This window comes from Corticium candelabrum, chromosome 5 (assembly GCF_963422355.1).
Source record: "Corticium candelabrum chromosome 5, ooCorCand1.1, whole genome shotgun sequence".
NCBI classification, from domain to species: Eukaryota; Metazoa; Porifera; class Homoscleromorpha; order Homosclerophorida; family Plakinidae; genus Corticium; species Corticium candelabrum.
The window spans coordinates 4,506,293-4,646,442 of NC_085089.1; the positions used below are offsets into that span (position 1 = coordinate 4,506,293).

At 41.0% G+C, this 140,150-nt stretch overlaps 6 protein-coding genes and 1 pseudogene across 9 annotated transcripts in view; 1 reads left to right on the top strand and 6 right to left on the bottom strand.

The window, feature by feature from the left end:
* LOC134179578 (WD repeat-containing protein 43-like) overlaps window positions 1-8,711 on the bottom strand; it is a 25,641-nt gene extending 16,930 nt beyond the window's left edge. Inside the window, exons 1-11 of the mRNA XM_062646515.1 lie at window positions 8,579-8,711; window positions 8,395-8,505; window positions 8,220-8,330; window positions 7,944-8,144; window positions 7,020-7,188; window positions 6,854-6,946; window positions 6,571-6,802; window positions 5,993-6,099; window positions 2,026-2,131; window positions 1,905-1,969; window positions 1,551-1,614 (exon numbers count right to left, since the gene is read on the bottom strand). Coding sequence (XP_062502499.1) covers window positions 1,551-1,614; window positions 1,905-1,969; window positions 2,026-2,131; window positions 5,993-6,099; window positions 6,571-6,802; window positions 6,854-6,946; window positions 7,020-7,188; window positions 7,944-8,144; window positions 8,220-8,330; window positions 8,395-8,505; window positions 8,579-8,711 — 1,392 coding nt within the window. The remainder of the gene's footprint in view (window positions 1-1,550; window positions 1,615-1,904; window positions 1,970-2,025; window positions 2,132-5,992; window positions 6,100-6,570; window positions 6,803-6,853; window positions 6,947-7,019; window positions 7,189-7,943; window positions 8,145-8,219; window positions 8,331-8,394; window positions 8,506-8,578) is intronic.
* A 4,947-nt stretch (window positions 8,712-13,658) lies between these two features.
* LOC134179579 (uncharacterized) lies at window positions 13,659-14,172 on the bottom strand (annotated as a pseudogene).
* Window positions 14,173-52,792: 38,620 nt separating this feature from the next.
* Window positions 52,793-53,867, bottom strand: LOC134179580 (uncharacterized). Its single transcript, XM_062646516.1, has 2 exons — window positions 53,657-53,867; window positions 52,793-52,936 (listed from the first exon to the last, which is right to left on the bottom strand). The coding sequence occupies exons 1-2, from the start codon at window positions 53,861-53,863 to the stop codon at window positions 52,793-52,795; spliced, it is 351 nt and encodes a 116-aa protein (XP_062502500.1). The 5' UTR covers window positions 53,864-53,867.
* Window positions 53,868-54,067: 200 nt separating this feature from the next.
* Window positions 54,068-93,079, top strand: LOC134180137 (SUMO-activating enzyme subunit 1-like). Of its 4 annotated transcripts, XM_062647224.1 has the most exons (9): window positions 54,068-54,183; window positions 64,126-64,297; window positions 72,830-72,976; window positions 73,973-74,128; window positions 74,352-74,448; window positions 83,115-83,256; window positions 83,467-83,536; window positions 91,054-91,145; window positions 92,946-93,074. In XM_062647224.1, the coding sequence occupies exons 1-8, from the start codon at window positions 54,101-54,103 to the stop codon at window positions 91,138-91,140; spliced, it is 954 nt and encodes a 317-aa protein (XP_062503208.1). In that variant the 5' UTR covers window positions 54,068-54,100; the 3' UTR covers window positions 91,141-91,145; window positions 92,946-93,074. The 4 variants fall into 4 exon arrangements, with proteins under 4 accessions (XP_062503208.1, XP_062503210.1, XP_062503207.1 ...); XM_062647226.1 differs by lacking the exon at window positions 83,467-83,536 and having other exon boundaries at window positions 92,946-93,079; XM_062647223.1 differs by lacking the exon at window positions 92,946-93,074 and having other exon boundaries at window positions 91,054-92,539.
* On the bottom strand, window positions 92,620-116,046 carry LOC134180136 (uncharacterized). The gene is made up of 10 exons (XM_062647222.1): window positions 115,993-116,046; window positions 106,535-106,630; window positions 106,280-106,476; window positions 106,138-106,198; window positions 103,862-103,930; window positions 103,473-103,802; window positions 103,351-103,419; window positions 93,603-93,716; window positions 93,163-93,269; window positions 92,620-93,103 (listed from the first exon to the last, which is right to left on the bottom strand). The coding sequence occupies exons 2-10, from the start codon at window positions 106,544-106,546 to the stop codon at window positions 92,827-92,829; spliced, it is 1,236 nt and encodes a 411-aa protein (XP_062503206.1). The 5' UTR covers window positions 106,547-106,630; window positions 115,993-116,046; the 3' UTR covers window positions 92,620-92,826.
* A 6-nt stretch (window positions 116,047-116,052) lies between these two features.
* On the bottom strand, window positions 116,053-121,570 carry LOC134180138 (transient receptor potential cation channel subfamily A member 1-like). Its single transcript, XM_062647228.1, has 10 exons — window positions 121,560-121,570; window positions 121,387-121,501; window positions 121,132-121,298; window positions 120,954-121,047; window positions 118,990-119,037; window positions 118,838-118,921; window positions 118,712-118,782; window positions 118,395-118,651; window positions 116,265-116,301; window positions 116,053-116,138 (listed from the first exon to the last, which is right to left on the bottom strand). Exons 1-8 carry the CDS (start codon window positions 121,562-121,564, stop codon window positions 118,429-118,431), a joined length of 807 nt encoding a protein of 268 aa, XP_062503212.1. The 5' UTR covers window positions 121,565-121,570; the 3' UTR covers window positions 116,053-116,138; window positions 116,265-116,301; window positions 118,395-118,428.
* Window positions 121,571-125,333: 3,763 nt separating this feature from the next.
* Window positions 125,334-126,401, bottom strand: LOC134179582 (ankyrin repeat and death domain-containing protein 1A-like). The gene is made up of 5 exons (XM_062646517.1): window positions 126,382-126,401; window positions 126,172-126,311; window positions 125,915-126,096; window positions 125,717-125,821; window positions 125,334-125,462 (listed from the first exon to the last, which is right to left on the bottom strand). Exons 1-5 carry the CDS (start codon window positions 126,399-126,401, stop codon window positions 125,334-125,336), a joined length of 576 nt encoding a protein of 191 aa, XP_062502501.1.
* Window positions 126,402-140,150: the final 13,749 nt, after the last annotated feature.

A 140,150-nucleotide genomic window follows, 5' to 3' on the forward strand; every position in this document is an offset into this window, starting at 1 on the left:
AATCTGTTCATTTACAGCCCATGGGCTGCTAATGAGAATCACGATTGTGGTGCGAAATTAACATCGTGGCCCAAAGTAGGTCGATATTCTGAGGCTGTATTAGTAATGTGTGTTAATATACTACAGTGTACGTACAGGTTTGGCAACCAGACAGCAGCCTCACACTGTGGGTTAAAGAAGAAAGCACTAAAGAATGCCTGACAAAAAGAGTAAGAAGGCAGTCAGATTTGGTTGCACTCCTAAGACTACCGGGACGTTACAAGATGAGCCTCGCACTTGCCTTCTCTGTGGTACTCAAGTCAATCCACCAATTTCCAGAGTTTCCTACAAACTGCTCGGGTGCTTAATGAAAACGGATTTTCTTCCACGAAAATTCCATTTCCTGTATTGCTGACCTGGGAGCTGTTTCACAAATTCCCAGTAGAGCACATTCTGCTTTCCAGCAACATCTACTGTAAGTCCAAGCATATTCTTAGATACCATCTGTAGTGATCATATTCGTTCCATATAACAAGCATATCAGCTAAACAATACGCACAATGCCAATGCTTTCAGCTACACTATAACTAGCAACAACTAATGCTAAATATTCAAAGAGTAATTTACACTAAGGTCTAACATAAGCTACTTCTAACCGACAGTGCTTAATATTAGAAATACAATCCACTTTAGAACAAGTTTTTCATATCTGGGCCTACTCCCAGTTAACTTCTGTATAAAGACTGCATGAGCATTAACCTACCTTATTACCTTAGCTACGTATGAAATTGAATTACTTACCAGCCTTGTCTCACAAACTGGGCATAACATGTTCGGAAAAATAGAACTATTCAGAATCAAAAAGCATGAAAACTTTGTAATTAATCCGAGGAGTGCATGCACACGGATTACGCCACTGTGTACCATGGTACAACTCTGACAACTCAATGACTCAATGACCGAATGTGGGCAAGTTGATAAACGAATGTGGGCGGTACTGTCTACTCCGTGTATGTTCACTGTTACTCTATCGGTTATGATATGTGCACCTGCACTTGTCAGTGTACTCTCTGTTCTTTCTGGTACCAGTATGCACACTCTACTGTGACACATTTCTCATAGATTTGGATGCAAATGAAGCCAGTTAGCACAATGACTGCCTGTCTTTTCTCAGCCAGCTGGTTAGCTAATTAGACATGTCTTCACATGTGGTGTCTAGTGACTTCCACATGACCCTATACCTCATGACTTACCATATATGCATCCATGTAACATAGCTCAGCTAGCAACCGAGGGTTTAGCACACTGATGCTTTATTGTCAACATTATAACCTTCACTAATAGTGGCTGCGTGTTTCTACTGGGCTAAGATATAGGTAGACTAAGTGTAACTTTTCCATATCTGAAAGACAAACAAATGGACAAACAAATGGACAAACAAATGGACAATCATGCACAGCAATTCAGACTACGGTAAATGCACAAACATGAACAAACATCAACAAAGAAAACAGGAAATCAATTTACAAGATCTTCATTTCAATATCTTATATAGCTACTATAGCACTTACAGCTCTTTCACTTGATGATGCTATTTGAATGGTGCAATTAGATGCAATTGGTTTTTCAAGACAACTACACATAAAATACAACAATAAAGCAACAATAAAGCAACAATAGCAGCTATGGCAATGTTGACAGTTGATCAACAACAGCCAAACCAAAAAACAGCCAAACCAAAAACAGCCAAACCAAAAAACAGCCAAACCAAAAAACAGCCAAACCAAAAAACAGCCACACCAACAACAGCTACTGGCAATCTTATAAACAAAGATCATGTTCAAGCTAGTTTGTATAAGACTATAGCTGATCAACTCTAACATAGAAATTCTTAAGTAGCAACAAACTCTCTGTCACTCACTCACCCATCCAGACGTTCTGAAAATATATGAAGACAGTCCTCTCTTGACAAGGCAACCAAACAAACCATCTGCAATACCAATAATTGTTTCAATAACTTTGTAACTATTAAGCAAATCGTAATACATCTTGTTTCTTCGGGTGCTTGTTTACATGCATGTGATTAAGTTCTGCTGTGGCAGAAAAAGTAGCAACTGCTTTCCTGTCCATTTTACTTGATGAAGCAATAGACCTGATAAAATATGCAAACAATGTATAGCAACAGTAGCATACAAATTAACTTGTAGCGGATTGTCTCAGCATTGAATTATACAGTCCGTGTCATAATTATAAGGACACTGCATCATAACCCAGTACAAACGCGTATCTTCCAGCTAGTGATAAAAGTACAGAATCTTTACAAGCTTTAAGCAGAGCCTACTAGCAAAAATTCAAAACACGTAAACACATCTGAAACCGTATTCGCTGCTAGATGAAATTATCACGTAACTTCTTGCTACATTTTCGTTATTGTAACACGTGCGTCTAGACGTGACATAAATTTTAACTGTTCATTAGTATTTGGTTTGTCCACCTCAAGCTGATATTATGCGACAAGCAGCACTGTCGACTAATGTCTGCACATGTGCTGCTGGAATTGTCTGCAAGGCCTCCTGGACGGAATGCCAGAGTTATTCTTCATTCTCAGGATGCCTTCTGTTTGTTGAAACTCTCAATGTATGCAACAAGTTTTCAATTGGGTTGGCATCTGGAGTTCGCGGAGGCCAGTCAAGTACGGTGACGTCGTTGTCACGCAACCATTGCCCGGTGGATCAAGCGGTATGGATGGACGCATTGTCGTGCTGGAAAACAAAATCCTCTTCTATTAGCCATTGAGCGTCAGGAAGCATGTGGTCCTCGAGAACTCTTTGGTAGGCAAGAGCGTCTATGCGGCCTTCTAGTCTTACTAGAGATCTGACGCCATAATATGACATGCTACCCCACACCATAACACTTGGTGAGTGTTTACTGTCAAATCACAGCATTGCAGCAAATACTCTTCTCCCTTACAGCGTCAGACGAGCAATGCTCCGTCGATTCCAATGCTAATTTTGGCTTCATTGCTAAAAAGGACAGATCGCCATGCCTCCACATCCCAGTCACAATACATTGCCGCCCATTCTTGTCTGAGCTGGTGGTGTTTGTCTGTCAGTAGCGGTTACTTGCGTGGCCTGAGAATGCAGCTCACTTTCATGCAGTCATCTTCTAACTGTACTGCAGAAAATAGCAACGTCAGCCTCCTAAGGTTAGGGTTAGTTGTCTCAACTTCCTTCGCCTGTTCTCAATGGCAGGGCTCTTCAACATCCTGTCCTGACATGCGATTGTTTTTCTTTTCTACCAGGATGTGTTGCATAGTCGCTGCTACCGTTTGACAGCCTCTGCAGGCATTGATGAACTGCTTTCTTCAACCTTCCCACTTGCACTGCAATCTGGCGAGTGGTATGGCCTACAGAATGCAGTGCTTCGATCTTCCTCTGGTAATGGGACTGAGCTGTTTTCCTCTTGGCATAACAGCAACTCACAGCAAACCAAAACAAACTTGTGAAATGAATTCAGCTGAAAAGGGACTAGCAGATGACATGCAACTTTGCAGGCTTTTACTCTAGAGTTTTTGACAGCTGAAACATGTCGCAAGTAAGTTGACTGTTTTGGGGACACCGGAAATGGTTAATTAGTAACATTTTCTAACTTTTAGAGGCTACTTGCAATGTTCCGATGCTCATTCTTTTACTGAAAAGATAAGCAACAACCTTTCTAATAGTACAATGCCTAAACTAAGTATCTATAAACTACGCAATAAAATTACATCTGCATTGACGTAAATTTGTGAAATTCAACTCTCCATGAGAACCCACAACAGGACAAACAAAACAGCCTGTTCCTGTGTTACGTCATATATGTCCTGCGCAGTACGTTCAGAATTCGTAATTTTCAATTAAAACAAAGTATAGAATAGTGCGATTACGTTTACATCTAGTACTGTCACAATATTGAAAGACTTCACTTATTGTCTAAGAAATAATTACAATCTAAAAGTACCCGTATGTTTTGACAGCAGTGTCCTTATAATTATGACGCTGTAGCAGACACTACAAGTTACCTACATGTTACCAATTAGATTAGAACCTCGTGATTTGTGTGAGGCGCGTTTTCCGTGCTGTATTTGAATATATCAATATAGTAAGAGTTTTAGCTCACCACTACATGCGAACTGTATATATGTACAAGCATTGTACCCTAAACCACAAATAAATAGGCACACAGAATTGCTCAGCAGCTAATGTTCATATTGACTCCTTTCAATTTGTCCAGTCATTCACTTAGAACACACCTCATTTGACACTAACAACAGTCATGCTGCCTAGCTACAATTCAATAATGTACAGTAACAAACACTGCGTTTCAACCATGGATGTACATTACATGTAAACTTTGCTTACATGTGTGCGATACAGCATTTAAACTCCATGGTAACGCATGGTTATCTTGTCACCATACCGTACAATGCGTGTACGCCAATGTTTACACGCATGCGATACCATATTTATGCCACTTACATTCGTTTTCATGCGCTTACACGCGGTTGGACTAAATGTAAACTCGTGTAAATACAGCTTACATTCACATATCATGTGTAAGCCACATGTAAGCTAGGGCGTGTAAGCGATACATACGACCTCGTTATGAAGTGAAAGTAATACCTGTGCATTGACAATCCACATACTCCAACACATATTTGATATTATGATGCAATGTTCTCCCCAGGATCTTTTGGCTCGCTCTGCCTTATTTTAAGCAATTAAGCTTTTAGATCATTTAGATCATGCAGATGCCAAGACCTGAGAATCTCGAAGTCAGCTTATTAATTGACTAAGACAATGGGTTGCATCTAATTATGTGGAACACTAACACTTTACATCCATGCATGCAGTCATTTACCAAGCTTTTGTAGCTGGTGTTCACGTGAAAGTATGTACATGTCACCAAAGTGCACATGAATCATGTTGGCATTCAGTCTTTCTTTACGAGCAACAACTAATGAAGCTCCTAGCAGATCTTCCAAGCACAGGATGACTGGAGCTAGATCGCCAGTGGCTGAATAATTTCCGAAATGATTTCTCGTGCCTTCTAGTTAATGAGGTGGAAAACAAGACATAATCACTGCTATGTTATCTTCGTTAAAAACACAATCTAGGACTAAGAGATGTGCACTAGGGAAAGCTATTTGGATTGATATCCCATGCAAAACGCTCACTCACCAAAGTCTGCTAGAGCATGAAAGAATCTTGCCATGAATCAGATGTTTTTATAGAGAAGCAACCAGTGTATTGTCAGACAAAACGGCGGAATTTCTAGAGCTTTTGACGAAGTCATATCTGTACACAGGAAAGCCTAATTGATCTGTCATATATACATTACAGATCAATGAGACTTCCCTATATAGTTTTAACCAGCATTGGGCGTGGCATTGGGAAACGCCCACTTCACAGATCCCATTCTGTCTTTGAAGGTTTCTGGGGAGAACACTGTCAGATGATCAAAAGCAACACAGCAATCTTGAGATGAGGTAACGGTAATTCAACAATTAACAAATTCTACCCAGGTCAGTGCAACAATAGCAGTAAAGAGACAGCTGGGTAATAATTATGTGTCAGATAAGACCTCTAGTCACAACAGACAAAAAGTGAATAAACTTTATGATAAATACAGAAAGCTCCAATAGTATAAATGTTGTGACTCTTAGCAACCAGTCAATCTACAGTGGTCAACATCACTTACAATGCAACTAAATGAAGATCAATCACGGAAATGTCATTGGCCTTCATTAATTAAAACATGTCAATATGTCATTGCCAAAATTCTACATTTTCAAAGACTTGATTCCCAAAAAAGACTTAACCAAAGAAAAGTCAATACTTGTATTCATATCAGCTCTGTAATTGAAAGTATCTGCAGTTTCACATGATTAGTGAGCAATATTATTATCATTTTACGTCATTAAAAAATCACTGACAATTAAGAACTGGGCATTTGTAAAATCCTGTTTACTTACCAAGCATTGATTGCTCTTTCATTCTCAGCTCGAGACACAAAATGAGACAGCGACTCAGCAGGAACAAATTGCAGCTGCCGTACTAAGTTTGAATGACCAGAAAATGTCTACAAAAATACAAGTAGTCAGATTAGGTGGCCTCATACAAACATTGTACACATGCTCTACACAACTATCTTAACATTCACTGTACAACAACCAATAAACTAAATAGAGGACACATGACCTAAATTTTCTGACAAACAATGGCAGCTAATTTCAAGGCAAATGTTCAGTATGATAACAATAAATCACAAAAGTACACTCAAGATTACTACATAGCTATACAATAAGCATATATCCGCACTAAGATACTGTGTGCATTATAAAACCGACATTGTTTTGAAGAATAGCAAAATGGCTACCGTCAAGACAAACAATGATAAAAATGATAACTACGTAGAATCTGACAAGTCATTATTAACGTATCACAGTCGAGAATCCAACTGAACAATTGAACCCATTCCAGATGGCATGGTAGTAACGTATCATTCCCATCAATGGACCCAACCCACCCATCTTCATACGACGCTTCTTACCACTATGCCTGACTTCTTTCCACTACCAGCGATGGCTTTCTGTATCCCACCAGATGCTGCTGCAAGACCTAAGGCGCCGACTACCTTTGGAACGTGTTTGATGATATGAGGCATTATATTACCAATGATGGCACCGATTACTCCACCATTTTTTGCTATCTGCGACTTGGATAATTTCAACTCGATATTCCGACAATCAGTTTTTGCCTTGGTGATCTTGTTGCATTGCATCCTGGTGATATTTAGGAAATCATCTCCCAAAAGCTGAGAGTGCGACTATCACAGGGTGTAGCCCATATGTTTATGATGAGCATTTCGTAGCACTTCCTTTTGACTATCCATCAGAGTGAATCCGTACTTGATGCAACTCATGTCTCTATGTATAAGGTTACATTAAACGATCATAATCATCTTTCCACTCGTCGCTTCCAATGTCATGTATCGATCACTCAAGACCACACAATAGACGTGATAACCCCATCCTGGGGCCGCACTCAGCTGATCGCACTTTGATGTCAAACGTACCCATCCTCATCTTGTCTCGGTGTTTGGATATGTCGACGAGTATGATCAAGTAGAGGTTCGCAAAGTCTCTGACAGCCAACTGACTTCCCGAATCTGTGTCAGAATATTTACTGACCACTTCTTGGAATAGCATGTACACTCTTGAGAGATTTCTAGAGACATCGGCAAAGTTCGTCTCAATCTCCCTATCCTTGTAGTGTCTGGTATTGACTCATACACTCAACCGTGTCAGATTAGCATGGTCGAAGATTTGATTGTTTGTTCCTGATACCCATCTCGAGCAACGTTGGCAGAGGCAACAAAGACGTGTCAAGGAAGATGTTCACTGGCAACGCTGGTGACTCTCCAGGTGGGACTCGTATCAGCGGCCATGAACTACTTTCTATAGACTCTCATCTGCTCAGGGAAGAGACTACGTCATGCACTCGATACGAGCAAAGCTTCAATTCCATTTGCATGGACAGTGACGGCCAAACCTTTGGCATCCAAACTGCTAGATGTGCGCCATTGAATTTACCTGCAGCGCAGAGCCATCTCTATGAATATAGTTATTGGGTGAATTTCTTTCAAGAAACGTAGGTGTGTTTCACTCCCAACATCACCGTGTCAATACCCCGATGAGAACCCAACACGAAACTCAAAGATAGTATGCAGAATTCCGAGTTGTCAGCGTCCTTTCTGAGTTTATTGGCAAAGTCTAGAGCTCAAATGTGAGCTCTGGTTGGATTGACACCATCAGCCACGGTGCCTGCTGGTAGCACAGCTACTCCAGGTACACCAAACTCGTAGGTCAGCAGTTCCTGTGCTGGTATCGTGATACCACAACATGTTGGTAGCCGTGCTTCTACCGTAATCATCCGAGAATTGTACCAAGTTCATGATCGTGCTGGCTTGTGGTAAGTATTGATTGATGTGCTTGACAATGTGACCGTCGATTTGGTATTGGATAGATCGAAGGAGTGACCACCCGTCGTTGACGAGCGTGACGACGTCGGTGGCGACGTACTTTGTATTGTCCTCTTTGACCAACTTGCCTCTTACTTCAAGCACTGCTTTATGAGGAAGCAAGTACTCATCCAGATCTCAAGTCTCTATTTTGTGCTTTCCACCCTTGTTCATATTACTGGTGTCGTTGAGAAGATACTTGATGTATTCAAACTCGGTGATCGAATCGTCCTCGATGGAATTCTCAAACACTCGAAAGTAAGGTGATACGATCTTGGTCGTTTCTATCACTATATTATGGGTTACATAAAAATTCACCTCAATTGTTTAACACCCCACCGACTTTTCCACTACCTGCAATGATGTTGCTCAAGATGGTAACAGATTGCTCGTCGACAAGTTTCTTGGCACGCTCTTGCAATACTTTTTTAACCTGTGGATTGGAGGTCAACGGGCTGATCCTTTCTTTTATAGGAGATAATTGGAAACCTTGCGATCAATCTGTTCCACTTTGGTGTCTGCAGATCTTGAGCCTTACCGATCGCTTTCTGAGTGGCTTCCAGCCCGTTGTTGATCACTTTTTGTGTCAACTCTTTTCCCTTGCTAATAGCCAAGTCTCTACCCTTAGTCACTAAATCTTTTCCTACATCTTTGCCTTTGTCTAGAACCATCTGAGATCCCGTTTTCACAATATTTTTGGCACCATCCACAGATTACCGAAGAGGGATCCACCAATGATTCTCTTACAATACAATTGATTGCATCTGTTCAACATCGTATATTATACTGTATTACCTCACATTATCTGACATGCCGTTATAGCCGAGGGTGCCTCGATATCCAGACCTTCTTGCGCATCCTCGGTTAAAAGTGCGGATGCAGTAATATGGCGTCACCTCGTGTAGCACGTGGTGATGTGGAGGAGGATTTCGAGGAAGAGGAAATAGAGGAGAGAGAGGACGAATGCCCATCACGAAAGAATAGCAGCAAGAATAGGGGTAGGAAGTCATACACCATCGAAAATGTGCGGTTAAGTTCCGTACAACTTTACCGGTAGCATTTACTGTTCACTTTACACAATACTATATGTATCATGCAAACGTGGAAGCAGGCATGTTGTTGACACGATGTGATTCTCTATAAAGCCGTATGTCCCTCACGTATAACCTCGAAGTATAATGGCACCCTGCTAAACCTCGATGACGTAACGGCATGCCGGATAATGTGAGGTATTACGGGAAGGTACATAATTTTGATGTGTAGTAGGAAAGTTGTTCTCTCCATTGAAATCGATGAGCCTTCCATCCTGACCAGTAACACGCACAATGATACTGGGGATTGACTCTGTTTTTCTCATGCGAATGTAGGTCAACTGATTCGGTTTGATAGAGAGTAGTCATCCCAGTGGTTTGTTGGGAGAGAAGCTGTAGATGACATCGCAGATGCCACCGTTCAAGTAGCTAGAAAATATAAGAGAGCATCGTATTAACACCGAGTGGATATTGGTGATGTTGACTTGTCTTTGGCGATCGTGTGCTCTATCCTCTTCCAAGATCCCTCCATCAAATCCTAATATGTCTGTCAACCCTTTTAATGTGAAATAGACTTTCTAGCCATTAGTGAAAAGTACTCGTGATTTTAAGGTTTTGTAATTGGGTTTTATAGTTATACCATCTTTGTTGTCACCGTTCTTTCGTACTAAACGTTTGATTACTAAGTTGAAGTCTGTGATGTCATAAACACCCACTGGTATCCAAATTCTAATCATCTTGTACCGTTCCAGTACCTGAACAGATTGTTTTCTGTCGTGATATTGTACCACAAATACCACATATCACTAGAGATCAACGCCAATTTATAATCAATATCCTTGTCAAGGATAAGTGGTGGGTTTAGTTCTACAGTAAACTCAGAACTCAAACCTCTTGCGATGACCGCCTCGCTGTCTAATGCTAGAACCGTTTCACTCATGGCATTATATATAGAATTAGATAAGATTCTTTCACCAATATGTTTGCACATATCCAAGTATTTGGCTCATGTAAACTTTCTCCCGATACAATTGTGTCGCATAATCCAAGATGATATTGATCAACACGCTATTGTTATTTTCTCATATAGCCATCACCAGTTCTAAAATAACAAATTTGAATTCCATACGCATCGCTTTCATATGTATTTGAAGATGATCATGAAGCTGATGAGTAGTCATACCCTGGCTCGATTGTGCTTGACCCATGTCTATACTACTAGTCTACATAATTGTGAATATTTTTGTAGGCTTTTTAGAAGATAATACCATCCACCAATAACCCATGATCTCGACGATCTCATTGTCCAGAGCAGTGCTATTGTTACCAGCAGTTTTGCTGGTGACGAGAACTACCAAGCGACGACAGAGCTCATCTGGAGACTTGCATGTAACATACGTTCATATGCCTGGCAAGAAAATCAAATTCGATTGCCAGTAAGCCCTTCTTAGCAATGTTCATAGGTTGCACATGCGCAATACAAAACTACAGAAAGTGTGCCTCGTCAGGCATTGATTCATGTGGGTCACTGTTGTTGCTTCGCATGAAGCCATACAAGAGTCTGAACAGGTGTGCTTTCTGGGTCACAGGAAGGGCATCCGGGACTAGAATCAGAGACAACACATCCAGGATGGCAATCAACACTTGTGCGTTTAGAATGAGGCTGTCACCCCTCGTTATTTTGTAAGAGCCTAGATTTGTGGCTAGACACCTTGAGTATCGTGTTTCAGTGGTACGGAATTCTTAAACATTCCTTAGCTGGAAGACTTTGGATGCCTACCTACTATTTCTGAACGTGGCGCATTCCTACTGGAGCGTGGCGCTGCGCCACACTGCCATGCTGTAGTGAGAACCCTAAATACATATAATTCCGCAAGGCATGGATGTCTGCATTGGCGACGTCTTTTGTAGCTTGATGGGCACGTCTCGTTTTACCAACTAGCCTTTGTAAAATCGTTTGAGAATGTTTTAAATTAAATTAATCTCAAGCGTGGTCGTTTATTGCTGGCGGCATTGGGAAAAGGAAGATATTTTGCTCATATCTGGATCTTGAAGAAAACCGGCCACAGTTGTTTGACCGTCTACGCCCGTTGAAGAGCTGCCACGTTCGACACACTTGTTCCCCGCAACACCAGCAATGTCTTCGAAGTGACAAAGTTCAGCGGAGCTGTCAAAATGTCAAGAGTCGGTACGAGTCATGACTTCGTGATATACGAGGACATGATTATCCGGGTGAGTACGCAACTGCACGTGACTTCCAGTCATGCTGCTTGGATATATTTCCAAACGGGATTTGTGTCAAATAGATGCCAAGTTCGATACACCTGTTCCTCGCAACGGTAGCAAAGTCTTCGAAGTAACACGGCGTACAACGAGACTGTCGAAATGGCTTCAACCAATCAATAATCCAATCAATGAGATTTTAGAAAACAGGACACTGTTGTATTTTCTTTGTCTGTAACGAGATACTAGCTATTTAACAATCAATAGTCTCAGAATGGGATACCATTGACCGAGATATAACTTTAAACGAAATTCTTCATGAGAATTTTGTCCAGCTAATAATTTTTCAGAGATACACTTCAAACTAAATTAGAATGAGATACTTATGCAACAACATATAAATTTGCATACATGGGGATACTCGATTCTTGCAAATTTCTGAGAACGAGATGTAACTCTGAATGAGAATTCCGTCTGGCTGCTAATTTTCATACTAATAGCTGATCTGCCCTTGTGGAGAACGGAATGGTGAGCTAGTTTACAATATCGGCCTGAGTGTTTGTCAGAGCATCTTGCCCTTGCCCCTCTTGTAATTTCTTTATCAATTTATCTTGCTGGTTGTCCAACTCTGTTTTGACGGGTTGTTGCAAGGGTTGAGCTACCTCTCCTGTAAACGCTGCTTGCCAATTTTTACTACGATGATGCGCTTCTTGAGAATTTCTCTATTCTTGAAAAATTTCTCCAACGCTTTACACTCTTGCATGCCATTCACTTGAGCAAATGCCATACTATACTATAGGGTTAGACATAGACACAACTTATCCAAGCCACAACGATATATCTGGTATATGTTTGCTCGTCTTGTTGAGAATCATGAATGAGAAGAGCTTGCACGATGCCTTCCTATAGATATCAGCAAACTCTTCATTGCTGATGGCGTTGCTGTGATCGTCTGCTATTTGTCAAATATCTTTGTTGTCCAGTCCGTGGAAGAGACAAAAGACTTTGGTATTTTTGACATATATATTTTGGGACATCGTAGTAGCTCTTAGTGAGGTAGATGCAATTGCAGTTGCAGTTTCTGGACAGTGAAAAGTACTCCTTGATGGATTCCACGTGATTGCTGTCGTCACCATCCAGTTCCTTGATGGGTATCACCTCTTCCAGTTTGAGTGTTTGGAATTTTCAATTCACTCCCTCGGTCTCCAGAAAGTCGTAAAATTTTTGTAGCTGTCAATATATTTTTCTTGGTCGAGATTGATGGTGTTGTAGACGATTGACTCATCTGGATTCATCCACCTCATCAACATGTTACACAACAGTGTTGTCTTTCCACGACCCGTCAGGCGTATCATGAGATAATGAAAATCGAGGAGTAGAAAATGCCAACTATCTTTCGGCTTGCCTCGTCACCTGGTGTCATTGAAATTGATGAGATCCATTTATGTAGACTACATACAGGCTACACAGAATGTCGATTAACAAGTTTGGAACAAGTAGAGAGTCAACAATTTGCTGCAACTCACCCAGGACGGCCAATTGTTGAGAGATAGCACGAATTTGGTGTCGAGAACTTCAGGTCAAAATACTGTTTGGATACAGAAAAACCGAACAGGTATAAAGACCTTGAAGAAGACTGCAAGTAAGCTTAATGTCGACATAAACAAAATGGTTGGTCAGCAAACAGCACTCGATACTAAAGTGGATGGTATTCAGACCAAAGTTGATGAGGTTGATGGATGGAGTTGAAACCAAAGTGGATGGAGTTGAAATGATGTAACAGTTCTTGCTACACTAATAAAGATATTTGAAGGGACTTGGATGGGTTGAAACAGACGTAAATTTCTAGGTTATATATAGCCAGATGATTCCAGCAGTTAATTTCAATCACATTGACGACAATCTGTCAGACAGTGACATCCGTATGCTCACCCAGCTGCACCTCACCTACTACCACCGATGTTGGTGTTATAGAAAACTGCTTAGGTCTTTTAAACGCAAAAAGACTTGGCACTCCACGTGACCTTGGCCAGGTTGGGGGCCATGGGTGCGGTTCTACACGCACTTACAATAAAGAAGAATTATCCCATGAAGGTGGAGGCCTGTCAACTTGCCTACACCGGCTACAAGAAAGAGTTGAACACATTAAAAGGATATCTTCGAGGAAGAGGGTATTCTCCTCTTCGAACTTAAACGATTGGACGACTTGTCGCCAATGTGTGTCCTCCCATTCCGGACAAGCTAAGTAGAAAGCACTATAAAAAGTCCAAAGTCGACTTTCCAAGCACTTGTTCAGATGTGGCACCACCACCCGTTGTGTGTGAGACTTTTTAAAAATAACGTTTCTATATAAACCCATATCGGTTAGACTATATCTGAATGCCCATAGGCTATAGTGCAAGTCCCATCATTACAAATATACTGTTTGGTATCCAGTGGAGATAGAGACATCTTGTTCTGATGAACTCCGTAGATATGATGACCCCCGCTTCGCAGCATGTTCACACCGTGGTCAAATGTCTTACCAGACAGTGCTTCCTAGTACTGTTGTAGCTTCTTCTTCACTACTTTGGCTTTCTTGATCGAGGTGGTCTTGGCTTCGATCGAATACATCCTAGGTCAAAGTCCTACATATTCCATTATGGGAACGCCCGCACTTTCATCTTTCATTTTCCTCAACACCTTGGTATTTTTACGTCGCAGAGTGGTGATCTTTGAGGTAATTGCTTGTATCGTAGAGGTTGGCGTGGTTGGCCATGTCTGCGTACACGTCTTCAGTCTGGATCTCAAGTAGCAGACTGTCTGTGTCTGTGTACAACAACTCGCATCAATCTCCGTACTCCTTCTTCAGCTGGTTGTAATAAAAGTCGTCCATCATTGTTTTGAGAGTTCAAAAACACTCATACCCACATACACGAGTCGGTTCAATACGATCTGTTTCTTGTTCATGTGGAGTACGGTGAGCCCATCATCAAAGATAACGCTGCATTCGGTCAGTGATCAGCTTGCACAATCTGTTCTCCTCACACGATCGTACGAGTTTGACGTCTTGACGTTTTCTCAGATCTTTCTCAAAGTCGCAAATGGCCCGCTTGCGAAGCTTGGTGTTCTTGTGCATGTAGGAGGTCATCCAAGGAGATTGATAGAATTGAAGCACATGGTGGATTTCGGTCAGCTCCATACATAGAGACAAGTACAATCGTAGGTTCCTATAGTAGAGAACGTACTTGGTCTTGTTTCAGAGATTGGGTATCAACTTCTCTACTTCATTCGATTTAACCCCATAAATACCCTTGGTAGTCTGACATCCATTCGTTTGGAACCTCCAGACGTTTGGGTGCTAGCAGATAGGCACTGTGTTCGTGGTGTGAATTTAATGGATACTCTAGACGTTTGGGTGCTAGCAGATAGGCACTGTGTTCGTGGTGTGAATTTAATGGATACTCTAGATCGACTTCTAGTATGTATCCCTTGTCAGTTTTGTCTGGATGATCTAGTATTGTTTACATGCTTGATGGATCCACCCACTCGAATCCTCCAGTAGGTAGAGGTTGTGACATCGCCCATCTGTATAGGTTGTTGGCATCTAGATACTGGATGTAAATGGTGGGCTTGTCGGGATTGTGGCCGTTGACGTGATGATTGTTGACTTTGGCATATCGTTAAGAGACCATCTATATACCACCTCGCATACCTTTCTCAACAAATAGATGCATGTCATAGTTGGTCAAGAGTTCCAGCTCTACTCCCAACTGCTTCAACAAGTATCCCACAAAGCCCTGGACTTGTGTAGTAGTAAGCTGGATCGAATCGGTAGGTCTCCATACAGGTCTTTAAAAAGTTCTCCAAGACATCGGCTAGCAGTAGTACATCCCAACACAAATACAAATCGTGATATTCGCCCATGGCCTTACATCCAAAGGTCGAACATACCTTCTGCGTGTGGTCGTAATCTCCATCGGTGATCCCTTCATCGTTCAATGTGCTGTAGAAGGCATCTTGAGGTGGTAGTTTGGGTTCGTGGAATAGTGCCCAATCGTCCATGTGCTCGTACAGATAGACACCTTTTCCTAAGAGTAGGTTGCGCTTTTCGTCGTCAGGCTCGTATTCACTAGTTGTATGCATAATGGTTGGATCTTGTGCATTGACCAATTTGTCCAGTGAGGCCAACAGAAACTGAACATTGTTGATGAAGTGTAGCTGTCTGAGAGAGAATGAAATATACTTCTCCATGTTGTTGGAAATGCAGCTGACGTTGCCTTGCACCTTAGAGATGGCTTGCATCAATAGACCACGGGAATGGTTGTAGACAATCTACATTTGAGATTGCATTGGTTGTGAGCTGCATCTCAATATTGTCCCGTAATGTGACAATGGTCGCAAACGCAATTCCAATAGTTCTTCATAATGAGACTTGTAGCAGATGTAGCAGATGTCTGTGTCATCACCTTTGGGTTTGTGTTTAGCCTTGCGTCCAATAATGGTGGGAGACTAGAAGTAGCATTTCTTGTGTGCAGCTCCTTTGTGTTTGCCTGTGTTTGGATCAAAACCATCAATGGTGTCTCTATGGGTGTCTACGACTAGAGGTTTATCACAGATGTGGCAGTCTTTTGCATTGTGATCTATCCAATCTTGTGTCGTCATCTTGATGGGTTTTTGTTTGACATTTTGATCTTGGCTTCTTCTCTTTGCAAACACTGTAGAAAGTGTTGAGTAGCATTGGGTCCTTGGTAGATGACGGGCTGTTGAGTTTGTCCGTCGCACTATACGATGATGTAAGAGAAACCACAAGCTTCGCGATGAGCTGTCTTCTGGGTGTTGCTTTTGTTGGGATAACATGTGGGTCATTCGATCTTGTTGATGAGAGACTCAAAATCTGCATAGAGATGATGAAGGGACTTGAGTTGGCTTTGTAATTCTGGAAATTGAGTTTGTTCTTGCCGTTTTCAAGCATCTCTACTCGGATGGCGCAATGTCCGATATCTCAACAGTTGGGTTTGTGTTGTTCAAGAAAGTCTTGTCACATGTATCCGTGTAGACAGCATTCGCAGAAGAACATACGATGAGTATTCTTGCTTTGATTGTTGAGTAGGCAGTTGAGACTTTTGATCCAAGTGTAGTGTTGTTAAGTCCTTTGCCGATGAAAAGGTTGATCCTGATGGGTGACTCAGACTTTGATAACCTGAGTGAATACACACCTTTGTCACATCCGAAGACGTTCACAGCGAGTTTGGGGCTTTGCTTCTCCACAAGATCGATCTGTTTGATGGGAGTCGGTTCTTGAATACCATTCCAACACAGTCCATCGTCTGTCGGGTATTGCTGGATCGATCAATGTGGTAACGTGTGGAGAAGAGTGCCAAATGCAGAGCCCATTGTACGCAGCTGTCATCTTTGTTTTTAACGTTGACAACGGCCTTTGTTTGCACTTCTTTTGGAAGTGGGAGATAGGAGCCGACGTGGATCGGTTGGTATCATGCCATGTGGAGTTGAATCGTGTGATGCCATCCACTGTCCATCCGTTTCCTTCGTTGGTGAACTGTTTCAGATCTTCTATCTAACAATTTTGAGATCTTGTTGGCTGTAAAGAGGTTCCATTTTACTTATATGTGCAAGTTCATTCCATTTGTCGAGTCCTTCGGTTGTCTGTTTGTAAAGATGAACTTCCAGAAGCAGTTGGAATTTCACACCTTTCAGTGATAGGATCTCTTCGACGAGCTTGTGATGAATCTGTAAATGTGCATTTGCCAGAAAGGCTTGCGAATCGTGTGGATCCTCTGGCACATTCATCTGCCAACCTCGGAGGAAATTACCTACAGCGTGAGGCACGCGTTTCCACACGGTTGGTGTTTGTTTCACATGCAGAGTAAGTCTCACACGTGGAGCAGGGTTGGGTTTCACACGTGGAGCTGGACTGGGCTTCACACGTGGAGCGGGTGTGGGTTTTACACGGCGAGCTGGAGATGGCTTCACACGTAAATCAGGGGTGGGTTTCACATGGAGCTGGAGTTGGCTTCACACGTGGAGATGGTAAACCAACTTGACCCTCAGATTGCTATGTCATAGATAACTCAATGACATCAATACTCTCACCATACAATTCAGGTGTAATTAACACCTTAGCTAGAAGAGAGTTCAATCGTTTCATCAATGCTTTCATCTTTGTATATACTGTAGAACTCATTTGTCTAACAGAGCACAATTTCTTGACACTTCAAGAGACTGCCACACAACGTGCTTGTATATAAGTTATATCAGTTGTCTACTATAGTCAATTTGTTAGCGATCCTGACAGAGAATACCACAAAAACGTGTTTAGAGCGCACACTTCTATCACCAAGGACAGAATGATGCTATCTATGCAGTGCACTGCTTTTATAGCTGACCCGTGCACATGATGAGCACGTGGGATTTCCTAAATCCCCCCCCCCCCCCCCCGAGAATTCCCCATGACGGGTTTTGACCAGATCTAACCGCTTTTGACTGGATCTAACCAGTGCGCCCTATTAGACAAATGACTTCCATAGATATAGACTGTAAACCAATGTGTATATACCATCGAGTACATATGTCTAATATGTGTTTGCACCTTAGGCGCTAAGTGGAGGTGTGCACCCTCGACAAGCGAAGATACTACATAGACAAGATATACACATACCTTAGACTCACACAGATGGGGGAAAAAGCTGGACCACTCATGCAAGCAGTATTAGCTTCTTAGCCTTACAGAGGTGGGACATGTAAGAAGTATTGGCTTCCTAGAAGCCTTACAGAGGTGGTCCAGAACTGGTAATCTATATAATACTATTCACAACTGTCACTAGCATTAACCCACATTTTTAAAGGGTAACTGCAACGCAAAAAAGTTAAAAATTCTTTTATGTTGGAAATCGATAGTTCTCATTGCATACATGACAAGAAAAATAGTTTTAGATTTTAAGTTAAGTCTTCGCTGAAAAATAGCAGTTCAAAGCTGCTTCCGGTTCTTCAAGTTCTAGTAACAGGCGTAGTGTAGTGTAAACATCACAGAGAGGAGACTCCACGCTAGTGTGTATTGTAAACAAAAGAATCTGTGGCGAAAGCATGGTTCAGTGTGTGTGACTGCAGAATGCACCAATTCGCGCAAGTCATACGCAAACGTGTTTTGATTTCCAAAGATCCCCAAGCTAAGACAAGAGTGGGAATCGCAAAAGAAGGACAATTGCAGAGACGTGTGTCGTCGCGACTACTACTGAGTACAACGTGTCCTACTGAGTGGACAGGAGACTGTAGTAGCAACTTTTAAGCCTGATTACTTCAAGATACAGCCAGGTCTATTCAAGAACTTGGTCTGGGTTGTAGAAGAGCAACCACCATTTTCCATCTACCTGCCACCACACTTCAAGATATCGTAGCACTCTGGAATCTTTGCAAAAGAAAAGGAGAGCTGCATTTGAAAACGGGGAAAAATGAGAGTAAGGAAGAATCTTGTGCAGGACTTACTGGAAATGGCTAAGACAGGTCAAACTCTTGATGATTATAGACTTGCGTATAGATCTACAGGTGCTCGATCATCATGAGTAGCGTATGCAGTGGTAAGCATTACAGTATAGTGTACATGCAGTGAAGTCAAACCTTGTGTCAATGTGAATTCAATGCACAAATGTCAACTCCTTTTTGTTATTTTTCTCACAGCATTAGCTGTAAATAGAGTTTTGCATGAACTGCTGGTACACTGTGCCTTTATTGTCGCTATATTTGACATTATTGTCACATTATTATTTGAGACAACCTCAAATACGTTTTGACAGCACAAGCACTCCACACGGGTACGTATTCATCATCTCACAACAACCGCAGCTACACCTGTGATTGTTGTTTACTTACTCTAATGCGCATCGATTACGTTTGCTACTTCTACTTCTACTTAAGATGGTGACAGGCTATCAGGTGGCCTGTCCTCTACCTCGTCCGCTTCCAAGGCAGCAAGTGGTCTCAAAGTTTCAGAGACACTGTTGCTAAGCTTGAACCTGTATGGTCTAATGGCTGCCAGCATTCTTCATCCTGCGACTTATGCGATGACAGCGGTATCATCACCTAAAAATCTCCGGAAGAGTCTTCAGAAGAATAACTGTCGCTGTCGTCACCTCTACCATAGTAGTGTTGCCTTGGATACAAAGATGTAGTCATTTTTACAGCCCTGTGACTATACAGATGCACCAGCGTCCCCTCTGTGACGTGTACACTACACCATGCCTGTTACTGAAACTTAAAGAACGGGAAGCAACTTTGACTTGCTTTTAAAAGCAAAGACTTAACTTAAAAATCTAAAACTATTTTTCCTGTCATGTATGCAACTAGAACTATCAATTTCCAACATAAAAGAATTCTTGATTTTTGCACTGCAGTTACCCTTTGAACCAATACTGCAAACAACACTGATCATGTTATCTCAAACTAAGCTGCAAAAGATATTATCATGCTTCAAAATTACCTTAACTGCTTCACGAGTTGCAGTATTCCACAACTTGATCGTTCTTCCAGCAGAAAGCAAAAGCAAAGAGTTATCAGGTGCACAGCAAAGAGCAGTTACACAGTGCTTATCTCCTTTCCAACGTCTAAATAGACCAAATTTCAAATAGAGCACAGCACTGTACAATAGTCACAGTTGGACAACATCCCAAAAAGTAATAAAAGATTCTGGTAAAGAATACAGTGCATACCGGCAGCATCATGCCCTTAATTAAGATTATGTGTACGTGCATAGACATACATCACACACATTTGTATAGCACTAAAAATACAGTTAACAATGCTTCAATTGAAAAACGCTTGCAAAGTTTAATGAAAGTGTGCCGACTGCATACATTTTGCTCAGCTCTAACAAAAATGACATAAGTGAACTCAATAGTGCAGCTAAATTTTTGCAACATCTTCCGAGATGTAAGTTTGAATTATCTAATTGATTCCCTGATTAGATGTTACTTTATAAAGATTTAATTTGAATGTCACCCACCTCATCATCACTAATCTCTCCAAACTGACTTTCTAACAACAACTAACGTTTGGAGAATTTATTGCAGAAAACACCATTTAGTTCATTAACATCAATGTCTACTAGAAGCACACAGCACCTTATAGCATAGTGCCATACACATACACGAGCATTATCCAATTGCAGCTAAAGATTCACACACAGTCATGAAAGTCTTGAAGATACACACCAAAGCACAGGCATGAAAGAATGGCGAGATCCAGGTGTACAAAGTAATTAAAGCACGCCCAGAGAATTAGACTGATCTCAAACACTAGGTACAAACTCTCCTATTCCAGCACCTCAAATACGTTAACACCACAGTAGTTAGAAAGCAAAGACATGTCTAATATTGCCCCTTAGCATAACTGACTGTAATTAGTCAAAGCCAATCAGAAGAGCGTAAGAAAGAGACTGACATTCAATCATGTTTTGCCTCAATCAGTGATCACACGTTACATAGTTGCCTATTAGGTGGGTCGCGAGCGTGACAAAGAGACAATGTCACGTGTCAACAAGCGACAATGTTTGGGTTACTCAAATTATCATAATGTTTAGGAAAAGGGGAGGTGCTTACATTGACTGAAGCAAAATGACTGAATGCCGGTGCCGCTCACGTATATATACTGACTAGTATATTAGAAGTAGTTGTTGTACAGTGCTGTTAAAGTTAGTGGTGCGAGTTATACGCCTATATCTTTTGTCTATTGCGTGTCTTCTGCTGTGCGTGTGTACTAACTCTAGCCTTCCTTCAAATGACCCGTAACATTGGGGGCTCAGGCGGGAAAAGAAGAGAAGCATCGAAATAACGAGAAATGCTGGTATTCAGTGGAAGAAGAGACGTGATAGAAAGATAATCGATGGAGCGTTTGGTGGAACTCGGTGAAAGAATGGGACTGCAAGGTAAGGAGTTACAAACCTTTGTGGTTGAGCAGCAGTCGAATGAACAAGAATACAGATATAAAAAAAGGGAATTGAGAGTGTTGGAGTTGGAAACGAAGAAGCAACACAAAGGCGTGAGTTAGAAATGAAAAAGATAGAGTTGGATGCCGCTGCCGTACGCAACGAGCAGTTGAGCCAGAGCCTGAAAGCAAAGGGCGTACAGGCAAGTTTCCTTAATTACCTACGTTTCAAGATGGTATCGACAAAATTGACAGTTATTTACAGCGCTTCGAGAGGTTTGTGACAAGTAATTCCTGGCCGAAGTCTGAATGGGCAATAGCACTTAGCGCATTGCTAATGGGGAAGGCCCTTGACGTTTATTCTAGGATGCCAGATGAAACTGCCGTAAATTATGATTTACTAAAAAAAAGCCTTACTTAAACGGTATGATTTGACGACTGACGGATACCGAGACAACTTTCGCAAGAGTTGTCCACAGCTATATATGAAAATCCTGAACAGTTCGTTACACAACTTAAATCATATTTAGATAAATGGATCTTACTGTCCCATACAGATGAGTGGGCGATTGGAATCAAGGAGTTATTTATAAGAGAACAATTCATTAATGCCTGTCCCAAGAACTTGGCGATCCACCTTCGAGAGAGTTGACAAATTTGGAAGAGTGAACGCAGGCTGCAGGAAGATATCTGGTAGCACACAATCGAAAATTCCACTCTGCATCAACGTCATGCCTAATCTCTGCACCGTCAGGAGCTGTTAATCATGACGACATCCAATCTCATGAAGAGGTTCAGAAAGCTGCTATTCAATGCTTCCTGTGCAAGAGGTTTGGACATCGAGCGTCAGAATGTAAGTCCACAATTAAGACACAATGTTACTACATATGTGGTAAATTGGGTCACGAGGCTAAGAGGTGCTGGCTTGTGAGACGTGGGACGAACGGAAATACCAAGACCACATATAAAGCTGCAGCAGGCGAGGATAAGTCTAAAGATGAACACAGTTTGCAACGTGGTGGGAGAACAAGAGATTCTAGAGACGTCAGTGCCGGATGTTTGTGGTCTCCAACAGTTTGTCAATCACAGCGTAACACGTCTTATCACAAGACCGTAAGACTGCCGGCGCTAGAGCCAAGAGGAAAGCAGCGCGTAAGTATTAACACACCAATTGTGAGAACAGCCGTGTCTGAGAGTATGCCAATTGCCAAAGGTTGGGTCGGAGATGCTAGAATCGCTTCACTCAGGGACACCGGATGTAGTGGAGTTATTGTCAAGCAACAATTTGTGAAGCATGATCAGTACACCGGACATGATGGCTTTATCCAATTGGTCGATAACTCTATCAAGAAGGTACCAATTGCCCGTGTCAATGTTGACACCCTTATTTGTCAGGCACAGTGGAAGCGCTATGTCTTCACATGCCATTTATGACGTTATCATTGGCAATGTGCCGAGGGCAAAGAGCCCTCATCAAGCTGATTCTGACATCCACACTGCCGCAGTAGTGACAAGGGCCCAAGCAAAGTTAAAAGAAACAACCACCCAGTTCACGGTACCGGAGGCGAGCCCGTTGCTCACGGTGGATAAAGAACGATTAGAAGAACTACAGAATCAGGACCGTATACTTGAGAAATACAGACATTTGGCAGAGGCCATATGTAAGTCGGACGACCAAAATAGTCCAAAATATGAAATCAAAGATGGTATTCTCTATAGATTGTACATCCATCCAAAGATGAACGGAGGACAGCCAGTGAAACAAGTCATGGTTCCAGACCCGTTACGTCGTCAAGTGATAGAACTTGCTCATCAGTCAATTTTGGGTGGTCACCTGGAATCGAGGAGGACTATTGACTGGGTCTGTAGCAATTTCTACTGGCCCTCAATTCGAAGAGAGGTGACCCAGTTCTGTAAATCTTGCGATATTTGCCGGTGCAAAGACAAGAGAGGAGTTTGTGGTAGGGCACTGCTACAAAATATGCCTATACTAAACGTACCGTTCAAAAGAGTTGCAGTCGACCTGGTGGGACCGATGTCCCCGCCGAGTGAAAGTGGGTATTGTTACATCTTGACGCTGGTCGACTACACGACCAAATATCCAGAAGCCGTTCCTCTCATCGACATTTATAACCGAGTTGGAGTACCAGAGAAAGTTCTCCGTAACTTGGGAAGACAATTCGTTTCGGATTGCATGAAGGAGGTGTCTAGACTACTTAGTATCAGTCAACTTAGTATCAGTCAACTTAGTATCAGTCAACTTACACTACGCCTTATCATCCCATTTGCAACGGTCTCGTAGAAAGATTCAATGGTACTTTGGAGACGATGCTGAGACGGCTGTGCGCAGAAAAGCCCAAGCAGTGAGACAGATATGTCAACGCTCTGCTTTTTGCTTACAGGGAGGCACCACAAGAGTCTACGGGGTTTTCTCCATTTGAAATAGTCTTTGGGAGATCGGTGCGGGGACCGATGCAAATACTTCGTCACATCTGGATGCAAGAAGATGATGACACGAACGTGCACACTACCTATCAATATGTCTTAGAATTAAAGGAGAGGCTTAGCATACTACACAAATAGCACAAGAAGAATTACGAAAGGCACAACAATATCAGAAACGTCATTATGATTTAAGGGCAAGACAGTAACAGTTTGAAAAAGGTGACATGGTCCTTGTTCTATTACCAATGGAGACAAACAAATTATTGATGCAAAGGAAGGGACCGTACTCCGTAGAACGAATTGGGTCGAACAATTATAGAATCAACGTGAAGGGCAGAGTCAAAACCTACCACTTTAATCTTCTAAAGAGATATCATGTGCGAAGTGAGGAGTTGATGCCAAAAGCAAAAGACAATAATGTAAGAGGACCGCTGCTGAAAACAGTATGTTCTGCTATCGTCGAAGCCACGAACGGCACTCAAGAAGCAGCGAGCGATGACAAACTATTGGAGCTCAGGAATTACCTCAGCACAGAATCCTTTGAAGACGTGAAGTATGGAGACGGACTAATCAAAGAGCAAATGGTCAAAGTTGTCAGATTAGTTCAAGAGTTTGCTGGAGTGTTTACGGATCTTCCTGGGACAACAACCTCGGTAAGCCATCACATTCATTTGATGACAGATGTGTGGTTAGCAGCAAACCTTACGTAGTTCCATACAATGTGCGCAAGTCTTTGCAGACAGACATTCATAAAATGATAGAAATAAAGGTGATACGTCGTTCAGAGTCACCCTATGCATCACCAGTGGTCGTGGTACGCAAGCAAGATGGGACTAAACGCATCTGTGTAGATTATCGCCGACCTAATCGCATCACCATCCCAGACCCTGAACCCATAACTCCGATGGTAGAGCTTGTGCAAAAGCTTGGAAAAGGTAGATTCTTTACCAAGCTAGATTTAAGTAAAGGATACTGGCAGATCCCCGTCGCTGAGGAGGATATAAGGAAAACAGCTTTTGGTACCCCTGATGAATGTTATGAGTTTCTAAAGATGCCGTTTGGGATGATGAATTCAAGTGCGATGCACATCCGAGCAATGAGGAAATTGTTTCAAGGGATGGAAAAGGTAGACTCATATGTGGACGACACCATAGTTCACACACTGATGTGGCAGAACCACGTAATTGTCCTTCGTGAGGTATTGGAGTGGATTCTAAGAGCAGGCTTGACAGTGAGACAGTCAAAATGCTTGATCGGAGCTGAGGCTTTAGACTTTATTGGCCATCACATTGGAAAATGTATGATCGAACCAAACGTAGAGAACATCTCTAAAGTACGCAGTGCACCACAACCCACAACTAAGAAAGAGCTTCAAGCCTTTATAGGTCTCGCAGGGTTTTATAGATTTCATTCCCAGCTTCAGCGCTGTGGCCGTACCTCTGACTGATCTTACCAAAAAGGGACAACCCAACAAGATTGAGTGGGGGAACCACAAGAGAGAACATATACATCGCTAAAACATGCAATGACGAGCAGACCTGTGTTACATCTTCCCGATCATGACAAGCCATACACGTTGCGTGTTGATGCATCAGAGGTAGGTGTCGGAGCCATCTTACTCCAGGTTCATGATGGTAAATTGTTCCCAGTCGGATATGGAAGCAAGAAGCTCACCAGAGCTGAGTGAAAATACTCAGCTATTGAAAGAGAATGTATGGCTGTTGTTTGGGCAGTGAAAAATACCTATGCTACTTGTATGGTCGCGAGTTCACTATCCAGACAGACAATCAACTTTTACAGTATCTAAGCAAGGCTAAGTTTATCAACGATCGCATAATACACGCGTGGGCTTTATACCTGCAAGGATTTAGAAGGCGGATCAAGACCATCAAGGGACGAGATAACAATGCCGCCGGATCGAGACAACAATGCCGCCGGATCGAGACCATCAAGGGACAAGATAACAATGCTGACGACTTTCTCAGTCGTTCGCTTGACAACGGTGACTAGGAGTGAAAGTTGAAGTCCCGAAGTTTCAACTTGGAGGGAAGTGGTGTCACGTGTCTACAACCGAATATTATTGGGTTACTCAAATTATCATAATGTTTGGGAAAAGGGGAGGTACTTACATTGACTGAATGCCGGTGCCGCTCACGTATATATACTCTACTGACTAGTATATTAGAAGTAGTTGTTGTACAGTGGTGTTAAAGTTAGTGGTGCGAGTTATACGCCTATATCTTTTGTCTATTGCGTGTCTTCCGCTGTGTGTGTGTACCGACTCTAGCCTTCCTTCAAACGACCCGGAACAGACAACATCAGGTCACTTGCCTCAATCAGCTATCATGTGTTACGCCGTTGCCTAGCAGGTCAATCGGTCAGTCATACGTCAAGTGACTGACCTGTTTTAAGCATCGAGTAATAAGCATTCTTATGATGACAAGTGTCCTAGGACAACCTTACGTACAAAGGAGCTTAAATACAAACTTTACATTCGGTGACAACTGCACAATTAAAGTCTGAAATACTAGTTTGTATAAGGCCAGCATCACATGTATAATCTGTTAATCCAGAACATTTCATGTCCTGGTATAATAGTCATGATGATGCGTAACATCACATGCCACTATACTTGTCAATCCGTATTTAGTGTATCCAATTCTTTATGATATACTGGTTGAAAATTAATTAAACCAGATTGGAAACACACAGTAACACCCACAGGGAATAACTAATGGGTACTAGGTTGGTGTAATATATTTGGGGGGAAACCCTACAACAGTAGAGTTTCCCCTGATTCTAGGCAATTATCCAGACGTTCTGTCTGAATAAATTTCTAGCCATAAGCCATTTAAGATGAATGACAGCATGACTGCAGCATTTGCTTAGACTCAGTGCCAAGACACAACACTTACACAGTCCATTCATTCACTTCAGCATGAATAGAAACTCATGGACAAGAGGTATAACAATCATTTCATGAACATAGCCTAAAAGCCATTCTTGAAAGACCATCAATATGCAGATCCCTTAAAAAGTTGAACCATTGAAATATACAATTTATTACAGTTTGACTCTCATAGCAAACATCTGTTCCTAAGTTTGACAATTTTATGCTTCTCTGACAGATGACATCATTTCACACCATTTGCAACTACAAATATAAACTTCAAGGTCTTTGCCTAACATGGCTATGGCTATTACTGTTGGTTGTTAGTTTAGACATGAAATATATTGCTCATAGCTCCTAGTAGTTAAAAACTCTGCACGAACGATAAAGAGTGCACAGATCTGATAAGTCACTTTGCCATAAATGTCACCTGAATTCATGCTTGATCTATGACCAATTGCATTACAACAACCATGTCATTTGCTATTAAACATTTCTCAGTCTGTCTGTCTTATAAAGAGTTCGTCAAGCACATGTGGTCCACACTACAGTGCACCCATGCATCCCTGCTCATTTTTTAGCGTGCAATATATCCGGGTATGTAGGTCGCATGTGGTAGTTAAAAGTATGCGCGTGAAGCCCATGACGTAAGCTTTCCTCTCGTGCTATTTGCATTATTCTACGTCATAGCATAACAAAGTTAGTATTCTAAGGCGCTGATTGGCTAAAATTTAGGCGTGGATTCTTGTGATTGGCTGCTATTGCAGTCACCTGACACTGTTGCCACGTAGCCTAAACAATACAGCCTACGCAATGTCTTCGAAGCCGTGGAAAAGACGACAAGATCTCCAAGAAAAGGCAAAGCTAGCACGGTCAAAGCTTGCAAAAAGGCATTCCAATGTGGAAGAGAGACCCCAGTCAGGGGACGTCACTCAATCGGCTAGCAGCATCGCTACTGAGACAACTGCTGACACTTCCAATCCTCTGCAGGCATCCACGAAATCAGCGGCGTCAATAGATCTATCCCAACAACTAGCAGACGATCAGATACTGGCAAGCATTGACGAATGGGTGCTTGCTTTACCTCGGGAAGACAGTCAGATGCTGACAATGTTGCTCTTAGAGACGTTCCGTAAGGAGTTTGGTTTGGGCACAATGCCAGCTGCTGCTAAAGTTTCTAACATAATTCATCACACTGAACAAACTGTTCGTCAATGGACAGATGAATTTAGGGAACATGGCGAGTTTGAGCAATCGAGAGTGGGCCAATACGAGCGGCTGTCCATCACAGATGATGAAGAGCTGTGTGGCAAAGCAACAGCATGGGTGAGAGAGCATGCCAACATCAAAGGCCAACCCAACATGACGATGCCTGATTTTTGCCAGCACATTAACAATGAAATATTGCCTTCTAGTTTTCTTTCCCCAGGATTTCCTAGAAAAATTTGTCTGGAGTCTGCTAGAAAACTTTTGTATCATCTTGGCTTCGAAAGGGTTGACACTGGGAAGAAAGGGGTTTACATTGATGGTCATGAGAGACCAGATGTGGTTCAAGAACAAGAGCTGTTTTTGCAGAAAATCCAAGATTATGATACTTCCCATCTTCCCCCACCTTGTCCTTCTGATTGCTTGCATGTTGACTGTTCACCTACTACAGATCACACTTTGGAACAGTTAATCATCATATGCCACGACGAATCAGCATTTCAATCTAATGAAGATCAGACGTTTTCCTGGTTACAACATGATCAAATTGTAATTAAGCCTAAATCAAGGGGGTCAGGTCGAATGGTCAGTGATTTTGTAGATGAACATTCTGGGTTTTTACGTCTTACTGAAGAAGAACTTGAGATTGTATGAGCATTTTGAGGGCATTACAAAGAAGCTAGGGAGATTATTGAATATGGTGAAAATAGAGATGGTTTTTGGACTGATCAGAAGTTTCTTAGCCAGGTCAAGAAAGCCCTTCTTATTGCTGAGTCTAAGTATCCTCGAGAGAAGTATACTTTGCTGTGGTCGTTTGATCAATCGTCAAACCACAGAGCAAAAGCGCAAGATGCTCTTGTAGCTCATAAAATGAATGTGAGACCGGGGGGGGGGGGGGGGGTGTGATCAACCTAGAATTAGAGACACTATTTATCAGGGGAAGTTGCAGAAGATGGTTTTGATGATGGCACACCTAAAGGCTTACAAATAGTTTTAGAAGAAAGAGGAATCAATACTAGTGGAATGCTAAAGCAAGATATGATAGCAGAATTAGGATCACATCAAGACTTTTCATCAGAGTTGTCAACAGTAGAGCACATTATTCACGCAAGGGGTCACCACTGTCTGCTTTCCAAAGTTTCATTGTGAACTCAATCCTATTGAGAGGGTATGGGGGCAGGCAAAGCGGTACACCAGAGCCTACTGCAATTATTCGATTGTCGGCTTAAGAAAAGCAATGGTCCCTGCTCTAGATTCAGTGAATGTTGATCTAATTAGAAAATATTTTAGAAAGGCAAGAAGATACATGCGTGCTTATAGAGAAGGAAAAACAGCAGGACAAGAAATTGAGGAGGCTGTTAAGAAGTACAAATCTCATAGAAGAGTGCAGAGGAATAAATAGATGATGTTTGTTATGTGTGATAGACATTGAGTTGCGGGTTAGGTTCTTATAATAACTGTGTGTGTGTGTGTGTGTGTGTGTGTGTGTGTGTGTGTGTGTGTGTGTGTGTGTGTGTGTGTGTGTGTGTGTGTGTGTGTGTGTGTGTGTGTGTGTGTTATGTATGGCATGCATTCCATAGTATTAGAGTTGTATATGTAGCATAGTTTGTTGAAGAGTTGAAATTCAAATATCTGGGCTAACAGAATTGTGTGAAATGTTTTAGTGTGAAATGTTTTAGTGCTTTGCTTGATGAGATAGAAGTAATTAGTTGCTGTTTCATATATATTATTTCTCTTGTAATGTGACCCAAAATGGGGCCTCTAGGGCAATGACACAAGAAAAGAAAAGCGTAAATCGAAAATCGCTTTTTACAGATGTCTTTAGTGCATTGTCACATACATGGTTGTGCAGAATGGACTCTCGTGATCGCAGAAATAGCAAAGAAATTTTCAAAACTATGAAATCCAGTTATTTATGTATACGGAAGAGCTGGAATCTGTTTGTTAACCTTAGATTGTTTCACTTGATCTTCTCTAAGGATCACACATTAGTATTCTTCGTTGGCGCTAAGTTTCAGTGCTGACGGTCAACACACATTTGAATTACGTGCGTTTGACTACAGTGAGAGCAAATTGGGCACGCATGCGTGGTTCACTGTACCAAAAGTATTTACCTCCAAATCTTTCATCGTCCATTACCTCGATACACAAGCATGCATCTTAAATTCTGGTATACCCTTTTCAATGAAAAATGCCATTGCAAGTATTTATAAAAATTTGTAGCATCTAGAAATTTGTATTTTAGGCTATGTGCAATGTTATACTGTTTACACTTATGTAAAATGTAACCTGCTAAAATGGTGACTATTTCTATATCATGTACATTGCATTGCAGGTACTGTACAATCAAACCTCGCTAATCCGAACAGCCTTGTGCCAAGCCTTTTTCAGATTAGTGAAGTTGTTCGGATTACCAAAAACTGCCAAAATGTGTAGCCTTGGAGGTCCAGACCTCTCCTTAGACACCCACACCACTAGCACATTTACTAGTCTGTGATCAAAGTCTCAGAAAAGCTTAAATAGACGAGTTTCGTTTGCCACCCCTAACCGACTTTGGTTTGTTGATTTCATATGTTAGAACATGTCTTCAAAAGCACATATTCACTATTCGTTAGTAATGAAACGTGTAGTATCGTGGCAAACGGTGACATAAATGGAGATGCTATGGTCGCATGAGTATCCATGATAACCAGTGCGTGCCATTTCGAGGCTTCATAAGAAAGGAAGGGTTTCTCCAGTACAACAACTGCTGAAGAACGTCTCACTGTGTTGTTGAGAAAGTCTGCTTAGTCCAAATTTTGTGACTAGCACTATCGCAGTAGGTTTACTCTAATGCATTATTTCCTATTGTAGATCGTTAGTTACACCAGGACGCGTTACTACTAGATTAGTTCAAGGACAGTGTGTCAATCTGACCTCCACCGGACAAACCATCCTCTTGGTACATAAAACGCCACCCAAACAAAGCACTATGTGACTGAGCTCATCACCATGACGCCATATTCTCTCTTGCTGTAATTTGCTTGATCTAGTACAACCAGAACTTGCTCTTGACTCAAGGAACAAGCACTTGCAATTGACTTGCACAGTAAAGTGTACACTGCAGCTAGCTTTGTTGGAGAGAATGAAATTACTGGCATCTCACGATCAGAAAGAAGAAAGAGGCATTGAAAGCTGACCATGATGGCACTTTCCGATCTGCTAGCTAGCCAAGGATGTTGCTGTGTGACAAAGAAATTCTTGCTAGAATCCATAAAAAGTCTTGCTTCGACACATACCGACTGCAGGTATCAAATGCCATCTCTATGAATCATGCCACCTATCAGCCAAGTCAAGAAGTTGATGAGTGACACAGGAAGTTTGATGGCATCTTCAGAGAAATCAGCTGGTTTTGGTGATATAGACAATTTGATCTGACACTCAAGAACATCTTGTCGTACCTGCAAAGCTACACTGCATAAATCCACAGCTGGAATTCTATCTGTGGAATCTAGCTTCTTCAAAGTTGTGTTGTGTGTGTACATTATCACCCTCATCAGAGGCAGTACTCTCAAGATCATGATCCAGAGCATCTTCTGTACACTTTAGCGTCTTTTCAAGCTTTTAAATGCCAAGTCAATAACTGGACCAGGCTCGATCAGTAGTACTAACAAAGATTTAGTCACATTGCGATGCTTTAGTCGATATAATAGGCGGTTGCCAAAGTGCAGCTTTAGCCTTGACCTAGTTGCTTAGGCCTGCATTCATTTATAACTACTCCTTCACTGGAAAGCAGATTGATACAATTTTTGGGTAAAGCTGACATATGATAGGCTCTGGCTCATTAGCCAAACATTTCTTCAGAATCACTTGAAGTGCATGAACTTGGACTAGTGTACTTTTTTTTGTAGCAAGATTTGTGATAAAGAATCTCTCCTGCAATAAGATTCTCATGTTCAATTCCTAATATGTGAAGCATTCACCAATTTGGCCGCAGCGTGAAATGTTGAATATCCGTAATAAACCACTTTCAGTAACCATTTTTGTGAGTTGTTTTATCTATTATAAATATGTTTGGTAGTTATTGCGTTAAACTGCATAGCTTGAGGCTGCAAATCAGTCCTCCAGACAGTGTAAACCATTCCAACACTCTTGTAGCATTTTGTGTCAGCAAGAATAGACCCCTTGCGCATTGACGTCATTAACACGTGCCCTTGGTCGCAACGGGTGCTCTGTGCGTGATCGGTATGTACCCTCTCTCTGAATGCAACGGTCCAGGAGCTAGTTTTCGCAAGAAAATCCCTTGATGATCTAAATGTATTTTTGTCAATACGCTGTTTTTCGCTCTTATATGAAGGGTTAAAAAATACGTTCTGATGGGTTTAGACAAAAATTTATAGACCCAGACAGAGGACAAACATTACACGGACACTGGAGCGATTGCGGGAGTCACACGTGGATGTATTGGCTCATGCAAACTTACATCCCTCCCCTGCACTTCCGGACGAAAGCTGGACATCAGATTTGTCAGTACTATCATTTGTTTCTTTTGCTACTCTGTACAGACATTTTGTTGAGCGGCAAACCAATGTAATGTTGTTTACAGATGGTGCAGACCAATCTGTTGAAGAATCTGCTGCAGGAGAGTCTGGAGAAGTGTTTACCATCATTCCATGGTCTTGGAAAAGGCTACAGATTTTTCAAGAATGGTCATGTACAATCTATTCAATACAATTCTTTGCCAAAAATAGTGCTGGTATGTGTTATGTTTGTGCTCAAGTTTTGCCTTCTTCAGAGACGACCAAGAAGTATTCAGTCAGGGTATACTAAAGTGGTGATGTGCACACTTCCTACTGTGTTTGCCCTGCTGGCCTGGCTGGTTGTTGCAATCACATCAAAGCGCTCTTGCATGCAATGGAAGAGTTTGTATGCCTTGGTTGGTGAGAGGAAAGTAAACTTCCGCACACAAGTCGTCTTCAACAGTGGAACCGTTCTCAGCACAGATGTGCTCCTCCGAGGAGAGTAGTGGATGTTGTCACAATAAAAGAAGAGTACCTAAACAAAATGCCCTAAAATACAGCCTATATATGATCCACGTCCATTGAATCAGCGTATTCCAAAGCCAGATGAGGATTCTGAGCTATTGATGGCTTTACAAAAAGAGCATGAAAATCATCTGACATCAGACAATGCTAGCAATGTCGAAAACTATGGCTCGTCTTGTCTTCTGAGGTTGATCGTTTCTTTCAGACAATGATGTTGAGCCAGTAAATGCTGCACTGAGCATTGCTTCAGCTGCAACACCAGGTGAATTTTATGAGAAGAATGTTGTACTCAGTTGATGCAGCTGCAGCACTGGAAAGCAGGACACATTCTTGGTAGTTGGCTAGACAGCTTCAAGTGACAGCTTCCCTGGCTAAGGAAATTGCTGCTAAACAGAAAAAAAGACTGCACCTGTAGTTCGACGTCACCTGACTGGCTAGTTCATGGGTAAAAAAAAGCAACACATTTCAGCCAAGAGCAAGAGAACGTTGCTTTGGATTGTTTTATAACATGTTTTGCAGCTGCTGATGTGGATTGGTAGTTGATAGCAGTGAGCCGTGGCTTGCTGCTTCACCAGATGGTATCATCTCTATTAATGGCAAGAAGCATTTTGTGGAGGTGAAATGTCCATATTTAGCTCCAGAACATGACCATGAGGCAGTGAGCAATCTCAAAGGTTTCTACCTTCCAGGGAAGGTGATACATTCATTTTAAGACGATCACGCAAGTATTTTACCAACTTCAAGTTCAACTGCACGTGTGCAAACTGTCAAACTGATACTTTGTTGTGTGGACCCCCAGAGCCCTTTTTTCAACAACAATTTTGCATTGACCACAAATTCCTGCACTCTGTTATTATAAAAGAGCTAAAATTGTATTATTTTCAAGAGTTACTGCCAGCTCTAACTGCAGAATATCTATAGTTTTGTTACCTTTGAGGTCATTATTTCTTGGGGCGTGTACATGTGTATGTGTATGTGTTATGACAAATGTTTAATACAACTCAAAATTTTGGTGACAAGTTACAACTCTCATTTAATAACATAAAATTGAATAGAAATTTTGTGTTTACTATATTTGTATGTATATGTTTATTATAGCTTACTATAATAATGATGTCAATTACAAATGACTCTTCAGAAGCAAAAATAACAATCCAAATTATATTTACCTACGCAACCAGTCCAGGCTCAAAATTTGTCAAGTAGACAGCAACAAACTCAAGCTGATCAGTAACATCCCACAAACTGTTGAGAATAACTCTGCTCACCAGGGCATACTGCCTTATGCGGTTAATCACTCTTTCAATATGCATGCACACGGAAGCTATCTTCTTTGTCTTCATAATATCGTCAGGAGTGAACTGCTTCTCTCCTTGATGAAATGGTGAAATGTTCAAACGAACACCGAGTCCACTTAAAAGATGCTAAATATCAAAACCTTTATCAGCCATTATGTTGTCGCCACTCTCAAGTAAACTAAAACGACCACACTGCTGCACAAGCTCAATGTCTGACATCGAGCCTTCATACAAGTGACTAATGTACACCATTGTACCTTTAGGTGATATGCCTACAAGAACTCTAAAGGTGTTATGGTTCATATGTGTAGACCATGTAGCACTCTGTCTTGCAAGAAGAGATGGTTTCTCAATGTAAACCTCTGTGATGAACCTAGTTGTAAGATACCACTTCTTGAAACAAGGCGACATCCACTTGGTCACTTTCGAATGAGACACTGGCAACTCCTTGAATTTGACATACATCAGATTAATCCACATTATAAATATTCTGCTGACAGTTAAGGATCTATGTAAAAACGATCTGCAAGGTCTTCCACATTCAATCCCAGTTGCAGTCGACCATTACCATGAAAAATTGTTCTTGAACAGGTAGCTTGGGCTTGGGACCTCACTTAGCTGCATTCCTCTCACCAGTGCAAATTCGTTTCCTTGCCATGTTCTAATTTCTTTGACTGATTCCAAAAGAAAATCAAAGCATGCCTTAAACATTCCATAAGTACTAAAACCAGTATAGAAACACATCGTTTTGTCAGCACTCTTAAAGCGGTTTACGCTAAAATCACGCTACGATTTCTTCTCCCCTAACTGGTGCAGTACCTTTCATCTTTGCTTGTTCAGCAATTTTTTCACTCTGCAAGTGGTCTAAATCATACTGCAGTGACTCCACATAGTCACAATTATCATGCGAAACAACTTCACATGAGTTATCAGTGTCCTCACCTCATTACCTCTAGTTTGACTATTGAGATGGGATCACCTCTGCCATCAGTCACGGCCTCGCTCTTTCTTTATGTTTGGTGCTTTGCGAATCGTGGGCGGTTTTCATTTTCTAGTGTTAGGTTCCAGTCGCTGAGGAAAGAAATTGAAAAGGTTGACAGCAACGGCTTCAGCATCTGATTACTGCATATTGTCTTACGTTCCCTCTTCCTACCTGACGTGTAGTAAGAATCATTTGTAAAGTGCAAACTGCAAACGCGAGTAGAACTGTTGATGGTCCAAACTTCGTTTCCTTCATCCCTTCGTATGTTTCTCATGCAAATACGACAAAGAGCGGCATCAGCTGAAAACCTAGGAAAAGAGAGGCTGAAAGTTCTTCTGCTGTTTGAATTGCACCTCGGAACAGTGCAGTGATGCAACATCGACATCGGTTCACATTCTTGTCAGAAATCTTCTGTGAAATGCATAGCAACCACCCTTCACGACCAAGATCACGTGTTAGATCACGTGTCAATACGCAATCGGTAATATGCTACATGCATGCCAGGGGCAGATCCAGAACCGATTGAAGGGAGGCACAAAAACCAATCAGAGATAGATTGTATGAGACGTCACATTAATTAAAGTGACCTGAAAATTTGATTTAGTCGTCCATTAGATTAGATAATTAAGATGACATGTACAATGTACGTGTTAAATTCTGTTCTGGGAAACATGTGTAGGCATCTTTGGAGCTACGGAAGACAAGGTGCATCAAAGTGGTTCTGGTAAGGAAGTTTAGTGCTACTCTATTTGTTCGTCTCTTCTTTGGGTTTAGGTAATGTATGCGTATACGCTACGTACTCGACTTCTGCCATTGTTAAAGTTCTTTAATCCACAGTTGTAGCAGTCTGGTTGGCGCTAATGTTGACTCAATAAAGATGTCCTTCGGCACAAGCACTCTTTTTAAATGATCTAACTCTCTTTCAACTATTTCGTATGTCACGGTACAAGGTCACAGCACTTGGTTACCCAAATATTACCCGGATAAATGTTTCGGTAGTTGTGTTTTTAGTCTTTTGTTTGCCTTAAAGATGAAAAGGTTGATGAAAGTAGAGATAAAATTAGGAACTACTTTCTTCAAGGCACATTTGAGCACGTTTGAGGACGATATTAGAGTTGGTGTATCTTGGTTGCCATGGATACCCAGTGCACTTTCCTATGCTCATTTGGATGCCAAACTACACGTTCCCTAACTAAATAAACATGGGTCTGTTATCCTCAGTACATTTTCTAGCAATTCCAATCATGAAACAAAAATCGTGAGAGTGGTAGCCAATAGGAGAAGCGAATTCGAGGGCCTGCATTACAGACGATACGTACTTCTCTACACATGTCATGTTTTGGTAAAGGACACCGCTGCAACGCCTACATGTACTTCTAAATAATGTGACAGTCAAGATGTAAATAGGTCAAATACGGGAATTTGCTGAAAACTAGATAACCACAACAGAATCAGGCTACCCAATAGAATCTGGGTATGCAACGATGGGCGCCAAAGATAATTCAGATTAGTAAGGTTTTTACTGTAAATCCTCTAATCTATCAGTCATTGTTGATTAAGTACAAGAAACAATACAAAATACATGCAGAATCTCATGCACAGCAGCAATCAAACATAATCAGAGCATCAAATGATCAAGTTGCAATAAAATATCTTACTGTTGCTCTTGCCACGTGTCAGTATTCCATTCTATAATGTATCTGTCATCAGACCCCGAATAAAGTAGTAGCCTCTGAGAGCACATGGCAAGGCAATTCACAGCAGATTTGTGAGCATTCTAGACAAAAGCAACCAGACATCAAATTATAAAACAATAAAACAATATACAAGGAAAAAACCTAAATTAGAGCTTGAACAGTACCATTGGCTGACTACATACACATGATTGCATAATTAATCTATACTTTAAACTACAAAATTCAAGTACCTCTTGTTATTGTGTGCAAATGATGCTACTTACGTTTTATCATTCTATACAGTCGAACCTCACTAATCCGAAGTACCTGGCCTTGCGTACCCAGATCCTATTGGGCAGCCCGATCCGGGTTGCGGTGTTACGGAGATTTATGCACCCTCGTGCTTTGCCTGCAATTCAAGACCGTCGACTCAATGCTCCAGACTTCATGTCGGGTACACATATCACCAGCCATAATGCAAAGCTGCTGGTGATTTGTGTACCCCTGTACTTTAATTGCCTTTCTAGACCGTGACTAAAGCGTTTCAAACAATTGATACGGAATACCTACTCGCCCTAGGCGTCATTTCATGAGGCCCGTGAAGTCTAGTAATCAATCTGTTGCTGCATGACCAACCTGACGTTGTTGATGTCCGAAGAAGATTCACTTCAACATTCAGCATTAGTTGGAGAGGATTGCAGACTCAGTTGAAGGCATAGATGGGTCTACAAGCCTGCAGTTCTTAACTGGCAACTGGAGACATCGCTGTAAATGCATTAATGTGCAAGAATCAATTCTACATGCTACAATACACAACTGCTCGTGACTGTAGACACTTTCAACTACACAACTGCCACAACCTGCATCTACTGAAGTCAGTGCTAGAACTGTGTCTCTAGATATCTTTAGTGTACGCTCAGCATGCGCCGCAATCATATCTGAGCATATGTGACTGTGTGATCACAGTCATCCGGCTTCTTCATAGTCATCTCTGGTCACGGGTGCATGAGTTAACTGTCACAAGATATTTGTTCTTTAATTAACTAATTAATTAATATCTAGCATGTACCTACTAGATGATCCAAAAAAGAGTTTGCAGCATGATCGCGAGTAGCTTGAAAGTAGTCTGGGACGGCAAGCAAAGTACAAGGGTACACAAATCACGGGGATCAAAAATCACCAGCAGCTTTGCATCATGGCCGGTGATATGTTTACCCGACATGAGGTCTGGAGCATCGAGTCGACGGTCTGAAATCGCAAGCAAAGCGTGAAGGTACACAAATACCCATACCAGCGGTAATCTAGTTTTCAGCAAATGCACGTATCTGACTATTTTAAATCTTGACTGTCACATTATTTAGAAGAGCATGTCGTCGTTGCAGCTGTGTCCTTTACCACAAACATGATATATGTGTAGTACAAGTAGATTTAATATGCCAGAGGTCTGGGTGTCCGAGGCAAGGTCTAGGCCTCCAAGGCTACACGTTTTGGCATTATTGGTAATCCGAACAACTTCACTAATCCGGACGGGGCTAGTTCAAATTAGCGAGGTTTGACTGTACCTAATGCTGTACTTTTCTATTCATCAATATCAATTTGAAAACATAGAAATTTGCATGAGAAAACATTGCACAATTTAATACTTCAAATACACTTCTAGTCACTACCATGGACACATTTTGCGCATATGCAATTGCAAGTGAAAAGACTTTGATAGTAATCATGACATGAACATAACTGTTTTCCCCAGGGCTAAAAAAATTGGTTTAACTAGTTGTCAGCATTTGATAAGTTTCCAAAAGTTTTAGGTCGTCAAAATTTTTTAGTCTAGGATGTCATGTTGATATCAATCATGGTGTTTAGTGGTATACCGCCATTTTGTACAGCCTTCTAAAATTCAGTGCAGTGCAAGCATACAGCACAGTATTTCCACAATGGCATGCAACCGAAAGTATCAAACGCATTACCGCAGAGCCGATGGATACGACGTGTTACAATAGACAGAGCTAGACATCTTCACAGAGGCAAGGAAGACCATAGTGATAGCTAATTGAATTAGTGATTAAAAGCATACCACCTTTTTGTCAAAACAAGGTAGGGTTTCAACCAGACTTCCACATATCACATTGTAGGAGTTTTCCGTTTCTTGCTACTAAAATCATATCTACCTATTTCAACTCACACGATTTACTATCGCCTCCACTTCCCCACGTGCTCCCTGGTCACAAACTTCATGCCTTTACTCTGTTGGCATCCTGAGATAGCTTTTGCACTCCCAGTTTCATTATCCGGGATATGAGCAGTTTGTCAACGTACGCTGCTGGTGTATTACTACACGTACATGTCATTGTATGACAAATGACCCAATGTGAGCGTCAAAGTGGCACATGTTTCAGTACAGTACATTTATCTGCCTGCATATCGAGAAAGCCATTACAAACTAGCCTCAGTCTGCTCTAGTCATCATTTGACAACTTAGAGCGTGTTCACACCGACATCTGGACTAACTATGATCAGGCTAACTATGATTAGGCCAACATTAACGCAAGTGCGGTTACACTGCTAAATATGATTAGTAAGTCACATGGGAACGTGAGTGTAACTAGCTTCAACGGTTTCCATCTGCCATATCCGGCAAGAATTTGCGTGCATTGTCTTGACAAATCCATTGCTTTAGATTTTGAAGAGTTTGCTTTTTCTGGCTGCTCCTTCAGGGACGGCAGGAAGTTGTCACATGTACAGACACACACGTAGTAGACATCTGCCCGTGCCTCCTTATACGTCGCCATGTTGTTGCTGCGTTCGTATGTTTAAACATGCAACACCACATCAGTGGCATACTCTTCTTGTATACTATCACACGTGCCAAAGTCATGTGCAACCACCAACGCCACTAATGTGGTTGTAATACTACTCTTTACGGCTTTAGACTGGTGTTACAATGGCGTTACAATAATCATGATTAGGACTGGTGTGAACGAGTGGCGTTAGTGCACTAATGCCAAACTAATCATGATTAAGATGGGTGTGAACACGCCCTTAGACTACAACGATAGCCGTCAGTTGTAAAATTTAACTTGTCAAATGACGACTTGACAACCTATTTTTAGAGCAATATTCCCTGATTTTTTATGAAATCCAGGAGCTAACAAGTTTATTCTGCAATATTAGGACTCTATTTTGCTACCTGAAATCAACTTTCATTTGCTATCTATCTTCAGCAATTAAGCAAGGTATTCGTGTAATAATCTGTTTCAACAATTGTCACACAAATGATGACTACTGGGTACACTAGGTTTCCCCCACACATCACCTCAAGAGGGATGCATGATTAACATCAATTTCCCATCAATTATTGATTATCCTATTGAATTCAAGAAAGTACCACTAGCAGCAACCCTATTCTACAGACAATCGTTTTCCTATAGCTTATTCGTTTCTATTTCTGATTGATGACCAACAAGATACAGCTCTTACAACAGCAGCCAGGATTAACATTTTACAAAAACGAAAGTTTTGTTTTTTTTACCCGCTACCCACCCTGAAAACAAAACGGTCAATGCCCGCACTTTTTAATCTGTGTGATATCACCTATATAAAATCTTAAGACGATATGTATCTACATACAATGCCTATATATACGATATGTATCTATATACAATTTAGCACAACGAGTCTGTCGTCTGGAGGTCAGTCATCTGCCACAACGCTTCTACCATCTTCTCATAGTCATTTGTAGGTCTTGCGTGTATGGAGCCCGAGCGAGAGTCCCTGAGAAGAGACCACTTTACTGCCGTCTTGCAAATAAGACCCATACATGTCAAATTCCAGTCTGTAGTCAATTATCGAGCATTTCTCCAACCGGTCTTCGTACACTAGTCACCGACGCGTGAAACGCTAGGTACAGTAGTGAAGACGATCACGTGACGTACGACAACCTGCTAGACAACCGTGTCACACGTGACCAATAAATGTCTCGTCTGTTTAATAATATGGTAGATGTGAATCAAGCTGCATCGCATGGCACACAAAAAGTTTGCCATGTAATGCTTCTTCATTCCTTCAGGAGTACTTGCAAAGCACAGTGAACTTGTCCATAACACCATTATTACTTCCGGTTTAAAGAATGAAACAACCATTTTACTCCCAAAGTTTTGGTTTTTTGTAAAATGTCTTTAAATACGAACAGCCTCTTATTTTTTAACCAAAGCATGTTGATATAAATTTTGTGAATAATATAAATTTAATTATTAATATCTACAATTTGTCCTAGTGCAAACAATGACATTGAAGATAAATTACAGCTTACACTATCAACTCATGAAATATACACAGGTAGTGAGTGCATCAGCAGTCTGTCCGCTCTGCCAAGTCAGCTGTCTACACATTTCAAATAATTTTACCCAGAAAGAAGCAGCCGCTAATTGCAGTCTGCCTTCTTTTCTTTGCAGAGGCTCAGTCATGCTGTAGGCATGCAACAGAAACGGGACCAGGATGTTTACACATGACAGGACCATGCCAATTCTTGTTAGCAAAGCAACTGCCTCATTTCGTCATACCTAGCTACGCCTCTCCTTACAAATTCAAAGGCATGTGAGGAAAGTCCTGCAACTAAAATCCTAAGACACATTTTGCATAAGCAAAACCCAAATAACCAAAAGAAATGATGTTTTCATGCAATGACATTCAGTCACACGTTAGAATATGGCGTGCAAGAATTTAGCTACGTACACATATACCATTTTGACAAAGAAATCACACAAACGACAAAACTGTAAGATGAAATGTAGTCAGCAAGAATGGCATGTTCACCTGGTCTGACTATCTCCTCATAAGACACTGTTGCCAAAGCTAAGCTATTAGCAAATAGCCAGTGACATCAGCAAGACTAAAATTCAGTTTGAAAGGCAAAATAACAAGAGTAGAAATTCGCTAATCCAAACTTCACTAATCTGAATTACGTTTGGCACCCTGCCTTGTGTACCCAGATCCTATTAAGCATTCTGATCTGGGTTGCTGTCGCAAATGTGCACATGAGTATTTAAATCCTGACTGTCACATTATTTAGAAGTATGTAGTTGTTGCAGCTGTGTCCTTTACCACAAACATGACATGTAGAGACATACATAAATGTACCAGCGATATGGGTTTTAGAGGTACGGTCAAAACCTCCAATGCTATGCGTTTTGCTAATCCAAACAACTTCACTAATGTGAACAGGGCTTGGCATAGAGCTGTTAAATTAGCAAGGTTCTACTGTACCTAAAAGTGTATGAAGCAAATCAATAATTACAAAAAGCTTTACATGACTGTTCAACTCGAATAGCAAATAGCTAGCCATGGTATCTTAGAACGTAACATAAGCAGAGTGTAGTTACTACGTACTACCGTACTGACGCGATTAATACCCCACCCCATGGTTGGCTACCATTAAAGGTAAACTAGGGAATGGGACATTATTCAAAACCTGACACCTAGAGGTGTTAACTGGCGGAAGTAATTAACTTAATCAATTGACAAGTAATTAACCACCTGTCATGTGTCTCACACAAACGGATAATTTGTCAGCAAAATCCAAGAAAGTCATCTTGATAATGCTCCGGAAGGGCTTGAGACTCATTCGTTTCGTGCCGTAGTCCTACGTTAAAGTGTTGCTTCCACCCGACAAGCCATCCATTGTTTGCTTTAAATCCTATAATGTTTAGTTCTGCAGCAACTCACTTTGCTTTGTCTATCAGTGCGATGTTAGAAACTGCCAGGCCAAAGTTTCGCCTCTCTTGCAAAAAGTCATACACCTGGTCATCAAGCTGTACACTTAATTGTTCACATCCGTCGTGCATCTTTCTTGCTTTCTTTCCTTTCAGAGTTGCTTTGTGTCGCTTTAGCTCCTCGTACTTTGCATTCCAGTCCCGAACACACCTCCTGTCAATGCTAAATTGGTTGGCAGTTTTGACAACACCGAGCCATTGCCTTGATGTCATTCAACAACGCTGATCTTGTATTCAACAGTGAAGCTATGATATCTCTTGGGCATAGCTGCCTAGAACATGTTGCCAAATGTGTAGGCAATTAAAGAAGTTACTCTCTATAGAAAGTGCCAATTAGCACCAATTAAAGAACAAAAAGGTGTGAAAATCTTAGGACCTGGACCAAAGGTGGGGATGGGATTATACTGGAGGCCTGGGGTATTAATCACGTCAGAACGGTATATTTCCACTACGCAAGAGTAAAATATTCCACTATACTATATCTTTTCCCCCTAACAAGAAAATTGGTTTTATAAAATTTTAACCCTAACCCAAACAACTTAACACTACTAGTCAGAAACATACCATTGTCTTACTACAACTACCACAATTTACAAGTCTAGTCTTTCTAGTGGTTTGATGATTAGCCCTGATCGTCATGGTTCTTGACATCATTATTGGAAATCGCCGGAGGGTCAATGCTACTACCTTCATCAGACGACATGTTGCTTCTGGTGGTTGGGCTTTTTCATCTGCCTGAATTTGAGGTGACACTGATTTGATGAGATTCCTGATTTCTTAGTATATACTTGAATAGATGTAGGTGCTAGATCCAGTGACTCGTCTGGTTCAACAGGGTACCTATTAGTAGAAGGTGTCAATGCCTTGCTTGTGAGCCCCGGCCTTGCTTCCATGACAGCATGTCTTGGCCGAATTTGATCTGAGTGTCATTTCCAAATCATATCACCTTGAGGTATGCATACATGATATGTCAAGGGTCCTAACATCTGCCTAATTTCTCCCTTTGCCCACTTCTGGCCATGGATTCGGTAGTCCTTAGCATAACACAAGATCACCAATCATGAATTGTTGTATCTTCAGGGTTCTCGCTAAAGATTCTTGGGAGCGAGGCAGGATGGGTGGGTCCACAACGCATGCAGTCTGCTCTTCACAGTCGGACAAGAGCACTGGATCTGATCTCAAGTGAGGTAGACTTTACGTTGTAGCTATTGCATATAACATACGTTCAAGTGCCCTGGCAAAGAAATCAACTTCAATGAAAAGCACTAGAAGTGCAAACCCTCAGCCAGTATGCACCTTGAAGGTAATTAGTCGCGCTATGACGCTGTTTTCCAGAAGGTAGGGCCACCATTTTCATGAAAGCTACTCGTAGAGAGACCAGTCTAATTTCTAGTTTATTCAAGCATGACAACTCAAAGGGTACTGAAGGTAACTTCAAATTGTTGGCCACACTTTGCAAAGGCATATGACCTCTAAACAAAGCCTTGTCACACGTCTTATAATTACAGATGTAATATGCACCATTGAAACTAGCATACAGAATATCATCACCCAGTACGGTATCTAAAAGACTCTTGGTATGTACTTTATACTTGTCCCTATAGAATAATGTTACAACCTTCGCTCTCTAGACGTCTGGTTCTTTGTGCAACTGCTCTAAGCGTATCATTGTTTGTGCAGCTTTTGAGGTCATTGTGGGCGGTTTTAGGCATGGCATAGGTAACACCAGAGCAAAACAATATTAGACAAGTCGAAGAGCCTCGACGCTAGGCCGGCTGGCAATCTTTGCCTTACGTGATGAAGTAACGAGTGTGATCATTGTTCTGTTTGCTGTATTGGTGGGAAACCTAGGTTACAAATGTAGACCAAACAAGCAGCTCACCACCAATTTTCCAGCTCACAAGAATGTAAAAGTCTTGTTCTTTGTGCAGCTTCTCTAGGCGTCTTGTTGTTTGTGCCGCTTCTCTAGCTAGACGTCACCTACTGTGCACTGTACCGTATTTATACAGCTATCAGTCTAACCGCAATTCTGGTAGTTGTAATGAGGTGACCCAGAGCCAAAACAAAACCTCAGTGTGAAAAAACATGCACGTGCACATGTAGATTAGCTAGGTCTGTTTGCTCTGACTTTGGATACCGTAAAACAAAAGTGAATAGAGACACACTAGCATACTTACAGGTCAGCCGAGCCGCTTTGTCCGACAAACAGACGCTATCATGGACAATGCACATTCTCCTTCGCAAATTCCCGTCAAACACCAAATTTCTGTTGAAGGCGACACTAGTGATCTTTGCAACAACACCACGGCCGCTCAGCCATGCACACCGACAAATTCAAGCTGTCAAACTGCAGAACCACTATGCAGAAACACTGTGGAACAAGCACAATGTTATAAGTCAGATATAGCTACACACCCTCGCTCCTGGTTGTTGTTGGGGAAACATACATGTACAAATGTATGTGCTAACCCTTAAAGCAAAGGACTAAACGCCATGTACAGGACGGATGCCCGATGGCCGAATTCTCGTTAGCAACTACCAAAAAAAGAGAGGTGGAGCCTCATGATGACATCACGTTCGTCTATTAGTCAGAATAGCTTCATTTGCATGTGCTATCCAACTATATATACGGTCGCCGGGTCGTTGGGTCATCAAACGACTACTATACTTGAGGCCCGGAAATCCGGGCCTCAGGTAATCACCAGTAAGCTCTTCTTATTGATGTTTGTAGGTTGCACATGTGCAAGTGCCATAGACAAAACTACAGAAAGTCCGTCTAGTCATGCGTTGATTAACGTGGACCACTGCTGTTGCTTCGCGTACAGCCATGACTAGTCTAGAGTACTGTAGATTCTAGGTGCTACTTCCTGAACAAGAGTTTCCGAGTCACTGGAAGGGCATCAGGGACTAGAATCAGAGGCAACCCATCCGAGACTGTAATCAACTCTAGTGCGTATGTTTGGAACAAGGCTATCATTCCGCGTTATGTTGTAAGAGCCTAGATTTGTGGCTATTGTCACCTTTACTAAGTAATATAGTATTGTACGTGTCTTAGTATGGAATCCTCAAACATTCCTTAGTTGTAAGACTTGACTCCTATCTACCATTTCTGAGCGTGGCGCACTCCTACTGGAGCATGGCGAAGCAAATAACCCTGCATCCTTGTATGCGTTTCATGAGATATCTTCTGCTGTAACTGCCGCTGACTCACCACTGACGTTAACTGTGGATGAAGCAGACCTAACCTTGTGCTCATTGTTCTGTACATTAGTAGCTCACAGGGAGCCTGTCCCGTGCTCATGTGTGAAGTCGTTCTGTGATGGAGTAGTAATCATTTTGCTAGATTGTGTTGTAAAGAGGTAATAGCTGATTTGCTGATGCCCTTTTTGAATGATTGTACTGCCAATTCAGCTGCTCCGTTTGTAATAGAGTGGAATGGTGAGCTTCGAATGTGTCGTATATCATTTTGTTGCATGAAAGTTGCAAATTCCTCTGATGCTAACGAAGGGCCGAGCCATTGTCAGAATTTCTTTCCACTGGAAAGCCAAGTGTAGCAAAAAGTTCCGTAAGGCACTCATTGGTGGTGTTGGACATATAACAGACCCCTATACATTTTGAGTGGGCATCCACCAACAATAGAAGTACTTACTATCCCATGTTGCAAAATCAATATGTAGTCGGTACACCAAGGAATTTCTGACCATCTCCATGAATGGAGTGGTGCTGCGGCTGGGTGCACATTACAATACTTAGCCATGTCCTCAATGTCAGCATTAGCTTGGGCCAATATTCTTCATTCTGATTGATCCTGCATGGTGAGAATGTAATTCTTGCAGCATTTGAGAATGAGCAGTTGTAGGAACAGCAATCTTGTGAAACAGGTAGCTCTCATATACTGTTAAAAGGCGGAAATTGGCGTCTGGGCATTCTCGCGGCCATCCTGTTTGTGCCCAACGTACGACTTGTTGTATTGCACTAGTATTGGGTCTTTCCTGGTAGTCATTGCTGTCTGCTTGGCTGTCACTGGCAATCCTTGAAAATCATTAACAACACGGGCTGATTCTAAACATATAACGAAATCCTCCTCAAGCACGAGAAACGTGAGAGGGCATCTACAGTTGCATTCCGTTTAGAATACTCAACTTCATGAATATGATGACAAGTTAGGGCCCAAAGCTGCAACCGTGCTGCAGCCATTACCATTATTTGGCCCCAAAAAGACTCATTAGAGGCTTGTGATAAGTTATTAGTGTAAATTGTTGTCCGAACAAGAATTCATGAAACTTATTTATGCAAAAAATGGTTTTGAGGGCATCCCGTTCCAACTGTGCATATTCTTGCTCACTGTTGGTCAAGATTCTTGATGCAAATGCAATAGGCCTTTCCGTGCCATCTGGCATAGAGTGAGTACTCACTGTCTCCACTCCATAAGTGATGCAATCATTGCTAGGTTTAGCTCCAAGTCTGGTTTGTAACATGTTACTACTGTTGCACTTCTCAGTTGCTCCTTGACTTCATTGAAAGCTTCTTCACATGCTGGTGTCTACATCCACTGCTTTTCCTTTCTGCTGAAGACTATTCACCAAATGAAGTAGTGAAAACAGATTGAGAATAAAACGACTGTGATTCTGTACCATCCCCAAGAAGAACTGAAGTTGAGCCACATTGGCTGGTGACAATCTGTTATTCTTTTCACCTTGGATGCCACACTCCACTAGCATCTATATATAGTGCCCCAGGTACTCCACTGATGGCTGTAGAAACTGACACTTGTCACGTCTTAACTTAAACATATGCCATGCTTTTGCAATTAAGCAAGGACTTTGTCCAGATTCTGCAGATGTTGTTCAATGGTGTCACCCATCACCAGCAAGTCATCTATGTAGACACCTACTCCGTCTATTCTTGTCTCTCGTAGCCAGCCTCTCCCCTTTCTATTTTTGGTAGATAGAGAGAGTCTGGCTCAGTTGCTTTAAGTGGTCATATTGCCGCTTGTATGATAAATGGACAACTAAAGACCGGATGAGCCTAGCACTGACTGGGTACTTATCTCTTATCTACCCTGACTGGAATTTCCTTCTCTTCATGTTTATGCAAATTATATTGTCATGTCAGAGACACAGTCATGTCAGAGACACAGTCATGTCAGAGACACAGTCATGTCTCCCCAAATGTGTAACTTCTATGTGTACCTTAACAGCACTCAGGACGTCGATGACAGCCTAGATGTAACTTAACTGTGTCGATCAGTCACCCTGTTTGCCCTGTCTGCCCAAGCTGTTGTGTGTGTCCTTATTGACCCAAAGACGTGCAGTGCTTGCTCATTGCGTAGTCAGTGGCCATGAAAACAATAGACGTTCCAGTGTGAAGATGTTCTATGCTGCTGTCACTGTTACCGGATGTACCTACCTGAATACTGACGTAATCTATAGTGATGAACACAGGCAAGTCTTCACGTACGTAACGTTGGAATTACTTTCACCGCCTACCCAGTGACCACTCTGTACCTGTCACCAACCTTTGTAAGGACGTACCTGAATGCTGACATAACAGTGACAGCAAGAATCAAACAGTGACAGCAAGAATCAAACATCTTCACACTGGAACGTCCATTGTTTCCATGGCCACCGAATACGCAGTGAGAACGCTCTGCATGTCTCTGGGTCGACCTCTAGCTAACACGAGACGACAAAACATGAGCATAAGAACACATACAACAGCTCGGGCAGACAGGATAAACAGAGCAACTGAACGGAGACAAGGCGACTGATCGACACTATAGTATTTTGCATTCAATTATCCGACTCCGACGTTCAATTATCTAATTCAGGCATTCAATTATCCAAATGCAGCATTCAATTATCCGATTCGAGCATTCAATTATGGCATTCAATTATCCGACTCAGAAATTCAATTAACAAGGTTCTGTCATAGAAGTACCAAATTTATAGCAATTATTCTTCAGTCTGATAATGCTCATTCATATTTCAGCTCAACAATAAATGATTGATTCAACCATGGTGAAAAGACAATAATCAGTAAAATATGAGCTCTTTGGTTAGCTAAACACCCGCCAATGACGTATTTATCCATAGATGGAATGTTGTATGGCATCATGCAGAACACACAGCTTACAAAGTATGCGGATTACACCACGCGCAAAACCGATGAATGAAGCAAAGAGTCAAAAGCTTCATAGATATGTACATTTAGTTCGCTCACAACAGCTTCATTAACCCTCCGTAGAAATGTGGAACACTAAGAGCATGTTCACACCGACATCTGGACAAACTATAATTAGACTAACTATGATTAGGCCAACATTAATGCAAGGGCGTTCATACCACTAACTATGAGTAGTAAATCACGTGGGCACGTGAGTCTAATTAGCCTCAACTGTTTTCATCTGCCATATCCAGCAAGAATTCACATGAATTGTCTTGACGAATCCATTGCTTCAGTTGTTGAAGAGGGAAACATTTAGTTTGCTTTTTCTGGTAGCTCCTCAGGGACGGCAAGAAGTTGTCACATGTACAGGCACGTACTTGGTGGACATCTGCCTGCAAATCGTACTCGTCGCCACGTTGTTGATGTGTTTGTGGATACAACACCACATTAGAAACATTGGCAGCATGCTCTTCTTGTATACTACCTCACATGCCAAAGTCAAGTGCAACTACCAACGCCACTAACGTGATTGTAATACTGCTCTCTACTGCGTTACACTAATCATGATTAGAACCAGTGTGAACGAGTAGCGTTAGTGCACTAACGCCAAACTAATCATGATTAGGCCCGGTGTAAACACGCTCTAAGATTAGTGCACAGCAACATACAATTAAACACATGCTAACTAATTCATGCTAACTTCAAGATTAATTACAAATTATTGTGTCTAGACAGCTGATGTATGATATTTGAGCAACTGCCCAACTGCAAACTGTGTAAGTTATTTAGTTTTTCATGTTATTGCACAACCGTACGCAATGGATAATTGAATGCCTAATTTGGATAATTGATTGCCTGAATCAGATCATTGTAAGTATACATAGGAGTTAGACATTTGCAAGACATAACTGCAACTACATGACAACACAATTTGCAAGAAAGATGAAGAGAAGGAAATTCCAGTCAGTGTAGATAAGAGATAAGTACCCAGTCAGTGCCAGGCTTATCTGGTCTTTAGTTGTCTCTTTATCGTACAAGTGGCAACAAGACGACCAAAGCAACCATGCCACACCCTCCCCACCTACCAAAATAGTAAAGGGAGGGGCTGGCTACGCGAGACTACATCTATTCCTTGTAGTACCTGTTCCATGGCTTTCTGAAACTTGGCAGGGGCACAGGCTATGCCAATGGTACTCTTGTAAACCGAAAAACCCCTGTGCGTAGACAGTGGTGTGGTCCTTACACTTTTCGTCAAGGCGCATCTATTGATAAACTCGTGAAATATCCAGGGTAGTAAATCTCATTCCTCTTGCAAGTTTTTGTATTAGTTATTCTGGGCGAGGAAGTGGATATGTGTTAACTTCCATACATTGGTTTATGGTGATCTTGTAGTATACACACAATCAAACAGTGTTGTCTTTTTTCCGAATATACACTAGAAGTTGCTGTTTTACTTGTACTAACCTTTTCCAAGATGCCTTCACGTTCCATGTTCGACAGCTCTTCTTCCACTGCTTCTTGCATAGCATATGAAACTGTTCTATATTACTTGGGAGATGCATCCTGTCTAAGATTTATTGATGCTATGTCTGTCATCATACCCAATCCTGGCTCAAAACCTTTGCATGCCTTGTCAGTATACTTTGTAGTGCGGTCTGCTGTTCCGCCTTAAAAAAATGTATGTCATGCCAATCCAGTTGTATTTCATGCAGCTAATTCCACCCCAGTAAGGCTGGCCCCCTACTTTCAACAATAAGAAGTGGAAAACCTTCTGTTGATTCCTGTGTGCCACCTCTACCTAGACTTCTCCACATGTTGGAATTAGCTGTCCCATATAGATGCGTAATACACAATGAGCTCGTTCCATTTCATAGGTAGCTGTAACCTTTTCCACTGCTGTAATAGCATGAAGGAGACACTACCCCCTGTATCCACTTCCATTGTAACATCCTGTCCAGCCAACTTCAGTTGTGCTTTAATGTGCAGTGTACGGCTACTATCAATTGTTACAACTTCTTCCGCTGTTACTGCTTGTGACATATCGACATACCTGGTTGTATCAAAGTGGCAAGATCTCCTCTGTTTGGAGCGACACATGCCTGCCAAATGCTCCTTCTTACCACAAGAGTTACACCCTGTCTCTCTATGTTTGCATTTGAACGCCACATGTGTTGGACCGCCACAACGATAACAAACTTGTCCCGTTGGTTTGCTCCGTACTAGACCCCGTTGCTCTGTTTTGTGTACTTCTTCCGGCGTCATCAAGGTTGACAGTTAAGGCATTGTAATGTGTCTTTTGTAACAGTTTCCACAAACAGAGCAATTTCCAAGGCTATTTTTGTACGGAATCTTATCCTCAGTAAGTAAACGCTTCTGTATGTCACTCAACTGCAACCCACAAACTAACTTGTCTCGCAGTGCTTCATCCAGAAACCTGATGAACTCGTAACATTGCGTTAGCTTTCGTAAAGCTGCTACATACGGGCCCTGATTTCTTTCGTTGAACTAGAAACGTTCCGCAACAAGTGGTTTTATTGTTTGCCATTTGCCATTATTTACATTGTTTATTTCCGGGACGTCAAAACAAGACATTGTTGCATATATCTGTGTCTTTGAATTTTAATTGTCTGTAACAGAATATTAACTAATAATCAATCATGCAATCAGCCTGGGCAAAGTATGAGATCTGTAACGACATATATTCTACTTTGAGATAATTGATCTCAGAATGGGATATCACTGAATGGGATATAACTCTGAACAAAATTCTTTATGAAAATTCTGTCCAACTGCTAATTCTTCAGTAAAAATGCATGTGAACAAGATATACCTAATGATAAATTGTCAGATCGGGATACTCATACAACATAAATTTGCATACAACGTTAATTAACTTTATAAGAACTGTCCACAACTGCTAATTCTGTGAATGAGATATACTTCATAAATGCAGACAACAATAAATGAATAGAGAAGCACTACATTGCTAAACCCTCAACCCGTGTACATATCTTGTCATGTGATAATGTTTTGCATACTGACATTTTTGCCCAAATCACTCATCTCAGCTAAAGTTTCCAATACATTCGTTTAGCTAAACAAAGGTGCAAAGGTGTAAACTCGTCTCCAGATTTACGTACTTACAGGTCAGTCGCTTCGTGTAACACAGACGGGCTGTCATGGACAATGCACATTTCCCTTTGCAATTTCCCATGAAGTGCCAAATTTCTGTTAAAGGCAACTAGTGATCTTTGCAAAACACCGCGGCCGCTCAGCCAAACACACCAAAATTTAAGCTGTCAGACAGCAGATTTACTATACAGAAACACTGTGGAACAAGTAAAATGTTACAAGTCAGGTACAGCTACCCGTACTGCATGGTGCCTAAATCCAGCACCTTTGCTCTCTAGACGCCTGGTTGTTCATTGGAAACATGCACGTGCAAAGGTACACTAAGCGTTGATTCTATGTGCTAAACCCTTATGTAAAGCAAAGGACTAAACACCATATACAGGATGGACGCCTGATGGCCGAATTCTCGTAGCATAGCTGTAGCAAAGAAAGAGAGGTGGAGCCTTATGACGACACCGCGTTCGTCTATTGGTCGGTAATGACACCACTTCTCGTCTATTGGTCGAAATAGCTTCATTTGCATCTGTGCTAATCAAGTATAAATACGATCATACGGTTGTTGGTCAGATGACTACTAATACCCTCAGCCTGGATATCTGAGCTTCAGGTAATTAAGTCATTTTCTTTGTCTTGAACGAGACATTAACTAACAATCAATAATCCAATCAACAGGAATTTGTGAAACAGGACACTCGGTTACATTTTTTGTCTTCAACAGAATATTAACTAATAATCGATAATCTTAGAACGGGATATCATTGAACGGGATATACTCCTGAACAAAATTTTCATGAGAATTTCTTCAGAGATACACTTAGACACACTTCATAATAAATATTAGTTGTAGTTAATTAATTTATCATTGTATGCATTCATGAAGTATATCTCATTCACCCTGTTCTAATTTATAGAAATTTACTAACCATTAGTAATATTCATATCTAATCTGACTGTGTGGAGAACGAGATGGTGAGCTAGTTTAAATATAAAGCACTCAAAGAAACATATATATTCTTACTAATGTGCAATCACTGGTGCCTTGATCGACATTGAGAACAACAATGTTACCAGACAACGTTCCTCCAGCAATAACTCTATCATACTTGGTGTGAGCTCTTGAGCGTTTTCTCCTAGACATCTGGAAAATTTGAAATCAATTTTCAACCTCTAATAATTAACTCACAGTTTAGTTTAAATGCATTTATTTGATAGTCTAAGTACTTCTGAAGCAGAGGTTGCTTCCGGTACTTGTAATAGACTTTACAAACCAGACTGATCTGGTTGAGCACGACAATATTATGCGACAACCCAATGCAATAAGCAAAAAGAAAAAGACTATTAAAATACCACTCATTACAAACAACATTCACAGACAGACCTAATGCTTCAATAAAGCATTACAATAGATGCAATGCACTTCAGTTAGTACAAAAAAATTGTTAGAACATTTGCATCATGCTTCAATAAAGCATTGAGTGCAATGCACTCAGTTAATACAAAAATTGTTGGAACGTTTGTGTCACGTCTATCATTTACCTCACTACACAATCAACACAAAAAATCTGGGTTAGACACAAATTTGGGTTGTATATTACCAAACATGAATTGCTACATTCCAAAAACAAACAAATATTGTTTACTCCTGTCTCTACTCTCTTGCCTTCATGCCTGCCTAATCAACTGACTGAATGACTGATTTTGTCTGTCTGATCATCAGCCTGTCTGTCAAAATCTAGTCTGTCTGTTTGTCTGTTTGTAAGTATGTCCACTCCTTGGTCAGCATGTGAATTTCTCTACAATTCAGTACTGCAGTTTGCTGCACTGTTCAACTCCCTCAATGTGCTAGTGAGCACCTTACCAGCATCCCATCACTTCCCAGCTCCCCAGCCGCAGCTTCTGCTCTCCACTCCAAACATGTGACTGCTGCCCCAGCGAGGTCTTCAGGTAAAAAATCGTGGCGAACGTCTCCTGATTTTGCATCCCATACACGTACGCGACCATCTGCCGAGGCAACTGCCAGCATGTCGCCATTTGTGGCGAAACTGGCACACACGCCGGACGACATGTGTTCCTACACGTGCGGATCAATGCGCAGGCGTGTTGAAGGCAATGGAAACCTGCTGTCACGTGAGAGCTATCTCAGTAGAAAACTGTAAACCTAAGCTCGAAGAATAAAATTTGTGCGCTCTTTTAGTAGCAGTATCAATTTATTGTCACAGAATTGAGATAGGCTTAGACAACGTTTGAATTACGCATGCGTAGACCTGGCCAGTACCTCGCAAGCCGATTATCTTCCTTTGACATGGCAGCCCGCGTAATATCTGAAGCTGAGGCCGCAAAGTATGACAGACAAATAAGACTTTGGGGACTGGACGCTCAGAAAAGGTAACACTTTGTGCATGTCTGGAACGAAGGTTGAGAGCTAGAGATGCGTTTTAGTTCATTATCAGATTCCAGTGCTAAGTAAACTGATTTTGTTAATCACAAACAGACATGTAGTGTGCTATCAGCTATTTCATCGTATTTCGAATTATATGTGTTAGACAGACAGACAGATTGTTATATTTGAACTCTTACTCTACCAATAACAATCGCTAGCTTTACGTATGATCAGGGTTGCCAACTCACACGCAAGGAACCCAGATCTCACGCAACTTTTACATTGCTGGAACTAGACCCAGTCACACGTGTACAGTGAAACTGTAGGTACACCATAGATTCACGTAAAAATCTGTAGTGTCTGATAGAAATATAAAATCTAACGAGACTGCCGTAAAGTTATCGATCATTACGAATAACCAACCCTAAGCAAGTCTAGTTCTGAAGCTGTCAAACATATTCAGCCAATTCTACTACTGTACTAGTCCACGCATCCCAAATTTCCCTCCTCCTTTTCAACTTTCGGACATCCTCAGGAAGTCCAAAAGAGGGAGGAGCTGATTACGCGAGACTGATTTACTGCATGCGTAAACTATATTGGTTTATCCTTACTAGCAGAAATTCTAATTCTGCGAGTACTTGCTAGTTAATTATTGTCTAATGCGTATTGACACACTGTGTTGTTTTTTAGTTATTTAGGTATTAGTTTTGTGGCCACGCCTATATGCAGATATAAAGTACTGATGAAAATCTGAGATCTCACGCATTTTCAGTATTCCAGGTTGGCAACTCTGCGTATGCATAACAATAACAGTCAATGAACAAAATGTTGAACGTCTTTATCATACAGAAAATCATCAAAATTGCACTTAGACAACTTCGACAACTTTTTAAAATCACACAAGAGTTGTAAGACTGTACAACTACAGACAGTTGCTTTCTCCATCTATCTCTACAGTCTGTTTCACTGCTTTTTCCATTTGCATCTTTTGAAATTTTGGAGATCTTATCGAGATAGTCTTCAGCCATAGGGCCCAAAAACCAAAGTGTTCAAAAACCAGTAGAATACATGTTGTATCAGATCTTGCTATAGACTGCTGTTGACCATATTTTGTCAGCTGCATAACATGATATTTTGGCAGCTGATTGTACGGCGTCACAAGAATGTGGACGAGCAAGTGAAATGTCCAGGTCATTTGTCAAGTGTCCAGTGGGATCATATGTTGTTATATCCGGCCTGTTCTCAGAGTCAATATACCTATTTCTTGGCTCAACTTGATGAGGAATACTTAAATCGTCTAAAGATTTAGCCTAAGTTGACACGATTGTGTTGTGTTGCCATACTGGGCCCCCGCCAAACTTCCAGGTCAATAGATGATAACCATGTTCATCAAGACTTGTACCACAATCACACTTGGTAACAATCTGGGAATATGGAAAAGGAATACCAAGTCTCAAAAATGCTGCCACACGAAATTCTGAGGACTTCAGAACAAATTTTGGTGCTGAAGGAATAGCTTGAAGCCGTGATCCTGCTCCACGGCCTTGACAAGACCTTATCCTTGCAGCATGTTTGACAGAGGAGGCTTGCATAGTACATGTTGCTGCATTCCTTTTAGCAATATCCGAGCTCAGGCGATTTTGGAGTTTGACTGGATTTGCCATGCCCAGACAAAGATTGAGGTATGAGTGTCTCCCCATCTGATCCTAAGGTGGAAGGAAGGCTTGCTATTGTCTTGCAAAGATGCTGATAGAAAGGAGGTGAACTTGCACAGTTGAAGCTGTCACGCAGATCTACTGTAGATGGAAATCTTTGAGGAATTGTGCTCATTGAATAGCACCATGAACCCACAAAAGCAGCAGCAGAGATTTGTGTCAAGTTTGTAATGCCCAAACCTCCCAACTCGATCTTAAGAAATGCTTGCTTCCATGTCAGCTCGTCAAGTGCACTCAACCCCAATATTGCTGCAAAAGTATCTCTTGAAAGCTGATTATGAATGTGAGAAGCTTGGTGTAAAACTGGAGGAGGCACACACCTTGCTAAATGATTCAGTGTAGGTGCATGACAGTGCCGCAGTAAGAGAAGTGCACTGTGAGGATCATTCTAGTTGAGCAGTTGAGAACAGAGGCCTTCACCTGCAGCCGCTGATTTGCTACATCTAGACTGGACATAAGAATCATTACCAATGGGCACCCCAAAGATATCAACACCAGACGGTACTATGGGAACTGAGAATCTGTTTACATTATTCTCTTTGGCTGATGGCAAATATATTTCACACTTTCTATCACAAATTTTCAGGTTAATTGTTTGGAACTCTTTCCGTAGATCAGTTAGCACTGACTCATACTGTTGACTATAGCCATCCACAAAGATGTCATCCAATTAATTCAAAATAGTTAAATTGCTGTGCTTCTTTTGAAGCCTATTGATAACTGGGTGTATAGACAAAGCAAATGGGAATGGACCTATGAAACCCTTCTGATGGAATAGCTGACAGACAGACACAGATAGACAGATCCCGGGTATGTATTAGAGAGAGAGAGAGAGAGAGAGAGAGAGAGAGAGAGAGGGAGGGAGGGAGGGAGAGAGGGACGGACGGACGGACGGATAGAGGGAGACGTACTGAGGGGCAGGCAAGTAGAAATCAATTACTTTTGCAACTGCAATTTTGAAGTTTAATTTTTTGTACTGAGGAAGACATTGCATTCTTTGAATATTCTTTCAACAGTCAAAAGGTGGGTTTTCATTGTTTTCTTGCATCTCCATTGTGCTCTGTAGTAGTGATGCTGTTTTGGGTGGCTTACATTCTTGAGACTTTTGTTAAAGGGACAAATATTGTCGTGTGGCATTGCAGGCAGGTGACTGAGGCAAATCAATTTGTGTAATCTATACAATTAGAGTCTTACATCAATTATCAGACACTCTCCAATATTGGACACTGGCATACGGAAACCAGACAAAGATTTCTTGTATCTAAGGCATGAATGTAGAGAGTAGTCACATGGTAACACAACGTGCTAGATTCAGCTTGATCACTTGGCGTATTGTTATTCAAGGTGACAAAATAGAACTTCCACTACTTTTCTCGTATATCGAACACGTCCATCAAGTATCAGACAGCCGTCGGTTTTTCTTTTGACGGTACTACAGTTCACTGTTGGTACCTTGAAATAATAGGTACATGTCTCTTCTACTCGTAGCGATAACAGCAGACAGCTTTGCACATTGCTCTTCAGGAAGCTGAAGAAGAGGGGTGGGTCTTGTTCTCTAATATTGGACACTCGAGTTTGCTTGATGTGAGTGTAAATAGGCAAGAACCGCGATGAATTGTACTGACTGCAGACGTTTTGTACATGTCCGACGAGCATGAAGAGCCTTTGTCTTGTCTCTGTATCAAAAGAATTAGCTAAATGGCTGTCAGAATTAGCTAAATGGTCATTTGCAAACAAATGAATGAATCTACGAGTGCTAAACTGAGAACATTTATAGCCCTCCCTCATCTAGCACATCCTGAACATTGCCATCGTTTGCAAACAAGTGAATCTAGAGACGGCTGTAGACGGTAGCTGATGGGCTTGATCAGAGCAGTATATAGCCTCACGTAGCCAGACCCTACCGCCACATCATACACACGTCACCTTGACATGTAGAACACGGCTTTTTGCGATCATAGTTGTCTATTCCGTGTCTATATTGCGCATACGTGCATCATAGGAGTCATTTCATGATCTACTTCTTTTGTTTGATACAGAGACGAGTCAAAGACTTTCCGTGCTCTGTGGGCATGTAGTAGACATTTGCAGTCACCATTAACAGAATTCATTGCGGTCCTCGTCTATATTGCTCTTGCATCAAGCAAATTGGGTGTTTGATATTACAGAACATGACCTACTCTTCTTCAGTTTCCTGAAGAGCAACGCGCAGAGCTGTCAATCTGTTGTTATCACTGCGAGTAGAAGAGACATGTACCTATTATGTCAAGGTGCAGACAGTGAACTGTGGTACCGTCGAAAGCAGAAACCAGCAGCTGTCTGATATTTGATGGGTGTGTCCGATATATGGGGGGGGGAGGGAGGGAAAGCAGCGGAAGTTCTATTTTGGCCCCGTGAATAGTAATATGTCAAGTGATCAAGCTGAATCTAGTATGTCAGGTTACCATGTGACTACTCTTTACATTCGTGCCTTAGATACAAGAAATATTCGTCTTGTTTTCATATGCCAATGTCCGATATGCCAGCGTCCGATAATCTGTAAGACTCTATCTTCTAAAGTTCTTGTATGTCACTCTGATGTGGAAAGAGACTGTACCAGACTGCCTTTTCCAGTCTGTACATTTACCGTATTTCTTTGATTAAACACTGTGGCATTTAATTTTACCAAGGGTTCTAACTGCAGCATTTAAACGAGTGTAGCATTTATTCGAGGGTGGCGTTTATTTGTTAAAGGCTCTCTGTCCTGCTGTAGGTTTGACACTTTTTCAAGGGAACAACATTTACAATACTGGTACACATTTCACACCTTGAGACGTCGTGTCGTGAAACAGTATTGGAGTAGTCTAAAGAAATGTTTGCCTCACGTATGCCTCCAAAGAAGCCGTAGGATTTTTCCTTTAAAATTTAAGCAATAGATGAAATGTGGTGTTTATTCGATTGTGGTATTTGTATTTCCGTTACCGATCACGATGTTATTTCTTCAATTAAATGCCAAACTCGAATATACGTCGCCTTCATTTAAACGCCACATCTGGGAGTACAGAGAAATACGGTACGTTATTTATCAACAGGTGGTCTGGTTGCTAGTGGAGGCCATGTGAGTATTGCATTCACATCTTGTGTTGGGTTCATTCTCTTGGCTGAGAAGCTCTTTCGCAGCAGCAGAAGATGCCATGTACTCCTTGTTTACATGCTATTTTGTGAAGGTCGAAGTATTTTCTATAAGGTATGCTATAGAAGAATTCACTTGTCAAGAGGAAAGCAATTACTAACAAATGCAGGATATTATGGTACAAGTGGCGACCACTAAACTGCTTTCGGAAGTCGTTTATGTAACACTGCCTGTTTGAAGCATGAAAAGATCGTGCATTAGGCAACTCGTCAAAGTAAATTGCGACAGAAGATTGTGGTCTGGTACCAGTCTCTGCTGCTTCAGAGTGACATACTGGGAACGGAAGGGGCAGGGAGAGACTGGCTCAAGTTTAGGTGTCAAGAACAGGCTACTTATTTTGCATTTATGATGCACACGCTTAAATCTTTGCACTTCCTAGTGAATGGATCTTAATTGCAGTAACTTTGTGTAGTGGCTTATATAGTTAAAGTGCCCACTCACGATTCACCTCGCACGCACAGACACACCCACGCAATCTTGAAACGTACCACGATTCAAGTTGTGTCATAGCAAAGCAGAACAAGGGAACTTCTTAGGGTGCTCCACGTTCTATGACATACACTCTTTATTGCTAGCACAAAGAGATGCGAATTGCATTCTTGTTCATCACAGCAGTTTTGCTCTTCGTGCTTGACATTTCGAGAAGACTAATGACAAGTGTGTTAAGTTTTTTATCCACACATTTACCATTTACCATCTTGAAATAGCTTCCTGTTGAACGACAAAGTGCTTTCTCGATCATTTTCTTGTTGCACATGACCCAGAAATGGATGGAAACCAGAGCATTATCATACATCATGATGGCATCCGAAACTTGGAGCATGAAAGTAGCTATGGAGAAATGCCGGACACTGCCTACAATGCGGATTGCGCATCTATCGTGCACAAGGAAAAGATTGAGAAATCTCTTTGTCGTTCAACAGCAAGCTATCTCAAACTGGTAAATGGTAAATGTGTGAATAAAGGCACAATTTCAAGTTTGCGTGGGTGTGTCTGCACGTGTGCGTGAATTCCTGAGCGGGCAGCTTTAATTAATTAACTTACACTAGCAGTGAAACTGAGATAACCATCTTAATATTTGCCAAACCGATTTCCTGATGGCAAACAGTGTGTGGAAGGACTTGTGTCTGCTGCTGTTACAATAATTGGGGCAAGCCTTGGTGAGACCCTTTCTGTGTGTAGTGCAGTGTTCTCGCCAGTACCGTCAGTACCGTCAAAATGACGGTTGGGAGAGGGAAGGGACCTTTGGAGTAGGGAAAACACCATTTATTGACAGTTGGGACAGAATTGGAAAGCCTTAGCATGCATAGTGTGGGATCACGGATCTAAAGGCATTAGTGGTCTTGAATGTTTCAATGTTGCTACAGAACAATACATATTCTCATGTCAAACATCTGGTAATCTTAGGGAGTGCATGGTCTCCTTGTTGGTGTTTGAAGTGAATTCCTGTTGACCTTTCACACAAGAAGTGCTAATGAGTGACTGTTGTTGCAGCAGGTGTTCTACTAATTACTATTTATCTTTAATCTTAAGGTTTGTACTGTACACCCTTACTCTTTTAGGTCAGCTTATGATTCCAGTTTTAAGTCAACTTGTCATTGTAATAACCTACTGTATTATCTCTCTCTCTCTCTGTCTTTGTTATGTTGCATCTGATTCTAATACAACTAGAAAACAGATAAAGTAGTTTATGATTTCATTACCAAATATGTCAACATCAAACATTTGATGATGTCATTAATGACGTCATTATATTTAATGACGTCATTTGATGGTTGGCAAATAATCCTGGCTAGAACACTGTAGTGTGTACTGTGTTGAGATGTGTGTTAGGCCGATCTACCGGAAATGATGTTGATTTTGAGACATGGTTTGTTATGTCACAATGCAGGTATAAGTGTAATAGCTGTACGGCTCTCCAGGTTGCTGTGCGCAATTCCCATGGGACTAATAAGAGAATGTGAAAACAGGTTCAAGCTCGTAGAGATCGGTGGCTGGACAACCTCAGCCAAAAATGCAACTAAATGTGAGAACACGTTGCTTTTACAAAGACATTTACATTAGCGTTATACCTACACTTGCCTGTTCTCTGCGATGTCCAAGTGTTTGTCAACGTCTGGCTGTGAATGAAATGCTTGTAGCTTGATTTGAAGTACCCAAATTTACACAGGCAAATTTCTTTGCTGAAGTATGTATAGTGACAACGTGTGAGCAATCACGTCAATGTATACCACAAAGTGGATTACGTTCTGCATTATGGAGGTGTACCAATCAATTTGTGTTTAACTATCTATATACACGAGTTTTTTCTATCCAAGACATTTTGGCAAATCATTGTGTTTCATGTTTGTTCTGACTGAAGCTCGCCCCAACAAGTATTTCCATTTTGACTACACCATTTCCAGATCAAATTTGTTCATAGCCACTTCAAATTCGCATTATGCAATTTGTACTTTGTCGGTTCAAGTTCATACGTTGTCAGTTCAAATTGGTATTATATGTCATTTCAAATTCATTCACAATCATTTCAAATTGGTCAACTGTCAATTCAAATTTGTTCACTGTTATTTCAAATCTGTTCATGAGTTATTTTAGATTCACTGTGCCATGCTAATTATGGTGTAGATTCATGTTGATTACTTTGCTTAGTATTTTGGATGTGCACTAACCAGTTAAGCAAACTTCTACCGTACTTTACTAATTAGACTATTCGTGAAAGCAGTATCAAGAAGACAGACTATCTGTGCAAAACTGGCTTCACAGGGCACATATAAAGCATGCAGGTAGCACATAAATGCCAAATTATGAAAGAAATTGCTAAAGGAGTTGAATCAACTTTAGATCTGCTGCTGGTTTTCCATTATTTTAGTCATTGTCAGCACTGGCCAACGGTTATGTAGTATGGAAAGAGGTGATTTCTGAGGCCCCTCTTGGAAATTGACATGAGATGACATAATTAACTTGGTGTTGTAATTCATTGTGTACTGTATTGCTAGAATATTGTTTGTGTATATAATGCAGCGTATTTGCTCAGTTTACTGAATAGAATGTATATGTATGTGCGGTTTCAATTTATTGTGATCAATAAATAAAATCGCAGTTGTGTGCAATTGGCATGATGTGCGTCAGTAGCGAATTTGAAATCACTCATGACAGATTTGAAATGACTGAATGAATTTGAATTGACAGTTGACCAATTTGAAATGACTGAATGAATTTGAAATGACAAGTGACCAAATTGAAATGATACTGGATGAATCTGATTTGACATACTGCCAATTTGTATTAATGCCAACAATGACATAATGCAACTGACGGAAGTATGAATTTAAATTGACATAATGCGACTTTGAAGTGATCTGAAAATGGTGTAGTACTGCCAAGAATCACATCTGAATTTTTTTGCGTTTTTCCAAGAAACTTGTTGTTTTAATGGCAGTGGCAGCAGGCAGTGTACCAACCTTTTGGCTCGGAGGCAGTCGTGTATCACAAAGTATGCTGTAGTTATGTTCTTGAGGAGACAAGATGTTGGAAATGGCGCATCATTTCTCTTTTGTGGCAGATGAGAGAACAGTGTAGGCAAGGTTTTTAGTAATCGTCAATCTCAATTATAGAAGTGGATGGTAAGCACTTCAAGGCATGTTATGGTAATCCACCATTCATATCTTACCACTCTAGTCAAAAATCTCTTGATTCTTTTGGGTTGTTGGAGAAGATAGCTGTTTCTAGCCAACTAGTTTGTGCAAGACACATGCAATGATGAAAAAGATACCTTCAAGTCTCAGGGTTCTAGCCAGGTTTATGACAATTAAGGCCTAGCAGGGAGGCAAAGTTTTGGGTTCAAATTACCTTCCCTCCCTTGCATTCCAGTTCTGGTTGGCAAAACTTGCAATCTTACATTTTGTTCATTTAACGCTCTGATCAAGGGGAATTTCCGAAAGTATATAACTACTAACACCTGGTAGCAATCATGTAGACTTCTATAGCAAGCTCCTCCTCCTCTGTGTACTTTTGGCGGAAATGGTCTAAAAGCAAGTTTTTTGATGTTTGTTGCTCTCATTATCTCACCGCATTCTGGTGGGGTAAGACTACGGTGTTGAGTTGTTCATCAAAATGCACACAACAGTGCGTGCCATGCATGCCATAATGCTAAACTGGTAGGGTTCTTGTCGTTTGTCATACCTGACGAAGCAATCCACATTTACATGCATGCAACTCACTCCTAAAAAGAAATGGTACACAATGCTGCTAAGTGGTAACATGTTGGATTAGTCTTGCATATCAGCTCTTTTACCTTTTCGCCGTCTACTAATAGAAAAGGGGAGGCACTAGCTACGAGTGTTGTCGGATTCCTTCGGTTGCAAGTTTTTCTCGATTTTTGCAATTGTGAATGTGAAGTACTAAAGGCTGCAACTGCATGCTTGCACCAATTGCATTACAAGACCTTCTAAGTGATAGAAGCGATGCTCCCATCTCGCATATTTGTACTTTGCTAATCAATTGATTAAATTTACTTACATTTTTGCTGGGCAGTCCTAGTTGCCAACTATACATAGCCATAATTCTCATTGAACACAATTTATGTGAACAAGACTTTACATCGAAGAGTGGCCTCCCAATATATGACAGCTTTGGAGAGGACTCACTAGAGTAGCAATTATATAAACATAGTGGCATAGCTACAAAGATGGATGGCATAGTAGTCGTTGTCAAGGCGTTAGGATCTTTGCTTAGAGTCCTAAGTTTACATAGGAGCAAGGAAAAAGCCACACTTGCTACCCACAACTCTGATAAGCTATATAAACCTTAAATGGCATGGCAAGTTGCAATGTGTATTTTTATTTATGAAATGAGGAACATGACTGTTCAACTGCAACACAGGAATTTATCCAAGTTTTTAGTAATCTGATAAGCTATATAGACTTTTGAAATGGCATGGCATGTGCACAGTGTATTTAATTTTATGAAATATGGCACAGGGCTGTTCAACTGGGCACAAGAATTTATCTAAGATATTAGTAACTTACTGGTTTAGACATTCTTATTGTATTTTTTTCTAGGCTTCAAGCATCAACTGTTCTTGTTGTGGGCATGTGTGGTTTAGGAGCTGAAGTGTGTAAGAACATTGCTTTAGCAGGAATCAAGCAGCTTACAGTGATGGATAACAGATGTGTAACTGGAGAAGAGTATGGAGCAAAATTCTTATTACTACCTTCTGATATTGGAAAGAATGTGAGATGTTTCACTGATTAATTGAAATTAACATAAAAGAATTTTTAATACATGTTAAATACTCTATGATATGCAATTGCATATCACTGAGATGACTCACTTGATTACTTTGTTCTGAAATTTTGGCGTATAGCTCTATATTGTTTGATGAGATTGACTCACCACATATGCATAGCTGTATGCCAAGGATTACGAGGATACAAGGGTTGGAAATTTATTGATTTAGACATATATCTATAACTAGCTCATTAGCCCGTTCTTCGCCCGGGAAAGGTTAATAACATAATTTCCCATTATACAATTCAGTCAGTAGACATGTGTATGTCCTGTGTAGAATACTCGTGCCTTCTTGGTAGATAATACGATTGTGGTAAGAAGATAGCCAGATGGTTTTGATTGCCACCACAGATGTCCCATTCATGACTCACTTCTGTCCGCTAGTAGAGAATACACTCGATCCCAGTAGAGCGAAGCCCAGTCATGAACGGCAGGAAAGCGGCCGTCTCTCGTGGCATGTGCATGTTACAGACAGACAGACAGACAGACAGACAGACAGATTAGACTTTTATAGATATAGAGACATATATTGTACTTATGCGTATGGGTTTCAAAGACTACAAAGCGATTGTGTAAACTCTAAGAAAGTCTGTACTGCACTTTCTGTATTCCACAATCAGTCCCCCATGCTCAAATAAGCCCCATGCTGACCCTAAAACAAAATCATAATGCACCATACTCGATTAATTAATGCCTCACTGGGGTAGATTAAATTATGGTTTTAGTAGTTAGGATTGTAATATTAGATTACTTTAGTTTTGGCGAGACTGTAAGATTGGATTAGGGTTGTTTGTTCCTGTTGTTTGTGTAGTTTTTGTGAGATAATAATGCCCCATGTTTCAGAACTAGGAAAACTATTGCCGCAGGGGGCACTATTCACAGAAATATGGTACAGTAGAACCTCACTAATCTGGACAGCCTTGTTCCGCGCTCAATGTCTAGCTGTCTGGATTAGTGAAGTCGTCTGGATTAAAGAAACGCGTGTCTTTTCAGTCAGCTTTCTTTTAAATTGTTGCAGATCCACTTCTTTCTTGATGTCACCAATTGTGCTTCGGCCTACTCTGTACCACTCTGCAATTGCAGCGTAAGATGTTGCCAGTTCATCAAGAATAGCGATCTTCTCGTCTATTGTCAATGTCTTGTGACGATGTGTAGCCTTCTTGCTCTTATTTTTGCCAGACAGCTTGCCGTTACGTACATCAGACGCAGATATTTTTGAATCACAGCAATGATTCCCGGATTTAACCTGCCTCAGAATTCCCAACATATTCTGGAGATGCGAGGCCGGGTGATGTAAGTCGTCCAGATTAGCGAGGGTTCGGATTAACGAGGTCCGGATTAGCGAGGTTTTACTGTATTTAGTTATGAACCATAAGAGTATTTTAGATGTCACAAGACTTGGCAAGTAGCTACTTGAAATGTATACTGTGACGTTTGGTGTGTGGGCTATGTTTGTGGTTATGTGGCTATGTGTGTGACTATGTCTTGGCACTCTTCGGGTGTGTGCCACACCTGTGTGGGGCCCAATCATGGAGCAGTATTTCTATTTTGTTATACATGGCAATCAGAGACAATGGGCGAACTGCCAGTCAGATCTGTGAAATGTTTATGAAAGAGTTTCATACCAGAACAGTGCTTTTCATGTTGTGATTGCCAGATTTTGTCAGGTATAAACAAACAGAACTTATCTGTAACCAGCTGCTATTGCGAAATCAATTGTTTTCTTGTTTTATGACATTTATATAGTAATCTAACATTGCATAACCATGAGCGATTTTTATGTCCTTATGTACTCTTGTTACTGTACTTCAACAACTACAGACTATTTGTAGACTTTGCCGTCATGGGAAACGACAGTCGCTATGTATGATTTTAGATATAGATTTTACAAGTAGTGCGCTTAGAAAGAACTACCGTCGAAATTTATGATTCTTCACAACAGTCCTATTGTGTTTTCAGAAGGCTCGTATTATATAGCTGTGGAAGCAATGAAATGCAGCTTCAATTACTAGTTGAGTATGCATGCAAAGTCATGGACATATATGGAACAAGAATAACAACGCCCTGTACTTTGTACATAACTTGATAAGGTTCTCTTGCACAAAGCAATAATGACTCTAATGTGCTCTTTTATGTTAGTGACACACTCAGATGACTGGTATTTGGCAACTTTCTGTGTATCTAGACTGATATGAAGAAATTAGTAAACAGACAAACACACACTTGTTTTTTGTGTGTAGAGATACCAGGGTTTTCCTGTTTGAGTAGGTCTGCTTTGCTCGAGTTTTGCATATTCAGCCTAGAATGAGTGAATGCCATGTCTCTGTCATGCATAATAAAGTGTCTTCTTTCGATGAGCAGCAGTGCTCATGCAAGTGATAAGGAAAAATTTAACAGTGAATCAATGTCTAGAAGTACAGGTACAAAGGAAACCAATCATCGTGAATCATGTTTTTGTGATACCAAGTGTCACTGTGTGAGTGTTTGCTAGTGCACACAACATGTCTTTTCTCTAAGGTTTTTAGACTTTAAGAAGCAGCCCTGCACGACACTGACTGATAGCAATCATTACTTGGTATCAATCAGTAAAATTAATTTATTAACTAGTTAATATCAAAAATTTACTGCACTCAGTATTCGTAGGGAAACCCTGACATACATATTTAGCAACACCTTTGGCACTTTTGGAGTATTTTCCCAAACCATGTGACTTGTGAGAAGTCTCCTGTGATAAGGAGTGTAACTTTCAGTACTGACATCATTTTTTATCTGTTGTAGCTGATAGGACGCGTATGCTGAGAATAGTGTAAGGCAATTAGGCATTTTTGGACACAGCTTTTGTAGACATCCAGGGTTAGTAGGTTTTGTGTTTACATTATTTGACCAGGTTTTATGTTCAGCTATATTTCTGAAATCTATATATGGATGCAATAGTGCTGCTGAAAGAGTTGTGTCGTGCAAGACACAAAATCAACCTACATAACACCCGACAAGACTATGTACAAAGTTGGCAACAGCGCAAATGACAGTTGTTCTTTGTGAAAGAAGTACTCATAACTGAATTATGTGTTGTTACCTTTACTTCATCAGTTGTATGCCTTCTAATGAAATGATTGACTTGTCATGGGGCACTAAGAATTTGGACATAGTTTTGTTTCAAGCACACTACTTAAAATAAATCTATCTAAAACTCGTAATTCTATAAGATCGCTAAAACTGTCATCATCAAGTAGTGAAATTCAAAACACACAGTAGCACTACCCCTATAACGATATTTTGGTGTGGCAGCAATATCCTAAAGGTAATATCCTTGCAAGTGTGAAAACATTTTGAAAAATGAGAAAGGTGTAGGGTTGCCGTACAAAAAGAATAGAAACAAGACCATGTGAGGGTGTGCTGTGACATCATTTGTATACAAACTGACTGAACAATACATCATCCCTACATTGCACCATTTTCTAGTTAGTAAGGTATAAACACATATTGTAGTGTCTCTATAATTAGAAAATGGTGCGATGTAGGGATGTACAGTATGCATTTGGCGAGGTGGACAGTGATGGTAGAATTCGACACACTCCCTGTGTAGCTCTCGGTACAAGAAATGTGTAGGTTGGATTTGGTGAAAATGCAATCTGAATTTGGAGAGAAACGCTAGCGGTAGAAGAGCGGCTTCAATCAGCATAGAGTGTTCAATTGCTGGAAGTGTTGCAGAAGGCAGCAACACATACAGTCTACAAAGGACTGGTGTGGGCGTGTGTTCGAATGAACTGGAAGGTGTAGCGTTCGCGTCATCAAGAAATTTTACCCAGGGGTTGGTCCCTCGAGAGGGAACCATGCACTGTAATGACAAATTTGAGTAGTCATGGACCTGCTCCGGTGCACGTGCAGAGGTTTGGTGTAGAAATCAGCTTTGTACATACACGGTTGATACTGATACTTGCTTTTACAGAAGAACTGAACACAAACTCAACCTACATACCAACGCTACCGCATTGGTGATAGAGGTAAAACCCTCTTTTTAATAGTTACTTGATTACATGTACTATCATTTTTTGTCAACTTTTATTCTCAATTAAATTGCAGCACATCTACTCAAGCATGTTTGAGCTAGTAAAAACTGATACAAACTGCTTTGCTGATGAACTGTTGTTGTCATATGCTACAAAGAAGATTGAATAGTTACTGCAGCTAACACCAGTTGCTCGCTTTTGGCATTATAGACACATTCTCAGACAGGAAGAAGGAAATGGCTGCAATATAGCGACGATCCTCCTAAAGAGTGACAGACATGTGGAGGTTTAATACTATCTACAGAATCTTCAACAGATTCCTCGCTTCCATCAACAACAGATTGTGTTGGAGCTGTATCGTTCAGTGGATCATCCTCTATCTCACGCTCAGCATCCAAATTGACAAGCTTGTCAGGGTTCAAAAAGATATCTACTCTATCCTATGCCTCCATCTTGATTGATGGTAAAATGGCAATCTTTCTCCAGCAGTTGACAACAGTTGCTGTCTTGACCTCTTGCAGAGCACGATTGACCCACTCATTGCTTGCTTTATGTTAGGCTTCAACTTGCTGACATCTTGAACTTCTAATTTAAGCTGCTCCACAAGAAATGTGTCTTCAGCTTTAAATGATTTGATGATGCCAGCATGAAGAGGCTGCACAATTGCAGTGGTATTTGGTGGCAGGAAGATGACAAGATTATTGAGTGAAAAATCTTTTAGCCATTCACTATCATAAAGCTGCATCATGGGGTAAGGTGTGGGAAGGAGCATTGTCCATCACAAGATGCATGACAAATGATCAAAGAACGGCAACACACCTTACCATTCATCCATGCAGTCTTGTTGTAATAATACTGCACACCAATATCAGCAGGCTTCCACCTTCCAAAGCAAGGAGGACTCTTAGCAGTCCCAATAACAATGGGTACGAATTTGTCGCAGTTCCTGTTGCATTCACAAAAAGACCAACTGTGACACGATCTTTGGCCAACTTTTTTCCCTTTCTTCCCTTGGCATTTACAGACGCTATTGTCCTTCTTGGTAACTGTCGGAAGAGGAGATCTGTATTGTCAAAGTTATACTAGCTAAGATTGGGATTGACACCAGCCAAGGTTGTAGGAATGTCAGTTCTTGCAATTTTACAACCAGCAGAATTAGCATCATCACCTTCACCATGTCGAAGTTGTTCATTCACCCCATAGCGTCTTTTCCATTTCTAGAGCAACCTGTTACTGTAGTTGAAATTTGTTGCACCAACTTTTGAGCTGCTTCTATAGTTAGCAAGATCAGTCAGAGTCCATGTGCAGAAGCCAAGTATATAGTAATGTTTCTAGCTCTTCCACACACATTGGATGCTCTCTGCTTCTTCTTCTATTTCTCTCAATTAGACAGGGACGACTTTCTTTCATCAGCCGTTCGTCAGTATTCTTCAAAATTCCAGAGAGTGTTCCTTGGCAGTATTTTTGCCGAAGTCTTCCTTGAACCATGACTGCAGTTGTGAATGGCTTGGTTTGGAAACCAAACAACTTTGCTTCACGATCATTACTTTCTCCTCTAGGCAGTAAGAAACTTGTTTCCTCTTGCTTGGGGCAAGTGGCTTGTGACCTGTGAGTTCAGACACCTCCACACACACCTTTGCTGTTGGTTATGTCATTTCTGTGCGTCTATTCCTGATAATGACAACTGTTCCCAAAACCGTGGTAAACTCTAAAGATGGCACAAAGTTGCAGCATTATGGTTTCGTGTATGATTTCGACAAGTTCTCGTTTGACTGCAGTATGAAAGTCTGGAGATGCTAATGCAGTACAACTAGCAAAACAGGTGCAGGGGTCGTCTTCACACGATACTCACTACAAACCAGATTGTGGTAGAGGTCGGACAACATATTCACGTTTTTCAATTACCTGGTGACTAATGTAGGGCGACTAAGTGTATTGGCGACTAAATGTACTGGCGACTAAAGTTCTGCGACCACATGTCCCCTGACTAAATTTTGGCAACTAACTGTCCTGCACTCATACCATCCACTTGACCCACGTCTTCCATAATTTGCGTTAGGTTTAGGTGACATGCACGTGCATCAAAATCTTAGATATCCTTTTATTTTCGTGCATTTTTATCATTGATATGTACTGACGTATTGTTATAGAGTGAAAGAAATAACTTCGGAGCAACAAAAGAAATCCTAATAACAGTAATACCGTTATAGAATTATCATTATAAAGGTAGGGCATTGTACTATGGAGCATTGACGTAAGTTGGTTTCTCCGCAAATTGTCCTAATAGGGGTAATATTGTTATAGGGGCAGTGCTACTGTGCAGGGCATGGATGTGGCTTTAGGTTTTTATTTTAAATTTTCCTAATGATATAATGTTAGGGAATGATTTGCTTTGCATGGGCCATTGCAGACGGATTATCTGTGTCAATTGTGCTTTTCCAACAAGACCTTGTAATTTGCAAACCTGAATTAGGTTGTTTTGATGAAAAGTTTTCTTATACATCTTGGCAGTTTGTGATTTGCTGTCTTTCCATCGTCATTTATTGCCACATACAATCTAATGCAATACTACATTTGTGATTGAACCACTTTTATCAGAAGCATGATACTTTTCAAACAGGCACAAACAGGTAGATAATCAACCATGTACATAGCTACATACACAAACCGGGAGTGCTTCAGCTCTCTTTGAGTAGGCTCTGCATCAGCATGAGTTTTACAAATTCCTGTAACTCAAGGTCATAACTGAAATAAGCATGGGCTCGGGAAAGAGATTGTAAGTTTTAGCTATGGCTCTCAGTGTTTGAAATTTAGGGGTTTGCAACTAAGGCCTATGGTCTGGCGACCATACTTTTTGTGATTAGTCGCCAAACCTTAGACTCATCCACTTCTCAGTATTAGTGTAATGCAATTCTATACTCTTTAATTGATGTTCCTCTTAGGGTACTGTGTGTTATAGTAAGCATGACATGAGGCTTAATCTACTACCTAATGTGTAAGTCAGCTAGAGTGCAATTTGTGTGTATGACGTGCAATTAGTATTGAAAGTAATGGTGATTTTATAGACCACAAGTGCACTTATAGTTTCTAGAATAAACAAAAACTAGTTAAAATATTGAACTGATAAGCTAATTAGGCTGATTTGCTAATAGACTTTTGAGAATGAAGTTGTTCTGGGTTATAAACATTTTAAATTATATTGGCAAGAAACCAAACTAAGAATTATAGCTTACAATTCATTAGTGGCATCTTGCCACAGTTCTCACAGCTTGTTATGACTACACTAGAACCTCCCTAATTCAGACCTCTAAGATCCGGGCACTTTTTCCCAGCGTATATCAGGTCTTGGGGCTCCAAGGTAAACACTGCAAGAAACTCCTCGTATAAACACTCAATTCTCAAGCTGTCTTGATTATCATGTTCCAGTGTGTAGGAAATTGCTTATGTAACGAATGTGGTTGTAGTACAATGTACACATGTACATTATAGTGTAGTACAACTGTGTACACTGTACACACAACTGTATGTAGAACTGGTATGACATTCACGAAACCTTACATTAACATGGTCTGGGATTCCTAGGATGTGACAGGTGTCAGAGCTGTATATATATAATATAGAGAGAGTTGCGACAACCAGCATTTTGGGCACCATTTTGACTCCAACTGCGTAACTACAATAATCTTGAAAAAATTGTAGGAAACAAATGACGTTTCCATAATAAACTGAGCTGTTACCTTACTCAAGCAGAAACCTGTAGCGTAAAATTGAGGTCGACTGAACGTCAGTACGTACTGACGTTCTGACATATGTGTTATTCAAATTGAGAGTTATCAAAATGAGCATTGAAGAAATCAAACAGAAATTTACAAGGCTCTTCTTACGGTAATTTTACTAGTTATCAAACTGTGTAGTGTTCTAATGTGTACTGCAGATATAGGAGCCTGTCAGTACCATTCAAAATGCCACATGACACTAAAAATTAATTATATTCTTGTAACCTTGTGGGCAGTCTAGCCACAGCACTCTAGCAGGCCTAAGACATTTGCTAAGACGTTCTTTTTTGACACTTGTTTATACATGTTTGTACAAAATGTTTTCCTCTTGCGTCACACAAGTAAGAATAAAGTATAGGAGTCCAATTGTTTTGGCTGACTCGATTTGTCCACACTTTTCTTCTTCTGGCAGCATTTTGGGAATTTTGAGCACTGTCTCTTCTTTTGCAAATTAATTATTTTCTGGTTGCAGTACTGCAGGTGTAGAATGTAATATAGCGGTAGTAGATGTGAGTGACATATGGAGTGTTTATGCAAAACATCGGTCAGGTTATTTTGTTTCACAGAACCTAACCAAATGATTTTTTGACTGGTTGTGTTACTGGTTGTAGTTTGCTTTTTGCATTTTTTGTGATGAGTTTTTACTTTGTGAATACATCGCTGATTATCTGTATGTTGCAATTGCACAGAGAGCTGAAGCTTGTGTATCTCGGTTGAAAGAGTTGAATCCTATGGTAGAAATATTGTCGGATGTTGACAGTGTGGATGAAAAGCAAGACTCTTATTTCGCACAATATGATGTAGTATGTCTGACTGGATGTATTCCACACATTATGGTGAGAAATGTGCATTTGTATGACACATTGCTAATGGTGCAGCAACAAAATTTAATGAAGAATTTTATTGTACGAAATTGGTTTGTTATGTGTTTGACTTTGAGTTGCATGGTACATTTGTAGGCACACAAGGTCACACAGCTGTTTTTTACAGCTTGGTGATGTACTGTAGATACAAACGTAGATGTACTGTTAGCAAACGTCAATGGCAAACTGAACTTGCATGAATATTTTGACCCCTGATTAGTTTGGTTTGTCTACCAGTTCTAAAACAGACTTGCAGTTGAAGTACTGTGGAAACAAGCTATTGATGTATGAGTCACCATAAGTTGTGATGAAAATCTATCAGCAGAGCAGGTTTACATACACAAGTTGAGCCAATCTTCTTGACCAAAGGATAACAGCAACGTAGGGAAAGAAGTAACAAATACAGTCCAAATCAGAACTGACAATCTTCTAGTTAGAAAAAAATGAAACCATGCAGTTGATATATATGTACAATCACGACAAATGAAATTTCTTTTTAGGTAATTAAAGTGAATTGCTGAAATGATTATATTTAGTATCAATTCACTTCAAAATGTGCAAGGAAAAGTTATTTGATTATGTAGCTTTTTTACCAGAATGTGGGAGGCATAACTACAAGAAAGCATAGTGGCACGACATTATCAACTGGTAGGCATTGCTATTTTAGAGTTACGTGAAAAACGAGTGAGACTGATCAATAGTCATACCTTTCTGTGTGAAAGGAATGCCCCAGGGGAGGCTCAAACTCTCGACCTTTGCATATGGCAAGGTTTTGCACGTGAAAGCACAGCGGTGCTGCCTATAAGCACAACTCACTAATGCACGAGAACAAGGAGGGTCAATTGATCTAATTGTGGTAAATGAGGTTCATGCAACTTTATTGTAAATGGAGGTACAAACATGATACTGTAACTGCAAGTCTATTGCGTTTGCCAAACGAATCACGATGCACGTTATTTGTGTTCACAGAAGAGAGTGTCTCGTATCTGTCATCATCATGGTGTCAAGTTCTTTTGTGGTGATACTTGGGGATATTTTGGATATTTCTTTACTGATTTTGGTAGTCATCCTCATCAATATGTTGAGGAGGAAACGAAGAAAGAAGAATCAACACTTGTTAAGAAGGTATGATTTGATTGGTTGCTTTAGTTTGAGTTGCATTGGTGGGACTATCTTGTCTTCAAGAGACTTACCGATGTGTGTGTGTGTGTGTGTGTGTGTGTGTGTGTGTGTGTGTGTGTGTGTGTGTGTGTGTGTGTGTGTGTGTGTGTGTGTGTGGTGTGGTGTGGTGTGTGGTGCATCTTTCAAAGTATTTCTGGATGTACACCTTACCTCACATTTGTGACAGGAAATTTCTTTTGTGAGTTTAACTACTGCTTTGAACTTTGACCTGACAAAATACAAGAATGTCAAACGTCTTCCAACATTGTATTTTGTTTTGCAAGGTGATTTATGGTGTAAATTAAGTAAATCTTGTTGTTTGTATGTGGTAGCCAGACCAACAGTGCAAGGTGATTTACTAATGATTAACACTTTTGTTTGGTAAAAATATCAATAAATGGTGTACAGTTGTTGTAATGTTCTGCTTATCGTGTATTAGAGTCTGACACAAGGCTTTGTTACTACAGTAGTTTCCCGTATACATAGCGTACGCTAATACTACTTTTGGCATTACGCTACATCTCCCCTTATCAAGTTAAAGCACAACACAACACAACACAAGAAAACTATTATCGAACAGTCATGGTCCTTCTGCCAACTCGGAGGCTTGCAACTTTGCCAGATCTTGTGACCTCCAGACCTGCTTGGCCGTTTTCCCCTGCTGCTTCATTTGCTTGGACTTCATCATCATTCAGTGCTGTCTCATTCCTTGGTTCCTCCCTTTCACCCACGGCTAACTGATCATTTTACCTCTTCCTCATCGTTGCTATATAGTACCGTATCACCTTGCATTGCTCTTGTTGTGTGACGAAGTTGGAGTTGCTGCCGATTTGATGATAAACAGTGCCACTGTTTCTACTACCACTTACGAACCATCATGAAGTTTGTGGTGGACCATTGCTGGGATTTTCATGGTCTGACTTTTTCCATCCGAGATCATCACGCGATCTCTTACTTGTAACGTCCTTAGCTGGCGAGCTCCGTGCTGGCGATTGTAATTGAGTGCTTGATTTTCTTTACTATTTGCATCATTTCTGTGCACTTGAGAAGGCTCTACTGCAGCTGGAAGGAGGTAGCTTGGACTAGCAGGCAAAGTCGTACGAAGTCGACTACCCATCAACAATTGTGCTGGGGAATAGTGAGTACTTTCTTGAGGTGTTGACCAGTATGCAAGCAAGGCAAGTTGAAAATCTTCTTTATGTTCAGCAGCCTTCGTCAATAACCTTTTACTGTTTGCATCATCCATTTGACTGCGCAGTTGCCTTGAGGATGACGTGGTGATGAAGTGGATTAAGAAACCCATAAAGGGAAGCGAATGCTTGCATTTCACTCGAGACAAACTGAGGACCGTTGTCACTAAACAACACGTCCGGAACCCCATACCTGGAAAGTTCTCCTTCAAAATGGATATGACTGCTGACTTCGTCATGCTCTTTAAGCTAATGGACTTCTGGGAACCTTGAGTAATAGTTTACTAACAGTGGACACTGATGTCTCTGCCATTCAAAGATGTCCACAGCCAGTTTTTGCCGCAGTCGCCTAGAGTGAAGGTTGGCATGATAGGTTCTTTGCTTTGCTGATTGAGATACTTATCACAAACGTCACAGCTAGACACTCTGTTTTCCAACTGTGTCCCAATGCCCGGCCACCACATCACATCCCTAGCTCTTGCTTTAGACTTTGCAATTTCCAGGTGCCCTTCATGTTCTCTATTAATTATCTCACCCCTTATGGCAACGGAATAACAATCTGATGACCCCTAATATCATGCCTTCAACTTCAGTAAATAAATGTCGACTGGACCAAAACCCCTTTAATGCATCAGATGTCTGATGTTTTGATGCTGGCCATCCAGAACGTATATACTGAAGCAACAAGGCCAACTGTGGGTCTTGTATTGTCTGCTTACATATCTGTGCTCGTCTTGCCGCAAAGGTCTGTCTTGGCCAAATAAGGGTTTCTAAGGCGTTAACATGACAATCGATAATCTCCTGCAACACATGATCTGCCGGTCCACGTGACAGCACGTCTGCCAAAATCAACTGTTTTCTCGGAAACATAAGTGACGTTGGTACATTCGCATCTTCAACCTCTGCAAACAGGGAGGGCACTGTTACCAGGGGCTTGTGTTCTGTCTCTATCATTACTGGATCATCCATTCCAAACAAATATGAGTGGAATTTCTCGCAGGCCTACATCATCGTGAGTGCCTCCTTCTCAATTTGAGAATATTCTCGGTGTCTGAAAGAGCTTGAGATGCATAAGTCACCGGCTCTAGACAACCGTTCGGCTGAGGCTGCAATAAACTGCATCTATGCTGTGTGATGAGGCATCTGCCAAGACGGTGGTAGACGCAGAGGGCAAGTAGTATACCAGAACTGGGGCCGTTGTAATGCTAGTATGAAGTGATGCAAAGGCCGCTTCGTGCGTCGTAGTCCAATTCCAGTTCGATCAGATGTCAGCAATTCCCACAAAGGAAAGAAGCAGAGACTTCAGAATGATGGGAGAAATTTAGTCAGGTACGCAACCATCCCATGAATTGGCATAGCTCCTCACAGTCTTCAGGTTTACGTATAGCAGCAATGGCTTTAATTTTTGCCTCGTCCGATTTCAATCCTGTTCTGGTCAAAACGTGACCAAAGAATATGACATATGTAGCACGAAATTTACTTTTTGCTGACTTCAACCAAAGACCGCTCTCTTGACAGCGATCTAGAACCGCACGCAGGCAACAGTTGTGTTCTTCTTGCGTTGACCCATAGACAATTATGTCATTGATAAAACAGTCAATCCCTTCTACTGCACCTTCCAAGATCGTGTGCAATGACCCTGTGGAACACTTCCGGGCCGGACGTTATTCGAAACAAGACTGTTGAAACGGTACTGGCCGAAGGGAGTAATGAATGTTGTGAGTTCCAAACAATCTGCGGAAAGCGGTATTTGCCAGAACCCTGACGCAGTGTCCAAGGTAGAAAACAACTTTGCTCTCTACATCTTTGAGAACAGCTCCTCCAATGTAGGCAATTGAAATTGCTCACGCTATACTACCCTATTCAACTCAGTCAAATCCACGCATATTCTAACTGTCCCAGCCTTTTTTGGAACTGGCACCATTGGGCTTACCCAAGCTGAGGGTTCTTTCACCTCTGCAATAATGCCCAGCTCAACCATTCTCTGTAGCTAACTCTTTACTTTAGGCAAAAGAGCAAACAGAACTCGTCGGGGTGTACTCACTGCACAGGGCACTGCCCCTTCCTTGATTCGAATCGAATACTAGTAATCACTCAAGTGACCAATCCTTTGGAACAACAGCAGATAATCCTTAGCCACTGGGTCGATAAGTGGCAATGCTGCAGATGCCTCGGTATCTACAGAAACAGTGTGTACCTCATTTTTTGCACAGATTCTCATTATCAATGAAAACTTTTTCACACGCGGCCAGACCAAGTAAGGGATCTGCCAATAGCGCCAGTGTAACAAAGAACAGTAGGTGGCAAGAAATGAAATGGCTTTGCAAGGAAGCTGAAACCCTACAAATACACTGTCCATCCACTGGCATGGGTTCTGCCCCATACGGCATAAGTCGTGTAGTTGTCGGTTTCAAGGACAGTCTATTTGAGAGCTGATCGTAAACACTTCAAGGCAGCAGATTGGCTTGTGCTCTTGTAAATGCCACTAGAAAGACAATTTGTCACCATTGGAACTAGCCAACTACGGCCATTGCCATTACCTGTTAGTGCCCCCCCCCCCAAAAAAAAAAGTCTGAATTTACTTTCCTCTCTGATGTTGTGTATGTTGGCACCTTAGGCCTTGTTTCAGTCGATGTGCTTGATGGTGTGGCGGCAGTAACTTGAGTCTCTTGCTGAGAGGCTTCCGACCGAATTGCCTGTGTCTTGCTTGGGTTTGTACCATGTCGATAACCACACTGAGAACACATTTATGGAGTAAGCTTTGTGTTTAGACATCAACTGTTCTTGTTTCCATCAATACCCAACTGAATCTACTGGCATCTCCAAGGATTGATCTGAAACACCATCTAACTCTCGCATCTGCTGACGACATGATTCTTCCCTTGCGGAAAACATCATAGGCTTTCTGAAGATCAAGATCTTGGGTGCATAGCAATCTTTCCTTCAGAGCAGAATCACCAACTCCCAAAACTAACCTATCTTTGATAAAAGACGCCTCCAAATGATCAAAGGAACACGTCCTGGCCAAGGTACACAACTCTGACGCAATCCTCAATAGTTTCTCCTAACTGACGATTTCTGAATTTGTGTCTTTCATACGTGATATTGAACTTTGGAAGGAAATGTGACTCCAACTTGGCCATAACCGCTTTGAACTCTGAAAACCCATCGTTCCTGTGCTCTACGTTAGAAATCATGATGGTATTATACATCTCGATACCTTCTTGACCTATCAAGTGAAGCAACAATGACAATTTTACCTCATCTTCCACTGCAGTGAGGTGGTTCTGGAAACGCTGTTTCCACTTCCTCCACTCTATGCACAGGGGCTTGTCTTGCCACATAGGCGGAGGAACAGCCAGATGAGTGGATACTGCCATGACCCCACTCCTGGTACTATGTAACGTTCTGCTCGTCATCTATTAGAGTCTGCCACGAGGCTTCGTTACTACATTAGTTTCCTGTATACATAGCGTACGCTAATGCTACGTATGGCACTAAGCTACAGTTGTTGTATTGGTAATGGTCACACTGAAGCACATAGATATATCATAACTTTTGAATGCTCATTGTAAGTCAATATTATATTAGAACATCAGTCATGGCTCAACGTCAGGTGATATAATGGTCAATTATTTGCACCCATTTGAAAGCAAATAACTATTTCAGTTGATCAGTTCTTATAGTCCATGGGCCAGGTCCCAAAAAGACAAAGTTGCATTCCACCCACGTGAAGACACACATTTCTTTTTACGAAATGTTAGAGGAATCCATTTAAAGCATTTCTTCACTTGTCCTCCTTCGCGAATGTTGTCCGTTTGGTTGCATTTGCCTATTTTTGGTTCTGACAGCGAGTACGCTCGGTACTTCAAGGGCAGACTCTGTTTTCTAGCATTATAAGCATAACATTAACTTGAAGAAGAAATATATGAGTATTTAGACAGCAGCTATTCAAAACATTAACGAGAGACTGGACAAACACAAACAGATTGCGCTTGAGTCTCTGCACTAATGTGCGTTAGCGGCAATGCCGTTTCTCTTGCCGTTGTCAGCAAAGACTTCTAGTGCGTTTACACTGCCAAGTAGCCTTATATCCTCGTTTGCGAAGTCTTGTTTAAACTCAGCTGTATTCACACCTACGTTCATAGCTAGTCAAGCGACTCTGTTAGCTATCTAGATGTACATGTACCATATTTTTGTCTTTATCTTCCAGTGTCCTTGAGTCAAGGCTGCTCTAGTGTGAACACACCTTAGTTTTGCTTCTAACCTTTGTAAATGGTATATATGTACATACTCTAGTAGCATATCCTCACCAGATCTAGATAGAACAAACACGGATGTTTCTTGTTTCTACGAACGGACTATCACGTAAAAGGATGTCTACAAGGAGGCGAACATTGGAAGAATAACAAGGATCTAGACTGATGTAATGCTACTAGGACACTATGACCGAGTCCCTCAAAGACCAATTATGCAGAAATGATGTCTTCAAAACAGTTTCAATGTATACAATCTGCGTACATGAAGTTCACCGATTCTGATCGCGGACAGACGGCATCGTTTTGGATGTCGTACTGCTATATGATTGAACTACTGCTGCAGTTTGTTCGGTCCACTCGGATTGGAGACTGGTCTCTCCACTTGCAATGCCTTCACGACATGATACCATGGATGTTTGCATACGACAGAACAAACTACTGTCGGTATCTCACTGTCTACTGGTACGACATGGTCTCTCTTGCAGAAACCCATCCGGATGCTCACGCTCTGTTAGAAGCAGGAGAGTTTGCTGTCCAAAGGTCTCATAACGTCTTCGCACAAGTACCTGTTGACATGGCCATTGAACAATCTCTAAATCGCAATACTAAAACCAAAGGAGGAGTTATTGGTAGTAGTCTGAGATGCAGAGCCGTTCAGAGATGGATTGCCACGGCACATGACCATGCAGTCATAACTGCAGCTTGCCACAGTTTGGCTGGCATTTCAAAAGAGTCTGATAGAAGCAAGCGACACAAAGATTTGACGCGAATAAAGCAAGACGAAGATGATGTTCAGAGTGTAATTGGTACGCTTGAAAGTTGGTCTAACCCATTTGAGGCGGCAAGCTGCGTTGTGAACATTTCATCTGGAATAATGGCTCCACCTGACGTTGCGAACGACCTCTTGCAAGCGTACCAAATAGGAAGCACAATGCCAAGAAATTTGTTCATGAACACTTGTGTCGTGGCAGTGTTGGATTTTTTGATAAGCTGCAAAAGTTGAAGCTGAAAACTTTCTCATCGATGGCCAAGGCAGTTGCAGTCAGAGCTAATTCTCGTGATGTAGCAATAAAGGCTGACAGGAGCTTCTTTTCACGAATGTTGGCAATTTTGACGAGTAGGAATCTTGACTTGTGGATGGTCTTTCGTTTTCCTTAATTAAGTCCACTGCCCTTGAGTTTGGCTTCACCGCATGGTAATTTGAATAAAACAACCAAGTCTTCTTTACTGCCTCTCTTGGAAAGCTATGGCTCCCCGGTAGAAAACATTGGCAGAGCAGCACTGCTAGTCGACGCAATGGCTACCATTCAATCACTTACTAGGCCTACAGGCACTTTTCGAGATCTTGCTTTTCAAATTCTTCGCTCAGTGCTAGACACTCATGACCACAATCAGCTTTCTCGTGTTGACTTTGTCATAGATCGCTATCCATCTGTATCCATCAAAGACGTAGAGCGCAGCAAGCGTCCCTCTACCGGCGTTGTTTCCCGTATTATTAATGCGTCTCAGCGATGTCCAAAGCAGTGGAAGAAGTACCTAAGCTCTGGAAACAACAAGAGTGCTCTGTTGGACTTTTTTAGTAAACGATTGGACTTCTTGCTACAGTAGGGTGCTCAAAAACATCAAATTTTATGTTTGTTTTGGAACCGGTTGTGTCCACTTGACATCTACCGAGGGTGAACAGGTATCGCGGTCAGAGGTTCTTGAGCTAATGTGCTGTCATGAGGAGGCAGACATAAGACTCTTCCTACACGCTGCACACGCTGCACAATCTAGAGAATCAACTACCATCATCAAATCTCCAGACACTGACGTTGCTGTCATTGGCATATATGCAGCCTCTTTGGATGTTTTTTGTCATGATCAGTTACTGTGGCTAACGGGTACCAAGGACCGGTGGTGTTTCGCGCATTTGTCAAGGCTAGTCCACGCACTTGGAACAGAAATATGCAACTCTCTTCCAGGATATCATGCATTCACTGGTTGCGATACTGCGAGTGCATTCTATGGTAAAGGCAAAAAGCGGTCTTTTGAAATTCTAATAAAGATCGTACAATTCAGGCAGGCATGGCAGGACTAAAAGTAGCCCCTGAATGCTCGTTAGACACTCAAAAAAGTTGTGAATTGTTTCTTTTGTCGATTGTATGGACAACAGAACTGCACATCTATTAATGAAGCAAGGTACAAAATCTTTTGTGCTAAGGCTTCTGCTTGCCAGAACCTCCCTCAACAGCCGATGCCCTGTCATTGCACGTCAAACGGACCAACTACCAAGCCTACATTTGGAAACATGCTCTCCAAGCCTTTTCTGCCGTCAGAAGTTGTAATGGACACGGTTGGATTGTGTATGGACAGGAAAAATAGAAATCAAGTGGATGAGCCAGCCCCCAGCACCAGATGCAATTCTAGAAGTACTTAACTGCAGCTGCAAAACTGGTTGCAACAGCAATTGCTGCGGTTGATTTAGAAATGAACTGACGGGTACAAAAATCTGTTGATGCGAGAATTGCAGTAACTGTGGCCGGGGAGAGGACGACACCAATGCTGTAGATATTCATAATGCTCCTATTGATGATGACGACGGCGATGATGATGACGATGATGATAGTGATAGGGATGGTACTGCTGAAAATTAAGTTAAGATAGCAGCGTATCGTCAGACGGGGGATTGACAGCGTAAATATCACAGCGACATATAGCTGCCAATTTTGAGAGTTTTATGTAAGAAATGTGGTATTACTAAATTAGAAATGCAATATTGGGTTGACTTTGGTGTAGAAAATAATTTACTTAGTTTTCAAACGTCTTTTGAATGCTACTACGTATGGTGCAACCTTGGACAACGGACCGTCGGCGCTGCTTAAATTAAAATATTTAATTACAGCTAAACGGACACTTTTCGTAACGGGGGACAAGTGCAGAAATGCTGTACTTGGACATGTCTATCATTTGGTGATAAGAAACTTGTGTCTTCACGAGGGTGGAATGGGACTTGTTTTCTGAAGCCTTTTTCTGACCTTGGCCCATGTACTATTAACGGCTTTTTGAGGAGAGAGATAATAGATGGATGGACACTCTTGTGACAGGCATGACCAGGCTCCATTAGTTACTCTCAAAAGTCTCATAATTTGAATTGTATTGGTATTTGCTGTATTGATCAAAGATTAGTTAAACTGTAATGAATTGCGTTAATGATAAGTCAACTATCTGTTATGCTAAATATCACAAGTATTGTGTAATTGAATTCTATTACTACTTAATTCAAGTAGACATAACATTTAATTTTTATCTTTAGTTGCAGAACATTGGCTTTTATGTACACCTGCTCATGCTTTATTAATTTTGTATGTTTTTGCTTCGTGGCAAGGAGTGTTATAAAAGTACCTGTCGTAGCTGCTAAACCAAAATATACATTTAGCAAATAGTTTCAGCTGCATGATGTACAATAGTAGGCACTTAAATACTGCCAACTAATTCTTATGAAATAATGTGTTTTGTCAGTGTTTCTTAGTTTCTTTGAATCTTTTGGTCGGTACCCTTATACAACTTCACATGATGACACTGAGAGACTGATGTCTGTAAAGGAAGATTTGTTTGATCAGTGGAAGTTAGATCAATCCATACTTGAAGACAGTTTTGCAAGGTACAGCTGATACATAGCTTTGCAACACTGTAACGCCACAGTTGGTGTGATGTAACTGTTGTTGCACTATTTCTTAAAAGCTTTCGTGGCAATGCATGCAGGCTAATAGGATTAGTCATCTTTGACTGCTTGTGATGTATGTAGTTATTGGTTGTATCTAGCTTGTTAGAGTGCATATGCTTGTCATTTGACTGGATTCTCTTAATTTAGGCACTGTAAGGCTGAATTAAGTCCTGTGTGTGCTATTGTGGGTGGAGTTTTGGGACAGGAAATTATTAAGGTGAATTTTGTTGCTACTGTTTAGTAATTGAGAGTATGGTAAACAAGCTTAGATAGTGTTGTTTATGTTAGTGTGAGTGTTTTCATCTATTTCAGAGTTGATATAAATTAAGTTACGTCTTCGCTGAGAAATAGCAAGTCAGATTTTCTTCCGGTTCTTCAAGTTCCGGAAATGGGCGTGGTGTAGTGTACACGTTACAGGTGGGAGATGCGTGTGCGTCTGTATAGTCAGCAGCCTGTAAAAATGACTACATCTTCATATTCAAGGCAACGCTGCTAGGGCAGAGGCAACGGCAGCAACAGTTATTCTTCTGAAGAGCCCTTTGGAGTTTTTTTACGTGATGATAACGTTCTGTCATTGCATGAATCGCAGAATGAAGAAGATCTGCTGGGAGCCATTATAGTGACTAGACCACACAGGTTCGAGTTCAGCGACAGTGTCTCTGAAGCTTTGAGATTGCCTGCTGCCTTGGAAGCTGACGAGGAAGAGGACATGCTACTCAATAGCCTGTTACCATTGTAAGTAGAAGTAAGAGTAGCAAACGTAATCGATGCACATCCAGGTAAGTAAACAACTATCACAGGTGCAGCTGCAGTCATTGTGAGATGATGGATACGTACTCGTGTGGAGTGCGTGTGCTGTCAAAATGTATTTGAGGGTTGTGTCAAATAATGATGCCGTAATTATGTTGAATACTAGCGACAATAATTGTGCAGTGTACTGGTGAGTTCATGCAAAACTCTAGCTATTACTGTGAGAAAGAACAAAATGAATTGAATTTTTTGTACGTTGATCTCACATTGGCACAAGAGTTGACTTCACTGTACAGTATACTGTAATACATACGACTGCATTCACTACACATGACGATCAAGCAACTAGACACAAGTCTATATATAGTCATCAAGAGTCTGGTCATTTGCAGTACTTTTAGTCCTGCACGAGAGTCTTCCTTACCCCCATTTTTCCCACTTCTCAAATGTGGCTCTCCTATTTTTGTGAAGGTTCCAGAGTGGTGCAATCTTGAAGTGTGGAGGCAGGTAGATGGAAATGGTGGCCTCGATTTCGCTCTTCTACAACCCAGACCAAGCTCTTGAATAGACCTGGCTGTACGTATCTTGAAGCAATCAGGCTAAAAGTGGTTACTACAGACTCCTGTCCTCTCAGTAGGACGCGTCGTACTCAGTTGTCGCCCGGACAACACAAACGGCTCTGCTATTGTCCTCCTTATTTGCAATTCCCACTCTTTTCATAGCTTGGGGATCTTCAGAGATCGAAACACACTTGCGTATGACTTGTGCAAATTGGTGCATCCTGCGGTCACGCAACACCAAACCATTCTTTCAGCACAGATTCTTTTGTTTACAGTACACGCTAGTGTGGAGTCTTCTCTCTGTGATGTGTACACTACACTACGCCCGTTACCGGAACTTGAAGAACCAGAAGCAACTTTGATCTGCTATATCTCAGCGAAGACTTAACTTTAAAATCTAGAACTATTTTCCTGTCATATATGCAACTATAACTATCAATTTTCCATCATAAAAAATTTTGATTTTTGCGTTGCACTTTAAACTTTAGGTCTAGATTTATCTTTAGACCCAGCTACTAATAGGTCATTCAAAAATTATCACAATTTCACAAGCATACAAAACACACACTAGGCGAGTGGTTATGGCTTCTGTACGCTTCATAACATGTTGATTGTTAGCAAATGGATCATGATAATTTCTCTGTTTTCCATGGCCGGAATTTTCGTGCTGGTCACCTGTATGTATGGAATTTGCAAACATGTACGACTGTGGCAGCCTACTTCGGTTTTGTTCTAGAACAACATCAGCCATCCATAAAGAGCCCAGCTGTCTATCATGTCTTTGTGTACTTGAATTACCAAGAATCTCGAGCTGACATCATTCGAACAGGTCAACTGGAATGGAAGAAGAGCTGTATCAATGCAGAAGCATTGAAGACCACTTGCTAACCTTCTAAGACCGTGTTTCCACTAGCTGCACCTTTAACTAGTTTAGCTTAAACGTGTTTCTACTAGGAACTTGCACATCCAGGATGTGCAAAACAAACTGTGTAGGAACGCTTTATTTTTTAAGTATTGGGCTGCTCTGTCGTCAAGTCAGAGGTATTGTTTGTTGTCAATTTAGCATTTGCTAGTAGGAATTTGCATAACAATGACCAAGGACATGGTCTTCTCTCTCTTCTTAGCTACTGATTTGTTTCCTTTAGTTAACGGGCCTAACATAGTTTATGGCAAACCTATCTCAGAAAAATAGTCAATATCATCAAAACGGCATTGTCAGAAACCATCTAAACAAGCACGCTCAAGTCACGTGACAGTTAAGCCTAAACCACTTTGCTAAACCTGCTACAAAACAGGTTTAATAAGAAATTGGTTTAGGTTTAGAATATAACTGGTTTAGCACAGGTGGAAACAGGTCAATCAATCCTCAACCAGCTTAGCTTAAACCACTTGTTAAAACAGTTTGGGTGCTAGTGGAAACATGCCCTAATAGATGTAACCATGGTCATCTATTGAATTATGCATCAACAATATTGTGTACACTTTGGAGAGGGGAGGGAGGCTTCAGAAAGCATGCGCTTGCGCTTGTGAAAAATGACCCTTAATTAAGCTTATGGTTTTAGCTGTTTGACCTACATCTATAACATTCTGAGTGTACAAATTTGCATTTATTCAATTCTGAGGTACATATATAATGTCTAACTTAAGCTGGCACTCTAACACATAATTCTTCATTTTATGAAGGTATAGCAGTGAGTCTCACACTGCTGGTGAATATCAGGGCTCCACATTGCGACCATTTTTTCAGTAGGCGATTAACTGGACGCTTGTAAGTTGCCAGAGGCGACCTAATCTACTCTTGTTTGGTCGCTAGTTGGCCTGAGCTAGCTCTTCCAGAACAGCTAGGAAGTGCAAATCTGGCAATACGCCATGTGGGTACGGCGACAGACACCTGCTCACTGAAATCTGACACCATACTGTAATCTGTCACCATTATCCTGGAAACTGACACTTCCTGTGGCTTGGGAGATAATTGAAGCATGTACTATAGTAGTCAATTATCAAGGCAATTTGTGATCACACTTACACTAGTGAGGTAATGGCTGCATGTACTATGCATTTGATAATGCCGCCACCAGTCTGTTACACAAGCGTCAAAAGGTGCTGCTGCATTTCATCATACATGTACCTCTCGCTTGATCATCTGTTGCCTCGTTGTCATGTCGTTTCTTCCTGGTAAGATTGTCAACCCCAGTGCAACCCTGCAGACATTATCTCGAAATCAATTTATTCCGCATATGCTTTACTTCACTCCATTTTGGTGATGGTGGAAGCAAACTGTAATTGCATGTTTAACATAAAATGCACAGCTGTGCTCAGCTACTTTGCATGGGATTCTAAGGCATTCGAATGCGCTATGGTTTGTACTGGGTCTCCAAGTCTGTTGGGGTGTATGCACGGAGCTGGCAACTAATTATTTTTACTTTGTCGCAATATAGATGTAATGGATTACACCAAATCTTGTCATACATGTGGGGAAAGGATACCACCACATCAAAGAGCATGACCTCCTTTGAAAGAAGACCTCATAGGGGAGAGGCCATTTGAGAGACTCAAAATAGACACTAAAAGGATAGTTACCTTGAACTGACAAGTGATCACAATTTATCTTAGTTATTCAGGATGCATATTCCAAGTATGTAGAATTGTTTCCGTTGTAACGACAGACATCAGAAGAAGTAAGTTGCAAGATTCAAGAATGGATTGGTAGATGTGGACTGCCAGAAGTAGTTCATTTCGACAATGGAACATGTTTCACAAGTTGAGTTTTGAGCAATTTTGTAGTCAAGATGTGATATGGCATACTAAGTCAACGGCTTAATTCCCCCAAGCAAATGGTGCTATAGAACATTTCAATAGGAGATTGAGGGAAATGCTAGCAAAGGTGAGAGATTCTAACTATATAACATGGCAAAAGTATCTGACACAAGTCCAATTGGCCTATAATACGTCGTATCATGAGTCGATTGGAGACATTCCATATAGAGTTATTTTCAAAGAGATGCCTAGAACACTGTTACAAGCTTCAGCAGATTCTGTATGCAGAATAACAGGACACAAGACAACACCAATGGCCTATGTAGAGAACAGTTTGACATCTGTTCCTAACATATACCGAAAGGGAAGGAAAAACTACAGTCATTGGTCAAGTGAAAGACAAAGACAGTAAACAAATCAAAGTTGCACTTCACCCCATACAGTATTGGAGACTTAGTGTAGATTACCTGTCCTACTGGAGGGAAACAAGTATCTCGTTCCTTTTGTCCACGATGGATGGGACCTTATAATGGTGTTAAAAATATTTGATGTGGTCTGTAAGGTTTGTCGACCATACGGAAGGAAGGATGTGACTATCCATCATGATACAATAAAACTGTATGTACAATGTGGTTTGTGGTTAAAGATATTAGAACAGATGTAAACCAACAGAGGGATTTTTGGATACTACAACAAGTGTAAACTAACAAAGAGAGATTCTTTCAGATGTTTGAATGAACTCTGAGGACAATCCGGAAGTTACCTGATCCGGTTGAATCAGATTCTAGCTCAAATACTGAACTTCTGCCAGTACTTAGAAGATCTCAACGCCAAAGAGTTCACCCAAAATATTGAATGATTATATTGTAGACTCGGACTTTAGAATTTCGTCTGCCGGGAGTGATGTAATGCAGTAGTCTAGTAGTCATAATTACTTAGTGAAAGTTACCATATCACTTACTATATAACACGCTGCTTCATTGCAATACATCAGTCTTTTTACCTGCAATCACCATGTACACTACAGTAACTTTTGGCAAGCAATTAAATTGACAAACTTGCTGGTGTTTGCAAAATTTGTAAAATTTGCAAGTGACTGCGAAAGTTTTGTTGATTTACAGTATCAATTTGTAGTTCAAGTTCTGTCATGAGAAGACTACACCTGTGCATTCTGGATGTAATGCATTTAGCAGCAGCATCACAGGTTTTGCAGATGACTTAAATCATGCAAAAATGCAAAATAGAAACGTGCTAAGAGTGAGGACCATTAATGTACAGTTGCTGTAGTGTTAGCAGATGTAATATCCAATGTTCTCGCCAGTACCGTCAAAATGACGGTTGGGAGAGGGAAGGGACGTTTGGAGTGGGGAAAACAGCATTTATTAATGGTTGGGAATAGAATAGCATGCATAGTGTGAGATCACAGATCTAAGAACAGTAGTGGTCTTGATGGTCCTAAAGAAAAAGTTGCTACAGAAAAACATATTCTCATGTCAGACATCTGGTAATCGTAGGGAGTGCATGGTCTCCTTGTTGGTGTTTGAGGTGAATTTCTGTTGACCTTTAATTCACACAAGAAGTGCTAATGAGACTGTGGTTGCAGCAGGTGTTCTAGTAATTACTGTTTATCTTCAATCTCATGTCTACCTTCAATACACCCTTAAGCCTGGTTTACAATATGACATTGATGACGCTTGCAACGTTCATGAGGACACTGTACCATTTTACAATAGCATTTGATGGGCGTCAGTGACGAGCCACTATGCTCATGCTCATCCTAATCGTATATCATGAATACAAAAGTCTGTGATGTGGTTTTCATTTCCCTTCATACCAAGTTGTCGCAGAGATGCTTCCACATTTTTTGGCAGCCTGCTGCTGGGAGCCCCGTTTTTCAATACATTTTTTCAAGCATTTTCCTTACGCCTCACATCTATAAGCTACTGTGACTTGATCTGCCACAAGCAACCGTACCTATACGTATACTGTTTTGATTGGCTTCTTTTCCATAATTTACTTCCAGTTATTTCACTCCCGGATTTGATCTCTGATTTGTCAACAAAAGGCACGTGCTTCTGGTAGACACTAGAGCACTTCCGGTTTGGACGCTAGAGTTGAACTTGAATCAACTCTAGCGTTGGTGACGCTGACGACGCTCGTGACTCGACGTGCAAGTGTTTACAATATGCCGCCTGCCTGAGCGCCATCACTAGCATTCTTACCAGCGTCATATTATAAACCTAGCTTTACTCTTTTAGGTCAGCTTACAATTACAGTTTTAAGTCAACTTGTGATTGTAATAATCTACTGTATTGCTAGTATCTGTTGTCTGTCTGTATTATGTTTAACAAGTTTATGTTCAATGAGGTTTATTCAACAAGATCTGAGTGTCAATTATATTGAATAGTCTACCAATCGTGCAGTAACTTCAAGACTTTACATAGAGTCTTCTGATGTTTTGTTACAGTTAACCGCACTTCTTTTTAAAATTGTAGTTTCTGTCTATCGTATTTGTCTCATCTATGGAACGTAGAATATCTACATACAATAATATACTGACAGAACTGGTGTATTTGAAAATCGAACTCGATCATACACGATAAATAATTAAGCAAAGGTACTGTACGAAACATACGCAAACGATTACATTAAGCACATATTTAATTCTAAATTTAACTACTGCAAGGTGTCTACTCTCAGCCGAAGCCAAGAATATGCCTTTGTGGATAGGTGTTCTTCTTGTTTTGCAGCTTCTGAGACACATGATGGATGTGCCAATGCGAAATCTTATCCAGTTGATGGAAGTACTGTAGACAATGTTTTGTTTCAGAAACAGTAGAGACCCTAGTCTTTTCAAGAACGTTGGAAATTAAAGTGCTGTTACCTCCAGTACAGGAAAACACAAGGGGAGTGAAAGAAGCATGATCTATTTGTTTCACTCTTTCTTTGTAGCAAAATTTCTTTGTAGCAACGTTTCTTCTCTTGTTTGTGGAGTTTGTACCAGAAAAATATTGCAGAAGACTTGTAAGAAGGAGCATTAGGATTGAATATTCTTACATGGTTTTTTGAAAACAACCTCCCTAAAATCCACATACAGACTCATCTAAGCAAGCTTCATTTTCCTTTGAGTTGCTGCGCTGTGGTAAACTTGATAGGTGTTCTTCTTGTTCTGTAGTAGTATATTGAAGTAGAGCCCAAGTCACACCCCCTTTTTGGTGAGAGTTTAACAAAGACATACTTGGCTTCGGCTGAGAGTAGACTATCTTGCATTAGTTAAATTTTAGAATTAAGTATGTGTTTAATGCAATTGTTTTGCGTATGTTGCATACAGTACCTTTGCTTAACTTATTTATTTATCTTGGATAATAGAATTTGATTTCAAATACACCAGTTCTCACAACTACTGCTATTACTAATATACATGTTTCTGAAAGACATAGTGTATTTGACAAATGCAGCACTAGGTTAAGCATTCACAGCAAAGTAGCTAACAATTACAGCAGCAATCAAATTCTTACTACTGAAAGACATTGTGTACGTCTTATGTCTTAGTTGTTTTTATGTTTGCCCCAAGAGGGAACTGTACCTTTTTAGGTGCGACAGAAATATATCATTCATTCATTTATTGTGTATTATGCTTCACGTGATGTAGTGTTTCTACTTGTAGGCTGTCTCAGGTCGAGGTCATCCGTTGGATAATTTTTTCTTCTACAACGGTATAGATGGCAGTGGAATTGTGCATCAATTCAATTAACAAAGGTTGTGTTTCAAGTAACAGTGGCAACCAAGTATTGAAAAACCATGACACATTGCATCTTAAATACTTCAAACAAATTGATAAATTGGGATTTGTGGGTAGGGGTTAACAAAATGATTTATTTGAACAAGAATTGATTTGGCAGATTTCTGAATGTTTAGGCAATACTTTATTGCATTATTTACAAATAGCAATTTTGCAAATACTGATGTGATGCTCGTGCACACATACAATGCTTTTATTTAAAGATGTAAAGTTAATTAAAATGGCTTATCACGTCTTTCAAATTATGAGTGTGATAGAACTGGATTTTGGGATTTTTAGCTATTGAAATCTGTAAATTGGGACATTTAGAATCCTGATACTCTGTCTCTGGCAGAAGACACTTTTTGTTGACGCAAAGTTTGTACAAATATTGGCTTATCAGAGCATTTTTCTGTAAATTCAATTCTTGGCAGTTTGATGTATGGATTTCATTTTAGCATTGTTTTATGGTTATGTAATTCACGTTGTGCTAGTATTGTCTATTTATCTCAAATGCTTTGGTCAGAACAAATTACTACCAGTCGGGCACCTAAGGTTACTCAAACAGGATATTGATATTATTCTATGTACATAATCCAACATGCTGGTTTCTCGAGATGTGGCAATAATTTTGATATGTGTACTTATTTATACAAAATTTTCTCTGCATTGAAAGGCCATTAAGTGCAACATTGCTGAGTACAATACAGTGATTTTCCTACAATACATTTGATGCCTCCTGGAATGCATTTGAGGAAGTTGGGACGTAGATTTCAGACTGCCAGACACATCCTATTATGTGCATTCTTGTCTAATATGAAGGACCACTAAACTGACAAACCCTTGCTGCAAGCCTGCTACACTAAGTGTGCTCATTACACCACTGATTATGTAAGAGCTGCTCTACTATATGTCAAAAGGTTTTAGCTGTTGGTCAGCTGATCCTACAAGATAATTGGATAATCACCATTGCTCCACCCATTACATCAGAATATGTCTTTGATATGCAAGCTGCGTCTTTGATTTCCTTTGCAGGAATGGTTTAGATAACCTAATAAACTTAACTAAATAATTAATAAAAGAGAGCCAGGCGTGCTGCTGGCCCTTCAACTTCACACTTTCAAATACCTGGTTTCCGTATACCTGTGTGAGATAGATAGGTTATAATCATACTACAGTGATGACAGACAAACAGATGGAGTACATGTATGCAAATGAAAAACTGAAACGTAAATACAGCAGGAACTCAACAGTACAGTGTTTTGTTGAATTTAGTGTTTTTATGAGCTGAAAGATTAACACATCACTAACTTTGGCCATGCCTTTTGGGGCGGGGCTAAAGATGCACAATAGATGAGGACGCATGTTTGAAGGTGTTAGGAAAATCCCTGGTAATAGCTTGGCCTGAATTTGTGAAACATGAAGTCTGACAATCAATCACAAAGTTTCTGGACTGTCATGTTAATGCTGTTTGTGGTTCGCTCTTTCATAATATTTTCTTTTTCTACTGCAGATAGTACTCTAACACTAGATGACACTGCTCAGTTCATAGAATATGTCCAGTTTAAGGAATAGGCAGAAATGAAGCAATTTTGTGCAGAAATTAGTTTGTTATATATGCGGCATGTGAGATAACCCAATGTGTGCTCACGTAGAGAATCAAACCATGTCTTCATCATTGTCATGTTTTGGCACTAATCTTGCCTCAGGTTCTTCAGCTTTTTTATCGTCTATTAATTGACTTTCTACTTTTGCTGTTTTAAGACTTTCTTCTTTAGCTGAAACTGTAACAGGGGATTTTCGAACTACTGACTCATCAGGAGCTTTGTCAACCACACTGGATGTTGATTGATTCATATTCTGACGTTTGACGCAAGCAGCAAGAGTCCTGAGCATTCCCCATTGCTGTTGTAGACTTTTCTCAATGTTGGACAGCCTGCATGTTTATATCAATAATGAATAGTACCATCTGAGCAAGAGACGTGTGACCCTTACCATGTCTTGACTTCTTTGGTATTTTGCTTGATTTTGCCCAGTTGAACTGCTGTTGTAGACATCATCTTTCCTGTTGGCTCTTCTGCTGCTTTTACTGCACTGCTTAACTATCGTACAGAACAGTGACAACGCTAACAAAGTGGTATCTTTAGTTACCTGACACATATAATGCACACACACACACACACACACACACACTCTCTCTCTCTCTCTCTCTCTCTCTCTCACACACACACACACACACACACACACACACACACACACACACACATACGAAAATGCATGCATATGACATTTTGCAGTGCCAGACTAGCTTCCAGCACTAGCTTCTAACACTTGCGTTAATTCTAACACAGAATTTGTGTGTTGCAATGCATATGGCTTAGGACGTGTAGGAAGCAAATACAATTACGTGCAATAGTGATTTTATACTGTATTACCAATTGATTCACGGTTCTGTTGATTTCCATCACTTGACGACTGGTAGTGGTGACGTGAACATGTCTGAGAAACCAACTTGGCAGAACGGTCTCTACCTCCACTAGCAACTTTATCTACAAACAATTGTAAATTAGAATTTTGAATGTAGATTAAGGCACTGAGAACAAAATTGGATATCATATAACCATCGTGTTTGAAGTAAAATAACAAATAATATCCACTCAACAAATTTGCAGGTGATGTTATATGCGTTTATATCCTTATCTTTGCTACTAGCCATAGATGACCATAGCTTACTGAAAGGACATGTATAGAATTTCAGAATTTCGTTGTTGTACCTCGCCACTTTGTTATTGTTATATCTATTTTGAACCAGTGAGGCACAGTACATCCACGTACATATGGGAAGTAATACAGAAAAAGGAAGAAAAGAGAACTTACGAAGTAGACAATCTATTAGATAACGCTCCATAGCTAAAATGGCAAAAGCCATCTAGGCCTGATCTTTTCCAGACAGATGTCCATACTCAAAGAGATTTCTTTCACCTGTGTGGCTAGGGTTATCTGCCTCACCACTTTATTCATACTGTGTAATGTCCAGTGCAAGAATAAAGCCTGCTCTTGGAGCACCTTTCAGATGCTTCCTTGAACTATCCTTTGCACTTGTCATGAACAGATTCTCAAAACCCATCCCAATACCTTTACAAATGGCCTTCCAAGCAGTATCTAACATTTGGTGTAAAGGCTTTTTGGAAGATCTCATAGGTGGCCACCATAATTAAGCTACGAGCCTAAAGAAAGACACCACAATAAGTGGTGGATTGCTTCGCGAGAAGCTCACTCTAAACGGGCTGAATTGACTTCCGGTCTGTCTGTCGGTATGTCGGTATGTACCTATGTACCTATGTTTGTAAGTGTGTGTCATGCTGGGGGACTTTGTTGAGCCAATCATCAGTCCTTTCTTTTGGGATGCGAAAAATAGGTGACGTAACAATAGCATATCGGTGTGAATCACTCTCGGGAATTTATTGAGCCAATCAGCAGTCCTTTAGGACACTAACAGTGGGTGACGTAACAATCCGGCACATTATGACAGAAAAGCCGAGATGTCATATCCATAGTAAAAACATTAAACCGTTAAACTGAGAAGCACAGAGTAAAGTTCAGGCTAGAGTTGTACGTGTCTGTTACTTTTATTACAGAATAATTGCAAAACAAAGGAATTCATATTTCTTTTCAACAGACCATGCATGTGTACCGTTGCGCACAACCAACATGTCATCCGCGATCTTCAAGAGAGCAATATGTTTTAGCTGTAAGTAATGCTGATGATGAACGATCGGCAGCGTCTTACAAGAAAGATTCGTAGGAAACGCTAACGCTGCTTTCTTCTGGATCTTGTCACTACATGTCACTTCACAGTATATCTAGGAGACGTACGAGATCAATCTTTATCTAGCTACAACGAATTATCATCGGAACGAAAGATGCTAGCAACGTACGGCTCAACAAAAGCATGATAATCCCGTCCACCTCAGTAGTTACTTGCAAGTGCATGATGCAAGATTGAGCGCTACAGAATCGAGAAATAACATGGATAACAAGCCCGCTCCATGCAAGAATATATTTACAGATGTAAGTAGGGCTGATGATGAACGATCAACGTCGTCTTGCAAGAAACATTTGTAGGAAACGTTGCGCTGCATGCTTCTTCTGGATCCGGTCTCCACACACACACACACACACACACACACACACACACACACACACACACACACACACACACACACACACACACACACATGTCACTTCACAGTATTTCCCGTGCACGTACATCGATCTCTAGCTACGACGAATTAATTTTAACGGAACAAAAGATGATAGCAACGGCTAACGAAAGCATGATAATCGTGTCCACTTCAAGTGATTCAAGCAAGAGAGCTACATGCAGAATTGAGAAATAACATGGATAAAAACCCGCTACGTGCAAGAGAAGCAGCTTTCATGCATGTGCATGTACTGAATTTGAAGTGTAGTGTGGGACATTGATGATAGGTAGTTAATTATTGTTAACCACATTGACGCATCCCTGGGTTTTCAAAGAATTATTCGTTCTGGCAACAAGCTAATAATTAATTAATGATAATGACCATAAATAGACAAAAATTAAGAAAATTTTTATATCAGTTTACACTTAATACAACACACACACACACACACACACACACACACACACACACACACACACACACACACACACACACACACACACACACACACACACACACACACACACACACACACACACACACATGCTCACACGCTCGAAGCGACGGTGTAAACACAGCTTTATTTAGTACCATATTTGCCCATAATAATGCCCTGGGCGTATGGAAAAGAAACACTTTTCTGGGCGTACACTAGGGCATGGGCACTATTTTGGTCCTAGGTGTATACATGGTCGCAAAATGCTGTTGTTTGGCCAGTCATCATCTAGATACTTGAAGAAAGAAATACCACCACAATGGTTGCAATTATCCATTTGCAAGATCAAAGGACTGATATCCATACAGCATCAGCATACACACAGAAACTAAACACTATGCACACGTGGTCGGCCTGAAGCTTGTCAAGAGCATCAGGGTCGTTAATAGCAACGAAGACATCAGTTTAGCAGTAAGCACTTTCACTTAGCACTGACACCAAATAATCAAACGCACACAGATGGAGACGAATGTTCTGCGGACCCTATTTTGTTTTGTCTGCGCATGCATATCCTGGGCTTATACTTGGGCATGGGCGTATAGTTGAGCATGGCCGTTTCGGGGCTGAAAGTTCTGACCTGTTGCACATGGGCGTATATACAGGCATGGGCATTATTTAAGTATGGGCGTTATTATGGGTGAATACGGTAATATTAACTCAACACCGGAAATAATTGAACATTTAGAATTCTTATTCACACAGCTTCCTCTCTAGGACATAATCAGCGTTTACCACTGCAAAGAATTTCTTGGCTCTTCTCTCCACTGACATTGAATCACTTCTCACATCATTCCACAATGATCCCAAATGTCATAACTGAGCTGCCAACTCTCCCCCGCATTGAGCGGGAGACTCCCGCATTTGAGACCCTTCTCTCACCTACCTGCATTTGGCATCGAATCTCCCGCATTCTGACCATTGGTTGGTGTGACCAAAATGATAGGTGTGCCTGTTCTGTGTAACTGTACCCTACAGTTTTAGTACATGCATATGTAAGCACATGCTTGATCTCCCAATATCAATTTCTATGTGCCAACCCCTCTCTTCATCCAGCTCTTTTATAACATACTTGGTCAAAATACCGACATAGAAGGAGGAGTCAGTCAGAAGTGGAACAGGGGAGGGGCTGGCTACTTGATTACCATATGTATTGCTGGAAAAGCAATTGAAGAAGGCCACAAGACAATAGAATCCAGAACATCCCAACTAGCCACGAGAATGTGCATGTACTTTGTTCTTAGATTTTTATAACAGGCAGTAGTACGTACAGTACAAGTTCTGTGTTTAATTAATTAACTATTATGTTTAGTAATTGGTGTTAATGCTTTGTCGCTAATTAGGCACATTAATCAATCGGTTATACATTTGTTGCACTATAATTAAATTAGTTAATGGTTTCTACTCCAACCGGGCATGCAAATACTTAAATTTTGATGATTAGATATTATTTATATATATTATTTAACACTTATTACGATATAAATTTATTGATATTAATGCTACTGTAGGAATGTCCAAAAATTTAAACTCCATCATTCTCCCGCATTTTCCTGCAAACTCACGCATTTTGACACTGCTAGGTTGGCAGGTCTGGTCATAATCTTTAAACGGTGTGGCGTCATGCAGCTTCAGTCACAAATCTAGTATTGCTTAACATTGACCAGTTTTCTTTGTTTAAACAGTGTCACCACACTCTTCTTGGCGTTAAGTTTAGGTACATTCTTCTTAGCAGATCTTTTGCATGCCCCCAACATTGTCTGAATTCAACTAATATTGTTTGCATAAGCAATACAGCCAACCTTTACACCTGCTAGTCTCGCTCCATATCCTGTTCTCCAGGTTATTTTATTCATCAATCACAGTGTTGAAGCATTGGAGAGAGAACACTACTTTGTCTCACCTCATTTATAACAGCTCAGCCCATCCTGTAGCAGTTTGATTAGAGTACCAATTATACAAGAACACAAAAATATTAATGTAATAAATATAAAACAAAGTAGGGATATCAATGGCTGCCTAGTTTAAGCTGGTAGTGCTTAATTAAAGAAATAGGGCTGGTTTGCAGTAACTCATGCAAGCCAAGAGTCATCCCAGCGTATAGCGTAAACGTAGTCAGATGCTGAAACTAATTAATTTACAGTAACATGTCTGAGCGCAACCCAGCAACGTCTTCTCAGCTGCAGAAGGGTCTGGCGTCAAGGGCCGTTTCTAGCGCATGTGAAGCAAGTGTCGCTGCTGTTACTGTATGTATTCCTTCTTACCAAGATTTCTTCCTTTTATTTGTTGAGATCTTTGTCGTCCATATTATACAACTGGACCACGTGAGTGAAAGCGCGACAGCCAATTGGTAGTTACAAACTGCATTATTGCTGGTTTACATTACGTTGACGCTCGAATAGAACTTGTGTCTAATCCAACGTCTTGACGCTGGTCAGAACATAGCATTTCGGCGAAAGGTGGTAACATGTTTACAGTAGGACACTGACGTTACGTTGGCGATACGCTGTGCTGACGCTTAAGTTACTGTAAACCAGCCTATAGCGGTCGAAACTTTCCAGACAAGTACTCATACTTTACATCTGAAACCAATCTGCCACAATTAAATCCCTACTTCACTTCCTATCCAAGCAGCCACCTTGAAAGCAAACATGACTAAAGTAGGGATTTAATTGTGGGAGATTGGTTTCAGATGTAATGTACGAGTTCTTGTCTGGAATGTTTTCGCCCCTATTTCTTCAAGCACTAGCCTAAAGTAGGCAGCCATCCCTACTTTGTTTTTTATTTATTATATAAATATTTTTGTACTCTTGTTCATGTCTTGCTTCTAATAGAAACAATGTTACAACTCATAGTATATTTGAGAACTGCTTTGAAGCAGTACTACATTAATACTGCTACACTCTTATACTATCTAAAGAAGTAAAGATTCATTAAAAGTACCAGGCAATGCTTACATTATATAGTATTACACAAGCTAATTTGATTATGATGTGGTAATTGGCGTGTGCATTCCAGTCCCACACAAGTAGGAGTCGTATCCGTGCTTTCTCTTGTACCAGTTAGAAAGAACAGTCTATCACATGCACATTCATGTTTTCTGCAAAGATCTTGTGAAGGATGTGGAGATCCTGTTTGTGGGCCCACGCATAGACGGGAAATCCAACAACAAAACTGTTGACAAGTTAATCGGCACTCAGATCTCGCAAGTAAAACAACAGGCGTTTCAAGTAACAGGCAAAGAACGGCAAAGCGAAGATCCTGTAAGCGACATGGAAATCCCATAAGCGAAACGAAGATCCAGTGAAGGAAGCAAAGATTCTGTCAGTCTTCAGGCACGTGCACGCAGACAACGGCAAAAATGATCCACTAAAATCTGCGAGTGTTTCAAGTACGTATACTAACATGTACGGAATGACTGGAGAAGCGAAGATCCTGTGAGCATAACAGCGAAGATCCCACGAAAAACTGGCTTGTTGGCACGTGCATCCACATAAGTGAGACTACATGTCACACACAGAGAAAGGGATGGTGAATGGTGTGTCAAATTTTACAGTAAATATGTTATCCCAACGTCATCCGAACGTGGTAGCACCAAAGCGATATTGATGTCATCCCTACCTAGGAAGTGCTAGTGGACTCCCCAATGTCATCTTTATATAATTTATAACACCCAGATAAAGCTTTAGAATGGTCTAGTGCACATACGTACATGCAGTTGTTTCATCATCAACTGTTTTCTGTACAAAGTATAAGCAAACCGCAGTACCCACATTATAGTAAACCCAAATTGAAGCTGGCTTGATTCCAGAAACAACCAAATTTTGATAACAGTACTCTTTCATATAACTTGGACATTACAGGAGGTTGTTATCCCTCTATAGTTGTCTGGATCACTCTTGCAATCGTCTTTGTTCTTCAATATGGAAGTTATAATTGACTCTTCTACTGTTCTGAAACATATTCATGTCTCAACATAGCCTGAAACACGATGCTGATGTGTATCAATAGGTCGGGACCTCCATATGCTTGACATGTTCTGCAGCTATTCCATGCTGAGCAATAGCTTTGTTATGTAATTTTGAGGTAACTGTTGTAACAACACCCAGAGAAACGGTAGAATTCCACATCTTCTTGATTGTGTACAGATCTCTATGTGTTTACGTCATACAGAAAGATTGCCTGAAGCCTGTTTCTGTCAATTTTGTTGTGACAATTAGCAACCTAACTAAAGTGGTCTTTCCACAGATTCAAAATATCACACTTAGTATTAGCATTACCAGCTCTCAAGCTGCAAACATCTTGACCTTAGTCTCTGTATCCTGTACCTAATTTAGTCTATGATCCAAATCTGAAAGGCCCTCTAAAATGTGACCATCGTTGCACCCCTTGTCTAACTTTAATTCTTTGCTTTTAAAATAATGGTAGACTCATATTGAAGAGAAATACGGGTGTTGCCCTTTATAATTTTTGTCCCATGTTAGAGATTTTGAAGACTTTTCAATTGCACACTTAGGATCCGTACTACGAGGCCGTGTTGCATGGTAGTGGCGATTCTTTTCAGTGTTCATCGCGTGATAGCCAGTTGTTCATGTAACAAAATGTAATATCTAATTAGTAAGTTTGATTAGGAACATGAAGTGACATCAGCCTGATGTAGGAAATTTCGAATCCGGTAAGTTCCAACACGTCAGGATCTTTAGTCCGAGGCCATGTTACACAGTAGCGATTCTTTTCCATTTTCATTGCATGGTAGACAGTTGTTTGTGTAGCAAAACATATAATAAGTAAGTTTGATTAGGAACGTGAAGTGACGTCAGTGTGATATAGGAAATCACTAATCCGGTACGTTAACGTCCACAGCACTGACATAATGAAAACGTTTAGTGAACGTCAGATGCAAGCACAGAACAAATAGGTTATTAAAAATGATGTAATGGAAGTGTTTACGGACTGGATGTACATTTAGATTTACTGATTGAAAACGCATGCACTCAGCATCTAAAAATATAGTCATTTATGTAACTAGACAAACTGGAAGAGTACTGCTCAGCATCAGATGTATAGTAATGGAAGTGCACTCAGCGTTTTAGGTTATGTTAAAACTGATGTCACTAGAAGTACCTCCAAAATAGTACGGATACACTTAGTGATAAGTCCTGAGTTTGCATCAAGCTTTTCAAAATGCCATGCAGCTTTATGTGACAAGTGCGTGGAACTCAGTGCTGGAGGTTTACGTAGTCGTCGGTTAGCATTTGCGAATTGGAGCCTACACAAGAAGAACCAGACACTTGATTGCCGCTTCATGCAAGGCATGGCGCAAACATCGTGCATGCATGCCACTAGTGTCCTGATTCCTTGACCCGACACAGATGTCACCATTATAGTGTGCTGTCTTGCCTCACAATTTTTTTGTACAACAATATTATATTTCGAACAGAAACAAAACAGCAAGTTGTTTTATCAATTTGTTTGCAATGTCTCCCAAGGTCTCGTCGGTTTGTATCCATTTACTGGATGTGATTCCACCAGTTCGTTTGCAAGTTACCATAAAATGCATAGATGTAAAGGACGATCCAAATGCATGCTTTAGCTATGTGGCAATTGAATGTTCATTATGTTAGGAGAAACATGAAATTGATGAAAACCTTTTGGGCATACGTATGGGAAATGTTTGTGGTTTGTAACGAAAGCCTAGGTTCCGCAACATTTAATTAATAAAAGCGTTCAATATCAAATGTTCTGCGCAAACAGCAGTTGTATCAATCAGTTGCCTCCATGTCGTGATTCTCTGCGACTCCATATAGCTAGATTCGTCGCGCAAATAACCAAGTGGCAGTCTGGAAGCGTTGTCCTGAAATTCTGACGCCTGTCGGTCATGGATGAAAATTTGTTTCTGAAGATGACATCATCAGCTATGCAGTTGTCAGATCAGTTGCCGGCTCCTGAGCACTAATGATATTCATTTGATTTTCTTGCAGTAGTAACTGTGCTCTGGGCACTGCTCCTGTTAGGCAATGGACACTTCCAGTGCACTGATGCTCTAGGAGCTTCCAAGAGCTATAGGTTGTAACAAACAGGCAGACTATGAAATATGCAATACCAATGTTGTGTAAAGCAGCGATGATGACTCGATCTTGATGGAATTTTCTTTTTAGTGTTAGACATTCTAAAGTTAGAATTGTTGAAATGTAGCTCCTCTTAGTAGATTATTAAAACTATAAAGTGAATTAGAACAATACTACTCTACTGATCACAACAGTTGCCTTGTATCAACCACCCGCTTATCACAGCACGTCATTAGACTGTTAAAGTGTTGTGTTTCAGATTATTTCCATTACACATGTAACAAATCAAGTACAGTAGAATAATAGAGATGTTGTAATGTAAGGTTTTCGATAAAAGAAGTGTTTAGGTTACACAGGAAGTGCGTATGTTGCATGGTTGCTATGGCAATGAGCTGATTGCTTGTTTCTCCTATTTAGGGCTTTAATCAAAGGGCAACATTCAGATTTGCAATACGCACCTTTTAGTTAGTACAAATCCACTGAAAGATAAAAGTCGGACGAGGGGGTGCAAACGATATGTCACAATAATTATTCTGGAGTTGGATCATAGACTAATTATCTCCAGAAGTAGTCCTGGTTACTATCTTTCAATTTGCCAGTGAGTCTTCTCACTCAGACAACTTCCTCAGCTCTTTTTATCGCTTTAGTTCCCACTTAAACTCATGTCTTGACTCACACATGGCGTGGTAATACACCACTTCTAGGTTTCCTTTTGCTTCACCATTTTAGATATGATTGTCAAGTTCTAATCTTGGACTGTTTCAGAGTTGAACTTCACCTTTTTTGTTAGTGATAATTAAATCTTAGCTGCTAATTTATTGCATCCATGATCTTGTAATAGTAAACTTCTTTGCAGTCAACATGATGACATCTGTGAACATCATCGCAGACCGCTGCTTCAGCTTGCTGATAAAGTAGACTTAATTCTCATGACTCAATCTGGTAGCGTAATCTGTCAATTGCCACGTACATGAGTGGGATTTTTATTACCTTAGTCATTAACGGAACGTCTCTCATTGTGAGAATTGTAGTCATTGTGGAAATCACAGTGAAAGACATAAGTATTGGTACATGATCTGATAACCAAGGACCATTGCAGATTGAAAACTTGCATATCTTTTATAAGACTGTCTTTAACTAAGGCATAGTCAATCCAAGAGGCCCTGGTCACATCATCTGCTTGATAGCTAAGTAACTGTGTCTTCCACTGAAACTGTATACAGAATCAAATTTGTCCATAGAAATGGAAACACATGGAACGCTTCGGTGTTTTAGCATTTAGTAAGCCTATACCCAACATGGTTGCCACGCTAATACTTTGTGCTATGCACAGCACGTTCACAATACAGTTGATAGAATGTAAAAAGCAAGAACTTTGGCATGCAGACAGTCCCTAACTTGAGCACATTTTACTGACCTGCATTCTGATCTGTCTGAGAGCCGCATCTGCTCTTACAGCCTCGATATCTCCAACTGCTAACCCAATCTAAACCAAAAAACTGCACAACGTAGAGATTCAATGAAAGACGGAACGCTTACCAGTACATTGAGAACAACAATTGGCATAAGCATTGCAAAACATATGAAAAAGGCGTAAGACAGAAATGGGAAAACCAAACAGGATTCCAAATTGTCATTGTCAGAGGCAGCGGTTGTTCCATTGATGGCGGAGACGTTGACGTCCGTTGTGGTAGGCAAGAAGTTTGTGAAATCAAATTGCCCGTACTCATCTCTCAAGCGGTCATAGTAGTAGTCTAGCTTTGCGCTTTCACTGCTGGGAGAAATCAGCAAGGTGTCATCATGGGCTAAGTCTCCTACAGCCATTGTTACAACTCTCATTAGAGACAATCCAGAGGAAGAAAAGTTTGTCTAACATGTCAAGCATTATAGCACTCTAGGAAACGCAATACTGTATTGGCATTATGTACCTTGTTGCTCATCAGTAAGTAAAACGCTAATCCAAATGCCAGAACAAAGAGTGTCACCACAACAACGACCTGCACAAAGCATCTAGAATCTAGCATTTTGGTTTAATTTTTATTTAACAGCATAAAGTGCAAAACCTATTTAATATTTTTATTTCTCTGTTTATTATGCAATTAGTTGTCAGTCACGACTTTGTTCTATGCTGTTTTTTGTTGATCACAAGATTAATAGGTGTGAACGTGGTATACGCAGGCAATCCGTATGTTTTCTGAAAAATGCGTCAGCTCTGCACTACATGTAGTACTCTGGAGAAATTTCTTAGGTATGCAATACATGTTAGCCACACATTCATAACTAGACCGGGGTTTTGATGCCAGCAATGCAGGTCAGCCGAGGTAAGCCCATTTAGAACAGGCTTGGATTTGATTTATTCTAGCCTTGAATTAGACTTGATGTGATTTTGAACCACAAAACAGCTTGGAGGACGACTATGCCTAATTCATTAATAGATATACTGTATAAGATGAAACATTGGTGGAATATATTTTGGCAGTTTTAGCTAAAAAATTGTCTGTTAAAGCATATTGACGGATTTTATTATGGCGGTTGGACATTGTTGTTGGGTAATTGATATGTACAATATTCTCCACCCACTAATTAAGTGGTTGCATCATGGAGGAGTTTGTAATTACGGAATTTAACTTGCATTATTCCACCTTCATCATAGCTTCACAGCCTCTTTCTCATGTCCGCACTCCCTGCTAGACAGGGTAGGCACAGCAGATGACAAGCAGCTAGGGGTTTTACCATCTTGTGGCCTCATCCACAAGATGTACCGCCACATTGTCGTGATGCCTGATCCACAAAACTGATGACATCAACATATCCCACTTGCCAAATTAATGGTGAATTTTATATTGATGCTCACTAAAAATCTGCCAATCTGCCAAAGTAACTTTCCTGCCAATTGGTATGTAGAAGGAGCTACCAGACCAGACATTCTCGATGGAGTCAAGTTAATTAGAAACAGTCAAAGAATAGATACTACACTAATACCGTATTTCCGCACATCTAGCTGCATGCTGGTTAAGCTGGGGTTTACCCGGGGTGCCAGTATATCCCGGGGTATACTGGCATGCCGGAGAAAGAGAGGTGATTTGACCAACCTCCCTAGAGACTGGACCCATAGATCTATGCTGCATCCATTCTTAGATATTGACATAAATAAACACTAAGATGTATACTTTTTCATCTGGATGTAGTATATAATCAACCCTAAAATGTTTGATTTTCTCTGTCTTCATCCTCCTCTTCTTCATCGTCTTCCTCTCTTCTCTTTCTGTCAGCCCTGTGTGCTCTTCTGCTTGTTCAAATCTAATCTGGTACGCACTGATGACACACTCCACATTCCCTGCATGGCATCTTCATTTTCTTCCATCGAGCTCGTCGTACTTGCATAGTACTGCTAGCTTTTTCAATTGTGTATCGATCTTCTGCCACACTGCAAAGATCCATTCTCGAGACTTTCTGGCTGTTCGACTTTTCTCTTTTCTGGCTGGGCTTCGGGGAAGCTGCATTCTGTAGGTCAACGAATCGAACTACAACGTGCGTCTGCAGTAAAATTTACCATGCATGTGTAGTTGCTCCCTCGCCATTACCGGCACTCCCTCGTGATATACCGGCATGCCCTTATCGTCACCAGAGTCCAACAAGCAAGTTTCTGGTAATCCCCTCTTATACCAGCATGCAGCTAAATGTGCAGAAATACGGTAATATGATTTCACTGTTTCATTTATGGGTGGCACTTTGATGACTTTAATATGTAAGCAGCTGTAAACAAAGACAAGCAACGGTCAACAAAGAAAATCTCTTTCAGCTGAATGAACAGTTCTCACAAAGCCAAGCAGGCGATTTTGCTAATGCAGCTTAGATCTGGTTTTGCAGTGTTCCCATCCCACACTGGAGCCACCATATCAGTAAGGACTTCGGGTTGATTCTGCCTTCAGTTGAAATATATCTTTGCCTTTTTGACGACTGTAAAGTTGACGACAACTACGTGAATATCGGTGGAAAGGGGCTGATTCTGCTTTTCAAGCAATGGGCAATACATAATGCTCTATATTCTTGAGCGTGTTGCCGAAAATATAGAATCAACTTTAAACAGGCCAAATGGTGTGCACTGTTGATATCCATAGCATTTACAGGTGGCCCTTGTTTGTCAACATTCTATGCTTGTGTGCACCATCGAGAAAAGCGATTACCACCCATATACACTTACCTGAATCATAGTCTTAACCATCGATATAATCATTACAATGTATATTCCTACATGAGGCATTCTACAACAACAACAGCAACAGCAACAGTATAATTTATCAATGGGATTATTTTCCATAGCGTTGGCCATGTACATTTGATACCTCTGAAAGTTCACAAGAAGTAGCGTCCAAGCAAGGAAGACCGTAACAGCTGCTATTTCCCACACAATTTTCGGACACGAGTCTTGAGGAATGTTCAAGTCGTGAAGAAGTACTCCATACGGATCCAAGAACACGAACGTTAGTCCATACACAACAATCTCACAGACATTTGATGGACTGTAGAAGTATTGCATTCCCTATTTTCAAAGAAAAAACTTATTTCAAACAACAGTAATATGCTCAATTTGTACTCACTTTAAACCACATGATAAAACACTCCTTGGCTAAGCAGAGAGTTGTTGCGAACACAACTGCTGCTCTTAGTATGGCATTTCCAAAACAGAATTCATACTAGAAGATAACAGAGATTTGTTGCAATCACAACTGCTGCTCTTAATATGGCATTTCCAAAACAGAATTCACACTAGAAGATATATATTACACTTTCAACATTGGTACTTAGATGATGGCTCTTTCATTGGTAATAGAGAATCAACATTGTCTCTAATACAAAGTTTACTGGCAAAGGGTCCCATTTTTGGCTTGCACATCAACTTAAACAAATGTGAACTATATTGGCCTTCTGGAGACCAAACTTTTTCTGAAGTCCTTCAAAAGTCAGACGCTTATCAGAAGGTATCAAGCTACTAGGATCACCAGTCCACGGATCTGTTGAATATTTTAAGTCCTCCACAGCTAAACGTGTTGACAAAATCTTGGAGTCCCAGTCAAATCTTGGTAATCTTGATGATCCACAAGTTGAATTGCATTTGCTTCGAAGCTGTCAGACTGTTTGCAAAGTCAATCATATTTTACGAAATGTTGTTTTGGCCATGTTGTTGGAACAATTACATCGCTTTGATCAAGAGTTACGTCGACCTTTAGAAATTATTTGTCGTTCTTTTGTTGCAGATATGGCATGGCTGCAAGCGGCATTATCTATTAGACTTGGTGGACTTGGTCTGAGAGAAGCAGTCCAGTTTTCACCAGCTGCTTACGTAGGGAGTTGCAATTCTGCTCGTAAGATGTTACAGGACTTCCTCGAAAAGGCTTGCAATCCACTGGATATTGCAAATTTACATTTCTCACGATCTTTACTATCAGGAGACTCCGAAAGCCATCTTCAGATTTGTCACTATCTGAAAAGCACACAAATTCTTCGACTTTAGATTTCAGCATTGCTACTCAACGACAAATCCAATCAGAATTTGACTCTGATGTAGTCAAGTATTTGTTAAACACTGCTAGCTTATGAGACTGAACACGCTTAAATTCAATCAGTACGTCTCATGCAGGAGCTTGGTTGCGTGTAATACCCGACTCTAATCTTGGTCTTTCCATGTCTCTTCATGAGTTTGTTATTGCAGTACAGCTCTGGTTGGGAATCAAGATGTTTCCTTCTCCTCCGGCATCTGTCTTGTGCAGTTGTGGTCAGCACATTGACACTTTTGGAGATCACCTTCTTGGTTGTGGTTTTGGTCCAGAGCGCACACGTAGACACAATGCATTGGCAGAAGTTATTTTCCAGGGCTTATTGGTTGAGAACAGAGCTGTTATGAGGGAGATGAGATGTAATGGTTCTACTGAAAGCCGTCCTGGTGATGCTTTTCATCCTGATTTCTTGGAGGGTTGACCTGCCTATTTTGATGTAACAGTTAGAAACTCTTTGCAGCCGTTATGTGTGACAAAATCAGCTGTAAGGGCTGGAGCCGCAGCAGAGGCAGGTGAAGAACAAAGTATATTCGCCATGAAGACATAGTTCATACAGCTTGTGGTCTCTTTTACCCCGTGGTGGTTGAGACCTTGGGGCTCTGGTCATTATTCAGCATCAAAAGTCTGCTTCCAAAACCTCAGCAGTCATTGGCCTTAAATTCTACCAGGCTTTCCAAAATATGATGCAGCAACTTTCTATTCAATTATGGAAACATAACTCGAGAATGATTCATAAGAGACTTCAGCTTGAAGTACAGGACGTTGAAAGTTGGGATATACCTAGAGTCATGTAAGACTTGTTGATTTGGGGATGTTTGGCGAATTGTTTGAGTTTGGAAAAAGAAATATATATATATATATATATATATATATATATACAAGTATAGTATATTATATAGTATATTATACAGTATATTATATAGTATATTATAGAGAGAGAAAATCATATATTTGTATATAATACAGATAACACAGATAACACATATCGGCCCATATATACATATAAATACATACATACATATATATATATATATATATATATATATATATATATATATATATATATATATATATATATATATATATATATTAATGCAAGCTAGTGTACTGTTTGCATACAAGACAAAAAGAAGAACTAAAAGAGCACTATATAGCAGATAAGAGTTATAGAATAGTACAGCAGATAAACAAAGAGGCCTGAAGAGCGCTGAAATAGGGTTGAAGTGCGGCATGCTGCAGAATCCAGTCTGAGGTCATCTGCTATAAACGGCATGAGGATGAAGAAGTATATACCAGAGAACAAACAGCAAGTGAATGAAGAAGAGGAAGAAGGCCTGAAGAGCGCGGGAAGAAGGGCAATTATGTGACAAACTTCAGGATCTTGCCCAACTGCACCACTTGCCACAAGGACAGAAAGAAGTCTCCACATCAAAAGAACAGAAGAAAGGTTGAACGTGAACAATGCAGAAGATGAAAAATTGAAGAGCGCTGAAGAAGGGGTGAAAGTGCGGCAACATCCAATATTCCATACGACTGCAATGATCAGAGGTAAAAAGAAAAGAATCCAAGAAAGAGAGATCAAAGAAAGCAAACCAGATGATCAAAGAATTCTGAAGAGCACTGGGTAAGTGTTGAAGATGCGGGAAGCTTCAGGAACTCGACCAACTATCCCGCTTAAAGACAAATGAGGCAGCAAGAAATAAGTAGATTCGTCACAAACAGCCAAAGTTGTTGAAACAATACAAATGTAAACCAGAACATGCAGAGCGCTGGAAGTAGGGTGATGATGCAGCAAACTCCATGTTCCCTTTGACCTGTATACTCCAACAGCCAAACAAAATACGGACAATATGAGCATGACGAACTGACAGTTGCCCACCCAACAATAAAGCCAATGAAAAAGCGTCCATTCTTCAAATGGGGTCCCATCACCAGAATAAGGACTGACGCAGACAGCCAGAGTGGCAAAAGCCACAATGGCACAGTCTGAAAAGATGACGACCTCTTCTTCTCTTGTTCCTTCAGCAATTGACGGCTACAACAATTCTCGTGGCAATGCAGCCATACATCTGGGATATGTATATATCTATCTATCTATCTATCTATCTATATATATATATATATAGACATATATACATATACACACATATATACATACATACATAGTTTATTCATCCCGAGGGGCGTGTCTGTGACCTCTGCCTATGTACGGCTAGTACAGCGCAGGATTAAAAAGTCGCTAAACACTAAACTAAACAGACAGCAAGAGTCAAAACTAAAATAAAAGAAACAGAATTAAAGCTATTACAGTACTAGTTTTACACAAACAGGTCAGAGTCCATCCAACAGTCTGCATTTCTTCTACACCAGATGGCAAATGATGTGCTAATGGCAATTCTGCACATCTTTCTGAATAGGAAGCTTGATGACGGCTTGCTGAATCTGAGGAACCGCAATATGGGTTCAAAGCTACTGCAATCTACCAGGTCTCTTGACCCAACTTGTAAAGTGTGAAGTTGAGCACTCCACCCAGCTCGTTTACAGGCAGATACCAAGTTGCTATATTTATTTTTTCTTATATTCGGATGAGGTGGTAAAGTTCTCTTCAAAGCACACTGTCAATTCCAGAAGACTAATTTCTTTAGTTTTTTGGCACCATAGGATGATGTCAGGGCGAAGAGATGAGTTGGAAATAACAAATGGGAGTACACATGGTAAGCCTGGAAGGTCAACAGAGATTGCCCAGGATCTTGGTAGATGTTCATCTAAGAACAGGTAGATGCATTTAAGCACAGAATTGTGACGCCAGGTGTATTTCCCACTCTTTAAAGCCGTCCCACAGTTGTTGAGCACATGTTGAAGGGTTTGATAATTGCCACAAAGTGGACAGTCAGGAGAATCAGATTTCTGCCAACGTTGCAATTTTGCTTTATGAGGTAGAGTATCCTGAATGGCGTTAAGACAGAATGACAGGATTCTGTCTTTGAATGACAGTACAGTCTTACTGCAAGTGTCATCATCCACCTGCAAGCGCAGTGTCGAGCCTTGTACAACACAAGCTTTGATGAGATCCAGGCATCATACAGACATACATACATACATACATACATACATACATATGATTAGCAAACTATATACAGCTGTTATAAGCTCGAGTGCCGGTAACAGCAATATAGCACACTAATCTTACAATAAATCATTTATGCCATGATCACGTGACGTGTATAAGTATAGGTAAGAGTACAATAATAACTGAAGGTAACTTATTGCAAACTTGCCGTGAATATGTCATATGCACCACCTCAATACTTGCTCGTGACTGGTCACACAGCGCGTGACCATATGTATTTAGAGATTCTTATACACATGTACCCACCACTGCGAGTACACCCTAAACTTAAAAGGGAAGTCCAAAAAAAATTAACTTAACGTGTATGAGTAGATGTTACAAAGACAAATCGATTGGTATAAGTTACTTTGTTATCTTTGCTTTTGTGAGCAAGAACGAGCGATGTTTCTGTGATATGCAATGCCCTTGCACCCGCTCTCTGCTTCCTGGTGGATTAAGCTCCTCCCACTGCAACAAATCAATGTGTTTACGAGCAACTGCCACCGATAGATCGAGAAGACTGAATGTAAATGTGAAGATATTATGAAGATCTGCTTTCTTTTTGTCAGTTGTTTCTCTCCAAAGATAGCAGGCGCGTGGGCGTTGCACATCACAGAAACATCACTCGTTCTCGCTTATGAAAGCAAACATAATAGAGTAACTTAGACAGATTGATTTGTCCTTGCAAGATCTACTCATACAAGTTAAGTTCATTTTTGTCGGATCTCCCCTTTAAACACGAAATGTACATGGTCATTATTGTCAAGAGCTAATCTAGACAACAATGTCTTGGCATTGTAGGACCATAATTTAACAGACATTTTGTTCAAGAAGACTTCTAACAGCTTTACTGACTGTGATATTCACTGTAAAAGACAACCTTTTTGCACTAGCCCTAATGACATGATGACTCTGTGGTGACCATAGGCACAAGGATTCGCAGGCCAAATTTATATTACATATATTGGGTGTATATACTAATTAAGCTACGAGAGTAAAAGAAGGACACCACAATAAGTGGTGGACTGCTTCGGGAGAAGCTCACTCTAAACGGGCTGAATTGACTTCTGGTTAGTCCGTCGGTATGTTGTTATCTATCTATGTTTGTTAGTGTATGTCATGGTCGGGGAGTTGTTGAGCCAATCGGTAGTCGTTTTGGGACACGTAAAATAGGTGATGTAATGCTAACTTGTCAGCGTGAATTAACATCAGCCACTAAGTATGCTAACCACTACACCATGGAACATACTGCAAGTCTGATCTGACTAATAGAGATGTGTATGTGGAGTTCCGGAGAGCTGCTCACTGAAGTAATGAGAAAGAGACAAGACAGTCGTCATGGAGACCTTGTTTCTGCCAATGGGGCATTTTTCATTTGTTGGTGGTAGATTTTCTTGTTTGTTGCACACCTAGCAGTTTGGAGATAATCAAAACTATAGCAAGGAAAACTAATGTATTGATTGGTTCATCTGTTAGTAGATCTGTTACTAATCTTCATGAATAGCTACACTGTACCTGTTAGGTTGTGGAAATTTAATGCCAAGTTGTTTTGTCAAGGCTGTCTGTAAGAAGTCACTGATGGTAACTCCTTAGTTATTTGAAAATTAATTATATATTTATATATATATATGTATGTATATATATATATATATATATATATATATATATATATATATATATATATAATACAATATATTATATTTTCGATGGCATGCCCAATGCATGCCTACGCATAAACATTTAACTATTTCCAACAACTGTGTCTCTACTATTTAGTGCTAAACGTTCCAAAATTGGTCTAGCATTAAAAAGCCAAAGCTTGACAGAAAGTTGTTCATAAAGAAACATTAGCGTTCTACTAACAGTCTGACAACGATGAAATGCCGTCTTCCTTGCTATTATCTTCAACATGCTCATGCTGTGAAGATGCCATAAACCAAGAGTCTCGACAACGAATGGTTCAAATAAACTTCCAGTAACCTTCACCATGTCTTCATGACAGCGGTCCTTCTCCAAAACTCCAGCTTCTGCTGCTGGTCCAGCACGATTTGCTTGCTGACTGTATTATATATGAAGGCTGGAGAGAATTTCTCACTGAAAGATCAAAGTAAGTTGGCAAGCCACGCTGGAAATCCGAGTGAAAGATGTCACCAGGTCTACTGTTAGATGTAGTGTTGCAACGCTGCTTACGTTGACATTGGGAGTCATCAACAAGAAGAGTGTGAAATAGTGTGTCACAAAGGGCTTCGTGTCATTTGATAACTAAGTTGGTCTTCTGATCGCACCCTATGAGATGATCACCAAGTTCGTCTAACAAGGATCCACAAAGACAAAGATCAGAAATAGGCGAAGAAGGAAAGATGCCAACACAAAGCCAGACTCGTAATGCTATAATAAACCCCCTGCTGGGTATGGCAAGGCCTAGATTAGGATTAGGCAATGCCCGCAACCACGCCCCAGCATGTTGAGCTGAAATATCATTCATTCTGGCATGATCACGAATGCTGGCTTCTTACTTTAGGTCTGACCAAAGCTTGCTATCCAATAATACTTGTAGATGATGTTGGGTGTCTATTTCTGGTTTGAACTCATGGTCAGGTAATAATTATTGTAATAGTTCTTGTGCAAATACCTTTCCAGGAATATCTGGAAATGTGCTCTGTGAACTATTGAAAGAAATGTTCAGATCTGTATTCATCAGACGTTGTGAGAGAGCCCGAGTTGCATTACAACTTCCCAAAAATGTCGCAGAAGAGGATCTACAAGCTTCTCGCAATCCAAGTCCACCTAAACGGATCGAAAGTGTCACTTGACTCCAACAACTGTCTGTAATGGATGAATTAGCAATAGACTCTAGACACCTGTGTAAAGAAGCATCAAACTCTAAAGATATTGAATAGTCTTGTTTGGTGACACTGTTCTTAGGAGATGGTTAATTTTACATAAAGACAAACATGATCGTAGCAGATGTAACTCCATTTTGGGGATTCTCTAGATCACAAAGATGTTCTTGGCATTCCTGTATCTTTTGGATCCTGTTGGAAAAACAGCTGTCAACAAAGCATTTTGCAAAACTCGAAGACTGGTGAGCCCAAAAATTCTACACCACCCTCCAAAGATACCACATGCTGAATTTCAGGATGGAATTCTGTAAACTCTTGATTTCCACTTATATATATATAACAATATACCTAGGTTGTAGTGAATTTCATATCGTCGTGTCGAAATACTTTGGTAGATCTTGTACAAAATCTGGATGAAACACATCATTCGCTCTTGACATACTGATGCTACAACGCTGTTCCCGTCAGTAATTAGGATTGTCAGCTGATAAAACATGAAACAAAGTCTCACATAAGAGTTATGGCATTTTATTCGCAGTTTTGAGTTGCCACACCCTAGCAGGTGGTCACCGTAATTATCCAAGACGTGGCCACCTGTGCAATGCTTGGTGGAGAGCCTGGAAAAGAAGAAGTCCTAACCACAAACGTAATGCTGCAACAAAGTCTCTCGGAGGCATAGCAAGGCCGAGTGAAGGATTTGGTAGTGCCCGTAGCCACGCTCCAGATTGTTGAGCAGAAATAGTATTAAGATGTGCACAGTTGAGAAGGCAGCAACTATCTTTGAGTGATGACCATAGTGCAGAATCAAGATGAACTTGCAATAGATGTTGAGTGAACAAGCTGTCTAAGCTACTGTTATGATCTGGTAACAGAAAACAATAATTGTTTTGAGCAACCTCACCAGGAAAAGATAAGCCTTCTGGCAAGACTGTTGTTATCTAGTGAGGATGTGTATACTTCAATATTTGTGCTAACAATGATCTGACTGCATTTTAACTTCCAATAAATGCAGCAGCCACAGTCCTGCTAGCTTGCTGTAGGCCTAGCCCTCCCAGACGAATAGGGAGTGTAGCTTGTTTCCACACTCGCTCAGGAACTGAAGTTCTTACGATAGCCTCCAAGCAATGCCGCACTTCTGTGTCAAACTGACGAAAAGTAGGGATGGTTACATCCAGTGGAGTCATTCTAAGTAAGTGATTTATCTTGCAAAATGAAACGAACGATCATAACAGTTGTAATTCAACTCGAGGATCTTCAAGGTCAGATAGTCGATTTTGACAATCTAGATCCTTATTAATGTGTTTAGAAAGAGAAGCAGTGAATTTTGTTTGATTCATAAATAGGACGGCCTAGAAATTCAGCACCTCCCAGAAAAGGATTGATTTCCAGAAGGCTCACAGATTTCACACTTTTCACAATTAACAGGAGGCCAAAACTGGGTCTTTTCAAACGTATAGTATTCAGAAATGAAGCAATGGTAGCAACAAAGCGATGTATATATAGAAAAATGTCTCTTTGTTACATACATGAACATTCCCACCCAAATATCCCAAACAACTTAAGTTGCATGTCCCAGCTACCAACATTCACTATCTCTAAATTCAAACGTTGTAGCGTTATGTGTCCATAATTTGACCGATGATTGTTGTAATAAGTTGTTTAATCAAAGACTTTGAAAACATCATGTGACTCAATGCAAAAATTCTCGATGCTATAGTGTAGAATCTTGAGACTGTGTGGTGTCCAGAGATCGAGAGTTTCCACAACAAGCTGATAAAAAGATACATGTACCACCAGCTTTTGTAATATATATACACTTTATATATATATATATATATATATATATATATATATATAGTAGACATATCACGAGCGATGTGCACCGCATAGAGTATTTGACAAATCGGGACGTTTTGACCCGTAGGTCTTTATCAATTGAAAAAAATAGATAACGTTTATCAACTATTTTGCCCTTTAAATTGTCAGTTTTCTGTTAAGTCATAATATTGTTGACCACGTTTCTCTAATCATGGTGTTACCGTCATTCTTATTTAAGGTCCCATGTCTTCTAATCCAAATTGCCTCCTTGATTTGTCTAGTATACTATTTGTTTTCTGTTGTTAATGTTTTACTTTCTTACCAATCCATCATGTGGTCAGTTTCCAGCAGTAGGCTGCAATGGCGTTGTTATGGGTGTCACCATGTCGAATTGCTAATTTTGTGTTCATGTAGTCTTAATTTCAGATTTCTGCTTGTTTCTTCAATATAAAATTTGTCAATTCTTACAACCTATTCGTATACAACGTTCACTCTTTCAAATGGTGTAAGTGAATCTTTTGGGTGACATAGCAATGACTGAATAGTTGTTGTCGGTGTACTCACTAATTTGATGTTAAGTTTATTGCACAGACGTTTGACTTGTTGTGTAATACCTGGTGTGAAAGGTATCTTCAAATATTGGCATTTGTTGTTCACAACTTGCTCTTTTATTCCATAATTTCATTAGTTGTTAACCCTAGGCGTAGCGAGAGTTGCAGTAGTCGTCTTACCTGAAGTAGTGAACGACCGACTTGACGGAAATACCGACTCGAGGGAAACGACCATGAAACAATTTGGAATGTATAAAGTGCGTTCACTGGTACAGTGTAGCGCTAGTGTAATCTTGACATATGGTTGTTGGAGCTTGTCCGCTAGTCTAGGCGGAGTCACACAGGATGTTTCAATTTTGATTACTGATGATGACTTTCGAGTGTACCTTCAAGATCGTAGCGAACAGAGAGTAAGTGAACCTGCGACAAAGCGTCGCACCAAAGAGATTTACCGTTTGATGATAAGACTGCCTGTCCTTTCTCAGCCACCTGTATAAACAAGTGTTGGGTCTACGAGTAGTGTGACTCAGCCATCTGTATAATCATGTGTTGGGATGCTTGTGTCTAGTGACATGCACTTGGTGCTAGTTTTTGCATGCTTGCAAGTAGGTGCTTGCCGGTACACGTGTGCAGCAACTGTTTGATGTTGTTAACCCTAGGCATTGTTGCGATTGGAGTGTGCCACGTTGTTGAGGCTAAAATCAATCATTGGGTGTTCTAGGAACACACGCATAGGTAAGTTTCCTGCTTTGCAGTGCGTTTGGAACCACATTGCTAATTCTATTGTACAACCAAAGTGCCCGGAACTGGAAAGGGGTTAGTTTGTCGTCACCTAGGGTTTAGCATTGTAGTACTTCCTTTCATTTTTGTATGAATGAGTCTGGATATCCATTGCATTTAAAGACGGCTTGTATTCTGTTTATTTCCAAAGTTTTCTTTATCCGTGCTGCATATGTGTTCTGCTCGGTGTTGGAGACATTTAATAATTCCAGCTTTTACTGATGTCGGATGAGCAGAACGATAGTGTAAGTGTCTGTTGGTTGTGGTCTGTTTTCAATAAACTGATGTTTCTAGTGTTCCAGTGATGCTACATTTTAACTAAACAGTCCAGAAAAGGAAGCAGATGGTCTGACTCTAGCTCTGTTGTAAATTGAATTGATGAATGGTAAGAATTCAAACACTCGAGAATAGTATCTTTGTTATTATTGTGCACAATTGCAATTATACCGTCGACATAGCGTCTCCATAAGTTTGGTCTTGTTGATGATGGTGGCTGGTGTTGGAATACAGTTTATTCCGGTTTTTCCATATGTAACTTTGGTACGATTGGAGACAGTGGACATTCCATTGGCATAGCAAAAAATTAAAATTAGAAATGAGAAAATTAGAAACGTAAATATTAGAATGACAGAAATTGAATGGCCCTATCACCCACTGACCAACCGTCACGGACCTTGATGACATCTGACATGGTGAAGTTGGAAGTACGGTAGAATTAAGATGGTCAAGACAAGGTTTTCTTGTAATCCAGCATCTAAATTTCCTTTGATTGGAATTCATGTAAAGAAAAGATGTCACGTCATAGCTGATCATTATTTCATTCTCACTGATATGGACATTCTTCATTTGGTTGGCAAATTCTTCAGAATTCTTTACCAGAACATTGAGCAGTACGCATATCCAGCACGAATGAAAAAAACTTTGGAAATAAACAGAATAAAAGCCATCTTAAAATGCAATGGATATCCAGGCTCATTCATACAAAAACAACTAATGAAATCACGGAATCAAGCAGCAAGTTGCGAACAACAAATGCCAATATTGAAGATACGTTTTTACTCCAGATATTATGCAACAAGTCAGACGTCTGTGCAAATTAGTGAGTACACCAACAACTATTCGGTCATTACTATGTCATCCAATAGATCCCCTTACACAATCTCATAGAGTGAACGTTGTACACAATAAGTTGCAAGAAAATTGTGACAAATCTCATATTGGAGAAACAAGAAGAAATCTGAAATTAACTAAATGAACACAAACTAGCAATTTGACGTGGCAATAACCATAACAACGCCATTGCAGTGGCCTGGGAAACTGGCCATGTGATGGATTGGGAAGAAAGTAAAACAGTAATAACAGAAAACAAATACTATACTAGATGAATCAAGGAGGCAATTTGGATTAGAAGACATGGGATGATGGTAACAGCATGATTAGAGATCATTGTTCAACAGTGTTATGACATAACAGGAAACCAACGGTTTAAAGCACAAAATAGTTGATAAACGTTATCTATTTTTGGTTGATATTAAAAGAACTATGGGTCAATAGTCCCGACGTATTCTACACAGTGCACATCTTCTGTGATACTATATATACATGATGGTATACGCATGAAGTGGTGTCAAGTGGTGGTAAGTATTATGTGTAGGACCATGTGGTGTATGCGTGTGAGATATATTAGGTATAATATATATATATATATATATATATATATATATATATATATATATATATATATATGAGTCTGTGTGTGTATACAGCAGCAACACTCGTAAACAGCAACAATAGCCAAATACCTTTTCACTGTCGCTGAGTGTTGTCCTGTTATGCTCAACTGCCTGTTGGACAACCATCTGAGACAAACAAACACAGATTTCTACTGAAATGAATTTCAATTTTATTAGTACAAACAATTAGTCGCTTGACGCTGTCTTCCTGTTCAAGAGGGTCTGGAGAGTACGCAGAAAAGTGTATTGCCATGGTCATTAGTAAGAGCAGGAAGATGGCATATATAGCAATGTTGGCAATAACAACAACTGCCAAGAACTTTCTCCTTGGATAAGCATACTTAGACATACTTTGAAGTTGTGTGTTGTAAAGTTAATTTTCTGACCACATTGTATTGAGAAATTCGACGCATAAAGGGTGGGCCAGGCATGATGACCGCTTCAGGTTTACCATGGTCTATACAATCAAATGGTAAACATTTAGAATTTCTCACAGAATGATTTGTGTTGACCTGAAGAAGCTTGCGTAGGGCTTGTGGTTGCTGTAGTGGATCGTCGTCCGTTACACCCAACATGTAACTGAAGTCATAGATTTGCTGTTGAGAAACAACGTGTACAAAATTATTGATTCAGTGGTTGCACATGTAAAGTGAGTAGTTGTCACCGTCAATTGATGATTTTCTTCCGAGCTAATGCATTTGTCCATAATCACCTAAAAATAAATGGTAGTTGAGTCCGATTTCATCAAGTTGCTTTCTTCAAATTAGTATGTAAAAGTTAACTAAATATTATGTTATTTATTATGGCTATTAAATATGGTTAGTTACATAGGGTTGTTTAATAATATAGTAATTTAATTATTTATTTACTCATTTATTTATTAAATTATTTATTAATAATTTAAGAGTGTGGTTCTTTCTTTAATTAGATTAGCTGAAATACTGTATAGTAACGGCATAGCCACAGATAGGGTTTCAAAATTTATATCATTTTGTTCAAAATTTATGTAAATTTTTGTCAACTACAGTTTAGCTAACTGGCACGTTCTCCACATTGGCATACTTGGTGCATTTAATGGGTTGGTTCTTTCAGTGCTTTAGTGGACTTTCCAGTTAGTTTAACATGCTCTATTCTAATTACTACATTTACTGCTCCTACAGGCAGCAGGGCCAGATCCAGAGGGGGTTTAGGGGGTTGAAACCCCTCTTTTCCAATAGGCGTGGTTCAATAATTTCATATAATTTTATTAGAAAAGAGAAAATTAGTAATGCTATAAATAACTGCTAACGGTAGACCCCCCTCTTTCAAAAATTCCTGGATCTGGCGCTAGGTCTATTGGAAGTCATTGGTAAATATGTAAATGCAATACTGCTAAACACTGCACATTGCTTGCAATTAAGGATCCTGAGTCTTGGAGTCTAAATCTGCTTACATTAATGTAGCTACATCTGGTACGTGGGACTCAGGCCAGCACTCTAGCAGTTACAGCTTCTATGTCTAGGGATGCCGTTGCCATGGTAATGGTATTAAATCTGGCACCAGGCCTGGCGTGGGAATCATACTTGCCATTCATGGCTAAGGGCTGCAGATAAACAGCATTTTGCAATTATTGATTTAAGAGCACTGTTTAGCGCAGCTTGGTTGGCTTGACTTAGCCGATTTTTCACGTTTTGGACTTGGTCAATCTGCTGATATCACTATTAATCAAGTGGTACCAGAACCACTTTGAGGCCACAAGTTTGACACCGGTCATAACTAGAGCCGGTAGCTCTGACATTTGGTGCAAATATCGCATGCAGATTGTTCATATGCAACTGTAAGAGCTGGCTTCCGACTGAAGTGGATCTGTTTGTTTGAACCCCTCAAACCCCCATACGTACGTGCCTGCGGGCAGATTAGATTATTAGTTGTTAGTTAAGTAATTTATTTTTATGTATACTAGTACTAGCTTACTGGCCTGTTCTCCGCAAGACGAGATTATATTACTAATTGTAGCAAGTATCTGGAATTAGGCAAATTGTTTTGTTACTCAGTCTGTCAGTGAGTTTGTAGGTATACAGTGTATGTATACCCCTATTGAGTTCAATCTAAAGAATATTTAGATGAGATGCATTGCATTTTGTTTGACTAAAACAAAATTCTGTAAACTCGTTTGATATGTCTGTTGCATTAATTGGCAAAAGTAGTATGTCGTAAATTGAAATTTTGGTTTAAAGTAATCAATAAAACGGGCATGCAATTGCACGTTGTGCCGTCATTGAAATAAGCTATACTTGTACTCCTAGGAGGCAATTCTTGAATGCATTGTTGTCGAGAACTAAGAAATGCATGCTACTTGTCGCTGCTTAAAGCATCGAGCTGTGTGTATATGTTGTAATTACATCGGAAGATTTGTCTAAAAAAACAGTGAATTTTGAAAATAATAATTATTAATTTAATCATTTTCACTTAGCTCTTGTTTCACAATAGACAAGGACAGGCTGATGCTTTGTTTCATTTACGTAACTCTTAGTAATTGAATCCTAGATAATATGGTAATTCAGGTGGTACTTTGGATACTCTTTTCTTTAGTCACATGTACATTTTCTCTATGGTATCTGTCTGTTAGTCATGCAACGTGTATATTACCTCAGCTTGCTCTGGCATCTTTTGCACCAACATCTCAAGCTGAGACACTGATTTTTTCTTACTCTTTGCAAGTGGTTTCATAAACTCCTTCCACCTGTATGTTACAGAAATACAGTATAACTACAATATTGTTATTAATCACCACGCGTTAATTATGTAATTTGTAGTTATGTGTTACCTTTCGTGACTGACACAAACGGAAACACATTCTTCAAAGTCTTTGGCAATGGCAATGTCGAGGCAATTCTGTCCTGCATCATTGTTTGTGATTACTGCACCGTGATCGAGAAGAAACGATACAATCTCAGCAAAATTGGCCACCACTGCCAAATGCAAAGGTGTAGACTAACAACAAATGAAGACAAAATAGACGATTTAATCAAAGAAGAAATGAACAATTCATAGGAGTAAGGGTATAGCTACAATTACGGACCTTCTCACAGTCGACGCTGTTAAATTCTCTAGAAAATTCTGAGAGAAGAAATTTCATACACTCAACGGATCCTTTCCAAGCTGCGCAGTGAAATGGTGTTCGACCTTCACGATCGCTTTGCAAAACGAAATTTGAGGCAATATTTATGTTTGGTAAATTTGACAGTCTGATACCTCATTATTACTGCACCGTGTGAGACAAGATTTGCCAACACTTTCGAGTTGCCGTACAAGCTTGCAATGTGAAGTGGTGTGCGTCCGCAAGCATCCACAGCAATCAGAAGACGAGGAGCGTAGGAGCACAACTTAGAAATAATGCCCAAATGACCTCTTCTAAACATGAAACGCTAAAGAGGCAACCTTGAATGGAAAAATCACTACTGTTACTGTACTTAGCAGCAAAATGTAGGGCTGTTGTTCCATCCCTGTTTACGGCATCAACCTTGGCCCCGTGTTCAAGAAATGTAGTTACATCCTAAAAGAATTTCTCGATTGTGTATCAATTTACCAGGACATACATTTAGATGAATTAGAAGTATGCGTAATACGTACCGAGAAATTTCCGTATTGACAAGCGTAATGCAAGGCCGTGGCGCCGTTGCTATCAGACGCTGAAATCAGTTCCTCGAAATTGGGATGGTTTCCAAGTGTCTGACATATAGGTGACAAATAAATGTGGTGCCTAAGGCGAATTACCAGACATGCGCGCACGCGGCACACACACACACACACACACACACACACACACACACACACCATCCATCCATCCATTTAGACCTAGCTTGTTGTGTGAAACTCTGATGACAAAACTGACATGGAAGCAGATTGAATGACAACATTGGTGACTAATCAAACCTGCCTTGTTTAATGCCTGAAATTAGCAGCCAAGGTGGGTACAGTGCAAAAGGCTCATGGTTTTACGAGTCGCTCTCGCCGTCGTTTCTGTCATATCCGAGACACCTCTGTTTGTCTTCTGCTTCCTTGTTGAAATGCACTGCACTCTATTCGATGATGGAGCGTCAAGAGTTGCCCTTTTCGGCTTTTGCCACGTAGGATTTCAGCAATTAAGTTACACGGGCTTCTTGAGGTCATCCAACATCATTCCAACGACGCCTCTGTCCACCAACGTTGCGCTTACAACCACCAGGAGCAGGCACAAGAATTTGCTTTGGTAAGCAATCATTGGGCATCCTTGAGAATTGTCTAAAAACGAAGTCGACGTTGTAAGAGAATCGATGAGATCCTTTGCTGTTTAGCCACTTTGCGCTTCGTATATTGTGACGCTTCTGCTCCCTGACCGATGTCCCCAATAAAATTCAAAGGCAACGAATCATAAACGACTCATGACGATAAACATGAGGCTCGAGGACAGTGCACTCGAGACTGTACAGCAAGGTTGGAATATCACACTGTTCAACAGATGAATCTTGGTGCTGGTCTTGATCTTACGTTGATACCACAAGATCCGAGAGAGTGACTGCATGGAAGGCATGTGCGCTTACTGATTCTAGAATAATACTTGGTGTCCAATCCACAATCGTTCTGAGCAATGCTGCCCAAGAACTGGAAATGAGAGTCGATTTCAATAGGCTCATCTCCTGACACAAGGTGAAGTACAGAGTTTGAATGTGCAAACACTCAGGTGGTAGAACTGCTAAGGTTTTTACATTTTTGCAGTTACTAGCGAGAAAACCAATGGTAAGAGAGCAGAGCCATATCGTCAGCATACTCCAGATCAGTCACCAGAGACTTGAACACTAGGGTCTTCCTTTTCCCGACAAGATCAGCATCAAAACATAGGCTACTTTGATGCCCATTCCTTGTGATCTGTCCTCGACCAGAGCAATGTGAATAGCAATCTCAAAATAGAGATTAAATAAGGCAGGTGCCAACACACGGCCCTGCCAAACACCGTTGGTGACAGGGAACTTGTCAGATACCTTCCCATAATATGCTTCTATTGTAGCATTAGAATTCTCATGTTTAGGGCACGAGCGAGTAATGGACAGCAGCTTGGAAGACAAGCGATATATAAATAATGAAGGATGTGCTAAAGAGCATCGCAGTTGATCAAATCATATGCCATTTTAGATCAACAAAACAATCATTTATGTGGATTTGATGGTGATATTCTCTTGCTCTCTCCATATCAATGGTCAAATAGAAAAGTTGTTTGGGACAGCCTCTACTGCGACGGAAACCGCACTGGTTTAACGGAGTTGTTTTGCTCTTGGCTTAGGATAGCTTTGGCAAACACTTAGCACGTATGCTGAAAGGGGCAATACCACGGTAGTTGTCCCAGATGGTAGGACTTCCTTCCTTGTGCAGGGGCACAAGAAGCTAATTGACTTTGCCAGACTGATAGAACTGAGTCAGTCATCCAAATGACAGCGGGCGCGCACACACACACACACACACACACACACACACACACACACACGCACGCACGCAAGCACACACACACACACACACACACACACACACACACACACACACACACACACACATTATGCCGTCCATCCATCCATCCATTCATCCATGTTCTGCCTTCACTTGAGTAAGTGGTGCAGGACACATATGTGTAGGTCACTTCCTACCACTTTATTGCACCGAACGTAATCTGTTGACTCTGTTCGGATTTTGATTGCAGAACGTCATATGATTTCCATGACTTTGCTGTTTAAAGTCTGGTGGCAGCGACGTCACAACAAGAGAGGATCTCGAGCTGCTGCTCCATTTTTCTGTTATCTGTGATTAATAAGACCTGCCCTGTTTTAGGTTATGAAAGTGCAACCAGGTTGAGTACACTGTAGGTCATTCTGATCTGAAATTTTCCTCTTTCTTTTCTTCCTCTTGTCTTTTGCATCTTTTCCATTTCCTCGGCTTCGTCATTCAACTTTGTAAGTACAGCACCCACTATAGATCACACACACACACACACACACACACACACACACACACACACACACACACACACACACACACGCACACACACACACACACACCCACACGCACACACACACACACACACACACACGCAACGCAAATGCACACACACACACACACACACACACACACACACACACACACACACACACACACACACACACACACACACACACACACACACACACACACACACACGCAACGCAAATGCACACACACACAAGGTTTCTCTCTTCAGTAGACAGAGAAACATACCTCGGTCAGCAGTCGGACTGTTTTTGAGTGGCCTACAGCGCAATGGAGCACATTGACGCCATCTTCATCTTTTGCCAGAAAATTGACATCTCGTGACAGAAACTGTTGCATCGTCTTGAATGACCCAAACGATGCAGCAAACAGCAGAGGAGGAGCACCAGAATACGTAACGGCATCAAGACTAGCCTTCTGCAACACAACTTACATCATACATCTAAACTACTAAAATATCAAACAGTAACAAACATTGCTAAGCAAGAACTCCACTGCTACAACTTGGTCGTACTTGGCAGCCCTATAGATTAGAAGATGCATGAATAGGAGGCAGAATTATATCGACAATGCTTCTATGCTACAGCAATACGAACTCGTGCAGCGGTGTAATTCTGTCGGAACTCGACGCTTCGAGCAGCCACGGTTCACTGTTAACCAGATGACGAAGAATGGGAAGATTTCCGACTCGACAAGCAACGTGAAGAGCAGTAAACCCTCTTGCGTCCTTACAAATCAATGCACTCGCTCATAATCGTCAAAGTCCGCATGCATGATTGGACACTTACAATACTGCGTGTGTTCACTCCCTTGTGCAGCAAGTAGACAACCGTGTGAGCGCTGCAAGACTCAACAGCCAAATGCAGGAGGCTACTTTGATCCGGACCACAAGTGCTCTGCAATAGCTCGCGATCGTTTGTCTTGTCTGTGCAAGACAAGCAGAACAGCATTAGACCAATACCTCTATGTACGTGACTAAAACGCAAAGTAAATACAGCGCGAGAAAATCATATCGAGAATTGGCACGCAGCCTTTTCTTGCTGCTAGGCCGATTGGAGTCATTTCTTCTTTGTCTTTGATCATAGGGTTGGCACCTTTGTCAATCTGTAAATCGCATAACTCGTCATAATTGCTATATGTACTAGAATGCAAAATTAATTAACTCTGTAATTAATTGATGCGTTCGATGTCTTATGTAATACTATACATATGTAATGAAGCGACTGCGTCAGAATGAGTAGACACCCCAGAGCCCTCTAGAATCTTGTTCGGTCTTTACGTACCTATTTACCAGTAGGTTTTTGTAAAGCACACACGTACATGAAAACAAGTCATTTCGAACCGTTGTAATTGCTTACCAAAAGTTGCGCAATTGCCGGCAAAGAGAGGAGAGAAGCCACGTGAAGCGGCGTTCTGTCGTTCGGTCCAAATATGTCGACATTACTAGTAACACGCAGCACAAGCTGTCCAATAAAATTTAGTATTAAATAAGCATATGCGTATAGAATTACAGATTATTGGTTATCTTGCCAAGGCGCGGTCATTGATCCACATACCTCTACTAAACATAACTTTTCTGAGCGCACTGCTAGATGAAGAGGTGATCGTTTTCGCTGGTCACGAATGGAAGCTTTGATGGCGCGATGGCATACAAGTTTCAGAACCAAGTCTTCGTGTCCGCTCTCTATAGCATAATGAAGAATCGTTTGGCCGCGTTCATCTGCTTTGTTGACGTCCTCTGCATTAAGGCAACATCGATGTCAGAGATCTGTGTATTGTTTCAAGCGACTTGGTGCTCAGTAGACATGCATACCAGAAGTTGCTTTGGCAAGGCGTTTGAACAGTTCATCGAAGCTTCCGAGCAATACCAATTCGCCAAGAGTAACTTTGCTAGCACACGGCGTCCCTGACAAAGGCTGCTGATAATAAAAGCGATGAATAAGCTCTCTCGATCTATATATTGTGCAATCGATATACACGTACCAGTTTCGTAGACTGAAGCAGCGGGCTACTCTGCGCACACTTGTTATTACCATTCTCCATTTCGGTCTAACAACAGCAGCCAGTACCGTACCAGCTCATGTACTACGTTCGACGGAGTGCCTTCGTAGCCAGACAAGTGACAATGAGAGGTGAGAGATAACACCCTTGCTAAAGCATGTAGATATGTGACATCTTTGTCATGACTGTACTGTAGAGTACATACCATCAGTTACGAAGCAGGTATGTTGAATTTGTATGTACAATTTTGGGAAAGCCTCCTAGCCCTAGCTAGCCCTATGTACTAAAAATTAAAGGAACTCTGATGTTTTGCGCGCTGGTGCCTCGGATACCGGATTGAAAAAATTTGCACGAAATCAAAATCTCGAATTCAGACAAACTTAACAACGCTAGTAGGATGTGATACCTTACCGGTAACAAACTCTACATTATTAGCCCACAGAATTTTTGGACTCATAACATAACGCGAGTTTGGGTCGCGCGCAAACAGGGATCAATGATTGATGATGATGATGATGATGATGATGATGATGATGATGATGATGATGATGATGAAGCTTTATTTATCCACGAAATAACCTTCAACTACTAGATCCGTGCAAATGTAAAAAAGTAAAAGCAACTCCCAAAAAGGAAACAAACTACTATAACACACAAACAGCAGACATAGATATTTACAATAAATAGAAAAGTATCAATTCTACAGAGACAATGTCCGTAGAAGATGTTCTTCTACCAGAGATTTAAATAAAGATACTTTTGACATTGCCCGAATTTGGGCCGGCAGTGAGTTTCAGAGCATCTGCCCACGGTAGAACGAGGTCCTTTGGAGAGCTGAAGTTCTGGCTGCTGAAATTATTAGTCCTGATCTTGTAAGTCTCGTAACCACTCGGTTAGAGGCGTTAACAGAGTTGAAGCGCACGCTCACATCTTTAGGGGCTGATCCATAAAGACAGCGATGAATAACACTGGCCAATTGAATGCCATGAGTGATGACGCACCTGTATAGGCAAGAGATTGTGTGGAGAGTAGAGGAGACTTAGGTTTCTCGTTGGTTCACGAAAAGAGAGATTAGCTACAGCATGAACTGTCCTCTTTTCAAGTCGAGAGAGGCGGTCAGCAACAGAATTTGTCCCAATGCTCCACACCGGTGCGCAGTAGTCAAGGTCAGAAACATGCATGACTGAACGAACAAACGCAGTCCTGGCAGCCGTGTTAAGGTTCCTACCGATACGTCGTAGAATACCAATTTTCCTAGACACTTTCTTCACATCTGCATCAAGTTGAGGACGCCAGGTTAAATTGCAGTCGAATATAACGTCAAGATATTTGGCCGTCCAGCAGGCTGTATTGTGCGGCCTCCTATCGATAGTTTACTGGGCATAGATTGTTGTTTGTTCTTAAACTTTCTGAATAGAGCTAACTCCGTTTTCTTACAGTTAAGACTCATCAAGTTGTTTGTGAACCAGTTGGAGAGACGATTCAAGTCAAGCTGAAGTGTAGCAATAACGTTTTGAAACGAGTTTTCAGAGGTATATAGACAAGTATCATCAGCATAAAGGCCAACTTGACAACTTAAACAACACTTGGTAAATCGCTGGTATAGAGGATGAACAAGAGCGGACCCAACTTGGAGTCTTGTGGGACCTCTCTTCGGCAAAAGACTGAGCCTGACCTATCCGGGCCCACTTTAACTATTTGACGACGGTTCTCAAGATAAGATTGAAACCAAAGTGAGGCAGAAGGTGAGACTCCAGCAAATTTATTTCGCCGGGAAAGACGCGGCGGGGGTCTGGCTCCGCGAGGCTAGTCACAGATGATAGCCGGGACTTCGTTCTATCCACGTGACGCTTTAGAACTCACGTACGTATTAGAATGGCGGCGCAATTTGACGAAGACGACTGCTTGGAGCCTCACCGGTGTTGTATCGTAGCACAACCACTTATTAGTTACACACAACCGACTATGTACAATCACCGCAAAACTCATATGACTCAACTGCCCTCCTAAGTCCCGTATCTCCTCTAATCCATATACCCATATGTAACATATTCCTCCCCTTTCTACGTCCCCTCTAAGTATTGTATCGTACATAATAGTCCTTCAGATGTTGTGGTCTTTGCCTGTTCCTCATTGATCTTCTAGTTTCTGCCTCTGGTTGTTCTCTTCTATCTTCTTCGTCCCTTCCTCTCTAGCCCAAGGTCGTATGGGATCTGCCGCTCTTGCATCTGTGTTTTGATCAATTTCCCATTTTTCCCCACTAACGCATCGACATGCCAACGCGATCCATTTTGTAATCGATATGAAAACTCTGCGAGTTTCCTCTGGACTTGTATTGGTTCTGACAACTTTAATTTGAGCTTGCGGCCAGTATGAGGTCTTTTAACCCTAACCCAGTCTCCTGGTTGGAAAGACCTATATACCGCGCACCTATCGTTATCTGTATACACTTTGCTTTGCTTGTTTTAGGTGAATCCTGTTCTGTATCCTCTGATAAGAAGTACATGTAATTTCTCTCCAGCGGTATTTGGGTTCAGCATTGATAACGGTTCCCGCATTTTCCTCCCTATCAACTCTGCTGGTGACTTCCCAGTTAAGTCATGGCTTGTTGCTCGATAATTGAAAGAACTGATTAAAGAGCCTCCGTGACTGATGTTCCTTCAGCTGAAATGTGTTACCAATCCATGCTTCAACGCTTGGTTGAACCGTTCAACTTCCCCGTTCTCTTGTGGGTGGTAAAATGAGGTCCGCGTGTGCTTGATGTTGTGTTGTTTCAAAAACTCCTGAAACTGGTAGGATGTAAATTGCGGTCCATTGTCAGTAATGATTTGTCTAGGTAAACCCCATCTCACAAAAAGTGTCCGAAGAAAAGTAATAACTGTCTCTGTGGTAACATCTTTACTTGTCTGAATTTTCTGGCCATTTCGAATGCATATCATGAACCACCGTGATAAATCAATGACTATACGGTGCTGCCTGTATATTTCCCCGAAAATGTCAATTTGCAACTTATCCCATGGTTGTTCCAGCCACTCTATCGGCTGTAAGGAAGCAGCTCGAGGTTTGACCGATTTCCCACTCATCGCACATATACCACAATCCCTCACATATTCTTCAATTTGTTTGTCCAGGCCTGGCCACCAAACTAAATCCCGACCCCTTTGTTTCATGCGTGTCATTCCAATGTGTCCTTCGTGCACCATCTCTAGAATTCTATGTTGTAACTTGTTTGGGATAACCAGTCTCTGTCCTCTGGCCAGACACTTACCCGTTGTACCCCAAACCGACAATTCATATTGTATATTGAAATATGGCTGCAATACTGGATCCGGTGATTTCCCAGGCCATCTTTCCTGCACATATTTTACCACCTCTTGCAACACTTCGTCTTCCTCAGATTCTCTCTCTAATTCCTCTGTGAAACTGTTTTGTCACTCACTGTAACTAACATCTGGGTCATATCACTGTCCTCGAACTGATCGACTGTCGGCTTCCTGATGTAGAATGATCTTCTGGTAGCTTGACTCGATATAAGAAATCCGCCACTTGATTGTATCTTCCTGTTGATATTCAACAGTAAAGTCATATCTCTAAAGCCTATCTGCCCACCTATATAGCCGCAACGGTCGATGACCAGAGCCATTAGCTGACAAAAGCGTAGTTAGTGCTTGATGATCTGTACACAATATAAATTTTTGACCATATAAGTACAGAATTGGACAAAATTATAGGGACAACTGGCATTTTTGTGTCTAGTCTAACTTTGGCACTGAATTTTTCTTTACCAAAACCAAATGTTTTTCGAATTTCTTTTTTCATGGATTGCGCCATTGTTAGTATGTAACATAGCTTGTGTTCAAGACTGCAGCTGTACTTACTACCTACTGCGCATCTAGTTTGCTTTGAAGAAGGAAGACGGCCATTCCTACTTTTCTTGTCTTTGTACACGTTCATCGTTCTTGGATGCTCATTCTTGGCATACAATCTAAGAATGCTCTGTAGTAGAGAGTGAAAGCAATTTTGTGGGTCCTCTTATCAACATTATGAAAAAAAGGCAAATCATCTGTTTTTGCGCATTGATTTTGCGCATGTCATCACAATTTGAATTGTTTTTCCATTTTAACCAATAAACAAACTTCAACGTATTCAAAAATCATGCGACACTAATTAATTACAAAAAATCCTGCTAAGACAAAAACTACAAAAGTTATAGCAACAAAAGAACATTGACATGCCACTTCCGATCCACGTTTTACGTAGCAAAATCTCAAACTGCTACCGCCAAAGTGTCAGCTGCACTAAAACCGCTGCCCTTGAGACCGCCAAACTTAGGCGATAAGTTAGCCTGAACGTTCAGCTGCACGCAGTTGCAGAGTCTTGTTCCGTGCGATATTTCACGAGTTGCAGCAATGCCTCGAGGCAAACAGTTGAGTCAAAAACGCGAGGGAAAATTGAAGCCCTTCACTCAGTTGGCCATTCTGTGCGTCAGCTCGCAGCTTTTGTCCGCCGCTCCAGGAATTCGGTTCATCAGTGCCTGCAACGGCTTTCCCATGGCAGCAGCGATTATGAAAAACGACCTGGACGTGGAAAGGCAACGACAATCCGGGAAGATCATCGACTGAAAAGAATGGCACTGCAGAACCGCAGAGCACCATCACGACTGCTCTCGTATCAGCTGGCTGATGAAACCGGCAAGCAGGTGTCAAGTAGAACAGTCCGTCGTCGTCTCAGTGAGACAGGAGTCAACGCTCGGAGGCCTAGAAAAAACCACTGCTAACAGAAAACCATCGGCGTTTGCGACTGGGATGGGCAACCACTCACACACAATGGACTTTGGATGACTGAAAATCTGTTCTTTTTACAGATGAGTCAAAAGTCAGCATAGGATACGATGGTGCTCTGTACGTTTGACGTCGCAAAGGTGAGGAATTTGTCCCTGAACGTTGTGATCGTACGGTCCAGCACGCGGCTAGTGTGATGCTGTGGGAATCGATGTGTTGGCATGGTGTGGGGTCTCTGGTGAAACTGGAAGGTCGTTTGGACAGCACGGCGTACCAACAGGTTCTGGAGGAGCACATGCTTACAGACGCAGCGGCACTGATAGGAGACGACTTTGTCTTCCAGTAGGACAACGCGCCAATCCACACGTCTCAGTCAACAAGATAATGGCTACGCCAGCATGACGTCACACTGTTGGACTGGCCGCCAAAATCGCCTGATGTGAATCCAATCGAGAACTTGTGGCATGAACTCAAAACTGCTGCCAATCGTCGCAAACCGAGAACTGCAACTGAGCTCTGGAATGCTCTACAAGAGGCGTGGCAGCAGATTCCAGCCGCGCGTGTCCGGAACTTGGCAGAAAGTGTTCCGCGACGTCTGGGCGCAATCAGGAGGACGAGAGGCGGGAACACTCGGTACTGAGGAACTGGTGAAGGACTTCAATTTTCCTTCGCGTTATTAAAACCGGCTTTTTTTAAAAAGCCAGTAAACAAAATCAGAGAGAGTCTAACTTACGACGCTTACGCAGTCATGACGTCATACACTTTTAGGTCTCGTTTTCCGCAATGCGAAACGTAAAGAAAACAATTTAGGGTCTACAGTATTCTCAAGAAACCTAACAATCAACGCGGTAACTATTAAGTTCTTAATAATATTGATAGTTGGTAAATTTTCTACTATTATTATTGTGTTACTACATACTCACAGCGGGGTGTCCCTATAATTTTGTCCAAGTCTGTAGATGTGCCACCGTTCTTATGCCCACATACACGCTAAGGCTTCAAGTTCTCCCACAGCATATTTCTTCTCTGCTTTACTCAACGCCTGAAAGGCGAATGCCAAAGGTCGTTCTATCACGTCTTGAATTTGCGACAATACCGCTCTTAAGGCGTTACCCGATGCATCACATGTCACATAGATAGGCGTATCAATGTCGAAATGTGCTAATGTCGGTGCAGATGTAACCAACTCTTTTAGCTTCTCAAATGCTGCTTGGCATTCTTTAGACCTATTCCACTCTGCACCTTGCTTGAGTAACCTTCTCAATGGAGTGGTCACCTCCGCATAGCTTGGAATAAAACGTAAATAGTAGTTTGTTGCCCCAAGAAATGATGCTAGTTCTGTTACATTAATAGGCTGTGTAACTCGTTGTACTGCCTGTACATTTGACTCCAGCGGTGTTATGCCTTGAGCTGATACGCTATATCCCAGGAATTCGACTTCCCTTGCTGCTATGACACACTTCTCTTCATTCAATGTTAGGTTACGCTCTGATAAGCGTTGCAAGACCTTGTCCAGATAACAATCATGAGCTTCGATTGTACACCCATGGACCAAAATATCGTCCATAAACACAGCAACACCGTTTAACCCTGATAATATTGATTTCATCATTCGTTGAAAAGCGCTGCATAGGCGCTGATGACAACCCGAATGGCATCCGGCAAAAAGGATACATTCCTTCATGTGTAACAAAGGTCGTAAGGTCTCGACTATTCTCCGTGAGAGGTACTTGTAAGTAGCCCTGTCTGTCTCAAGTCTAACTTACTAAAGATTGTTGATCCGTGAAATTCTGCAGCTAGTGCCTCTACTGTCGGCAATGGATACTTCCCAGGTACAATAGCTTTATTCAACTGTCTAAGGTCGATACACAAACGAAGCAATCCAGACCTTTTCCTTACTGGTACCACATTAGAAACCCATTCTGATGCCTCTGTCCTCTTGATTATTCCCTCTTTTTCTAGTCTCTTAATCTCAGTTGTTACCTCATCTCGTAATGATAACGGTATACGTCGAGGATGCTGTGCTACTGGTTTTACTTCTGCACGAACTAAAGGACGATGGGCATAACCCCTGACTTTTCCCAAACCTGTGAAGACTATTTGCAATTTACTCCATTTTTGGGAAACTTTGATGTATCTGACAATCTTTCCCAGTCACCACCTGAAACTCTAGAGCATCAAACAAGTCTATTCCCATTATGAAGCTGTTATATAGAAGGGAAATGCCTCTAAACATTGATTTTCAAACTTCACTGGAACTAATACTCTTCCCAATAGTTCAATTCCAGAACCATCAAAGCTAACGAGTCCAATCTCCGTTTTAGCCCAGGATTTCTCACTCAACAACTGCAGGTAAGTTTTGTTGTTCAAAAACGAGACTTATGCTTCAAGATCAATAACTAAGTTGATTTTTGCCTTCCCAATCTCACATTCACACATTTTTAACACATGTTTGAAGTGGTGCTAATGACCTGAAGTACTGAGATGTCCTCTATAGCATTGACTTGTTTCTGTCTCGGCGGTATGTCACTCTTAGATCTACAGCACCGTTCCTAATGATTTCTCTTCCCGCATTTAAGACACTCTTTTCCCCAAGCTGGACAATCTGACCCTCCTCCTTGATGTCCTCGTAAACCGCAGTTACCACACCAAAACGCTGCTGAGGAACTAGCTCCAGCACCTTAATAGTCAGTTGGGCGTCTTAACTTTACGGCGCTAGCCACCCTTCCTACGCTGGTCGTTTCAACCTTACCGACTTCAGCAGAACGCAGCACCACTATACCTTCAATGGCTTTTGCCTCTGCTATGGCTTCTTTCACATAAGCCGCCAATGTCACCGTCTCGTCACAAGTTATAGTATCCTTCTCCATCAACAACCGTTTCCTAATACGTGAATGTAATGTCTTTTCTATCAATTGGTCTTGAATCAACTCGTCATGCATGACTCCAAAGCGACACGTAGCTGCTAGTTCCCATAGTGCGGCGACATATTCTCTAACTGAATCACCTTGTCGTTGTGACCTCTGCCGAAACTTGAACCGCTCTACCATCACGTTTTTCTTTCCTCCGAAATATTCAGTCAATTTTTCTCGTGTGGCCGCGTACGTCTCTGCTACTCCAAGTGTTGCGAAAACAAGTTTACCTTCTAATCCCAGACATTGAATCAATACCGCCCTTTTTCTTTCTTGAGGAATGTCGCTAGAACTAAGACCAGAAGCTACCATGTACATATCAAACGCCGACAACCAAGTACGCCAATCGGTCTGTGGTTCACCAGGCTGCGGTAGAAAGGGGGCTGGGGGTGTACACCCGGAATCTGTATCCTCGTCGCCATTATGTTGTATCGTAGCACAACCACTTATTAGTTAACACAACCGACTATGTACAACTACCGCAAAACTCATATGACTCAACTGCCCTCCTAAGTCCCGTATCTCCTCTAATCCATATACCCGAATATTATAATTGGCTGTCCAGACGAGTCTTCTTCGACTTCCTAAAGCTTTTCGCGTCGTCCGAATTAGAAGGACTCCTTTCGGGGTGTTGTTGCTGAATGGTATGGCTATGTTTCGAGTTCGTTAGTTTTATTGTAACAAGTGAGATTCGGCGTTGTTTTTTGGAAGGGGTAACCGGTTACCTTTGTTAACGTCATCAAAAGCTGATACCAACGACCACGGAACGTTGATGAGATGATTAACGAATTTCTCGCGGTTCAGAGATTTGAGGTTGCGAGACATCAGAGTAGTCGGTTTCTTAGAAGATTGAGCTGAGGGTCGTACGGTGCAGACGAGATGATGATCGCTGAGCCCACTAGAGTCCAAAGAGATAGAGTCAGCGTAGAATCGCGGCTGAGAGCATAATATAACATCAATGGAGGATGAAGAGGTGGCGGTGATTGATGATATTTGAATGATATGAGAAATAAGATGGTGTCGGAGAGTTCAGTAGAAGTAGAACCAGAAAGGTTGAAATTTATGTCACCTAGTAGCGTGATGTCTTCATAAGACTGGCAAATTTTTTCCACAGTTGACGAAGGCTGCTGAGTGAACTGAGAAACTTTGCCAGTAGGCGGACGGTAGAAACAACCAAGAGCAGAGCGGAGCCCACTACCGAATTCAATATCTACCCAGATATCTTCCAATCCGCACAAATTAGACGACAGATCTCTCCGTTCACGAGATTGAAGAGAATTGGAGATAAACAGACATACCCCTCCTCCATGTCTTGTTCTGTCAAGGCGAAAAAGGCACCTGGTACACCCAATTCCATGTCAGAGATAGAGGGATCAAGTTTGGTTTCACAGAGAGCCAGAACTCCAGGACAACACAGACTCCGGAGTTGGCGAATTTCATCAAGTTTAGTAAAGAGACAGTTGATATTCAAATGAGCTAGGAGTACCCCTTTATGACACGTGTGGAATTGTTGAATGTTTGATAAAAGCTTCGGACAGATTGCCGTCGACGACAGGGAATCAGTAAAGTCACAAGCCATATTGATAGCAGAAGCATTGTGTGTTTTGAACGTCTTTAGCATCATAATAAAAGAAGTCAGGTGAAAAAGTAGGTAGGCCACACAAATAGCATTCCCAATTTCCAGTTTCAGTAGCCAGACGGTTATAGACACTTGTGGAAATGTTTAGGCACTTGGCATGAAACCACTTTTCGCATGAGTCACAGTAGATCCCTTTCTGATTCGATTGGACATTTGTAGAACACAATCCACACGGTTAACGAACAGGTGGATGTTTGACAGGACCGGGATTGAGCTCAACATCTCCAGCTAACAGCAGAAGGAGATACAAAGCAATCCCTTGTCCACTTGAGGAATGGCATTGAAGAAAACAGTGATTTCCTAGATACTTATTGCGGCGGCTTTGACGATTACGAGATGGATTCGACGAGTATAGACGCCTTGACAGACCGAATATAATCGTAGACAACCGAAGGTGGCATCTATCAATTACCAGCAAGTCTTCCATAAGACAGCAGTTCAGACTCGTATCAGGAATGTCGCATATACGGGTCGCAAAGGGGACCCTTAAACTGAATGCCTCGTAGAGGCAGCCAGTAGGCCGTTCTGCAGAAGCAGACGTGTTTAAAAACACGAGACTACTGACTACAAAGAGAACAGTTAGGAGAGAACTTGCACGAAGCGTATTCATCCACATCCGGGATATGAAATCGATCGCGAGAGATAGCTTATTTTACTGATCCTGCACGTGGGAATGTGTGAAAATGCCGTTCAGAAAGTAATTGTTTACAACAGTGTTTGTTCGTGCACTTCAGATTGCATTCAGGACAGAAACGGTGTAAATATCAGTAGTATATAGAATACCGGTTCTGGACCATTTCTGTAAGGCTTCTAAGAAGTTAATACTGCCTACACGAGTAGTCCAGCTTTTTTCCCCGTCTATTTGCTTGGTCCACCCCCTATCTCATATTCCGATGAGATCCCAAGACGATATTCAAGGCTAGTAACATGGTGACCGTTTTATCGCCCGTCGTGATCAACTGGCGGCTAAGGAATCCCAAATTGTACTTGGGATTTCTGAGTGTATTGGCAAAGTCTAGATTTCGAATTTGCTTCGGTTGGATTGGCAACGTCGGGCACGGTGGCTGCCGGTAGCAGAGCGGCTCCTGGCTTACCGAACTCTTTGGGATCGACACCTCCGTCGCCAGTGTCGCGATACCACAACATGTTGGTCGCCGTGCTTCTACCGTAATCGTCCGAGAATTGTACCAAGTTCATGATCGTGCTGGCTTGTAGTAAGTACTGATTGATGTGTTGATGATGTGACTGTCGATTTGGTATTGGACAGATCGAAACAACGACAAACCGTTGTTGACAAGCGTGATGACATCGGTGTCGCTCTAAACGGCGGCCACGTGCGCCTTTTTGACAAGCTTGCCTCTGACTTCGAGCATCGCTTTATGAGGGAGGGGTATTCGTCCAGATTTCGAGTCTCTATTTTATGCTCTCCGTCCTTGTACATATTACTAGCGTCGTTGGAAAGTTAGTCGATATATTCAAACTCGGTGATCGAGTCGTCCTCGATGTATGGGATCGACCGGGACTCTGAAACAATTGCCGTTTCCATCACTATATTATAGGTTACATAAAAATTCACCTCAATCGTTTGACACCATTAGTTACCCACCGTAATAAAATCACCCATCTTCTTAGGTTTGCCACTACCCGCAATAATATATATGTTGCTCAAGATAGCACGAGATTGGTCGTCGACGAGTTGCTTGGCGCGCTTATATGCAAGACTTTCTTGACCTGTGGATTGGAGGTCAACAATTTTATATTTTCATACTGTTTGGGAGAGGGGGCTACGGTCAATCTATCTCACTTTGATGGGAGAGGGACTTCGGTTGATGTCGCCTTGTTGATAGGTGCCACTCTCTTGTTGACAGCCAAATCTTTACCTTTGGTCGCCAACTCCTTTCCCTTGCTGACCGCCAAATCTTTATCCTTATTCGCCAACTCAATTCCTTTGTTGATCGCTGTCTGTATACCCTTAGGTGCTAACTCCTTTTCCTTGCTTATCACCAAGTCTTTTCCCCTGGTCACTAGATTTTTGCCTGCGCCTACAGCCTTTTTGGCCCCTATGTTTAGTAAAGATTTACCCCTGTCCACGACAAAGTTTAATCCCTTTTCACAAGACCTTTGGCAGCATCCCACAGATTACCCAAGAAAGATCCACCAATGATCTTCTTACGATACAATTGATTGCACTTGTACAGCATATCGTGTGTGTGTGTGTGTGTGTGTGTGTGTGTGTGTGTGTGTGTGTGTGTGTGTGTGTGTGTGTGTGTGTGTGTGTAGGTTACATAGTTTTGATGTGTAGTATGAAGATCGTTCTCTCTCCATTGAAATCAATGGGTCTTCCGTCCTGATCTGTAACACGCATGGTGATACTGGGGATTGACTCTGTTTGCTCATGCGAATGTAGGTCAACTGATTTGGTCTGATAGAGAGTAGCGATCCCGGTGGTTTGTCGGGAGAGAAGCTGTAGATGACATCGCTGGTGCTACCGTTCAAGTAGCTAGAGGATATGAGAGAGCATCGCATCAACACCGAGTGGATATTGGTGATGTTGACTTGGCTTTGGCTACCGTGGGCCTCCATTCTCTTTCTAATAGTAATATAGATCCTTTCATTGAATCCTAATATACCTCTCAACCCTTTTTCGACTGTGAAATCGATTTTGTAGCCATCAGCGAGGATTGTTTTCGATTTTAATTGGGTTGTATGGTGAGACCATCTTCATCGTCATCGTTCTTTCTTAGAAACCGTTTGATTTCTAAGTTCAAGTCGGTGATGTTGTAAGCACCCGGTGGTACCTGAACTCTGACCCACTTTTTATCGTTGTATTATATAGAGTCTTATATCAATTATCGGACACTCCCCAACATCGGACACTGGCATACAAAAACCAGACAAAGATTTCTTGTATCTAAGGCATGAATGTAGAGAGTAGTCACACGGTAACACGACGCGCTAGATTTAGTTTGAATATCGGACACTCGATTTGCTTGATGCGAGTGCACTAGAGGCGAGAACCGCGATGAATTGTGTTAAGGTTGACTGCAGACGTCTGATAAATGCCAGCTGAGCACGGAAAGTCTTTGACTCATCTCCATATCAAACAGAAGAAGTATTTGGAGAGAAAAGTAGATCTTGAAATGACTCCTAAGATGCACATAGGCTCATTACAGGCGCGAAATAGACAGCTACGATCGCATAAATCATGTTCTACAAACTGTTTGAAGTGTATTCAAATAGCGGATGAGGGAGGGCTATAGAGAATTCTTGTAAACATTCTCATTTTAGCAACTGTAGATTCGTTCATTTGTTTGCGGACGGTCACGTACTCTAGAGCATTATGTTGAGACGTAATTATAATTGGAGTAAGCTACCGCTTTCTTCAAGAATAATTCGTTCGTCTAGAGTATGAGGGCGATCTCAGACACTGTTGATGAAGAGTCCACGAACGCTGTCGACTCGTACTCAACGACCTCAACACTACATGTCGTGGGGAAAGAACGTTGAGAGACTAGAGACTGCGTTGAAGGAGGTTTGCAAAGGAAATTCGGTGCGGTCAGTGGCAGAGCAGTACGGAATCCCCAAGTCAAGTTGACTGTCAACCTTGGGAGACTGTGCAAGTGGAAGAGTTATCGTGGGAACCAATCAAGGACTCGAACGAATCTTGAATGACTTTGAAGAGAAAGCAATTGCGGATTTCGTGGTTGGTTGTGCTCAAGTAGGCTTTGAAAAGTCTGTTAGAGAGGTATAAAATACAGTGTAACAATACATTCTACTAAAATAATTTATTAAGCTTTACGTATAAATTGAAGAACTCTAGAGTGACGTTCTGCAGGGCCGCTGGACGAGATACAGCGCTCCTAGGCGAGGCTTATCATTAAATGTATGGTATGTATATATGCAAACCAGTGAGCAATCAAGACGCATTTAATTAATTTTTAAATTTAGAGTTCAAAAGCTCAGGTGGGTCACGAAATTTCGCGAATTTGTTCTGAAAAGATGCTAGAGATTATAAAAGTTTCAATTGTTGCCACTTGCTGACGAACGTCTAGATGGCCGTTATTGACCTGTTCTCAAATTGCCACCAATTCTAGCATTAGCTACCTGTATAGTAAAGCGTACTGTTAAGAATGGATTACCTACTATTTGATTTAAGTTAATTAAATAACGTGCATGTTTACATGTAAATCAGGGAGTGCAACCATCTACGCCGATAAACCCTATATCAACGCGGTATATACTGTTGTTTGTTTCAGACGTTAGCATTGACCACAGCTATGGTGGAGGCAAAAGGATTTCATCAGCAGCTGTCTTTGGGATGGTGGGATAGGTTCCGTCACCGTCACCAAGAGAAGTTGACCATCAAAGCAGGCGAGTCTGTCTCGCACTAGGCTGGCAGCCACTGACACGGGCGTATAGATCGGTATTACGATCTGCTTGAAACTACCTTACTGGAAAA

Coding starts and splice junctions, on each gene's coding strand:
- LOC134179580 (XM_062646516.1), bottom strand. CDS start 53,863: ATGTCGTCCGGCGTGTGTGCCAGTTTCGCCACAAATGGCGACATGCTG. Junction 52,937..53,656: donor TGGGAAGTGATGGGATGCTG/GTAAGGTGCTCA, acceptor CAAATTTTCCAG/ATGTCTAGGAGAAAACGCTC.
- LOC134180137 (XM_062647224.1), top strand. CDS start 54,101: ATGGCAGCCCGCGTAATATCTGAAGCTGAGGCCGCAAAGTATGACAGA. Junction 74,129..74,351: donor AATCAACACTTGTTAAGAAG/GTATGATTTGAT, acceptor CATTTGTGACAG/GAAATTTCTTTTGTGAGTTT. Junction 83,537..91,053: donor TGGGACAGGAAATTATTAAG/GTGAATTTTGTT, acceptor TTCTACTTGTAG/GCTGTCTCAGGTCGAGGTCA.
- LOC134180136 (XM_062647222.1), bottom strand. Junction 103,931..106,137: donor TGGTTAAGACTATGATTCAG/GTAAGTGTATAT, acceptor TGCTTTGTGCAG/GTCGTTGTTGTGGTGACACT. Junction 103,803..103,861: donor ACTTACTGATGAGCAACAAG/GTACATAATGCC, acceptor TTGACATGTTAG/ACAAACTTTTCTTCCTCTGG.
- LOC134180138 (XM_062647228.1), bottom strand. Junction 119,038..120,953: donor AGATGCCAGAGCAAGCTGAG/GTAATATACACG, acceptor ATTTATTTTTAG/GTGATTATGGACAAATGCAT. Junction 118,922..118,989: donor AAGAAAATCATCAATTGACG/GTGACAACTACT, acceptor GTTTCTCAACAG/CAAATCTATGACTTCAGTTA.
- LOC134179582 (XM_062646517.1), bottom strand. CDS start 126,401: ATGGAGAATGGTAATAACAA. Junction 125,822..125,914: donor AAAAGTTATGTTTAGTAGAG/GTATGTGGATCA, acceptor TTTATTGGACAG/CTTGTGCTGCGTGTTACTAG. Junction 125,463..125,716: donor CGGCAATTGCGCAACTTTTG/GTAAGCAATTAC, acceptor TGCGATTTACAG/ATTGACAAAGGTGCCAACCC.